Source organism: Bidens hawaiensis, unplaced genomic scaffold (genome assembly GCF_021521415.1).
Source record: "Bidens hawaiensis isolate Kalapana, Puna unplaced genomic scaffold, B.hawaiensis_p1.1 tig00024236_1, whole genome shotgun sequence".
Taxonomy (NCBI): domain Eukaryota; kingdom Viridiplantae; phylum Streptophyta; class Magnoliopsida; order Asterales; family Asteraceae; genus Bidens; species Bidens hawaiensis.
Genome location: NW_027493811.1, coordinates 1 through 144,179, shown reverse-complemented (window position 1 = coordinate 144,179; position 144,179 = coordinate 1). Strand labels below are relative to the sequence as shown.

Here is a 144,179-nt window from a genome sequence, read left to right as displayed (position 1 = left end):
AAGATTATGACTGACATTTCCATCTTGAAAACTATTTTCTAAGTTTAGAAAGTGTTGGGAGGACCTGGAACTGGTGGGGAGTCCAAACTGGTAGTTGACGGGTTTTGTCACAGTTGTGTTGGAGCCCGAGGGAGCTTCAACCAGCCCTTCTAGAACTTGATAATGAGGGGTTGTTGGTTGGTGCAAGTAGTGGGATTTGACTGGGTTTTAATTGTTTAGGTCTTAGCTGGTTCTTAGGAAGTTAAGGTTTGGAAGACCAGGTTGCTTTGTGTAACATCCTAATTTCGGTTTTATTAATAGAATAAATATCGTCTATTTTATAGTGGGTCGTTTTCGGTTTAGAGAAATAGAATACGAGTTGGGCTAGTGTTGGGTTAAACGGATATGGATTATGGACTTGGATTATGAAAGAAAGAGGAAAGGATCATGGGCTTAAGCCCATGATCCATAATTATATAAACCATTAATCCCTCATTTAATCCTCATTCACACATATTCCATACACCACCCAAAACACACACTTAAGATTTCTCTCTAGTTCTTCCTTATCTCTAGCCGAAATCAAGAAGGAAACCGAGCACCGACCCGAGGTAATACTAGTATGATGTTTTATTAGCTTAAACCCGTTAGATATAGTCACGAAACGACGAGCCGACACCGTTAAACCGTTAAGTCACGAGATCCGGATGGAATCGGGTATAAACCGAACCTATGATGAGCTTAGGGGTCACCCTAGCTCAGATCTGGATCGAACGGGACGAAAAACAGTGAAAAACGAACTAAAACCCGTTTTTCCGGCGAAATCGCCTTTTTCCGGCGGCTTTCCGGCAATGACGGCGCCGGAAAGTGGTACGAGGTTAAGGGGGGAGTGTCAGGGAATGTTCTGACATTCCTGACCTAACCCTAGTTCGCTAACGGGAATTTAGCGAATTAAGGGTGATTCGTTAAGTAGATTCGCTGAGGAAAGATAACGAACTAGCCTTAGTTCGTGTCCTGATTCGTTAAGGAAAAGATAACGAATTAACCCCCCCCCCCCGATTTCGTTACAGCCATTCGTTAAAGGAGATAACAAATTAGAAAGTCTAATTCGCTACTTGAACTGATTCGCTATGTGGACTGGTTCGTACAATGACGGATTCGTCAGAGGTCCAGTTCGTTAGAGGGTTCAGTTCGTTACAAATAACCAGTTCGCTAAGATAAGTCAATTCGTTAAAGATTGAATAGCGAACTGGAAAGTTTAATAAAATGACAGAACAGTCCCTGGACTTAGAAAAAGAATGAATTAATTACAATTTATCCCTTGAACTTTTGAGTTAGCAAATTAATTAATGATTCGAAATTATAATGGAAAATGTGTTACGAGCTCGACCCCAGCCAGGGGCTCTGCCCCTTGGACCCTGCTAGGGGCTGCCGCCCCTAGACCCCGCTGCCAGGGGCGCTGCCCCCGGACCCCCGTTCGTTGTGGGTTATATAAAGATAGAAATACAACATGAGTAGTTGTAGTTAGTTGATACATGTAAATATTATACAGTTAGCCGTGCACAGCTCAAGAAGGAAATAACAATTAACGGAGAGCGTAACAGGATTCAGGTGAGTTTCTAGCCCCATTTATGTGTTATGTTTTCGGGGCTGTGTGCATACTCAATATGTTTGTTAATACGCTTATCCTAAGAGATAAGTGTATGCCTTATGTGAATAATGTGATATGTATGAATGATTGCTTGATGGTATGTGAACGATATTCGGATATTGCACGTACTGTCAGGTTGTAACGCTATGTATAAGGTAAGTATGATACGTATGCTTATGTGTATGAACGTGATAAAGTTAATAAAAGAAGGAAAGGATGGTTGTATGGTTACGAAAAGGGTACCGAGCCCTAATAATACTCGAGGTATGATGTATGGTTGTATGGTAACGAAGAGGGAATCGAACCCTACTAATATTCGAGAACTAGGGAACCGAACCCTACTAATATTCGAGGAAAGAGAGTACCGAGCTCTAATAATACTCGAGGAAGGAGGGTACCGAGCCCTAATAATACTCGAGGAAGGAGGGTACCGAGCCCTAATAATACTCGAGGACTGTAGGGCGTAATGCTCTTTATAACGTAAGATATGAAAGCAAGTTAGTACAAAAGAAAGTATGAAAGTATGAAAGTATGATTGAAAGGATATAAGTTTATGTGTATTGTATAATGTATGATTAACTAGAACTCACTCAGCGTAGCTGACTTTTAGTATGCACGCAGGTGAGTAGAATGAGGCAGCTCGCTTGAGGAGACACGTGGCACTGAATAAGAGGCTGGCATCGGAAGACTCAAGACGTTTAAGTTTAATGTTTTGTTTATTTTGAAAGACAAGATGTTGCCTTAAGACAAGATGTGTTTTGCTATGAAATGTTTTACGAAAGCTTTTATATTCCGCGAATGTTTTAATTAACTATGATATTTAGAACTGCGTTTATGAGTAAATCCAACACGAAAGTAGGGCTACCGGTAACGGGGCCTTACACTTTGTGCTTGAATGGCAGGCTAAAATGTATCACAAGGTCTTTAAGTAGGAGATTGTTAGGTTTTTGAAGGCCTTTTAGACATGTTTTCGTTTACATTTAGAAGACAAATGGGACGACCCATTTACTCAAGGATGGTCTGTTTGTTTTTTTTGTCCTTAAGTCATTTAACCTAGTTGTACCTCTATATGTACCCATATCATTGTATTGTAATCTTTGTACTAAGCATAATAAGAAGAGCCCTTAAATCTCTAAACATAATACACCTTGACCATACCGCTTAAAATCTCGTCTCATGTAAAAATAAAGAGTTGCAATATATCAATATGAAATTTACAAAGATTGTTCTTTGTATAGGGAGTATTCTAGCTCTCACTTCTTGCTTTGGACTAGACAGACTGTCATATCTTGGAGAATACGCATCATTCATTCTGGATACGTATAAAGTAATGTTACATTGATTCCTCGACATTTTACTCATCCACTCAATATATGACCACAGTACAAGAAAATACAATAATTGAATCTCCTAACGTTTGGTGTTAAAGAAACCCTTGATAAATAAACGAGTGTTAATAAACATACAATGATAATTATTTCATAAATCAAGTATGATAAAAGTCTATGATTCTAAAAATAAGTTAACTAACAAAACAAATAATATATAGCTCGGCTTCATTTATGGCCGACTCTGTGTACAAAAATTTAAAGCTAGACTTTAGACTCCAACTTTTTATATTTCATTAGATATTTAGAGTGAAAATTTTAATTACGTAAAACATGTAAACATAAATAGAAATTGGTTTGTGGCATGGGACTTGTAGATTTTATTTGTAAATAAGTTATCAACTAGACATATTTAAATAATATGGCAGGAAAAAAAATGAGCATAAATGAGCTGGTTGAATGTAAACATAGTTGTTAGCTGTGTTAATGTTGTAGTAATCGTTAGAAGCTAGTTGGATGGTGAGATGAGGACTAGTGATTAATCAGGGATTAATCGGAATTAATTGGAATTAACAGTGATTAATCGACACCTAATGAAGATTTTTGCAACCATGGTTGTTAGTAGCTCCTCTAAGTTAATATTCATTACTGCATTTAATTATGTATCATAATAAATGTATGCGGGTACTTCCCCGTCTCATTAAAAGTGCCAATATTTTCTTTTTTATCTATCTCAATACAAATGTCAACTTTCAAAATTTTCTTAACAAATTTCTAAGTTTACCTTTAAACACACACAACTAACATTAATAAATAATATTGATGGATCAATTTCCAAGGACATTATTGTCATTTGGTAAGCAAAAAATGTAATAATTCAATCTACTTTGAACTTTGTGTTTTTCAAACCATAACACTAATGAGACGGATGGTGTATATAATTATATATTGATTGCGGGCACGCTTCACGTTCATTTCAAAGCCATATTTTAATATGTTAAAAACAGTGAAAATCTCATACAACACTTATGCGTAACGTAGAACAAAAATAATTAAAGTGCCGGTGAAAAGAAAATGAGACAGCTACATGATCATCTTATGTATTGGCTTACCACGTATAAGTACATTATGTGGTTCTCACGGCTCCACATATCAGGCGCAACGTATAAGCATGCCTAAGGTGGTAGGGCTACTTAGTCATGAATAGTAATGTTATGATCCCACGTTCTATGAATGTTATATTTAAGTGACTAAGTTTTGTCATCCAAAAAGGACTATCAGCGCAGCTTGTTGCCCGTTTTCCCTTTTATATTATATATCGGTTAAGAAAAACTAAATAAGACTAAAAAAGTTGACAGCTAGAAAGACAAATGGAAACACGAGACATTCAAATCAAAACACGGAGATAATGATAGATAGACTGCAAGAATTCTTAGTATATGTTCAGAACAAAGATTCACTATAGAAAGAAAAACCAAAACAAGTGAAGACAACTAAACATTCACTAGAAAACCCTACATCAAAACATGTCAAAGTACAACATTGTAATCCGGAAATGAAGATAACGTATAGGGAACAAAGACCATATGCCAGTAAACTTTGTACATGAAAATATGTAGAATATATGACTCACAAAAAGTAAAAGCAACTATTAAAGATATTGTGTTTGGCTCGATTCTTGAGATGTATTATTTTCACAAAACCAAACAAGAAAATTGTCCTATTATGTTGTCAACATGTTTGATGCTAGGACATTAACAATGACATTGAAAAATGAAACAATCTAATCTGGATTGTTGTTTCGTACTAAAGTATTCAGTTGTTGAAATATTAGGAGTACCAAGTGGGAGAGATAAGATAGAAGTTGTATAAAAGCATGATCGATCCCGATGATCTAAGGCTATGATCACATTTAACGATGTTAGACCAAAAAACACTGGTAAACGTGTCCGTCACCACGTTGGGGTTGTCTTTTACAAAATATGTAAGAAAATATTTCCCATGAATATTTTTCCCACAACTTGTGTTGGAAACTATAGATTCCAACGCATAGAAAGTCGGGATATTTTCTAGTATTGATCTTTTGGTGTTGGTTCGGCTTATTTGACAGTAAATGTTAAGTGTTATTAATATTTAGTATATGAAAAAGAAAGTGATCACTAGCTGTAAACGACCCATTGGCCATATTGTGGTTTGCTATTCATATATTATCCCCAGCACATCTTTAGAATTTAATAAAAATACTAAGAATTCTTCACTTTTTCATTCTACATCATGATTCTCAGTGGCGGATCCAGGAATTTTTTTCAGGTGGTGCACTAGTTTTAAATGATTCAATTTCATGGAATCGGGTATAAAATTTTCGGGTCGGTTTGATGATTCGGGTCAGTTCATTACATAATAATGCTTTACGAATGATGGTCGGTGGTCTGGTATTGGTGTGTGTTGTGGTATGAAGAGAGGAGAGAGCAGAGAGCGGAATCCTGACACTGTTTATAATTTAAACAGTGTATAATTTATTTATTTTTTTTAGTATATAACATCAAATGTTTATACATAAAGTTAAAAAACTATAAATATGATAACACTATTTTGTTTCTTTATACCTCAAAATTTGTTTTAGACCACTAAGGGCAGTATCTGCCATGTCATCATCTTTCAAGTTCCAAAGCATGAAGAAGAGTTGGGACAATTTTGTCAATTGCTTGTATTCCAGCACTCTACAAATATATAAATCAAATATTTCAAATATATACGAAACACTATCTATAATAATATATATAAACGAAAACCTAAAAATCTTACGTGTCGCGATGTGGTCGCTCCCCCTTTTTTGGAGTCACCGGATTTGCTTGATTTTTAAATGAAGACTTCTCATGCATTGACCCGAATTCATGGGTATGGATCTTACCAAACCCAGATATTCCTTAAACGGGTTATAACATCTCATTAAATAAAAAATTATTCTCACCAAATTTTTGATGTAAAAATCCTATAAAATAGGATATACTAAAAATTAATATCTTATTTATTTTAAAAAAGATATATATATTATTTATATTAAAAAAACAATTTTATAGTATAAAAAAAATAAACGGGTCTTGGATCTCCATCAAACCATAAGTATATTATTAACTTTCATAAATATTATTTATAATTAAAAAAAACCAATTTTATAGTAAAAAAAATAAACGGGTCTTAGGTCTCATCAAAACCATGTAGCTTTTAAATCGGGTTATAACTTAAAACATCTCATTTATTTGTAAAACAATTTATCATCAAACCATAAATATATTATTAATTTTCATACAATAAATTCAAAAAATAAATAAATATTAGAACAAACAATATAAAACAACCCCCATAATACGGGGGATAAAAACTAGTTTGTTTATAAACACTTAAAAGGACTTAGACCTAAATGGTAAGAGTACCCCTTATACAAAGTACTGAATGCAGCACCAACAACTTCAACTTCAAGAACCTCAAGCATGCTACAATAGAAATTAATATAACACAAAACATATAATAAAAACCAAACAAATGTTATAATTAACAAAAGAATTAGATAAGTCAAAATGTACCAATCACAAAGAGCTGTACGGAAATTTCAATAAAACTGTTTTATGATGGAATCGAACTCATGACCTTCAACTTAGAAAATCAACAACTTGTCAACTAGACCAACACTTCAATTGTTAAAAGGGTGGTTCCTTCTTAATTTATAAGGTGGTTCCTCTAGTGTCTTCTATATATTCATACGCTATTATTTCGAAACTCGGGTGGTTCCGGGGAACCACCCACGTCTTAGTTAGATCCGCCCCTGATGATTCTTGTCCGTATAATTTAAAGAAAAGTTATAGGAATAAAGAGGCTACTGTGAATGCTCTAAGAGAACATTATACAGTTAAGTAATGTGCTAAAACAAAAATGTTGAGTTACAAAGCGGACCCAGGAAAAAATTTCACAGTAATCAAAAGATGGTTGGTGTCAAAATATCATACGAGTCGGACAAGACTTTAACATATATTCACCTTGAAAAAAAATTCACATGGGTTTATCGACCCTTACACCCAATATATAGGTAAGCCATTGTGCATGATGCTGGTTGTTGTGTATTATTCTAGAAAATGTAGGAACTTTGGTTCAAAAAAAGTTGTGAAATAAGAAATGTTAGAGATAAAAAGCAATTACTTTTATAAATCACACAGATAATTTATATAACTATTTTGATTTAATGTAATTCATTGCATTATTGTAATGTCGCAACTCATTGTAAAGATCGAATACTTTTAAAAAAAATATGATAGGTATGAGTTAAGTGCCATTTTAGTACCTGTGGTTTGGTAAACTACGCAACTTTAGTACCTATTCTTTATTTTGTGCAAATGGCTACCTCGGCTTCAAAAAACTTGCATTTTTAGTACTTTTTTTCTAACCCCGTTAATTTTTCCGTTAAGTCAAGGATAATTTGATAACTTCGTTATTTTCTTTGTTTTTTTTTCTTTTCTTTTAAACACTTGTATCTTGTAAACCCAAAATCTCCTTATCAAAACATCAAAATCCAAATCCTAAATCCCCAAATATCGTAAAAATTCAAACCCTATGATGATATGGAGAAAAGGTTTATGATTTAGGATTTGGATTTTGATGTTATGATTGTGGATTTAGGGTTTACAAGTTATAAGCATTTAAAAGAAAAGAAAATAACGAATTTACCAAATTATCTTCGACTTAACGGAAAAAATAGACGGGGTTAAAAAAAAGTACTAAAAATGCAAGTTTTTTGAAACTGAGGTAGCCATTTGCACAAAATAAAGAATAGATACTAAAGTTGCGTAGTTGACCAAACCACAGGTACTAAAATGGCACTTAATTCTAACGGTATTTAAAAAGTTGGTTAAAACTCTCTTCGAGCGTTCAACTCTTGTGATTGTAAAAAAGATATATAGTTTAGAAGTAAAGTGTGTTAGTTAAATTCTAAGAAATACATAAAAAATTATTTTTAAATTATAATTATATTATTTAGGAAAAGAAATATCATTGGAGATGATTTTGTTGCCTTGCAGGCAGCTTTAGGAAAGTGTTTTAGAATTTTTCATGCGCTTAAATTATAATGATTATTTTATTTGACCTTTCTATTGTTTAAAGTTTGTATTCACACACGAGTGTTGGACTTGCAACGTATGAACCTTTTTGTGCCCACAATTTGGAGTTATTTTATCATCAATCAGGAAGAATCTATATACAATTAAAATAAATTTAAAAAAATTAGGGTATCGACATGATTTCGAATATTGATAGCAAATACTTAAAAGTTTGGTATTTATAAAAAAAAATCATAGCTTGACAATAATTGTTATAACAATAAACAAAACAAACTTATTTTAACAATAAGCAAAAACAAAACAAAGTTAAATGAATCATAAGACTCTCCTAGGATTTTTCAAAGCAAAGTTGTTCGTCAGTTCTTCTTAACTAATACTATCTAACAAATTTGCTTTTGCCTGCCTGATTGTGATTGATCGTTGATCGGAGATGTTTGTCGGGAAGATATTACGACGTTCTATTCACTACACAACCGGTTCTTTCTTTTTTGGAGTTCTTGTTATTGGGATAATGTATATGTATTGGGCTTAAAATTTGTTGGATTAGTTGTGTATTGATTGAATATTTTGGCTATGTATATTGGGTCGGATTAAGTGAAAGTGTGTACCAAATGATTGTTCATGGAAAAGATAGACGTCCTACTCGTGAAACCGTCGATCGAAGAAATGATGGGTCTGCCCCGACCCACGGGATTTTAAGATTGGTATAAAATCAATCGCGTTTTAGAAGTTACATCCCACATTTTAAAACTTGTAGGAGAAATAAAAAACCACTTGCGTTAACAAAGACAAAATATTGTTTCTTTCTTTCTTTGTTTTCTTTTTTTTTCTTTTTTTTTTTCATAATTAGGAATTCATTAGGAAAATGCTATATTAACATAAGAAAAACGGCATAGCCCGATGCAAGTGTCAAAAACTAATATAATCAAACACATATCCTTAAAAGAAAATATATGTTTTCATAACGAAACTGCTAAAATGAATTGAACCATTAATAGACAAGGTTTAAGAAAAAATAAATTTAAAACTTTTGGGTATCTGGTTTGGGTAAACAGGTATGTGGTGTCATATAATCGAGTCGGGTATCAACTGATCCCGTACTTTTCTTATACTCCTGAATTTATAAAAAAACTAATCATATACCCAGTCCCATACCTATCAAGTTTCGAGTATACCCGTCTCATATTTTTCGCATTTTGGATATAAAGTGGAATGCTTTGACATGCCATCTAAGAGGTTGTGTACGTGTTCGTATCTTATAACAAAACCGACTTGGCATATCTAGCCATGGCATATTCGATGCTACATGTCTTGGTTGCTCCATACACGCATTTAATACACCGATCCAAAATTCCCAGGCTATGAACGCTCTTAGAGGGATGTGAAATATTAAGTACAAAAATTTACCATTTAGCACATTATGTACCTCATATTAGGAGAGAACACTAGCTGATATACATACACCAATATATATCTATGTGGAAATGAATGTATACCAAGTTTCATGTTATCGTGTACTATCTCTTTCTTGAAATAATACAATCACAATTCTGCAAACACATGTAGCCTCATGGCTGATACATATTTATATATGTGGATCGAGATTAGTTTACTTTTTTTTACCCAACTGATTCCTAACTGGCCCGTTTTACATCAAGAGAAATCCTAGATTTGCGCTAAAAGGGCCACAAATTTGTTTAGCCGTCCCTAGACTAATGGGACTCTAGTGTGAGATTGTGAGAGGATGAGTAACAAAATGTTTTATAATAAGTTCTTAATACTTAAAATCTGGCGCTTAAGTCTTAACCTTTAGTATTTCGAACTCATTTCCAAAGATATATTTAATTAATGTCATTTTCCTTTAAATTATGTTTATCGTGTTAGCTCATTAGCTCGTCGAATCATTAATTAAAAAAAATATTGATTTATTAATTGTAGTTCTCCCATTCAATAAATTTTGAGGTTTACAAGACATAGCACAATAGCACTAGTGGTCTAGTGGTAGAATAGTACCCTGCGACGGTACAGACCCGGGTTCGATTCCCTGCTGGAGGCAGGCATAATGTTTTTTGTTATTTGAAATTGATACCGAATAATACACTGTTGTACCTTTTCGGTTTAACGAGATTTTTTTGTTGATCTGGGAAAAGGATTTACCGGGTTCTGGTGTGTTGGCTTTGAGATTTCATGTCATTTGCTCTACATGTACTACTATATCTAGAGCCTGAAATGTGCGAGAAATAACACATTCGACGTGGAGAGGATTTGATATTCTGTACCTTTAAGAGAAGGGTTTGGTTGCTTTTCTAAAAAAGAATAATGGCTTGTGATCTAGTGAAGTAATGGTTACTAACAAACATACTTCGTCAAAATGGGCAAACATGTGAATATATTTTATGTATCTTTAATTAGAAATTTGTTTAATAAATATTAGTATTTGCTTAGGTATGGTAACACATGCTCTTTCAAAGCCTGAAACAAGGTTACCACACTTAACTGAAATAGTACAATTGGTTTGAGACAAATATAATTTGATACGTGTTTAGGATAATATGAGTCGTACTGCTACCTACAAAGCATTGTTACTCGCACATGGCGATTTCTGTGTAGGAGCTTGTTGTTTTACTCCGCCACCAGAAGACAAGATCATGTGAAAAACATGGAATAGTATAGGTGATGTTTTCTCCATATAGTTTCTATTAAGAGGTAAGCTGGTAAGAGCGGAGTTGCACCCACTAACCGACTTAAAATCTTGTAATCGCGGGTAGAGATTTTCATTGTGAACGTTGTCGGTTATTATCTCCCCAATTCACCCTTTATAAGTAACCAATAATCAAACAGCCCGCCACGGGCGCCATCTAGGTATGTTCAAACATTATTACAATAGAGAAATTTCAGCATTGAAGCAATAAAGATTTAAAAGGCATAAACTTTAAGTCACATGCTTCAATATCGCAGATTTAACTACATAACACCACACTAACTTTCAACATAAAACTACATAAACAACACTAATTCAACTTAAAGATGCAACTTGTCACTTCTGCATAATAAGAACAATAGAAAAGGGTTCAGAAATTACCAGATTGCCCCTACCCGTCCCGTCCCGTCTTCTCTTCTTAGTAACCATTGTTGAGTTTGGAAACATAAACCCGAGATTTAAACAACCTATTCCCGATTCTAAACCCGGGTGTGATCATCAGCTCAACCTTATACCTTCCATTCTTCTCACCTAACACTCCTTCAACACTTTCCATATAATAATCAGAAAACTCGGTTCCACGATTCACGACAAACATTTCACTTTCAGGCTCGGAAGCTGCAATGCACTGAAGAAGCCAGACCCATCTTGCCATTTTGACAAATAATTGATAAAACGGCGTTATCGGATGCTTTCCGCTTAACACAAAGTTTCTTTGATCCAAATTTCCGAAAAAAGAAGCTTCTATTCTCGGATGAACGATTAACAAGTACTTGGTTCTGCAAAACGCAGCAAATTTACAGTTCGGATCTTCGATTAGTACATCGATAGGATCGTTAAACCTCAAAACATCGTCCACGTTGTGGGATTTTAAAGAAAACCCGTAAAACATTCGCCTTGAAATGTAAGCTTCGAACGCGTATTTCTTATGAGACCTAACCGAGTACACTACCGAATCTTGGATTGAACTTGCAGCTTCATCTAGATCCCATCCGGAAGCCTTCATTAACGCGATTAACGGTTTAGCAAAATCATGAATACCCTTTGAAAGTTCTTTAACAACATTGTCTACAGACGATAAGTTCATCCGCTTTATAGCTTCTCGTTCCTTACACTTAATTTCCTCCTTTAACATCTTGTTTTTCCCATCTAAATCTTGAAACTCTCGTTTCAAATAGCTTATTTCGGCGTCTTTCGTCTTCGCTTGAGCCTTTAATCTTTCTAATAATTTCTCCTGAACCTTGATTTCGGCACGTAGAATCGTCAAACAAGCGGACAGCGAGTTCGATTTCTGAAACTGACTCTCTTTAAACGCGCGTCTAACCTTACACAACTTATCAAGATTCGACAAAACAAGGTCGTCGGCAGTCTTGATCTTATCCGGGTCGTAAGGAATATGAGCTTCTTGAAGCTGAACATAAGCCAACTTTAGTTCAGACATTATGTCGAACACCTTCAAGACATCATCATGACCGGACCAATTACTGTTACTACACACCTCAATTAACTCAGGAATAGGTTTTTGAACACCGTCAACCGACTTGACGTCGGTGGAGAATTTATGGTGCTGTAAATGACTAGGGTTTTCGGAGGAGAACACCCCGATCGATCTAAACTTGCATACTTTCGCAAATTTGGAGGCGATTTCCGATATGTTAGATGCGGGTTTTGTAGGTTTAATTACACCACCTTCCATTACTAATAAAATGCCCAAATCTTATATTATTCCAAAAGAATCTAACAGCATTCAAATTTCCTGAATATTCATAAAGTGAGAATAATAATGCTTTTGAGTAGTTTACATTCAGCCTAATCACCAGGTGCATAAAAACCGAAAACCGAACCTAATCACACCGCACCCAGAAAAACCCGTATCCGAACTGATGAACACACACTGACCCGAAAAAAAAAAACCGTAAACCAAATCGATGCACACGCACACCGAACCGAAAAAAACTCATAAACCGAACCTAATGACACCGCACTGATAAAAACCCTAAACCGAACCGATGAACACAACTACTAATCACACCAAACCGAAAAAAACCCGTAAACCGAATCGATGCACACGCCAACTAATCGCACCGAACCGAAAAAAAACCCGTAAACCGAACCTAATGACACCGCACCGATAAAACCCTTAAACCGAACCGTATCCGAACCGATGAACACAACTACTAATCACACCAAACCTAAAAAAACCCGTAAACTAAACCGACGGACACGCCTACTAATCAAACCGAACCAAAAATAACCGTAAACCGAACCTAATGACACCGCACCGATAAAACCCCTAAACCGAACCGTACCCGAACCGATGAACACACCTACTAATCACACCAAGACGAAAAAACCCGGAAACCGAACCGATTGACACACCTACTAATTACACCGAACCGAAACAAAAACCCGCAAACCGAACCGATGAACACCCTACTAACCCAAAAAACCCGATCCGAACAACCCGAATGTCTGATATCCGAACCGATGAACACCCTTTACAAATTCTACTTAACAACCACAATTTCTAACCTCTAAAAAGCCCTAAATCCGTTAATTAAGGCGGGAAACAGGAATTAGCTAAAACAACATGAATGAAATTAAGTTACTAAGATGATCGGAAAGAGGATGTGAAGTGTAGATTAACAATGTACTTACTGGAAAGGGAGAAATGCGGCGATCTAAAGAACCCTAATCCAATAATAATAATATTATGTGGGAGTGAAAATGGACGTTGGGAGGTGTGTTTGTAGTGGTGGGAAGAAGTGTGAGTGCAGATCAGTACGGATGCAGAAGATGATACTGTAGATTTTGAATTTTTGTGTTTTGTTTTATTCTACTTTTAATTAATTAATTTCTCTAGGTTCCTTCTACATTTACCTTTTTTATAAGATTTTATATAAATCTAACAAAAAAAATGTAAATTTAGGGTGTGCATTTTTTACACGACCGAATATGATATGAAATTTTTGGATTGGTGTTCACGGTTTCTTATCGGTGTGAAAAGTGGGTTGTGTTTCGGATTGATGTATTTTTTTAAAATGGGATTTGTACATGTAAACATGTTTTTCTCATTTAGTTATACATGTTGACATTTTAACTGGTTTTGTTAATGATAGTCGGGTGATTTTACATGAAGTGACACGTCTAATTACGTGTTTTCAATTGTTTATTCATATGATATATGGTTAATTTGAGCTATTGTTGTGTTCAGGTCTTTGTGGGCTAGAAATGAGATGGAACGATGTTTGGATCGGGTTTAGAGGACCTAGAATGGAGATTGATGAAAGATGGGAAGCTGGAGTACCTAAGTGACTTGGTGCCTATAGCACCTATAAGTCTACTTGTAACCTTAAATATTTCTAGGCGGTGATTAATTCACCATAAAACTCTTTTTTTTGTAACCTAGTCTATTTCAATTTTGGGAGCCGACACTCGAGGCATGGGGTCAGGGTCCATTTCAGCTAGCTAAAGTACTACAAATTTCCTATTTGATCCCATTTTAGAGTTTTGAACTAATCGGGTTTTTGAAAGAAAACATGAGATTTTAGAGGCGATTTTGAGTATAAATCTTCATCCAGAAGCAGCCATGATGTAAAAGCAATGGTAAATCTTTTGTGAGCGTTCCAGGTGGAGGGTTTGTGTAGGAAATAATTGATTTGTGGTTTTTATCTATGTTAGGGTTTGAGTCTTTTCCTATGATTGATTGAACATCTGTTTATTTGGAATTTGTGTATGTTATAAATTATTTTCATTTCTAAATCATCAACATTTAGAATGAAGTTCTCGGTGTCATCGATTCGTTTACCATTGACTGTGATTGAATGTTATATATGTGTAATGGTTTTTGGTTAGATTATATTTAGTTGTGTCAAACAGTCAGATTAAGTTATGTTAATCAAATAACAGTGTCTTTTATTATTTATCAAGCATAATTAACAAACCATACCTGTGTAGTTTTCAACCTAATAAGAATTATAATTAGTTAGTTTAGTACATAACCTGAAATCTTAAGTTTGGTCACCATTTTTCTTATTAATTTCACAAGGTTTGTTTGCTAATTTTAAACCAATTTCACTTTCAACCCAACAATTCAAGTATACGTTTTCTGTTTAGTTTTAGACTTTTAGTATTAATTAATCTTAGCATTTTCATGTGTTTCCCCGTAGAAACAACATTTTACTTGCACTTGTTAGTAAAAGTACTAAGACACGAGTTTTAATTGGTATTTTTGATTGACCTATCAACATTGACCAGTTAACACGGGACCCATTAACAAGTTTATGACACGTATCCCAATTTTAACAACACACCGATCTAACTAATACACTTTAATTTGATTATTATCTACCCACCATCTTGACATGTTTAAATAGATAGGTTAAATGGATCGTACTTAGGTTAAACAATTTTAAGTGTTTCCATGTTACTGTTGATGTTTTTGACACGAATAAAATATGAGTTGTGTTCACGCTGAATAATTTAACTCGCGAACACGTAACATTTTAACGTGTTGAATAATACAAGGGACGAAGTATGTATGTGATTTAATTAGAGGGGTATGAATGCAAGAACGGTGAGAGTTGAATTACTCACTGCCAATGTCAGGCTTTGGATTCCCACGTGGCGTTTCCCATTGGCTCCATACCTGACTCACGTGCTACGGCGTCGTTTTGGTTGTTTTTTACAAATCGAAACAAACTTGGATAACTTTCTAATTTAACGGCTTACAAGTGCAACTTTTTTCATAAATTTGTGTTAATTTTTTATCATTTTACTAAAAAAACAACACATTAATTGGCTAGAATACTGGAAAAGAGTTTAGTTCAACTGATCGTATAATGTGTTGGATAGAAGATAACCGAATGGTTGTAAAAAAGAGGGATTTTGGATGAAGTTTTAGCAGAATTTCAAAAAAGAAGGTTTTTCGTACTCTTGTTACCAACTCCTGTATTTTTGTCTGTCATCTCATCTGAACGCGTTAATATCAAACGAATATACTTCTTATCAAACGAAAAACCAATATAAATGTTTGATCACTCGATGTTGATGAAAAAAATTATAGTTATCACTTGAGCTACCAACGTCACCGTTGCTCAAAAGCGAATGTCAAATACCATTATGGTAACCGCTAGGGATGACAGAGGGATCAGTTTGAACATGTATAAGTTGATAAATATGTAATCATCAGAAAAAGTGTTTGAAATATCTAAAAATAGATAAATTTGACGATAATATAGTCCCAGATAATAAATTATACTTCACAACATACCACATATAAATAATATCTTCAAATACATATAATAAAAAATGACTTTTTATATAATGAACCTGCTAAAATAAAACATTATTAGATATATCGTTAAGTTAAATGATCATATGCTTCTGGGTAATCTGATCCGACGTCACATATAATAGTTTAACACCCAACATGCCACAGGATATTCAAGTTGTTTTTTTTGTCATCACTAGTAACCACTCTCGATGCCTCTCGACACTTCCACCACCTACGATCGTAACATAGGTTTTCAAAGACCGTGTTGATCTTTCAAACATAAAAGATTATCAAATGTGCCAGGTAAACATCTGATTCTTAGTTTCAAACCGTAAAACCATCCAACCGTCAAAACCGCATAGTAAACCAGATAGCATACATTTCAAAACGAGCTCAACCGAACCCGATCCGTATTTTAAAAGTTTAGGAAAAAGATATAATAATAATAATCTAAAGCTATTAACCGCACAAATCCTCAATAGTTTGAGGCACCAAATGCTTCAATTCAACACCACCCCTTAAAACTCCCTTTAACACCATCACCAAAAAATCTGTTTCAAATCCATTCCATTGAATCCTCTCATTTCAATCAATTCCAACACAACCAACCACTCCAACCCGATCTCTGGTGTTGTCTCGACGCGATGCCAGAGGTCGGGAACATACCCCCGCCACCCGCACCCGCACCCGCCCACTCTCTTTTCGGCAAATACGAGCTCGGCAAACTCCTCGGGTGCGGCGCATTTGCCAAAGTATACCATGCCCGAGACCTCGCCACGGGCCAAAGCCTCGCGGTTAAAGTATTCAACAAACAAAAGATCACAAACAACACGAGCTTAATGACTAACATCGAACGCGAAATTGATATTATGCGTCGCCTTCGGCATCCGAATATTGTTAAACTATACGAAGTTTTAGCTACGAAAACAAAAATCTATTTTGTAATGGAGCTTGTGAAAGGTGGTGAGTTGTTCACAAAGGTGGCCAAGACGCGGTTAAGCGAAACGCAAAGCCGGAAGTATTTTCAACAACTGATATCCGCGATTGGGTATTGTCATTCACGCGGTGTTTATCACCGTGATTTGAAACCTGAGAACTTGTTAATTGACGAGAATGGTAATTTGAAAGTTTCGGATTTTGGTTTGAGTGCAGTTACAGGCCAGATCCACGATGATGGGATGTTGCACACGCTTTGTGGGACTCCAGCGTATGTGGCGCCAGAGATTCTCACAAAGCGTGGGTACAATGGGTCCACCGCGGACCTGTGGTCCTGCGGTGTAATACTGTTTGTATTAACCGCAGGATATTTACCATTCAATGATCCGAATCTTATGATGTTGTATAAAAAAATTTACCGCGGAGATTATCATTTTGCGAAGTGGATGTCCGCGGATTTGCGAAGGTTGTTGTCTCGTCTACTTGACACGAATCCGACCTCACGGATCACAATCGATGAGATCACTAGCCATCCGTGGTTTAAAAAAGGAAATAAAGGAACGAAGTTTTACGATTGCGAGGACGAGGAGTTTCTCGTGAAACCGGAACCGAACGGTGAAACGATGCCGTTGAATGCGTTTGATATTATATCGTTTTCGCCCGGTTTAAACCTCTCGCCGTTTTTCGATAACGTGTGTAACACGCCAAGTCCAGGAGAGAAAGTCATGGTTGCCGGTAGGGGTGTTCTTCATGTTTTATTTTCGAGTTTTGTAATTTTGATGTCAGGTTGTTCCGTTTTTTACTAGGAAAAGTGACCTAATAATCGATCAATTTAAAGTTCTGTTTAGATGTTAATTGGAAAAAACAAAATGTTTTTTTTTCACAAATTATTATCAAAACTCATCATGCTACTTTAAAATATTAAGTTAAATGCAAACATCATTTTACAAAATATGATGTAATAATGTTTTAAAGTACCAAAACAAATTATATTTCGAAAACTTATATTGTAAATACCAAAGTCTTTATTCAAAAACAAAAGGATCTATGGACCCTTTTTTGCGTCAGGTTTCTCAGGTTAGGTTGTTTAGGTATTTTATCGCCAACTATTTAAAGTTTGAAATTTGAATTAGGTCATGTTTCGGTTTAAAATGACAGCCTTTATTACAGGTCCTCCAGAGGATGTTATTGAGAAGATCCACGAGAGTGTGAAGGAGGACGACGTGAGGATAAAAAGGCGAAAGGATTACGGAATGGAGTTGGTGTGGCACAACGGTAAATTTGTGATCGGATTGGAGGTATTCAGGTTAACGGAGCGAGTGGTGGTGGTGGAAGTACAAAGTAGAGGTGGGGGTTCAGAGTTGTACGATGAGTTTTGGAAGAACAGAATTAAGCCAGAGCTGCTCGACCGAAGATGAGAAGCTTAGGTAGTTGACAATTTTATTTGTCAATTAATATAACCTTTTGTAAATTTGTGTAAAAAAATAAACCATCAAAGAAATTGACAAAAGAGATACTGGTACCCAAAATGTGATTTATAGCAATGGATGTTTAAAAACCGTAGAAATCGTTCTTACCGTCTAAGCCGATAACAATCTTTTGTTAACAGTTTCATACTTATACAGTCTTCATACATGGATACGCCATACAAAATACACAAAACAACTCATTCACACGACTTAAAACGAAAGTAACCCATATATAAACCACTAGTTACGTGGTGCGTCAGTAAGAGCTCTTGACTTGAAATAAGAAACTTTCAAGTGTTGTGCTTTTGGTCTTCCTTCGGACACATCATATCAACTAGGGGACTATTTGGTTCATTTAAATATGAATAAACTTCTGTCTCATTCAATAACATGTCTAAGTCTGAATGATTCAGACATAATTTTAACTATTCAGATGTTTTTCTGTCCGGAATCAAACAGTCTGAAGTTTGAATGAATCAGATGTTTCCATCTGAATGATTCCATTCAGATGTAAACAAATAGCCCGTAGATCAGTTTGAATGAAAACTTGTTTTCTGTCACTTCTAAAGTAATTCTAATTCCTTTAGTCGCAACCAAATTCAATTGAATTGCTATTTACTTAAATTAACTAATTTTAAACTATTTATATACGTATGTATTTTTTTATATAAATTCCTATTTTAGATATACTCTTCTAACCTCTTTTGTTAAATGCATCTTTCATTTATTGAAATCAATTTAGCAGAGTATAGTTTATCACATTTGTTCTCTAGTCTGTTATATTTTTCTATATAAAAATGGAAACATTTTATGATTTTACAGTTTCTAGCACATATAAATTAAATTGTTTACTTTTATTTAGGACAACATACACACACTCTTTTAAGTCTACTTTTAAGTTATACTTTCTTACAACCACAAGACAACGTTCATCAATTAAAAAAACAAAGTCTTATATAACATTTTGATAAACCAAAGGTCCTTTTAGTAATTCTAGTTGTTATAAACTAAAGTTTAAACATTACACATATTAAATGTTTCTACGATAAACGAGCAACCTTAAAATGGTGAGGTAAGGAAGAGCTTAAGAGTGAGGTAGGGTAGGCCTACCAAACAATATATAAGGTTGTAACACTAAACCGTTCACCATAAACTTGTTTATGTACTCTTATTTATAAAACTAACAAAATTTCAACAAAATATATGTATTTATTTAGTTAAATGAACGTATAAAAGGTTCATTTTAGTAAAATGTTTATTCGTTTAATAAGATCTTTATATTAAGTTGTTTTCACGGCTTATTAGTGATTAGTGTAAAACTAGCCAAATTTTTGTAAGACTTATTTGACCTTCACAACTTAGTTCAAACATATTATTCATGGAATTATGATTATTTGTATGCTGATGCATTTGGAAGGCTCAGAATGACTGAATTAACTCCAAGCCTCTAATTCTCAAATAAATAGGTTAATATGAGATAATTAATGAAAAATATCAAAGTTTTTTTTTTTTTTTGTGGGTGTGTGTGTGTGGGGGGGGGGGGGGGGGGGGGTTGGGTGGTTATTGTTTCCAAATGAATTAAAAAAGAAGTCAGTTTCTTAGGTAGATTAGTGCAATTCTTTTATGTACTTATGTTGCTCCTGCCAGTGGTGTTGTAAAAATCGCTAGTCGCTAGTCGGATGTTAGGGTGGGGACTAGCGATTAATCGGATCGGACTTTAATGTATAATTTTCAATTTTATATACACAGACACACATATTTATATGCGATTTTCGGTCTTATACATAAACACATTTTGGGCGGAAATTTGCTTGAATCTCGCCGGAAAGTGTTGGTTTTTAATCGAATCTTGCCGGGGACAGTTAATTTTGGTCGGAATTTCGTCGGGAACCTCTCATTTTTTATTGGAATCTCACCGGAAACTGTCGGTTTTTGGACGGAGTTGACCATTGACCGATTAATTGGCCGATTAGCCCAAAATTAAATCAGTGAAGTGAGGACTAGCGATTAATCGGCACCTAGTCTATCAGTGAGTCGGTGGTAAAGTGGTTAGAAAGATACTTGGTATTTAGGGGGTGTTTGGGAATTTTTATTTTGCCTCATTGTAACTTTTCATCAAGTTAATAAGTTACAAAAATATAACTTATGAAATTTTTCCTCTCACAATATAAGCAATCTCAAACATCTTATTATTTTTCAAAAAGTTTATAAGTTATAAGTTGGTAAAAATAAGTAATCCCAAACAAGCTTATATTTTTGTGCTTATGTTTATATCTTTTTAAAGCTTGTAGCTTATTTTATATCATTTGATAAGCTTTTTTTAATTGCTTGGATTAGCTTATATTCTACAATTTGATTATACATCTTAATAAGTTGTTAAATCCATCATTTTTAATTTGTTATAGCAATAAGTTACTTCAATATTATTAATCCATCACCATTTGAAGGCAAATGAGTAATTTACCCCCTTAAACAAATAAGTTTCTTCTAATAAGCTAAAAAACCATCTTCAAATAAGCTTCTACAAATTAGCTTATATAAGCTTATAAGCATAAACTAAAATATAAGCTAAAAAAGCTAAACCAAACACCCCCTTAATTTAACTCAAGTTCGATTTTTGCCCTCATTTTATCGGAATCTCGCTGGAAACTGACGTTTACCACTCCCATTATCACCACCTTCTTATACTCACACTACCATTCTCATAACCACACACCATCAATTTCAAAACCCTCATCATACGACCCCATGATCAAATCATCTTTAAAATCCAACAATCTACAAGCTTTCTTCAATCACTACAATGCCATGATGTGTAACCGTAACCGTGGTTCCAATAGTTCAAACACACCCAACGCCGGCTTATTCGCTTCAATTTTCAAATTTGGCGCGAAAATCGGTGATTTGAAATTTGGGAAATTGTTTCATTGTGTTGTAATCAAGCTAGGGTTTGATGCTGACGTGGTTTTGCAAACTGGGTTGCTTGATTGTTACGCAAAGGTTGGGGATTTGAGCTGTGCACGGAAGTTGTTCGATGAAATGCCGCAGAGAGACGCGGTTGCGAGTAACGTTATGATTTCGGTGCTCGGGAAGCATGGGTTTGTGGAGGATGCTAGGGTTTTGTTTGATGGGATGTTGGTGAAGGATTCGTATACATGGAACTCGATGGTGTCTTGTTATTTTAAGGTTGACGATATCGAGTCTGCAAGACTCGTGTTTGATAGGAATCCGGTTAAAAATGAGGTTTCTTGGAATGTGTTGATTGACGGGTATAGTAAATCGGGTTATTTTAGTAAGCCTGATAATTTAGGAGATATTGTAAATCTTTATAATGAAATGTTGCTTAGTGACATGAGTCCGAGTCAAACTGTAATATCTTTAATAATCCAGTTTTGTGCGAGTTTTGGCTTCGTGAAGTTAGGAAGATCACTTCATTGCCAGATATTGAAGTTGAATTTAAAATATGATGTGGTTTTGCAAACAGGGTTACTTGACTTTTACGCAAAGATCAACCATTTAATATCCGCACAGAAGGTGTTCGATGAAATGCCCCAGAGAGACGTGGTGGCCAATAATGCTATGATTTCAGCATTTAGTAAACACGGGCTCGTAGAGCCTGCACAAAGTCTGTTCAACAGTATGCAGGAAAAGAATTCGGTTACTTATAATTCAATGATCACTTGCTATTCCAAGATAGGTGACGTCCGTTCAGCCCGGTTCATCTTTGATTCCAATCCGGTTAAAGATGTTGTCTCGTGGAATGCAATGATAGACGGTTACTGTAAAGCCGGTGATCTTGATCACGCTGAAGATTTGTTTAATCAAATCGGCGTGTTAAAAAATCCCGTCACGTGGAACACTATGATTACTGGATTTGTACAGTGCAAAGAGTTTCGAAGAGCGTTGAAGTTATTTGACAGCATGCAAGCGGAGAAAGTGAAACCGACTGAAGTAACCATGGTTGGTTTATTATCAGCTTGTGCTCATCTCGGAGCCCTGGATATGGGCGAATGGATTCATGAATACATAAACAAGAATAAACTTAAAGTTAAAACCGATGTGGTGTTAGGAAACGCGCTGATTGACATGTATTGTAAATGTGGAAGCATAACACAAGCTCTAGAAGTTTTTCTTAGCCTTCATGTGAAAAACATTTACTGTTGGAATTCGATTATTATAGGGTTAGCAATGCATGGTTATGGTAATGAAGCAATTGATTATTTTAATAAAATGATTCAAGAAGGTTTAAATCCTGATGGGGTTACTTTTATTGGTGTTTTATGCGCGTGCAGCCACTCGGGATTGGTTTCCGAGGGTAAAATGTACTTTTCCAAAATGGAAACTGTATACGGCATTGAACGAGGGATCGAACACTACGGGTGTATGGTTGACCTTTTGGGTCGGTCGGGTCAACTTAAAGAGGCACTAGAACTAATAACTGAAATGCCGATAAAACCAAACGCGGTCGTGTGGGGAAGTTTGCTTCGGTCGTGTCATATACATAAAGATACTAAACTTGGAGAACAAGTTACTCAACGGTTATTAGAACTGGACCCGCGTGACGGTGGGAATTACGTGTTTTTGTCGAATTTAAACGCGTCATTGAGTCGGTGGAAGGACATAGACAGGTGTCGAAAGTTAATGGTAGAAAGTGGGGTCCACAAGGAGCCCGGTTGTAGTTCGATTGAGGTGGACAATGTAGTACATGAGTTTGTGGCGGGAGATAGTTCACATCCTCAGTTTTCACAAATAAACGCGTATTTGGTTGAAATTGGAAAGAGGTTAAAAGACGAAGGGTATGAGGCGGATACGGGTTCGGTGTTTCATGATATAGATGATGAGGAGAAAGAGGGTGCGGTTAGTTATCATAGTGAGAGGATCGCGGTTGCTTTTGGGCTCATGAGTACTGAGGCTGGGAAAGTGATCCGAGTGGTTAAGAATTTAAGAACGTGTAATGATTGTCATATGGTTATGAAGCTTATATCGAAGGTGTATAAGAGGGAGATTGTTATGAGGGATTGTAATCGGTTTCATCATTTTAGCAATGGGGTTTGTTCATGTAAGGATTATTGGTGATTGATATATGTATAGCATTTTAGTAGCCTTTAGGATTTTAGGTATACTTTTCATTTTATTATAATGTATGACTCATAGCTCATATTAAATTTTTCATAATATCATGCTCAATGAGGGTTGCTCACTTGACAAGAAATCCATTATGATGTTGGTCATTTTCATAACTTTGATTATTTATATACTTTGAACATCTGTTTGTTGTTTGGAAATAAATTGACAGTATCTGCAGGATTTACATGATACAAACAGGGCAAGATAATGAGAATTGCTAACATTCTGAATTTTATTTTCCATTTGGTATTTGTCTGAGTTTTATTTTTCTGTATTAGGCTATTTTCACTCTTCATTCATTCTGTTGCTAACAAATGCGAGTTTATTGAGCTGATGTAGCAATTCGATCCACATTAACCGCTTTTTAAACAAATGAGTGGTACTGTGGATGCTACCGATTAAGCTAATGGTATTCTTGAAAATTGTATGAGGGCAGTTGTAAGTTGTAACATATATTCTGTGTGAAAACAGGTACACATCATAATATAAAACTTCCTGTTTTTGAAACATGAGGATGTTATAACAACATTAATAAAAACGCCTACTTAATCCATTAATTCTGTAAACAGAGTGAAAATGAAATTAAAGACATGAACCAATCCAAACAGAACGTTTGAACATGTTTTTTGCGACATGTATTCTTTTATCTATTGTACCCTCTTTCTTTATCAGAGCCCGCAAAATAGTAAAATTCCAAAAGCAAGCAACCATCAAGACACAATTTTAGCTCCAGTTTATTTGTCAAATTCCCAAAGAACACCATTTCCATCCTCTGCAACGTGTAAAGATTTATAAACATTAAAAGGAAAATTGGTTTTAAATAATCTCAACTATGCCTTATTGGTAAATAAGGGTCCCAACTTAACACTTGCCTGGTGGCGGTTCCAACTAAAGATGTATTTGTTTACAACAATCCACGACTAACGGATGGTTAACTCCGTTAGTTTGATGCTTACGTGGCATGCCTAGTGGTCAAAAAAACATTTACGTGGCAGCTTATGTGGCAATAATCTTATATCTTTAGAAAAAACAAAAAAACAAACAAACAAATAAACCAGATCTTCAATTAACCCTCACCCAGCTTCATTGAACATAACTTAAAGCAACCAGCCACCATCACTCTGCTCACGATGGCCACCGCCGCCGCCACCCTGATCGCTAACGGGCCACCACCACCACCACACTGCAACACCCACGTCGTCCATTATCTTTAACTATCATCTGATATCCCGTCATAAATCACCATCTCAAGACCATAGAAACAAGCAAGCAGAGCATCAAATGTAGGCGGTTTCAGGCGAGGATGTGATTAGGGCAAAACTCTGGCAAGGTTTAGAACGGATCTGGGTTTTAGATCGGAAAAATGATTTTGGGGTTTTTGTGAGTTGTATGTCCCCGGAGTAAGGGATTGAGGTTCTGACGAGCTCAGAAGTGGTGGATGATGTTCCGTTGAGAATCTACAGAAGACACTAATCAACGAGGAAGATGATGTTGGAAATCCGCCGGCAAGAACAAACCCCCAAATCTTGAACTTTGAATTTGATAAACAAGACAATGGTGCTAATCTGATGTGTGAAGAAGAAAGGATATGGTGGTGGTGGTGAGTGGCGGCAGAAAAGAGGTAGAAGAAGGTGTTGCCGGTGGTTGCCGGTTGGTGTTGGGTATGGCTGTAGGGGTAGGGGATGAGGAAGAAGGTTGGTTTTCCACATAAGCTGCCACTTAAATCTTTTTTTGACCACTAAGCATGCCACGTAAGCATGAAACTAACGGAGTTAACCATGTGTTAGTCACGGACCGTTGTTTACAAATAGATCTTTAGTTGGAACCGCCACCAGACAAATGTTAAGTTGGGACTGTTATTTACTAATAGGGCATAGTTGGGATTATTTAAAACCAATTTTCCATATTAAAAACCAAAACATAAAAACTGTTATAAACAAGCCAACCATTTTCTCAGGTTTTTTTTAGTCAGGAAAACAAACGAAGTGTGCAAAATGGGCATAGCAAGCTATATAAAGAAGTTTCTACAAACGAGGGCACAGATTTAAGCCTAAAGTTGGCAAATCACTTGCACAAAAGCATAATCTACGGGAAATTATGATACTTTATGTTTAAACTTCTAAAATCGTCTAGGTATTCTTATTTTATTCTTTGAAAAACAAAAGATGCGAGAAAAGTAATACGATAAGAATGTAAGCAGGTGTAACATGCTCTTTTATCTCAAATATATAACTTGTGCACATACTGTAAATTAGAGAAGTCTTATTGTTGTTTCGATAATGATTCATCATAGGGCACTCTTAATATGTTATCTATATTCACATCAATTCATATCTTCATCAAACATCTACAAAGACCAAATTCTATTTCACAAACAAAATTGAGATTTAAACAGTTGAAAGAATTGAAAGTAAGTTAATTACCTTGTACTTTCTTGTTAATCCAGATTTCAGTCAACATCCCGGCTCCAATTCCACCAACAATACATGAACCATAAATCGCAATGTTAGCAAGCATAGACCTACGAGGAAGAAAATAGTAGTCGGGAATGTGCCTCATCTTCTTTGGAATCCGCTTTTTGACAACAGGTCCAGCATCGGGCTCACTTTTTGCTGAGTCACCGATTGTTTTCCAGTCCAATGAGTCCTTTGGTCCTTCAGTCCCCATAGCAGCTCAATAGTGGCTGGATCATATTATCAAGTAACAAGTTATCAACCATGTAAGCACAGTCTGACAGTCAGCAACACATTGAATAAAAAGGGGTAGATAATATAAACATAATAACATAATCACTTAAGCAAACCGCTCAAGAATCAAGATAGAATAAGGCCCTTTCAATGATTCAAGATCTCAACTATACGTTAACAGATTATCGTGTGCACACCGCCACACCGTGTTAGCATATTATAAAGACTCTTTATTTCTCTCTCTATCTAGAGGTGTGCATGAAACCAAAAAAAACGAAACAAAAACCGACAGTTCGGTTTTATGTTTTAGTAAAAAGTAAAAACCGAACCGAGTTTACAGATTTTTATATTTTATTTTAAATAATTTATAAAAATTTAATAGATATGTAACTCGAATATTTTAGCCCAAATGTATAATAATTAATTAGTTATTAATAACATTATTTTTGCCAATTTTTTTTCTAAAAAAATTTTCAAACAGAAATGACAAAACCGATAAACCGAGAAAACCAAAACTAAACGGTTTTCAAAAGCTCAGAAACCAAAGTTTCGGTTTGTGTTTCTGTTTCTGTTTCAGCCTAAAACCAACCCAAACCGAACGGTGCACACCCCTATTTCTATCAGATTTCAACTACCTACTCACTGGGGCAGTGGGGCATTATATCAAACACTTGGTGTGCATTCCATTACTTGTGGAGTATTTACATTTTTTTCAAATATAATTTAATATAAATAAAACTGAGATTAACTGTTTGATGAAAACCTACATTTGTTTATGATTAACGCAGTTTAAGCAACACGATTCAGAAGTCGATTGTTGAAATAATTAACACTCGTTCAAAGTAATCAGTAAAAACAGAAATAAATAATATATACGAGTTAATAATAATAATAATAATAATATCAATACCAGCGTCAAGGATGAGGAAGTAAGCAGAGATTGAGAAGAAGGTCTAACCAGCCTGAGAAGGTTGTTCACAGTTTGTGACTTTTAATATATTTGCAAATCGATCCTTCGGGTTTTGATAATTTTAGTCTCATACATGATTACATATAGTGTGTTTTATATCATGTCTCATATCTGACTCGTACTTATTATCATTGTTGTATTAATCGTTATTCGATAGTCGAGCGGTGGGGTGAGGACTAGCAATTAATCGATAATTTCATACACACGTTTTTATATGTAATTTTCCGTTTTATGTATACATAAGCAGATTTTGGGCGGAAATTTTCCCATGAAACCGTTAATTTTGGTCGGAATCTTGCCAAAAACCGCTCATTTTTGTCGGAATCTCGCCGGAAACCGTCAGTATTGGCTGGATTTGACCATTGACCTAGTAATTGACCGATTACCCTAAAATTAATCAGTGAAGTGGAGACCAGCGATTAATCGGTGATTAATCGACGCCAGTTGGGATTTTTCAACACTGCTTGTTACTAATTACCTATTATGTTTACGAATATGCTTGACCAAGTTTCATTTCATTTTTATCATGATATTTGAACCTGAGGTTGTTCTGAACCAGTTCATTGATGCGACAAATACTTTTCTAAAATTATATGATATATTAGTATATTCGATTTTGAAACCATAATGGGAACTTATTCAAAAACACCTACTTGAAATCAAACACCCAACAACACTTTTAATAATTTCATATCGCTGTAAAATTCAAATTTATGTACATTATATGAATATTAGTTCAAGAAATTTTGATGTGATAAATCCTATCAACACTTATATAACATCAATATATTCGGTTTTGATGCTGATAAAAAAAGGTATGAAACTTATTTCAGCTAGTAAACAAGTTTCATTTCATCTTTTGTTATAACATTTGAGCCAGTTGATTTAGACAAAGGGTATGTTTGGTTGAGAGCTTAAGCAGCTTATAGCTTTAAGCTTTTAAAAAAAAGTTTACTCAATTAAAACCCTTGTTTGGTTAAAGGAGCTTAAAGCTTTTAGGTTATAATAAAAAACTTAAAGTTTGAAGAACCTACTAGTAGCGTTTAGTAAAACCTAAAAGCTTTTAGTATTTTATATTACTTAAATAAGCTTCCCAAATAGATACATTTAATATTATTTTTTTATTTATGCTCATTTTGATTATTTTATACATTTTATTAAAAGCTTCAAAACATATAAATATATAAAAAAAACTAACTACCAACTTCCGGCTACAGCTAATTTTGCCAAACATACCCAAACTTAACTTCTTACAAATTATACCAACATATTTGAATTTGGCCGGTTTAGTTCAGTTTTGACCAAGTTTCATTTCATCTTTATCATGAGATTTGAGCTGGTTTATTGATCTATTTCATCTTGTGTTTGATCCAAGTCAATTCATATTAATCATAGCATTTGAGCCAGCTCATAGCAAAATGGTCTAGATTATCCTCTCTAACAGAGTTAATAGATATCACCATACATTCATCTTATTCATAGATCTAAACAAAATACGGTTTTCACCATGCACACTCTTTCAAACATCTCTAAACAACAAAACAGACATCTGGGAAGATATACCCGTGGCTCTCTCATCTATAGCGCGATCCACTTGCTATCGCGCACAAAAACTTAATATAAAGCTACAAACTCAAAATACAAACTCCTCTTCACTGGTCTCAGTAGTTGGTTCCGCGCGATCCTTCAGCTCTTTCAATGCTTCCGCGGTTGCATCACTGATGTTCAACAAGTACTGTAAACGTGACAACTTTTCAGGCACAGGGTCGTTCTTGAGATATATGGAAAACAGATCTGCCAGCTCTTCAGGCACTTCCCATGATAATGGTGATGCCGGTACCGCTTTGTCACACGCTAACAAGTCGTTCAGTGAAGATACCTGCATCATCCATCCCAATGTTTCAGAAACCTAATAAATTTAAACTATAATTATAAGAGCTAATTATTATCATAAAAAGATTTGTGTCCAGTATATATTCCCTAAAACTCGAGCCGGGGGTCTCACCGGAAGCAGCCTCTCTATCCCTATGGGATAGAGGTAAGGCTGTCTACATCTTACCCTCCTCAGACCCTACCATAGCATTGCTATTGGTGGGATATACTGAATACGATGATGATGATGATGATGATGATGATGATATATTCCCTAAAACTTTATATAATATCATTTTTGTCCAACAAAAAAACGTAATATCATGTCGTTGACATGATCTACATGATCTCATTAGTTAGCAAGTTGTGTTCTACATTATCACATTGGTTAGCAGAGTATTGGTGGGACTAGTGAGTTCTTTCACGGTTGCTAAAAAAAACCAGAATATCAAATACACCTGTTTTTCAAATTTATGACATTTAAATCTTTCGCTTAAAATTTGTATCAAAAATTAAGGTTTTGAGTGTAAAAAAGGGAAAAAAAACAAGGGCATAAAGTATAATGAATATCAACTTGCTTTGTTGGCTATATATGATATGATATGCAAGTTTTTATGGGTGTGTGTGTGTGTGTGTGTGTGTATTGCTAACTTAGTTTAATCTTCCGAATATATATTGTTAATTAGTTTATAACATCTGGGTCTTAACGTATAATAATTTTTTTTAAATAGTTTATTGCGTTGCGATGTATTTATTTTTATCCATATGTTACTTATATGAAAAGATAAGAGCCTTATCAAACATTTATATGAAAATATCACTATTTTATACGACTCCGTTTTTTATAAAATTTATATTGAAATGGATAAAAATAACAAAATTGCAACGCCATATTTGATTTTTTATAAAATATTATATGTTAGCACTTACCACTCCTGAAGTATTTCTCTGTCTCAACAACGACACAGCCTGAACCAAAGAATTCGACAACCGAGTTTTCGCAAGTTCATGAACAACATCCCGAGCCTTATCAACATCGATACCAAGATCTTCTGGAATCTTCTCGTAAACTTCCACCTCATCAAACTCACCGGTTCCCGAAGAAAATATATCATCAACCGTTTTCTTGAACAGATTCTGTCTTAAGCTTTTTGACACCATCACATCCAACTCGATTCCCGAGCCTTTTAGCTCCCGAATTTCCCTTATGCTGAGCCGACCCTGGCCTACCGCAGTCTCAAGAGCCGCTGCCATTTTCGTGCTTGTTATATTCTTTATTATTTTTTGAGCATATTCAGATGGCAACCCAACTTGTCTTTGCAACTCGCTTAATTGAGCCACACGCGCTTTCGTTAACTGACCGTCTGCTAATATAACCTCAGCTTGTTGTGTGAACGCTTGTTCGGCTAAGCTTCTATGAACATCCACAATTTCCTTATCGGTTAAACCCAAAATTCCCCCCAACTGTTTTAAAAACCCGTATTCGGAGTCGTCCTTTTTGGTGGTGATTTGAGCACCAAACGGGACCCGTGTAACTTCACCAGTTAAACAATACAGTAAATATGTTTTGTAAAGGTCGGCTCGGTCCCGTTCTGGAAGGGCGTCTTTGAGGGTTATTTAGGTTTGACCGGGCTTCCCGGTGCTTGACCGAGCCGGTCTGACTTTTCTAAGAGTTTGAAGTTGCTCCCACTCTTGGTTGTCTTCATCATCTACGGGTTTTGCTTCAACATCAATGGTCTTGTCTTCTGGGGTGGGCTCGGGTGATTCGCCTTTGATGTCTGACACGAGTTCAGTTACTACTAAGTTGTTAAACGCTATCATCTTTTTAAGTTCTCTTGCAGCCTCTGTTCGGCTTCCTGAGGCCCGTGATCTTTGTACGTAACTTATGAAAATTTTCCGAACCTGCATAAAATTGTGTCCGTTCGTTAAGAAAATTAATGTGCCCCGTGTTCGTTTATGTTCATTTGTTAACAGTATAAATGAGCAGTTCATGAACATAAACGAACCCACATTACTGAACAAAGATAAATGAACAATACTGAGCTATAAAACCAAAGAAATTAAATGTGAACAATGTGACAGGCCTAAAAAGTTATTAGAACTAGACTAAAGTTTAATGGGCTAAAAATATTAAACAAATATATTAACAAATTTACATGAACGAACGTTCACGAACATAAAAAAACAGACAAGCCTACGACCAACCGCTTACAACCCATTTAACCTGATTACCCAGCCAACTTGTTTGCATGTGAGCCATGTTACGTTTACATGGGTTAATCGTTTTCAGGTTAGGATTGGGTATTTGGGTCTTATGAAACAATTAACCCAACCAACCCAAACTTGTTTCGACCCATCGGGTCAACCCATTATGCCACATGCACAAAACACATAAGAATCATGAATTAAGCACTTACCGCCTTGCCAGCAATAGACATAGCCACACCCCTTGTTAACCGTAAACCGTACGCAGCCTTTCTTACAGACTGTTTAACATCAATATCATAACCATCAACTCCTGAAGCTATAGCCTCCTTAACAACCTGAAATTAATTATATCAAGACCAAATAACACATATAAGAATATAGAATAATATATACATGATATATTAACAAGAGTGTGTGTATATGTGTGTATATATATGAGTTACCTTTTCGAATAAAGCGCCACATATATCCTCATGAATCTTTTCAACTGTTTGTTTAGGGACACAAAGCATAACTTGCAACTTTTCCAGAGACTTAACCTCATCATCACTAAGCTCTCCATCACTCACGTATTGATGGAGATTTTGTCGGTATATTGCTGTAAAATAGTTAAACATAAATTTCACATGGGAACATCATAGGGCCTTACAAATAAATTTCAAAAATGAGTGGGTTGGAACTCGAGCAACAGGTCAAACCTGATAACTTTTGGTATATGGGTAGATGAACCAAAACCAATTTCTTACAAAGCATTAAACATATAACTAATGTATTAAATTTATGATTATAAAAACTTGGTATTAAATACAGATACACGGTAGTTTAAAGATTTTACCGATTTTACCTGTTTATTTAGCTAATTTTCTACGTTTTGCTCATTTTGACCCGTACTAGATAAAACATAACTAATGTATTATAAATATGAAAATAAAAACATAACTATCTAATATAGTAATTTAAAATTTTGACACAATAAAAATACATTTGGGGCGAGTTTTCACCTGGCCAAAATACTTGATGTGTTCCTTTTTACTTGACATGTCTCTTTATAGATAATTCTCTTTATTTTGCTCATTAAAGATAACCCATAATAACTCTCGTGTATGAGATATTGAAGCCCTAAAATTACCTTCATGGATTTCAATGGCTTTCTCGGGATCAAAGTGCAATTCTTCACAAAGATTTTGAAGAAAAGCTGCTTTACTGTCTGCAGCTTCTAGAGCACCACCGGTTACAGATTCAGCAAGGCGTCTCCTATATACTTTTGATGTGACTTCAATTGCAATTGACTCAGCTTCCCTTTTACCCAAACCAAATATATTCCTCAACTGGCTCAATGCAGAAAGCTTTAAAAGAGAATAAAACAAAGAACATTATGGCATTAAATCTCAGTCAAACAGGTAATATAAGAAATGTTAGCTAAAAAGAAACTGGACCATTGGGTAAAAACTTACCTAAAGTGCAGTTTTAATGCATTAAATATCCTATATCGTTTTATTTTATATTACTGTTGGAGTAATATAACTTTTGCAATCATCTTTGACACTAGTTAAGATTCATTACACCAAAATTAATTTCATTTCATATTTATGCCATCATATGTAAGAGAAAAAAATGCCACCGTATGCAAGTAATCTTCTATAGCAGGTAAATAGTGATGTGATACACCGACACGCAATCAAAACAATGGTGTTACATCAGTCATTTTACATGCCACAGAAGATTATTTACATATAATGGATAAGTCAAAAATGTGATGCATACTATGAAAAAATACACTTTTTACTTACGATAATAAAGAAAGACGGAAGTTACAATTGGCGTAAATTGTAATAAAAACCAGTAATTATTTAACAACAATTTATTATTTTTGGACAAACATTGATTTGGGAATGGGCCAACTCAACAGGATTCTCTATCCAGATTGTGGGTCTGGGTTCAATTTCTGTAAATAAACCAGACCCACAACATCTTCGGTTCTCTTAGCATGAATTAAATGGGACTCGCAAAATAAATGTTCAATTTTGTACCTTTTCTTTCTCCATGCGACCACCAGATAGAGAATCAGCAACATATGCTCTGTAGAGGAGCTTTAGGTCATCCATCTTCCTATCGCCATCATACTCACCGCCTGCAAAATAAATATTATCATCAATAACTACAAGATGGTCCGTTTTGACCCATAGTAGAAAACGAATTCTATCTACAAACTAGTTATAACCCGTTTGCCATGTTAAGATAAGACCTAAAAGAGTATAATTACCTATCAGAGAAACTGGACCGACCCCACGAGCAAACTGACTCGCATCAGGATGATTCTTCAATGAAACTAATAAGTTATTGAATGCCAATATCTTATCAAGCTCGTCAACGATACTCCGAGCATCCTTCCTGAAAACCGTAACTCATCTTAGCAATAAATAAACACAACATTTGACTGCAATGCAGTTGACAATTACATAAATATATAAACTACTCATTAGTGAGACAATAAAGGAGCTTCTGAAACCAAATATAGTGCTATTGATATTGATATTTTATAATTATAATAATAATAATCACTATTCACTAACGAGCAAAGTTGTAATTTTAAATAAAGATATTGCCAAAAGAAAAAATGGTGTGTTCTTTTACATTCAGAACGTAGAATTTTACTTTTAGACCATATATATAACAAGCACACATTTTATAAAATTGCTATTTAGTTATAAGTTGATATCATAGTTATCAAAAGCGCTCGCTTGGTGCGCCTAGGCGCAATTTTCAGGCGAGGCGCTACTATACCGCCTTGTACCGTCAAAGGCGTTTTTCTGGTAAGTTTCCGGTCAAAAATGACTTTTCGGTGACTTTTCCGGCCAGATTTCTGCCACTTTTCGGCGGACTTCTGCAAATTATTGCCATATTTTGTCTGGGACAGATCCATGGTTCCGGAGAGCAGAAGTTGAAGAGGAGAGAAAGAAGAAGATGAGAAAACAAAAGCCAAGACTTTGGCTTAAAAGCTTATATTTTGCAGAAAAAGCTGCATAAAGGACTGTTTCAACTGTTTCAATAGTTAACAAAATTCATTTTTCTTTCAAAATATTTTAAATAATTGTGGCAAGCACACAATAATTTCTTTTTCATAGATTATCTTAAAAAGATAAAATTTTAAAACTAGTCACAATGATTGTATATTGGTTTTATAAATATATTTAGAGAGTAATATTAATTTTATATATTGACAAGATATATTTATTGATTTTTTCAATGCATACTATATATATATACACTTTTCATTAAGTGCGCTTTTTTTTCTTAGGCCCTCGCTTATTTTGCGCCTAGGCCCTAGGTGAAGCCTATGCGCCTTGAGTGCGCCTAACGCCTTTGATAACTATGGTTGATATTTAAAAAAAAGGTGCCAAGATTGCGCACGCTGTTCTTGTTCTGGACTTGAGTACATCCAAACTTGTTGATATATTTGCTTCAACAAGCTTTCTAACGTGCTCCCTGAACATGTCTTCAGCTAGCTGCAAAAAATCCAAACCAATAATTAAATAACTACAAGTGATAACATATCATTAAGTTGCGTATGCTGACGTAAAAGGTATACCTCATCTGAAAGCCGACATTGTAGTTGTGCATCTCTCAAACTAATAAGCTCTTCCAGATGAATACCTAAGAAAGGTTTACAAGAAATTGTGATTTTTAGTACACAAAACAGTCTTGCTTTTTGAGTAACATGAAAACTATAACTTTGGTATTTCGAAGTTAAGTAGCTAATTGTTACAGATAGAAGTCACAATAATTAGTTTTTAATGTTTGCACAATCAGGTCAACTGCAACATAACAGCCAAACAGGTTCTCTAGGAGTAAAATAAAGTGCTTATATTTACCTTTTAACCTAATTTGAATGACTCAACTCTCACTTCATCAGGTGTTTATTTATTTTTTCACAAAAATGGTTCTTTTTGTTAAAAAAAATTATATTAAATCCTTATATAGTCATGATTTGTTAAATAATTAATAATCTGATTATTAAATCTTCAAAACAAAAGCATGCCCAACCAACACACCTCCTTAGGGTGGAACCTTATAAAAAATATATTGATATCAAAATCATAATAATTTAATTAATAATCAGTGTCATATATGACAACAAAAAACAAATTCACATTATTTCAATAATAACCTAGTTTTGACTTTGGTCAATCAAAAACTAATGTTGCAAACTTACCTTGGCCAATCAATTTTAGCTTGGAAGCATATAACCGTTGCGCATTGTCCCTTATAGCAACCTCAACCTGTTGCACAAAGAATCACAACAAACCAAAAGGTTATTAGAACTGCTTGTGAATGTAAACATCACTTCTGATTAATTTTGTAATTCTAGAAAGTCATCAGTGACACGTGTTTGAATTGACCAATACCTGTGATTCGGTAACCTTAAACACACGCTTCCAAGGTAAAAGAAAACCCGAAGCGTCTCCAAACACGAGTGTTGAAACATAAATCAACTTCTGAAATGCCTGCACTGGAGCCACCCACAATGGTCAAGCCCTGTATCTTCTTTTAATATCTAAATTCATGTGTGTGTATATGTATGTATATATGCACTTTCAAATATCATCTAGATTTTTGGTTAAACTGATTATCAAGGTTTTATGCATAAAGAAATAAATCAACAATTTTGGTGACTTTCGACCCGTTTAACTTTTTCTTATTTTATTCGCATAGTTGTGACCCTTTAGACATGAATCGTACCCGACGCTGTTGTGCATCTGCTTCACGATCACCGGTTTCTAGCCTTTGCCTAAAAATACGCCTACCAATCTGTTGAGCAAATGCAAAAATAATCACACACATATAACTGGCAGAGTGAAAAACGTTTTTCCATCTAAAGCAAATACCAAATAATACCTCCATATGCATGGCTGCTGCATCAGGATCATCAATTCCTAATGAATTTTTGAATTTAATAATAATATCAGCTTCATCACCCTTTAAATCTTCACCATCAGAAGGAAGTACCGAAGAAACGTATCTGAGAAATAAATAGGATGAAGACTGTAATAATGATCTAACTTTTAAAAAACAGTATTGAAGACTGTAAACAGTTAACTTCTTAAACCATTCAACCCATTCCTTACTTAACTACAAAATTGAGTCATACCCGTTGGACCCATTACCAATTTACATATGCCCCAAATTAACCCTTTTGCACAGTGGATCAAAATTGCAAGCAGTTGACATGGGAAAGTAGTTCTGGTTGTGGAGAATAAATATGCCACTCTGGCAAAACACTAGATTAAAAGAAGATTTAAAATAGCAAAAACCCTTTTTATGAGTCACTAAACTAACAAAAAAGTGAGAAATATAAAACAACTGCCACTCACTGACAATATATATCACAAAGCTCTGCATTGAAAGCTTCATTCTGTTTGCTAACACCATATCTGAAAGAACCAAATAGAATAAAAATATAAGCATCATCTTGAACAAGCCCAAGAAAATACAACATATTTATTCCTATATAAAATTGAATTAAAAAAACAATTCAAATGAGCATGTCATTCTAATTCTAGTTTTTCCAAATACTTCAATAAAACTTCTAACTAAAGTATTAACATCTTTAATCTTCCAGCTATATGCTTATATCTTCAGCTACAATCTTATTTCCAGCTATTTTTAATCTAATTTTGCTAAATAGAGCTAAAATCATCTGGAATTGCAGATAGTAACATTTTCTTAACACAAGTTCTAAATTCTCCTAAATACATCACTAATTAACTTCCAAATTATATAATCATGACTAGGGCTGTAAGCCTGTAAACAAACCAAACGTTCGACGAACTGTTCAGCGAGAAGTTCATTGATCTTGATAATGTGTGCAAACTGTTCATGAACTATAAGCCTGTAAACATGAACAAGAATTTTTGTTCTATTAACTTTCCTTCATTTGTGTTGATGAAGGTTTGATAATGCGTTCTTTTACACTTCGTTAATGTTTATTTTTTTATTTTTGTTCATGAAATGTTTTTAATACTTTTTAATGACGTTTTTAACACTTTTTAATGACTTTTCTAATCTAATTATATAGATTTAAGCAAAATTATTATCTATGACTATAAAACAAATATATACATGTGTTTTATGTAATAACTTATTAGTATAATAAACATTTAAATGTTTTAAAACACAAACACAAACTTGGTAGCTAGACCGAACCATTGACAGTTTGACACTGACCATACACAGTTAGCGAAATCAAATAAAACATCGTTTACGCTCAATTGTGTTCGTGAACCATTCACCAACAAGTTAATTTCCTTAATAAACAAACACGAACAACTCACCTCATTCAGTTAGCAGTTCGTGAACATGAACAAGGCCTTGTTCGGTTCGGTGAGTATGCAATCCTAACTACGAACACTTGTTATCAACTTATCCACTAACATTAAATTTCATTACAACGCCCTAAAATTAGTCACAATCATATCATTATCAACACATTATCAACACAATTAAGTTAAACCTGCTAGCAATGTTCTCAATATCCTCCTTCTTCAAATCCTTTGGATCCAAACCAGCAACATAATTATGCAAACTCACAGCCGCAATCTCCGGCACGGACGAATTCAAAGCGTAAACCGCACCAGCACCAGCCGCACCTAACACCACAGCTCCACCTAAGCTCGCGTTCCGGTTCCCACCGATACGTAACCCTAATCCATATCCAGCAGCCACCGCACCAGCCACAATAACAACCGAGCTAGCTAACCTAACCGCCGGCGTCATCGAATCTATCAACGCCTGAACCGCCGTCAGCTCCTTCTTCCCTCCGAACACATCCGTCACGGCTGACGTGGCGGACGGCTGGTCGGCTGAGCAACGGACAACGGCTACGCGAGCGGTGTAATTGTAATCGTATTTGTATTTGTAATTGTGACTGTTTGTGTTGGTTCTACGGCGATTGAAGGTGATGAAGTGAGTTAGGGTTTGGAGAGGTTTAGGTTTGAGAAATGGAGTGAGGATAAGTGTGGAGTGAGGTGAAGAAGGGTGTTGTGTTAAGAGGAGTGAGTGGTTCATGGTGTTGTGAAGGTGTATTGCCGGAATTGAAGCTCCGGCGAGTTTGTTACGACGGACGGCGAGTTTGTTGGAGAGTGTGGAAATGAGGATAGGGCGGAGAAGATGAAGAAGAAAATAATAAGGGGCCTAGCAGGGTTTTGGAAGGAAAGGGTAAATGACAAACTTCCCCCTGATGTTTCGAAGTGTTTATAAGCTTGAGCTCAAAATTAAACGAGACAGCTCAGCCAGGCTTGAGTGCGGTTTTAAAGATAAATGAGCCTAAGTTCGAGCCAATGAGCTGAACCATGACCCTACTCGAGCTTGGTTCGTTTTGGTTTGGTTACAAAAATGAGCCAACTCGACTCAGGTTGTTTCAAATCAAGTTTTTTTAGCTAGTTTTATTCGAAATTTTATCGAGCGAGCCATGAGTTCGAGCTTCGAGCAACCGCTAGGCTATGATGTGATTTTTAATACATATGGTTGCGAGTAATATGGAAGACCTTGAACGAGTTGTTGTTCAACTGAAATATGTCAAGGTTTTTAGTTTTTGTCTGATTTGGAATCGGTATAGAGTTTTTGCTTTTACTTTGGAGGATTTGTGATCATTCAACTTGTTTGGTTTGGAAGTGGTTTGTTTTCTAGCAGGATTTGATTTTGTGAGTGGCGTTTTGTTTGTTGGTTGATTTTTAGTAATTTAGGTGATGTACTCTTTGTATATGGTCGGCCGGGCTAGCTTTGATTTTGGGGGGGTGTTTGGGATTGTTTGTTTAAGCTCCTTATAACTTATTAACTTTTCTAATAAGTTAATAAGGTGTTTGGCAAACTTATAAGTCCTTTTGTGTTTTAACTTATCGAGTAGTGTAAATAAGGAGCTTTTGAATAATGAAGAAACGTGGATCGACTCACTGATTGAAACGAGTTATGTAGTCTTCAATCGTTTCATCATTTCTGCGCACGCAGTGCATGATGTCATCAGGGTCGCGCGTGTGTCTGCGCTGCTGTACGAAGTGGGCTTGGAACTTTTCCAATAGTTCCTCGAACCCATCGATTTGCCCAGTCGGCAAGCTCTCGAACCAGACACGCGCCGCGCCCGTGAGGCAGCGAGCAAACATGTGACAACATGTTGGCATCGTCCAGCTTTCTAGGTTTCCAGTGTTGTAAAAACCTTGTAAGAAATCGTCTGGATCTGTTATGCCGTCATATTTGCCCAAACCACTTGGCATCTTGGTTTTGTGCTGAATGGGGGCCTTCGCGATGCGCTCAGTGAATTTTGAATGTTTCACCAAGATGGCTGGCCTGTACGGTGTGGTTACGTCCACTTGCCCTCTCACTGGTGGGCTGTATGGTGTGTACAGATCCAGGTCGGCTTTGGCTCCAGGCGCCATGTTCATGTGCGCGCGGAGCTGTGAGCCTCCTGCATGAGTATCTCGCGTCTTTCTCATGTTGTGCACTTCTTCATCACTAAACTCAGCGTGTTCAGTGTGAACAGAGTGACCATCTTCCGGCGCGCGCGCCCTTTTTGTTCATTGAACGGTTTGCTTATCAAACGCGAGCCTTTGTGTTAGGTCGGCTAACTTTTTGTGTTTGACCAGCTCATTGTACTTGTCCATTAGACGTCGTTGCTCGTTTATGAGCCATTCTTTAGGGTCATTGGTTTCATCTTCTGGACCCATTGGTCCTTTTTGTTTCGCGCCGGTAAGATTTTGGAACGTGAGATCGTCTGGAGGAGTTTCAGTCTGGCTATGAGGAGTTGTGATGAAGGGATGGTTACTAATGGTGCGCGTAGAATCACGCGGCACCCTCAGAAACTGCTGTCCCTCATTAACATCCTCACGCTCAATATCCTCCAGAACTTGATCGCTGTTACGAACACCAGAAACCATGGTGAAATTTTTTTTTTTAGAGAACTGATGAGATTTTGTTGCCGTTGTAACAGGTGATGGCGCCAATGAAGAAACGTGGATCGACTCACTGGTAGAAGATCAACTTTCCTCGGGTGTGATTATGCTATTTCACCGATGGTTCTCCGGAGTACGAGTTCTTCCACCTACAAAATGAACAGCACCGTAAACTTACCCCTCAGAAAGGGACAGAGGGGTCCTCTTTGGGGTAACCCTCCGGTGTGAGAATAAGAGATTGTAGGAGAAGATAATAATCTGAGAGTAAGGAATTGGAATGTATTTTCTAGCTTGTATTGCTTAATATTGCTTAATATTGCGTAATATGGCGTAATAGGGCATACCTCTCCTTGTGGAGTTGATGTGGTATTTATAGTGCTAGGGTTTCCAATGATTGGGCTCAAACCCAATTAGGGCCTTTTTGGCCTCCTCCTATTGCTTTGCGCCACGTGTCCTTGGGACACCTGGTGCTTTTTCATTGATTATTCTCTGACCCATGTATTTTACCTGACCCATGTTCAATCACGTGGTAGCACATGGGTTTTGCTGAGTTGTCCACCTTTCATTGGCAGCTGTCAACATCAGCATATTCTTATTCCTTAAAGAGATACCTTCTGGAAGGTTGTCTGACGTGCACAATCAAGGTTGTCCTTATCCTGATTTGGATAAGGACGAGGTTGATTATGTGCATGTGTGATATGCGCCTATCCTGAGGATGCGCGGGGTCTTCTCTTTATTCTCACGCGCAGATGTTTCATGCGCAGATGTGATATGCACAAGCATGTGATATGCGCCACGCGCGGATGCGCCACGCGCAGATGTGATATGCGTGAGCATGTGATATGCGTCACGCGCGGATGCGTCACGCGCAGATGTGATACGCGTGAGCATATATGGTGCGTGAGCATGTGATACGCGTGAGCATATATGGTGCGTGAGCATGTGATGCGTGAGCATATGTGATGCGTGAGCATATGTGATGCATGAGCATGTGATGCATGAGCATATGTGATGCCTGAGCATATGTGATATGCGTGAGCATATGTGATATGCGCCATGCGCATAGGTTTTGGCTTTGTGCCTTCATAATATCTTGATTTCAAAGCCTCTTGTCTATATCTTGTGGGTTGACCCGCCTCGCTCGGTGTTGAGGCGGGTACATACCTCTTCAAATAAGTCAAGAGATTGTGATTTATTAACTTATTATTGCCAATTACATTACCCATTAAACCTCTCAAAACTCAACTAATTTTTTTTTACAAAAATCATTTTTGGTAATTACCCATTTTCCCGTCACATAAATTAATCAAAACATTTTTTTTTAAACTTGTTTTAGAAAAGTAATAAGTTTTTTTTTGTTGGACAAAAGTCTTTTGGGCTTAAATAAGCAATCCCAAACACACCCTTGATACACCATCTTTTGATGGTAAAAAAAAAGCAAAACAATTGTAAGTATTATTATTATTATTATAATTATTTAAGATGTAACAAATAAAAAATCCTTTAAAAGTAAAACATTTGTGAGTAACGTGGGAGACTTGGAACGAGTTAGTGTTCAATCAAAAGGCATTGGATTGTATCAAGGTTATTTTCCGTTATATTCGGAATCAGTCTATAGTTCTTACTGTAGGGAGGATTCGCGATCATTCAACTTGTTTAGTTAAGGAAGTGGTTTATTAGTTAGCCAGATTTGATTTTGTGGGTGGTGTTTTGTTTGTTGGTTGATTGATGTAATTTAGGTGATGTATTTTAGTATTTTGGTACTTGGACTAGAGGTGAACAAAACGGCTAACCGGTTAACCGTTAACCGGTTTTTTTTAATACCCTAACCGATTAGACCGGTTAATCAGTTAGGTTAGTAACCGGTTTTTACCATCTGCAGTAGCGGTTTTGGCCGGTTAGGCCGGGCCGGTTAACCGGTTAATAATCGGTTTTTTATTAAATAATAGTTAAAAATATCGGTTAATCGGTTCGGTTAACCGGTTTTGAAATCAGAAATACAAACCGGTTATTAACCGGCGGTTAGAATCGGTTAGTAACCGGTTAGGATTGGACCGGTTACAAAATTGGTTAGAAACCGGTTAACCGGTTATGTTGTGCACCTCTACTTGGACGGTTGGGCTAGCTTTGTGCTATCCTTATTTATTTGGTGGTAATAAAACAGTTGCAAGTAATAATAGTATTATTTAAGGTGTAACGACATAAATGACCCATATAAAACTTATTTGTAACTTTTTTGAGATTGAAACAAGGTGAATGTGTAATTTGATTTCTTAAAATCAAAATATGGGAATTAATTATTTTGTGACTAGTGGTTTCAATTTAAATACATAAACATAATTTGTATTCTTAAATATATATAAGTTTTAGTTGTGGGTTTTAAAGTCAAAAACTCGTTTATCTTATGTTATTTGATTTTCTTGTTTAATACCCATACAATAAATGGATAAGTGGATTGAAGATAAGCTTTACATGTGATAAATGAAATGGATCAATAAATGTAACATGAACCTTTACCTATGATGGATTTTAATATATTTGTAATATCCAGCCCTCGCATCATCAATGACAAGATGAATGCGGAATCTATAAAGTTGAACATTATATCAACTTATCGAATACCGTATTACTGGTGTTCCTGGTGATTTGGTTTTTGGCACCCTCACCAACCAAAATTTTTGTGTTACTAAAAGCAACGCATGACGGGGAAATGGTGTTACCTTGTTCGTTAGGAAGGATCTCAACACGGTCATGTTGATCAAACCAGGCAGCAACACATGAGTATGTTGTTCCAAGATCAATACCTATGGGAGTTGTTTGAACACTTCTTGACATCCTGGACTACTTGGATGCTATGAATATACACTATAGTGTTGTTTTAAGGCTTTGAGAAGTTTCAGGTAATATATATAGGAGTCAAAGAGCTTAAAAGAGTCGTTTCTTGAAGTCGCAGCAGTGCAACCGACAACGTGATCGATCTACTTGGGGGAGAGGAAAGACTAAAGTCATGAAACTAAGCATTTAGTATAATATTTTGTTTTAAATTTTTAATTATAAATTTTGTTTTATAGCATTTTATTTAAATCCATGTATCTAAACCGATGTTATTGTCATTAAAAAGTTTATTATAATAGAGGAATCGACGAAACATTTATTTTTGTCATACAGATCGTGCAAGTGTTATCCCAATGGTGTAAGGTACCAACCTTTTACGCGTTTTCGATTTCTGATGTGTTAGATTGCGCTCACATCTCCTCCTCTTTCCTCCACAACAGTGTCCATGGGGGCCAACAGACCTTATTACAAGTTCTCTAAGGTACAAAATAAAAATAATTTTAAAATAGAAGTAATCTGTTATTAATCTTTTGTCTGTTGAAAGAGTCAAACAAGGAGAAAGTCAACTGCATATGGATCGAAACCTTCTTTTCTTTGATTGAAATTTGAAACTAAGCTTCAGTGTTGCTCGAGTTGATGCAGTTGTTGCACAGTTGTGCCACCAAGGTTATGGCCCATTAGACGCATGCACTATAAACACATAAACTATAACACAAAGTAACATATGTTTAAAGAACAGTAACTGCATGACATAACGTTAAGAATTAAAAATAAAAATTAACGAACTTATACATGAATTTGAGAAAGAAATCAACATATCAAAATAAAAATGGAAGTTCTTAGGAGTTTTAATTTCTAAGCCCCGTTACTTCGTTCTCAAGAGTTCTAGCTCGGCATGTTCTTGACTATATGAGCAAACAAATACATGCATGAAAATAAATAAAATAGCACATCCGAATTCCACATTATTATCATAGTATTAGTAATGAAAATGTTGAGTATGTACCATCTCCGCTTGTATTTGTGAAGTTGATGGTTTTGTCGCCCTATTGTACCGATCAATTATTCCCTTTATGCTACAAATCTAAAAAAGGATTAAAGTTAATAATAGGATTAACTGCAATTTTTGTAGAACTACATGATGTAGCTAATTTTTTGTAGAACTACAATAAGGATTATAATAGTTACAAGAGAAACATAATATTATGTCATTGGTGAGTTCCATATAATTATAATTTCATGAATCTATCTATTCTAATAAAAGACTACAACTTTTGTCACTTGTCAAGCTCATAGCTCTCCTCACCATTTTTTAACAAATTTTCATATATGGTCCCTGTTTTTTAAGTCATTTCAATATATGAATTAAGTTTATGTTTATTAAATGTAAATACTAACTTATTCATTCATTAACATTAATGGTGAAATAAGGAAATATTAAAATTGAAGTTGCAGACCTACTAGAATAAAATTCGAAAGTCACAAGTAATTGCAAATTAAAAAAATGTGCTTTATTGTCGAAGAATTTGAATTTGTATGGTAAACTACAAATTGTTTTTAAGCAGGGATTCAAACAACAATCTATAATATTTATATAAGATTGGTTTCAAATTTGGATTTAAAATTTTCTCATTTGCATTTGAACTCATGAAATGTGTATTTTCTTAATTTTCTACAAACATTTTGTATAAGTATTACAAACATGAAGAATACCTATTATACATATATATCTTGGTGTTTAGCATTAAATCATTGAAGTTGAATAGTATAATTATAACATGTATGTATGACGATTTACTCTATGAACTATCTGTCATGTATTTATATGACTTTTTTTGTGTAGTATAAAGGGTTAGTATTTTCTTGGGCTCGAGTTTCTCGGGTCGGGTTAGTTTGAGTTCAAGTTTTCTTGGGTTGGGTTTCAGGTTACGGGTAAAAGTGACAGTCCTACTTCCAACTATTATATATAAGAATCACAACCTTCACTGTATGCAACTTTAAATCTTCTAAAATTTTTCTAACAAAGAATAATCACTATTATTTGAACATGGTTATAAGGTTAGTATGTGTTTGTCATTTTCCTGACAATTACATTCATATGAATGAAACAAATTATTTTGTTATAGTTTAATTTTTAGTTTTTATGTTGCTTGATTATACAATTTTTAATTGTAAAATATAAAATCAATTAACATTTTGTCATACACAGAATATTAATGACAACAAATTTATCATGATCAATCAATTTCAAATTTTAAAGATTCTAAGGATGATTATAACATCAAAGTGTAGGTAATATGATTTTTAGGTTAATCGTGTTTTTTATATAAACATGAGCAGATGTTCTCAAATGATATCATATTAATTGATTAAAAGCTATTATATTTTATGTGTATGAATATCTTTTTTAATAGTTTCATGGATATATTATCATTTATCTAGAGTTTATATGTATTTGGAGAACCTTTTTTGTCACACAAATAGCTATACGTAGCTATATCATGAGTTATAAACAAACCTATATGTTACCTTATTAAAAGTTACAAACAGACATGGACTAAAGATTTTGATTTTTGATAAACAATGTATACCTACTAATACAATCACAAATGTAGTGTAAAAGGAAGTTTTTACTTATTTGTAACATATTTGTGTAATCTTAGTTATCTAATTTCTTTAATTCTAATGATAATTGTAATTGTATTTATAATATATGATCAATTTGTTGAATGTATTTCACTTAATGGTTAAAAGTTAAATTTTTCATCAATTACCCGTGTAATACACGGGCCTCAAACTAGTCTCATGATAATCAATCACAACAGCAACATCAAATTCAAATCATAACAATCGAGTAACAAACACTTAACACGAGTAATCGTTCTAATTTTACATTCAATAAACTGTGAAACCAAAACGATAACAATCGTTAAATTTAATACGGTTTAAATTTTCAACAGTTCGGTTTCAGTCACACAAATATATTCTCCAATTCCACAGTGGTTGTATTTGACAATAAGCAGATCATAACATACCTAAATTTGAGTCAAAATAAGTCGACTATGAATTCAAATTTTCAGAGTTAAAACTGGGTGCATCATCCTTTCTCCCAAGCCACCAGCAATGGTTTCCCATTGGCATTTAAAAAGTTGTGTATAAAATACGTAATTATGTTTAACAAAAAAATAGATACATATGTAATTGTATCTAATTTACTTTTATTTATTTTTTTGAACGGCAAATTTTATAGAAAGGCTAGCGGGGAAACTAGCAAAAACTCTCAAGATAGAACCAAAGAAACAAACAAGACTGCCTAAACACAAAAAAAAAACACTTCTAGAAAACCAGGGCTGACTTCGAGAAAGCAAAAAAAGTTTTGGGCCGAAGGCAAAGAATTTTTTGGGCCTTTAAGTAAAATGAGTATTTTGTTAGGTTTATATAATTTAATTTTTATATGAGTTTACTTGTTTATATTTTGGGTTGTGTAAAAAGTTTTTGCACAAAAATAGGATTAAAAATGTCTTAAATGAGACTAGAACCCATAACCTTTTGGTTAGGAGTAATACCATTTGCCACTAGACCAAGTTAGTGGTTATGTAATTAAGTTTAAACATTAAATATACATATTGTATTTAATAAAAATACATATAATGTAAATAAAAATTAAAAAATTTCGGGTCTAGCGGGGTGTCGGGCCTGTGGCCGTTGATCACCCCGTCACCCCCAAGGCCGGCCCTGTAGAAAACTAACAAAGAAACACCCGAACAACCATCAAGCAAAGAGACCTAGATAACTAAGCCTCAACCTTGGGATCTTGACCCTTTTTCTTCTATAACCTTACAAACAAGATCTTCCATACCCTCAAAATTCATCCCCAAGTCACGAGCCATCCTAATCATAGCGTCAACATCCTTTGTGTTGTCACCTATCATTTGACACTTGTTAACAACACCCTGGAAATCATCAATCCCTTCCTCACTTAACACATCATCAAGGATATGGTTTTCAACCATACGCTTATCATTAATCTCCTGCATTGACATAGGATCAAACTGATAAATTTTGGCTTTTTCAACCACCAATTTATTATGTTCAACACTCAAATTGAAGTCCATTACTGAAAATGACGGGTCCGATTCCTTAACAGGACAATTGACTTCACACACAGAATCAGAGAGCACTTCAAATCTCTTTGCTTGGGAATTTGGCTCATGAATCGCTTGAGTAAAGTTAAACCCCGCCTTACTATTATTAGCACCACTCGTATGACCTCTTGTAACTGAATTATTAACCTTACCTGCAACCATATTTGATTTATCATTACCACTTTTTCTTAACGATCTACTTTTTAAATATTATATAAAATTATCATATTTTTATCATAAACTACACCGATTATAAATTTTACAATAACAAATAATTTTACACCGATCCAAGAATACATAAAAGTCAAATTACATTTAATCAAATTTATAGGCTCCTTTAAAATGGTGAAATAGCCTTTGGCCACATTTGTCAAAGATTCCTTACAAAATTCAAGGTTACGCATCCACAACACCTCGAACTTACAACTCCACACAAACACCGGCGGCGCGTCGAACAACATCCGGCAGATCCGCCACTCGACTCCACTCTCCGACACCGGAATCATAAACCAACACCAACGCTTCTTTCACTCCCCGAGTACTCCGACCACTCCTCCTCAACAAATCATCAATGCAACCCATCACCTGTATCAACACCACCTTCTCCCCCACCCCAACACACCCGAATCTCACCGTGCCGTCGAGCCTAATCTGCGACGGCAACGGTGGGGACTTTAATCTACACCATTTCCCAAACCCGGCGCACCCCACACGCCTGTTCCCATTAAAACTCCAAAACGACAATTCAACCGCGTGGCTGGCGAGAATGTACACCTCCTGTACATTCTCGCCAACTGAGCACGCGGCCACCACACACCCACCCCCAGGTACCGTACGGCTCCTCAACCATCTACGCGCCACCACGTCATACAAATCCATCGAGCTGGCATACACGTGTGCGGCGCGTGAGGCGTCACCAACTTTCAACCCACCAATAACATACAACACACCATCGACCGCAGCGCCGATACACCCGTACCTCATTCTAGGCGCGTGAGCCACCACGCGCCACGAATTCCGTACCGGGTCGTACTCCTCGACTGCGGTCGAGCGGGTGGACCCGCCCGCAACGTAGATTTTACCGTCTATAACAGCAGCCGCGAATTTCTTTCGCGGGTAACGACATTTTCTGTCGTGGGACCACCGCTCCGGTCCACGTGTCACACCGGAGCAATGTGGTTTTACCAATAATATACACCCAGCGGCCAGTGGCTGCTAGGCGTAAAGCATTTGCAGATATAACATCATTGTAGTTAGATCTTAACAGACTAGTAATCCAGTTATTATCCAACCCTAGTTTAAGACTGGCAGCGAATAAGCCAGAATCGGAGAATGAGATAACGAATACGGCTCGTTGGAGAAGGCCGCGGCGGCGGCGGAGGTGGTGGAATTCCGGCGAGTCGAGTAATTCTGACCAGCGGCGGCAGACGGTGGAAGCTGATGGTAGGGAGGATTGAGGGATGAAGGAAAGAATCTCGAGGATGACGTCATCGGGGAGTGAAGAGATGGTGGTGGATGGTGGCGGAGAGAAGTGGTGTGGTGGTGTGTCTGTGTCTGGGAAACATGATTTCATTAGCCAGGATAAGTGACGAGAATTGCAGTTGTTGGATGATGATGATGATGACATTATCTAAATCCAGATGCAAGTATGAGTAGAAACGACGGATAATCAATCAGTAGTTTACTTTGTTAGTTGGTTGGGTTGGTATTATCGATAAAAGTAAGAAGTAAGGGTTGGTTACCAAGAACACCCTTCTTTTGAAGTTTTATTTTTGGATTTTGAGGGGTAAAAAGGTCAACCGGTTTATGATAGTGTTTTAATATCTTTTATTAATGGGTTTACTGTAGAACACTATTAGCTCGGGACCATGTACACTTCCGCAACACTATTAGCTCGGGACCATGTACACTTCCGCATTAGGGTAGTATTTAAATATTATGTTCGATACCGGTATTTTATGTAAAATTTGGAAATAATTATACCGTAATGATACCGAAAACTTAAAACTTGGTATTGATTCGGCACTGGTATCGAAAACGTTTTTCCATGGGCGAATGGAGTGGATTTGGGTAGGGTGTAGTGTCGTCTGGTGTAACATTCCGATCTTAGATGGATTATACGTAGGGGCGGTACACATTAGTTATAATTTTAACGGCGTCTCAAAATGGTAAAATTTTCATTTTGTTCATCTAAACTAACATAACCCTAACGTCGTTAGTTGCAGGTTGCTGGAAAAATGTTTTTGGTATCAATTGACTCACCGCTAGCCAACCACCACCACTTGAGCACCATAAACCGATTTTGACGATGGTTCTAAGGTTCCGGCGACCTTAGTATTTGGGGCTTTTACTAAAAAAACGGTTCCTAAGGGCCTGATACGAAGTTACCAAGATGTTTGAGACGAGAATGTTGAGTTTTTGGTAAAAAAATGTTAGTTTTCCGGCCAAAAACGTTTTCCGGAGACCTGCAACCAACGGTGTTGGGATTCTGTTAGTCGTGGACCGTTAAATACGTTAAAAGTTGGGACCGTCAGCAGCCAGTTTGTTAGGTGGGACCGACAATGACCAAAAAACAATACTTGAGATTAATAAAAACCAATATACCTAAACATAATAATGGTGTTCTTGAATAATTGAATGTAAGTTTTAATTCTGGATTTTAACCAATGAGGTTGATGATCAATTGATAAAGACATGGCTTTAAAACACCGAAAGATTGGAAGGTCTTACTTAAGTCTCCACAATAACATAAATTTTTCATTCAAAAAAAAAATTGTAGGTTTTATAGTCACTATTTATGGTTTCTTTATTTGATTCTCTTCAATTGTATGGGTTTGTTTTCTTTGGACATAATGTGTCACAAATTGTATTCAATAAAACAAATACGATAAGAGATTCTGTATCAACTTGTGCACTGCTATTTGTTTTGATTATTTTGAAGTGAACGTTTGAAAAACAATAATATTTAAATTAATGATCAAAATGAAGATAAGTGGAATGGATCAATAAATGGAACATGAATCTTTACCTATGATGATTTTAGCATATTAAGCGAGATGGTAATTCTAAAGCGAGTATATGGGTACATGGTGTTGTTTGGGATTGGACTCGGGAGGGTGACGTGACATGAAAACTGGCGGGGAACACCGCATCATGTGATCGGCTTCAGGAAGGGGAGGGGTGAACCTCAGGTGATGCTTCTTGCTGATGAAGCTGTTGTCCAGTAGATAAAAATTGACTATTTTTTATTATATTAATTTAATATTATAAATACCAACATATCAATCGTTTTTTACGCTCACAAAAATGCAATCATCCAATGACTCTGACGTATAAAGAATGAGATTAAAGACTGTGCAACAAGTCTGGTTCTCAAAATGCCACCAACTTTTAGTCTTTTGGCGTCTATCGATTTGATGCAAGAAACGTCCACCTTTACACCAAATGGAATGTCGTCCTCTAGTTGGCATGAGTTTCCTTATGAGGATACCCAACCGCCTACGATAATAAAAAAAACCAGTTGTGTCCCATTTAAGCCCCCACATAACATAATCTGATGCATAGTATCCGTACGAGGTGAACCGTGATACACCGCCACGAAAGCAAATGGGGATGACCAACTCGTGAAGATAACCTCGGATTTTAGCGACATGAGCCAAACTAACAAAGTGGAGTATGAGATATGCCAGTGAGAACTAAAGACTTGTCTCATTGAATAACACATTAATCGGAAACAAAAGGAGAAGGGTTGCCAATTTTTCATCAACCCACACATTTATACGTCGCACCCTACCTCAGGGGCTTGGACTTATGACCATGAATTTATACCGACATTTTCAATTTATCAAATTTAGTTATGCATAGGAAGTTTATTTGATTAATATACTGATTTACATAAATAAAGAATTAAACACCCTTTCGTTTGGTTTGCAAAACTTTATGTTTTTAAACAGGTTATAAGCATTTGAGTTTACAAAATTAGTTAAGCCATCAACTCTAGTATACATGCTTATGATTCTTCAATCTCTATTAGGCATATGTCCTTCTTTATCCTCCTATTCTTGATTACTTATAAATACTTTTGAAAATACGTTAGCTAATGCTAGTGAATAACATTTACAGACTCAAAATAATTTTCTGAATTCGTTATAACTTATAACAACTCAATAGGATAGCAATCGCTTCCCAAGACATAGCAACGTAACTTGAGCGAGTGCATGGTTGTAATATGCCTCCTGCTCACACACCATTCGGCTACTTATTGCACTTTAGGTTCAGGGTAAAGTATCGATCAAGTCGCATGCTCGTGATAATAAAAATAATAAGAGGTGGATCCGCATACATAAGTTTTAATATAAAAATACACACTAGGTAAAGTTTCTTTCAGACTACACACCCGCCGAATAATAATATATAAAATTAAAATAACATATGTTAAAATGATAAATTCCAAATTGTGCGCTCGCAACTGGATTGTTCGTGATAACGAGAATTCGACTTTAAAGATAATGAGCTAACAAGGACTATGTCCTAGGATTACTTCAAAAAACGGAGAACAAAATCCATCTAGCAATATAAATGATTATTCTATAACAATGTAGCTTGAACAAAATCCTAATAGACTATGGGGCTTGTATAGATATCCTAATACTGTAGAACACTATTTGATCGGGGACCATGTGTGACATCTGCCCCGATCCGACCCGACCCAGGTACCCGTTTCCCTTATCCGATCTTTTTCTTTTATGATTTAATATTTATTTATACTTATATTTTACTTTTAGTAATAATAATATATATTTTCCTTCCCGCCTCTTTCTCTCTCTTTCTTTCCGCCGTCCCGTCCCTCTTCCTTCTTCTCTCTTTCCGCATTCTTTTCCCTCTTGTCGCCGTCCCGCTCTTACGCCTTGTTTCCCTCTTTTTCTTCTAACTCTTTGCTTGTCCTTTGTTTCTTCCCGCCTAAGGTTGTCTGCGCAGCTCCACGCGCCAGACTCCTTACAAGGAAGCCTGCGTGTAGACCATCTGTTCCAGCGATACGCGAGACGAACTCTTCTCGCAGCGCGCTAAGAATTGTAATTCTTCTCGCAGCGCGCTAAGAACGGTAGTTCTTCCCGCGACGCGCTAAGGATTTGTGGTTCTTCTCGCAGCGCGCTAAGAATCGTAGTTCATCCCTCGATGCGCGAAGAATTATAGTTCTTCCCGCGGCGCGCTAGGAATTGTAGTTCCTCCCGCGGCGCGCTAAGAAATGTGATTCTTCCCGCGGCGCGCCTTCGCCCTCGCGCGTGCGTTCAAGCCTTCTCGCGCTAAACCCTTTGAGTTTTCTTCTGTTTAATCTAGCCGTTTGCTTTTGTGATATCTTATCTTTTGAGCCGTTGACCTAATCTGCTTTATGTCTGAAAAGCCACTTTTGGCGCAGCATGCGCACCAACCCCATTGGTTGACAGAAAAAGTGACTGACATTATCTTTTGAAGATCTGCTTTTTCCATGCTTGACCAGTACCTTTATCTGACCCGCCCATGCCTGTTACTGTTCCCTGTCAGCTTTTCCTTTGCCCCCTGCAGCTGCCATATCTTTTGATATCTTTTGCTTTTGGAATCTTTTACTTTTTGGAGATCTTTTCCCCTTTTCTAGGGATTGTGTTCCCTAGGGTTTCCCTATAAATAATAATATTATTTTTCCTAACACATCACACACAAACACTTAATCTCTCATGTCCTCTCTTGCTCCTCTGCCGTCTCCTCTCTCTTTGCCTCCGTCTTCCTCCCTGTTCTGCCCTGCTTTTCCGGTAATATATATATTATATATAATAATTTACTTATTAATTACGCTAACTTATAATCAAGACTTAAAACCAATCATTAAAACAATAATCTTTAAATATAGGTTAACTTTGCTTGCTAAGAGTTTGGTTCTTGCTTTGTCTTTCTTCACACCGATTATCAAGTGAGTAATCTCGTACCTAATCCCTTTTTGCTTTTAATGTTTTGGGATGTTCATGTGTTCATACAAACTTAGAGTCTTAAACTGTTTATGAACTTTAGTCGCGCAGTATCCCATGTGTTGAGGACGTAGACTTGGCTGTTTATTTGTATGTGTGGATCATTAACCGTCTTGTCGGTCTATTCCGCAGTTCTCATGGTACCATTAGATGAACACGGGAGAACTATCGTTTATGATTTTCTCTTTTGTTTACACTTGCACAGTCTTTCTTGTTTGTGAGCTCAATTGTGAGCACTGGCAGTCTATGAATCTTAGAGTTGGTCCCGATCGGATTACACCCTTGTCGAAAACCAGACATACACATGTTGCGCGCAGATTTATTGTTATCTATGTATTGTATTAAACTTGATTTCTCACCAACACGCAAGTGTTTGACGTTTATTTTAACACATGTTCAGGTTTGCAGTAGCTGTTTTGGAGCTTGTGGACACGTAGGAAGTTTTCTTTATTTTGGACCTAGATTAAAATGTATCAAAACAAGTTTTTGCTGTTCGAATATTATGATTTATAATATATTGATTTATGTTGATTTATGTTATCTTGTGTTTACCTTGCGCGTGCGCGAATGAATATATTTATTAAATATTGACACCCAATAGTGTCACGAGTAATGAGACAATATGTGGCGCCCCGATGTATAATCCGCCTTTGGTCGGGGTGTTACAGATTGGTATCAGAGCTCGTTGACTTTAGGATAGGTGGTTAGACGTAACGGCCTAGAATACCTAAGAGTCCCCTCTCGTGCATGAGAGAAATCTCATGTTTGCGCGCTTATTGTTAATTACTCGTTATTTATGAATATGCTCGCGCTTGCGCAGTATATGATTTTATGTTTTATTTCGCGATATTTCGATTTTTGTTGAATTTCGATTTTTATTGATTTTACTTACATATTCGTTTGTTGGATTTGAAAATCCGAAAAGTCATGGTGATACATGAATAGTTGATTTTCAATTTCCATTTACGATTATGTTCTGAGGTTGGAGACTTGAAAAGTCATGGTGATACATGAATTGTCAACCTCCAATACTCATTTTCTCGTATATTTTATATTGAAGATTGAAAAGTCATGGTGATACATGAATCGTCAATCTCCAATACTCGTTTGCTCGTATATTTTAAATTGGGAATTCGGAAAGTCATGGTGATACATGAATTGTCGATTCTTGATTCAAATTTGTTACCTTTATTAAGTCTGCATTTAGGGTCATTTATTTTACTTTAACTTTTGACAGTAACTGACTCCGTGAAACCAAGCTTTTCGAGGTTATACTTTGCGCTAAAACCAAGATATTAACTAAAATTAAAACTTTTATAGAATGCCTCCGCTATCTCGCCGCCATCTGAGGAGAGAAGCCTCGCGCAGACGTTCGCTGCAACGTTCCCAGGAAATGGCCGCCGCAATAGCCCAAGCTTTGAGCCAAAACAATACCAACACCTCTGGTTACAACATTAAGTCCTTTAACGCGGGTAACCCTCCAAAGTTCACAGGTCTTGAAGGAGCCACCGTGATGCTCCAGTGGCTTGAGAAAATAGAAAACACTTTCCTCCACACCCAATGCCCCTCAGACAGACGAACCCTATATGCCTCCAGTGTCCTGGAGGCAAGGGCGCTTACATGGTGGAATGGAGTAGCTCATGCGCGTGGCGCAGAAGCTGCTTCTAGCATGACATGGGAGGAATTCAAGGAAATTCTGACGCGAGAATTCTGCCCTCCCAACGAAGTTAAGCGCCTAGAGGAAGAATTTTGGAACTTGAAGCAATACAGCGGTGAAGCGCGCGAGAACGCGACGCGCTTCCATGAACTAAGCCTGCTTGTCCCTCACCTTGTTACCCCTTCCCGCCGAGCCATAGAGAAATTCCTTGGGGGTCTCCCCATGGAAATTCAAGATTCTGTATGGGCCAGAAACCCAGTTACCCTCTCTGACGCCATCGAATTGGCCGCTGTGCTCAGCGACAACCATGTCAGAGCAGGAACCCTGTTCCTGCGGGGATCTGAGAAGACCAAACTCACCAAGACTGTCCCTGAACCAACAGAAACCAAACCAGAACCCTCAAACCGTAACAACCTCAAGCGCAGGCGCAAAGCCTATGCGCTTACCAACCCGCCCATTGTCCAGCAACCCATCTACCAACCTCCAGTTTACACGCCTACCCCCCCCGACAGCCTACCCAACTCCCCCTGTAGTCCACAACTATGCCTTAACCAATCCAGCACTCCCTGCCCCGCCAACTAAGAAACCTTACACAGGAAACCACCCCTTTTGCCCAACCTGTAGATTCCACCACCCACCTCAAGTCCCATGTCGACTTTGTAACCGATGTGGCCGCGCTGGTCACCTTGCAGAAAACTGTAGAGTCCTTCCCGCCCATCCAATCGCGCCAACACCACCAGCCTACCCGCAGAACCCACAACCAACCTACCAAAACCCACGACCCAGATCGTGCTTCAACTGCGGTGATCCCAGTCATTTCCAGAACGCGTGCCCGAGACTACAAGTTCAGATTACGCAAGCGAATCCGGTGAACCAGATTTCGAACCAAGTGACACGCGGACGAGCTTTTAACATAACCGCGCACCAAGCGCAAGCGAATAATGACGTAGTTAATGGTACATTTTTGCTTAACGGATTTTATGCTTCTGTACTTTTTTGATACTGGCGCCGATCGAAGTTTTATTTCTCGCGCGTTTGAGCAGAAGCTTGCGCGACCGCGCAACGATTTAAAAGAAAATTTTTCAGTTGAATTGGCTAATGGCGAAACTGTTTTAATTAACTCAGTGATTAAAGATTGCATGCTTAACCTTAACGAAAACGATTTTCTGATCGACCTCATCCCCATGCCTCTTGGAAGCTTTGATGTTATCATTGGTATGGACTGGCTTACGCATAATCGCGCCGAAGTTATTTGCGCCAAGAAGATGATTCGCATACCTCGAGAAAATGGTGATCTTCATATCTACGGCGAGAAACCCTCCCGCGGTCTTAAACTTATGTCTTGCGCCGAAGCCCGAAGGCTCATGCGGAAAAGGTGTATTGCATTCTTAGCCCATGTGGTTAAACCTGCTGAAGAAAAGAAGAAGCTTCGCGATATCCCTGTTGTGTGTGATTTCCCTGAAGTTTTTCCTGATGATCTTCCTGGTATCCCTCCCGCTCGTGAAGTCGAGTTCCGTATTGATCTTGTCCCTGGTGCTTCCCCCGTAGCTAAATCTCCTTATCGTCTTGCACCCGCTGAGATGCAAGAATTGGCAAGCCAACTTCAAGAGTTGACTGCTAAAGGATTCATCCGCCCTAGCTCTTCGCCCTGGGGTGCTCCGGTGTTGTTCGTTAAAAAGAAAGATGGATCGTTTCGCATGTGTATTGATTACCGCGAGTTGAACAAACTCACCATTAAGAACCGGTATCCCTTACCACGTATTGACGACCTCTTTGATCAACTCCAAGGTGCCTCTTGTTTCTCCAAGATTGATCTCCGCTCTGGCTATCACCAGTTGCGCATCCGCGATGAAGATGTTCCAAAGACTGCTTTTCGAACTCGTTATGGCCATTTTGAATTCTTGGTCATGTCCTTCGGTTTAACCAACGCACCCGCCGTTTTCATGGATCTAATGAATCGGGTGTGTAGGCCTTTCTTGGATAAATTCGTGATTGTGTTTATCGATGACGTTCTGATTTATTCCAAGACCAAGGCTGAGCATGAGCAACATCTTCGGTTGGTGTTGCAAAAGCTTAGAGCCGAGCAGCTCTTTGCCAAGCTCTCCAAGTGTGAATTTTGGTCGGATGAAGTACAGTTTCTTGGACATGTTGTAAACAAGATGGGTATTCATGTCGACCCATCCAAGATTGAAGCAATCAAGAACTGGATTACGCCGACCACTCCTACCGAAATCCGTTCCTTTCTGGGCTTAGCTGGTTATTACCGGCGATTTATTTCGAACTTCTCAAAGATCGCTTTGCCTTTAACAGCTCTAACGCACAAAGGTAAACCGTATATTTGGGGCTCGAAACAAGAAGAAGCCTTTCTGACGCTCAAGCGTTTGTTGTGTGAAGCTCCTGTTCTTGCGCTACCTGAGGGTAATGAAGATTTTTTCGTGTACTGCGATGCCTCCAACCAAGGTCTCGGTTGTGTTCTTATGCAACGAGGCAAGGTTATCGCTTACGCATCGAGGCAACTCAAGGTTCACGAGAAGAATTATACAACTCACGACCTCGAACTTGGTGCAGTTGTTTTTGCCTTGAAGATCTGGAGACACTACCTTTATGGTACTAAGTGTATCCTCTACACTGACCATAAAAGCCTTCAGCATATCTTTGATCAAAAGGAACTCAACATGAGGCAACGCCGATGGAACGAACTCATCAGCGATTACGATTGTGAGATCCGGTATCATCCTGGTAAGGCTAATGTGGTAGCCGATGCGCTCAGCCGAAAACCCTGCCAGCTTAACTGTATCTTGCCGCGCACGCAGCTTCACTTCGCGCCGATCCAAAGCAACCTTGAATCGCGCATTCGTGACGCGCAGCACGCATCCATCAGTAATGGTAACCTTCGCGCCGAGTTAGCGTGTGGCGCGGAAGCGCATTTTGTGCCCAATCTGAGCGGAATTCTCTGCTATCTCAATCGCATCTGGATTCCCTTTGATGAGAATCTTCGCGCAGATATCCTGAGTGAAGCGCACAAATCTCGGTATTCCGTTCATCCTGGCGCTGATAAGATGTACAAGGATTTGCGCATTACTTATTGGTGGCCCGGTATGAAAAAGGATATTGCTGTGTTCGTAGCTAAATGCCTGACTTGTTCTAAGGTAAAAGCTGAACATCAACGCCCATCTGGTTTGCTCGAACAACCAGAAATTCCTACGTGGAAATGGGAAGGTATAGCGATGGACTTCATTACCAAGTTACCTTTGACAGCAAGCAAACATGATAGCATTTGGGTAATAGTGGATCGTTTGACTAAGTCTGCTCACTTCCTGCCCATTCGTGAAAACTACCGTGTTGAGCATCTCGCGCAGCTTTATGTCAAGGAAATTGTCTGCCGCCATGGTACCCCTTTGAGCATCATATCCGATCGCGATGGCCGTTTTATATCCCGCTTTTGGAAATCTCTCCAATCTGCGTTAGGAACTCGCTTGGACATGAGTACGGCATATCATCCTCAGACTGACGGTCAGTCTGAGCGAACTATTCAAACTCTTGAGGATATGCTCCGATCTTGTGTTCTTGATTTTGGAGGTAATTGGGATTCGCACCTGCCTTTGATCGAGTTCTCTTATAATAACAGCTATCATTCCAGTATTGGTATGGCCCCATTTGAAGCACTTTACGGTCGTAAGTGCCGCTCCCCGATTTGTTGGAGCGAAGTTGGAGAAGCTCAAATCACAGGACCCGAACTTGTTCAAGAGACAACCGATAAAATCGCCAAAATCCGTGATCATCTGCTGACTGCCAGAAGCCGACAGAAGAGCTACGCAGATCGCAGGCGAAAGCCTCTCGAATTTCAAGTTGGTGATCTTGTTCTCCTCAAAGTGTCGCCCTGGAAGGGTGTTGTCCGCTTTGGGAAGAAAGGTAAGCTTGCTCCTCGATATGTTGGACCATTTAAGATTCTCGCGCGTGTAGGAAAAGTTGCCTACAGACTTGACCTGCCGCCCGCGCTCAGTAATGTGCATCCAACGTTCCATGTATCCAATCTCAAGAACTGTTTAGCCGACGAGAACCTACACATTCCACTTGATGAATTTCAAGTTGATGAAACTATGCATTTCGTTGAGAAGCCTGTTGAGATTATGGATCGCGAGGTTAAGCAAACCAAGCGCAGTCGCATCCCCATCGTGAAAGTTCGCTGGGAGTCCAAGCGCGGAGCCGAGTTTACATGGGAAAGGGAAGATCAAATGAAGATCAAGTACCCGCACCTGTTCTCTGCGCAACCTACTTCGAGATAAATTTCGGGACGAAATTTCTTAAAGTAGGGGAGACTGTGACATCTGCCCCGATCCGACCCGACCCAGGTACCCGTTTCCCTTATCCGATCTTTTTCTTTTTTGATTTAATATTTATTTATACTTATATTTTACTTTTAGTAATAATAATATATATTTTCCTTCCCGCCTCTTTCTCTCTCTTTCTTTCCGCCGTCCCGTCCCTCTTCCTTCTTCTCTCTTTCCGCCTTCTTTTCCCTCTTGTCGCCGTCCCGCTCTTACGCCTTGTTTCCCTCTTTTTCTTCTAACTCTTTGCTTGTCCTTTGTTTCTTCCCGCCTAAGGTTGTCTGCGCAGCTCCACGCGCCAGACTCCTTACAAGGAAGCCTGCGTGTAGACCATCTGTTCCAGCGATACGCGACACGAACTCTTCTCGCAGCGCGCTAAGAATTGTAATTCTTCTCGCAGCGCGTTAAGAACGGTAGTTCTTCCCGCGACGCGCTAAGGATTTGTGGTTCTTCTCGCAGCGCTCTAAGAATCGTAGTTCATCCCTCGACGCGCGAAGAATTATAGTTCTTCCCGCGGCGCGCTAGGAATTGTAGTTCCTCCCGCGGCGCGCTAAGAAATGTGATTCTTCCCGCGGCGCTCCTTCGCCCTCGCGCGTGCGTTCAAGCCTTCTCGCGCTAAACCCTTTGAGTTTTCTTCTGTTTAATCTAGCCGTTTGCTTTTGTGATATCTTATCTTTTGAGCCGTTGACCTAATCTGCTTTATGTCTGAAAAGCCACTTTTGGCGCAGCATGCGCACCAACCCCATTGGTTGACAGAAAAAGTGACTGACATTATCTTTTGAAGATCTGCTTTTTCCATGCTTGACCAGTACCTTTATCTGACCCGCCCATGCCTGTTACTGTTCCCTGTCAGCTTTTCCTTTGCCCCCTGCAGCTGCCATATCTTTTGATATCTTTTGCTTTTGGAATCTTTTACTTTTTGGAGATCTTTTCCCCTTTTCTAGGGATTGTGTTCCCTAGGGTTTCCCTATAAATAATAATATTATTTTTCCTAACACATCACACACAAACACTTAATCTCACCTGTCCTCTCTTGCTCCTCTCTCTTTGCCTCCGTCTTCCTCCCTGTTCTGCCCTGCTTTTCCGGTAATATATATATTATATATAATAATTTACTTATTAATTACGCTAACTTATAATCAAGACTTAAAACCAATCATTAAAACAATAATCTTTAAATATAGGTTAACTTTGCTTGCTAAGAGTTTGGTTCTTGCTTTGTCTTTCTTCACACCGATTATCAAGTGAGTAATCTCGTACCTAATCCCTTTTTGCTTTTAATGTTTTGGGATGTTCATGTGTTCATACAAACTTAGAGTCTTAAACTGTTTATGAACTTTAGTCGCGCAGTATCCCATGTGTTGAGGACGTAGACTTGGCTGTTTATTTGTATGTGTGGATCATTAACCGTCTTGTCGGTCTATTCCGCAGTTCTCATGGTACCATTAGATGAACACGGGAGAACTATCGTTTATGATTTTCTCTTTTGTTTACACTTGCACAGTCTTTCTTGTTTGTGAGCTCAATTGTGAGCACTGGCAGTCTATGAATCTTAGAGTTGGTCCCGATCGGATTACACCCTTGTCGAAAACCAGACATACACATGTTGCGCGCAGATTTATTGTTATCTATGTATTGTATTAAACTTGATTTCTCACCAACACGCAAGTGTTTGACGTTTATTTTAACACATGTTCAGGTTTGCAGTAGCTGTTTTGGAGCTTGTGGACACGTAGGAAGTTTTCTTTATTTTGGACCTAGATTAAAATGTATCAAAACAAGTTTTTGCTGTTCGAATATTATGATTTATAATATATTGATTTATGTTGATTTATGTTATCTTGTGTTTACCTTGCGCGTGCGCGAATGAATATATTTATTAAATATTGACACCCAATAGTGTCACGAGTAATGAGACAATATGTGGCGCCCCGATGTATAATCCGCCTTTGGTCGGGGTGTTACAGATTGGTATCAGAGCTCGTTGACTTTAGGATAGGTGGTTAGACGTAACGGCCTAGAATACCTAAGAGTCCCTTCTCGCGCATGAGAGAAATCTCATGTTTGCGCGCTTATTGTTAATTACTCGTTATTTATAAATATGCTTGCGCAGACGCAGCGTATGGTTTTATGTTTTATTTCGCGATATTTCGATTTTTGCTGAATTTCGATTTTTATTGGTTTTACTTACATATTCGTTTGTTGGGATTGAAAATCCGAAAAGTCATGGTGATACATGAATAGTTGATTTTCATATTCCATTTACGATTATGTTCTGAGGTTGGAGACTTGAAAAGTCATGGTGATACATGAATTGTCAAACTCCAATACTCATTTTCTTGTATATTTTATATTGAGGATTGAAAAGTCATGGTGATACATGAATCGTCAATCTCCAATACTCGTTTACTCGTCATTTTAAATTGAGAATTCGGAAGGTCATGGTGATACATGAATTGTCGATTTTCAATTCGAATTCATTACCTTTATTAAGTTTGCATTTAAATTCATATTTTACACTTGATAGCATTTAACTCCGCGAAACCGAGCTTTATAAGGTTATACTTTGCGCTAAAACCAAGATATTAACAAAACTAAAACTTTTATAGAATGCCTCCGCTATCTCGCCGCCATCAGAGGAGAGAAGCCTCGCGCAGACGTAGGCAGCAACGTTCCCAGGAAATGGCCGCCGCAATAGCCCAAGCTTTGAGCCAAAACAATACCAACACCTCCGGTTACAATATTAAATCCTTCAATGCGGGTAACCCTCCGAAATTCACAGGGCTTGATGGAGCCACCGTGATGCTCCAATGGCTCGAGAAGATTGAAAACACTTTCCTCCATACCCAATGCCCTCCAGACCGATGAACCCTATATGCCTCCAGCGTCCTGGAAGCAAGGGCGCTTACATGGTGGAATGGAGTAGCTCATGCGCGTGGCGCAGAAGCTGCTTCCAGCATGCTCTGGGAGGAATTTAAGGATCTCTTGACGCGAGAATTCTGCCCTCCCAACGAAGTTAAGCGCCTGGAGGAAGAATTTTGGAACTTGAAGCAATACAGTGGCGAAGCGCGCGAGTACGCGACGCGCTTCCATGAACTAAGCCTGCTTGTCCCTCACCTTGTTACCCCTTCCCGCCGAGCCATCGAGAAGTTCCTTGGGGGTCTTCCCATGGAAATTCAAGACTCTGTATGGGCCAGAAACCCAGCAACCCTCTCTGACGCCATCGAGTTGGCCGCTGTGCTCAGTGACAACCATGTCAGAGCAGGAACTCTGTTCCTGCGGGGAGCTGAGAAGACCAAACCTACCAAATCTGCCCCTGAACCAACAGAAACCAAACCTGAACCCTCACACCATAACAACCCCAAACGTAGGCGCAGACAAGTTTACGCGCTTACCAACCCGCCCATAGTCCAGCAACCCACCTACCAACCTCCAGTATACGCTCCTAACCCACTGCCAACCTACCCAACACCTGTAGTCCATAACTATGCCTTAACCAATCCCGCACTCCCTGCCCCGCCAACTAAGAAACCCTACACAGGAAATCAACCCTTTTGCCCAACCTGTAGACTTCACCATCCAACTCAAACCCCGTGTCGACAATGTAACCGATGTGGTCGCGTTGGCCACTCTGCCGAGTTCTGTAGAGTCCCTCCCTCCAACCCAATGGCACAAACACCACCAACCTACCCGCAAAACCCACAACCAACATACCCTAATCCACGACCCAGGTCGTGCTTTAACTGCGGTGATCCCAGTCATTTCCGGAACGCGTGCCCGAGACTACAAGTTCAAATTACGCAAGCGAATCCGGTTAACCAAATTTCCAACCAAGCGACGCGCGGACGAGCTTTTAACATAACCGCGCACCAAGCGCAAGCGAATAATGACGTAGTTAATGGTACATTTTTACTTAACGGACAATATGCATCTATACTTTTTGATACTGGCGCCGATAGAAGTTTTATCTCTCGCGCTTTTGAGCAGAAGCTTGCGCGACCGCGCATTAACTTAAGTGAAAACTTTTCAGTTGAATTGGCTAATGGTGAAACTGTTTTAATTAACTCTGTGATCAAGGATTGCACGCTTAACCTTAACGAAAACGATTTTCTAATCGACCTCATCCCCATGCCCCTTGGAAGTTTTGATGTTATCATTGGTATGGACTGGCTCTCGAAGAATCGCGCCGAAGTTATTTGCGCCAAGAAGTTGATTCGCATTCCTCGAGAAAATGGTGATCTTCATATCTACGGCGAAAAACCCTCCCGCGGACTTAAGCTTATGTCCTGCGCTGAAGCCCAAAGGCTTATGCGGAAGAAATGTGTTGCATTTTTAGCCCATGTGGTTAAACCCGATGAAGGAAAGAAGAAACTTCGCGATATCCCTGTTGTGCGTGACTTCCCTGAAGTTTTTCCCGATGATCTTCCTGGTATCCCTCCCGCTCGTGAAGTCGAGTTTCGTGTTGATCTTGTCCCTGGTGCTTCCCCCGTAGCCAAATCTCCTTATCGTCTTGCACCCGCCGAAATGCAAGAATTAGCAAGTCAACTTCAAGAGTTGACCGATAAAGGATTCATTCGCCCTAGCTCTTCGCCCTGGGGTGCTCCGGTGTTGTTCGTTAAAAAGAAAGATGGTACGTTTCGCATGTGTATTGATTACCGCGAGTTGAACAAACTCACCATTAAAAACCGGTATCCCTTACCGCGTATTGACGACCTCTTTGATCAACTCCAATGTGCCTCTTGTTTCTCCAAGATCGATCTCCGTTCTGGTTATCACCAGTTGCGTATCCGCGAAGAGGATATTCCCAAGACTGCTTTTCGAACTCGTTATGGCCATTTTGAATTCTTGGTCATGTCCTTCGGTTTAACCAACGCACCCGCCGTTTTCATGGATCTAATGAACCGGGTGTGTAGGCCTTTCTTGGATAAATTTGTGATCGTGTTTATCGATGATGTTCTGGTATATTCTAAGACCAAGGCCGAGCATGAGCAACATCTTCGGTTGGTGTTGCAGAAGCTTCGAACTGAGCAACTCTATGCTAAGCTCTCCAAGTGTGAATTTTGGTCGGACGAAGTACAGTTTCTTGGTCACGTTGTAAACAAGATGGGTATTCATGTCGACCCATCCAAGATTGAAGCAATCAAGAACTGGATTACGCCATCTACTCCTACCGAAATCCGTTCCTTTTTGGGCTTAGATGGTTACTACCGGCGATTTATTTCGAACTTCTCAAAGATCGCATTGCCTTTAACAGCTTTAACGCACAAAGGCAAACCGTATATTTGGGGCTCGAAGCAAGAAGAAGCCTTTCTAACGCTCAAGCGTTTGTTGTGTGAAGCTCCTGTTCTTGCGCTACCTGAGGGTAATGATGATTTTGTCGTGTATTGCGATGCATCCAACCAAGGTCTCGGTTGTGTTCTTATGCAACGAGGAAAGGTTATCGCTTACGCATCAAGGCAACTCAAGGTTCACGAAAAGAATTATACGACTCACGATCTCGAACTTGGTGCAGTTGTATTTGCCTTGAAGATCTGGAGACACTACCTTTATGGTACTAAGTGTATCCTTTACACCGACCATAAAAGCCTTCAGCACATTTTTGATCAAAAGGAACTCAACATGAGACAACGCCGATGGAACGAACTCATCAGCGATTACGATTGTGAGATCCGGTATCATCCTGGTAAGGCTAATGTGGTAGCCGATGCGCTCAGCCGAAAACCCTGCCAGCTTAACTGTATCTTGCCGCGCACGCAGCTTCACTTTGCGCCGATTCAGAGCAATCTGGAATCACGCATTCGCGACGCGCAGCGCGCATCCATCAGCAATGGTAACCTTCGCGCCGAGTTAGCGTGTGGCGCGGAAGCGCACTTTGTCCCTAATCTGAGTGGAATTCTCTGCTATCTCAATCGCATCTGGATTCCCTTTGATGAGAATCTTCGCGCTGATATCCTGAGTGAAGCGCATAAATCTCGGTATTCTATTCATCCCGGCGCTGATAAGATGTACAAGGATTTGCGCATTACTTATTGGTGGCTCGGTATGAAAAAGGATATTGCTGTGTTCGTAGCTAAATGCCTGACTTGTTCTAAGGTAAAAGCTGAACATCAACGCCCATCTGGTTTGCTCGAACAACCAGAAATTCCTATGTGGAAATGGGAAAGTATAGCAATGGACTTTATTACCAAGTTACCTTTGACAGCAAGCAAACATGATAGCATTTGGGTAATAGTGGATCGATTGACTAAGTCTGCTCACTTTCTGCCCATTCGTGAAAACTACCGTGTTGAGCAACTCGCGCAGCTTTATGTCAAAGAGATTGTCTGCCGTCATGGCACTCCTTTGAGCATCATATCCGATCGCGATGGCCGCTTTATATCTCGCTTTTGGAAATCTCTCCAATCTGCGCTAGGAACTCGCTTGGACATGAGTACTGCATATCATCCTCAGACTGACGGACAGTCTGAGCGAACCATTCAAACCCTTGAGGATATGCTACGATCTAGTGTTCTTGATTTTGGAGGTAATTGGGATTCGCACCTGCCTTTGATCGAGTTCTCTTATAATAACAGCTATCATTCCAGCATTGGTATGGCCCCATTTGAAGCACTTTACGGTCGTAAGTGTCGTTCTCCGATTTGTTTGAGCGAAGTGGGTGAAGTACAAATCACAGGACCCGAACTAGTTCAAGAGACAACCGATAAAATCGCCAAGATCCGTGATCATCTGCTGACTGCCAGAAGCCGACAGAAGAGTTACGCAGATCGCAGGCGGAAGCCTCTCGAATTTCAAGTTGGTGATCTTGTTCTCCTCAAAGTGTCGCCCTGGAAGGGTGTTGTCCGCTTTGGGAAGAAAGGTAAGATTGCACCTCGTTATGTTGGTCCATTCAAGATTCTCGCGCGTGTGGGAAAAGTTGCCTACAAACTTGACCTGCCGCCCGCGCTCAGTAATGTGTATCCAACGTTCCATGTATCCAATCTCAAGAAGTGTTTAGCCGACGAGAACCTTCACATACCACTTGATGAAGTTCAAGTTGATGAATCCATACATTTCGTTGAGAAGCCTGTTGAGATTTTGGATCGCGAGGTAAAGCAAACCAAGCGCAGTCGCATCCCTATCGTGAAAGTTCGTTGGCAGTCCAAGCGCGGAGCCGAGTTTACATGGGAAAGGGAAGATCAAATGAAGATCAAGTACCCGCACCTGTTCTCTGCGCAGCCTACTTCGAGATAAATTTCGGGACGAAATTTCTTAAAGTAGGGGAGACTGTGACATCTGCCCCATCCGACCCGACCCAGGTACCCGTTTTCTGATCCGATTCTTTTTATGATTTAAAATTTAATTATCTTCTTTTAAAACTTGACATTTAAAATATATTCTCCTTCCCGTCTCTTTCCCTCTTCTTCTGTTTCTTTCCGCCTTCTTTTCTCCTGTCGCCGTCCCGCCCTAGTCTTGAACTCCTTTAACTCCTTGTCCTTTGTTTCTTCCCGCCTAAGGTTGTCTGCGCAGTTCCACGCGCCAGACTCCTTACAAGGAAGCCTGCGTGAAGACCGTCTGTTGCTGCGATACGCGAGGCGAACTGTCCCCGCAGCGCGCTAAGGATTATAGTTCTTCCCGCGACGCGCTTAGAATTGAAGTTCTTCCCGCGGCGCGCTTAGAATTGTAGTTCTTCCCGCGGCGCGCTAAGGTTGGTTCTGTCTGCCTTCGCGCTCGCGCACTCTTGACCTTCTGTGTCTGCCTTCGCGCTCGCGCGCTCGAGCTTTCTCGCGCTAAACCCCCTTTGAGTCTTTCTTCTGTTTAGTCCAGCCGTTTGCTTTTGTGATATCTTATCTTCTGTGCTGTTGACCTGACCTATCTTATGTCTGAAAAGCCACTTTCGGCGCAGCATGCGCACCAACCCCATTGGTTGGCAGAAAAAGTGACTGACATTATCTTTTGAGATCTGCTTTTCCATGCTTTGACCAATACCTTTATCTGACCCTCCCATGCCTGTTTACTGTTCCCTGTCAGCTTTCTCTTGTCCCCTGCAGCTGCCATATCTTTTGATATCTTTTGCTTTTGGAACCTTTTTGCTTTTGTTATCTTTTGCTTGATCCTGTTGAAGATCTTTTCCCCTTTTCTAGGGATTGTGTTCCCTAGGTTTTCCCTATAAATAATAATGCTATTTTCTTAACACTACACACACAAACACTTATTATCTTTCTCTTCCTTTGCTCTCTGCCATTGTCCTTCAGCCGTCTCCTCTCTCTGCCTTCGTCTTCTCTCCTGTTCTGCCCTGATTTCCGGTAATATATAATATATAATATATAATAATTTACTTATTAATTATGCTAACTTATAATCAAGACTTAAAACAAATCATTAAAACGATAATCTTTAATTATAGGATGACTTTGCTTGTTAAGAGTTGGTTCTTGCTTTATCTTACACCGCACCGTTATCAAGTGAGTAATCTCGTACCTAATCCCGTTTTATTTTTAATGTTTTGGGATGTTCATGTGTTCGTACAAACTTGAGTCTTAAACTTGTTTATGAACTTTAGTCGCGCAGTATCCCATGTGTTGAGGACGTTTACTTGGCTGTTTATCTGTATGTGTGTATCATTAACCGCTTTGTTCGGCCTATTCCGCAGTTTTCATGGATCCATTAGATGAACACGGGAGACCTATCGTTTACGGTTTTCTTTGTTTACACTTGCACAGATGTTTTCTTGTTTTTGTGCTCAATTGGGAGCACGGATTGAACTATGAGCTATGATCTATTTAGGCTTGATCACAATCTGATTACACCCTTGTTAAACACCAGACATACACGTGTTGCGCGCAGTGATTATTGTTATCTATTATTATCTATTAAACTTGATTTCTCACCAACACGCAAGTGTTTGACGTTTTATTTTAACACATGTTCAGGTTTGCTGTAGCTACATTTGGAGCTTGTGGACACGTAGGACGTTTTTACTTTTGGACCTAGATTAAAATGTATCAAGACAAGTTATTGTTGTTCGAATACTTTGCCTTATAATATATTGATTTATGTTGATTATGATATCCTGTGCTTACGTTGCGCGTGCGTGAATGAATATATATTTATTAAATATTGACACCCAATAGTGTCACGAGTAATGAAACAATATGTGGCGCCCCGATGTATAATTCGCCTTTGGTCGGGGTGTTACAGTGCGGTGTCGTATGATGTAATTCCCAGATTTTATGTGGATTATACGTCGGGTCGGGGCGATACACAAGTTATAATTTTAACGGCGTCTCCAATTGGTAATATTACCATCTTATCTACTATCTAAAATGCTTAATAATAATAATAATTTAGGTGTGACAAAACTTAAAGTAGTCCCCTTAAACTTTATTTATAACTATTTTACTTTTTTGTGAGATTTGAAAGAGTGTGATTAGATTTCTTGCCATTAAACTTTATTGATGTGTTCTTACGGCTCTCCCGAACTCGTCCAACTCCATGACCATATCTCCGACCATTCACCCGATTGTATGAACTCACATAACCACTCATTTGGCTATGATTCCGGTCATCTAATCAAGCGAACATCAATCTTCCTTGTCCTTGATCTTCTTTTGTTCCCGAATCAAAACACGAGAACATCTTTCAAATCAAAACATTGACCAAAACATAACTCGTTTAACCCTTATAAAAATGAACTCCAAATTAAACTCGTGTTTCCAATCCCTTGCTCCAGGTCGTCAGACAATATGAACAAATCCATTTCAAACAGCTTTTCAGAACCAAACCCGCTTGCTCACCAAATAGATCAAACCTTGGTTAAAACCTAACTCATTTATCCCGTGTGAAAAGCAAACTTTGAATCAAACCTACTTTATCAACCCAAACAAAATAGCAGTCAATGGTTTGCACAAATAAGACAAAACATAAAAATACAAAAGGTATCTCCTCTGCATGCCTCCGTACTACTATGCAGTCCCAACCACTCCAAACAAACCTCCCCATCTTAATCTTCATTCACACCTTTTGAACAACCAAATATTAATACACTCCTTCCTAAAACCTAAAACCAAACATCTTTATTTACATCAAACCACCATTCACACTAATGTTGTTGGATTCGGGCTCGTTTGATCGCCGCATTTCTATGTTTTCGGTAAGCACATTGTTAATCTACAATTTACATACTCTTTCCGGACATCTCAAACCTTAATTTCATGTTGTTTGAGCTAATTCGTGTTTCGCGCCTTAATTCACGGATTTTGGGTTTTTTAGAGGTCCCAAGTCGTGCTTGTAAAGTGTGATTAGTAGGAGTGTTCATCGGTTCGGATATTCGGTTTGTTTGGATTGGGCTTTTCAGATAGTGTTTGGTTTACGGTTTTCGGCAGTTTGGTGTGATTAGTAGGGAGTGTTCATTGGTTCGGAAATGGTTCGGTTTACTTTTTTTTTCCGGTTAGGTGTGGTTAGTAGGGGTGTTATATGTTCGGTTTACATGCTTTTACCGGTTTTTTTTCTTTACCCGAATGGCCGGATCAGACCGTGAAAAAAATTATACAACGATAGTCAATTGAGTACTAATCTAGAGATTTTTTCGGATGGCATTTTGAGAACGTGACAATTTTTTTTAACAATACGTGTGTTTCTAACGTTATTCACTTTTTCGTTTATTGCAAAACGGTTTTTGAATCAAGAAATGTTCTTTCTGATAATGATATTATTCAAATTATGTTTTGGGTTTTTGATTATTGAAGTACAAGTTGTATGGTGCATGTAAATTTTGTTTCAAATTCTAGTATTTCTTGGTCATTTAGTTTTAGGTGTTTGAATGTTATTTTCTTGCAAGTAAGAATTTTTCCCAAACTAATGTTGTTATTAAAGGTTAACAATGGCAATACTATATTATGGATTTTATGTATAAAAATTAAAAAAAAATTATTTTTATGTAAAACAGGGGTTAACCTTTTCGGTTAGCCTAATTAGTCATGACAATGAGGATAAGAACCAATCTTTTTTCGGAAGGTTGCTAGTTTGAATCCGGGCCAAAATGAGGGTTTTATCCTGCTTGCGTTAAGACAGAGGATCTCGACTCTTTTGGCGACGTAACTGGTGTCAAGTGGCATAAGGGGAGAGAGTTCCTCTGAGGACACGAGGAAAACCCAGGAACCAGGGGTTATGCCCTCCGAGAGAAACTCTCGGGGGGTTCCAAACTGGGTCGACCGCAAGCCAACTTGCGACCACCCAGTCATACCGTAGACTATCGTCATTAAAAAAAATGTAAAACATGGGTTGGGATCATTCTTTTTTGTAAAACATAATCTTGAAATAAAAAACCTTTTTTTTGCAGGTTACACGTTGATCAATGAAGATCTATCATAAGCCAAGGGATCGAAAATTCTAATTTCAATCACACCGACTTGTGCGCTCTGCTCATAGCACGCGCCACCACTAATATTCCAGTAAATGAGGATATCATTTGGAGTAGTTCACTGCTAACACTCATTGAGTGTGCTATACTTGCATGACACATGGTTTCTTGAAATAACCCTAGTTATTTTAACTCCCTAACTTGTCAGCCACTTTCACTTACCTTCTTTCTTTAATGCCTCTAAAATCCCTATAAATCTCATATATGAATGAAAGAAGGAGTTGCAATGTGTTTCTAGCCACCATTGCCACGCAATAGTAATGGCATTTTAAACGCGTAAATGACACCTACTTTTCTGGGAACACCTTAATTATTATATACTCCAGCAAAATTGACATAGAGAGACGAAAAATATGACGACTTCTGGCGACGCCACACAGCAACATTAACTTTCTTGATTCAAAAACCCATCTTCAAAAACAAAAACGATCACGAAACCTTTGATGGGAAACCCTAAACCTTTGATATTGTGAGTAAGCCTACCATTAACTAAAAAAACAATGGGCCCATTATTAAATAGTTGAATCCACCATTATGTGGGATTAATCGCACATATCGCGTGTTCCACGTGCACATCACAAGTATCTACGATCATCCTTTTTTCAGCCTTAACATCATATGTCATCCAAGAATGTTTCAGCGCCTCAGTTGCATGCTCAACAGCCTCGAAGTCGTTGAGCTTCGAGTGCGCACCTCTAATGAGTTGCAGGGCGTTTTCCTTTTGTTATTTCCTGACTTTTTGGTGGTATAGATCCTTAAATGGGCGTTTTTCTAGCTCCTTATTATAAGTCTTCAAAAACAACGTCCCCCAAATTGCGTCATCATCGGCTGCGGTGTTCGTAATCACGCAAACCCGAGACAATGCACATAAGTCCTTGCTCCTATCTTGAAGACCTTTTCAAACAATCTCTCTCCATTTATCTACTTGTAAGCTGCAACATTCAATTCAATTCAAGATTATTTCAATTTAATTTGAATTCAACAACATATTTTTACTTCAAGAACATTCAAGTTTCTGGATTCTTCAATTAAAGAAACGACATTTGACAAACATAATCAAGAAACTTACTTACCTACCCATAATATGAAGCTCAAGAATTTGATAATAACGTGAATGCAGTATTGGAGTTTGAAATCAAGAAATAACGCAATAGTCAATCAAAAGCTGTTTATTTGTTTGTTTAAATTTCGAAACATAGAGTTTATGTACATGACCCAATAGATAAGACGATACCAGTTACATTCCCCCCTCAACTTTTGATTATTTGAATAAATAATTACATTTTAGTTCCTTAACTTAACCAACTATGATAGAATAGTTTTGATTATTTTTATTGCGCTTCGAGTTACCAGTGAAATGTTACACCGACACTACTGGTTATGCAGTCTATTTTGGGTTGTGCGCGTACCGACGCCATATTTTGCGCACGCCAACACTGGTTACACAGCCGTCTCCAAGAATCGTCAAAATATTTTGAGAAAAAATTCAGGCCCTTTTATGTAAAAAGGCTTTATTATTATTATTATTAAATGGGCTTAAATAAATTGAGTAATTGGGTTTAACCATTAAAAATACATAATTTTGTTTATACAATTTAAAGAAAAAAAAACCAAAAACTCGAATATATTGATTATTATTTTTAAATGGGCTTAAATAAATTGAGTAATTGGGTTTAATCATTAAAAATATATAATTTTATTTATACAATTAAAAAAAAAACTAAAAACCCGAGTATATTGGGGTGATCGGGTCGGGGATGGTCGCGCTCCCCACCTCATTCAAAGCCTTCAATCATATCCTTGCAAAAACCAATCATCTTTTGTCCCGACAAACATTTGGTACACACGTCTGCAACTTGTCTTTTAGTATTTGTGTATTCAAGGTTCACTTCTTACTTCAAAACCTTTTCTCACGTAATGATGGTAAACCTCAATATGTTTAGTTCTAGCATGGAATGTAGGATTTTATGCCAACTTTATCGAGCACAAAACAACGTTACCTCGTCACCTTCCAACTTATGATTCATGTTTTTCAGCAAAAGTTGTAACCACGCCAACTCTTGAGTTACCATTGTAGCATCCATGTACTCCCACCTCCTTAGCCACCCTCGTTAACACTAACACGTTGGTATTTGAGGATTGAAAGAGTTGAAACTTTAAAGTCACATGAACCGTATTTAGATGTTAAAACATACTATAGAAGGGCGAAGCTTATTGAGGGCATAGGGTGGCCCGGGCCTCGCTGTTTTTTTGGGCAGTAGTGTAGATTTATCCATTTTCACCTGAAAATTTGAGCCCCCCTCGTATATGAATTTTTTTAAATACGTTTTAAATCCCTCCCGACGAACTCGTCCAAGCTTCGCCATTGCTACTATACTATACTTATATAATTAAAATCTAGATTACTACCATAACATTATCTACATTTGTCCTAAAAAATGGCTTGTCAATATCGATTTCCAAAATTTTATCAAGTTTCTCCTTCTATCTTAATTTCAACATAGCAAAAATATATAGGCGTTTCAAAAGGGTTGTGTTTAAAACCGCGATTGCAATAGGGTCTTCGTGGTCAAGGCTATAGGTGAAGGCATACATATCACATACGTGAGATATAGTTGTGTTAAGTGATAATAGAAGACTTTTGGGCTTTTTAATTACTGAAAACACACCCTATGCGCAAAGACACACTTTTAAGTGTTATTTATTTAAGTATTTTAGTAACCATATTTATAAAACGGTAAAGTTAAAACACAAAGGGAGACAAAAATGAAAAGTTTGAGAATGATTTATGCTCACACAACAAACCCCTTATACAAAAAAAAAATCAACTAAAAATATAAATAAAAAACGAAAAAAATTAAAAAAACCAAAATGTTTCCCCCGTCATTCCCGTTAAAAAAAACAACGAAATGACACAATGTTGAGAAAAAAAACACAATGCCGAAAATGAACAAATAACACAATGATAAATCAAAAATGACATAACATGTAGTAAAACTTAACACAGTACCGAACAAAATATAACACAATGCCTCAAAACGTGATCGACTACGTATAGTCTTCCAGATTCATTATTTAACTAACTATGTGACGGGCCGGGCAGGTACAGTATTTGAGATTTTGAGTGTTTTTTCACATTTCATTTTGGTCGTCAAATCCAAATGCTCAAATACATATTATCAATCCCAAACACCCCTAAACAGTAAACACACTCTCATGGTCATGGCGAGCTTCACCACCATATTCACTCACTCTCCTCTGAATCTTATTAATATTATTATTCACACTCAAACCACCTCCAACAAACTCTCGTTATCAAACCCTAACTATAACTACAAATCCAATTCAATCGGAATCAAATGCTTATCCACTTCTCAATCTCTTGCTGTTCACGAAACCCTAGCTCATCATTCCGTCAACGGCACTATTGATCGGAAATGGGAGGCTTGCCGGAAGCGGAAGGTGTTGATGCGAGTCGGTTACGTTGGCGTTGATTACAGAGGTGTGAGCTTCAATTATTATTGACATTCGGTTTCAAATTGTTAATTATTTCGCCTTTTTGATATTAGGTTCTGTAGGAACGTAGTTAATTGATTGTTTGTGTTAGTGCGTTGAGCTTTTATCTGACAAACGGGCGGTTTACGAACACAAAATCTGAATGGAGTTTCGTGTTTGCGATCTAGTTCATTAAAGGAAATATACTTGTTCGTGTTTGTTGGTTAAAGTTCTTAGTGAATGTAAACGAACATAAATGAACATATATTAATTTGAAAATATACAACGGAGTTCCTCGAAGTTTAAATGCTTTTTTCGTGTTCGTTGGTTAACTATCCAAGAGAATGTAAACTAACATAAATGAACATATATATTATTTTGAAAATATAAAACGAAGTTCCCCAAAGCTTAAATGTTAAATATAAAAAGCCTTTAATGAAGGAACATAAACAAACGAACATGCTAATGAATGTTTACGAACATAAATGAACGAATGCGACCTTTGTTCATTTAATGATTCGAACGGAATATATTCTGCATGTTCTTTCCGTTTATTAAACGAAAGGACATAAACGAACCTTTTTGTTCACTAGACTTTCGGTTCGTTTACAGCTCTAACTGTGAGTGTGTTCTCGTGTGCATTTTTGTTATGTATCTAATTAATCGAATGGAATATGTTGTGCCGAATGGTTTGCTGAATGTTCAATATGTTTACACCCTAACTGTTAGTGTGTTCTCGTGTGCATTTTTGTTATGTATCTTACTCTTTTGATTGCTGATTTGCTTTAAACTGTTTGGCCTTGCTGTGAGTGTCTCTTGTTTAGGATTTCTGTGCATTATTCTTTATAATTCTACACTTTAGTGTTACTATTGTTAGGTTTTATTGTTTTATCATTACATATGATTAGGATTAGGTTTCCTTTGTATTTTTTTTTTTCAATTGAAAATCCTGTAAGTTATAATGTATAGAACTATATATGAGGATACAATGAGGATAATTAGAACAAAATCTAATCAAATCATATCTTCTAAGTTCTAAATATTGTAGTAGACTAGTAGTATATTCTCTTTATTTCTGACTAAACAGGCTTTGATTTTGTTGTAACCAAGTATCTAGGGGGTGTTTGGTACAGAGAATGGAATTGTAGAGAAATGGAATAGAGAAATGGAATTGCAGAGAAAGGGAATTGGTCTGGAGAATGAGAATTGACTGTTCTGTTTGGTAGTACAGAGATTTCAGTAGAGAAATATAGCTGAGAATCATTTCTCTTGTTTGGTACATAGGAAATAAACAGAGAATTATATCAACTTTATCATTAGCACAAGTATTTTTTTCATAACAAATATTTATTAAAAAATAAAAAACATATAAAAAGATGCATAAATTCCAACTAAAATATGCATTGATCAAACCAATTCACATACAAAACATAGTTTTTAAGCAAAAAACATCAACCATAGTTAAAACCAATTCACATACAAAACATACTTCAACCATACACAACTATCCCATTGAACCATCGGTATACAACTCGACCATCTCAATTTTCTCTTCTATTGTCAAGGCAAGAAAAGAACGTCCTAGATCCACATCTTTACCTATCAAATAAGCTGCTTTGAACCGTTTTTTCGTAGTGATACTGGTAAAGCAAAACTTCCTTGATATCTTTGCAAGACTCTCGATATATCTCATCTGCATCCGTGCTTCTACCTCTTTTGCGCTTGCTTGTTACACTTCCTGTTTGTCCTTCAGATCTATCAACATTTGGAACGGCTTCATCAACAAAATCAAAGTCTTCAATATCAACAGGTGAGCTTTTTTGCGTCTCTTGAACAACATCTTCTTCTCCAAGGTCAACTGCTTTACTACCAGTAGCTCTATCCTTACCGAATATGGTACACAATTTGTCATAGAAAGGAAATGACTTGTCACGAAAATTCACAGCACCTTTGTGAGACTACAAGACAATTACAAATAAATTAGACTAAAATTTTAAAATCTAAAAAATATATTTTTTAGAATATTCCTTCACGTATTCATTCCAAACACTATCATCGGCAATAATACAACATTTTTGTTCATCCCAACCAAACCCACTTGTATGCACCATATCATATACAATGCTAAAGTGTGTCTTCCATGTCTTCATCCTAGACTTTATATGTGGTTCTGCTTTGAGGCCAGAGTTAGGAAGACTTACATCTAGCAATTGTTGAACACCATTTAAATAACCTGGTTTGAATCCATTGTCAGCACCGGCATACTTTCCGGATGCATGTATCTCCATTAATGCATCAATTAGCTTTGCATCTTCATCATTTGTCCAGGTATGCTTGCTCCGAGTAACTCCTCTCACTATATTTGAATCTGCCATGTCTACGTACAAATGCATAATTATACAATTAAAAATCATAATTCATGTAACTACAAATACAAATATAACAAGAAACATTAATAAGAAACAAATAAAGTGCATAAATAAACATTAATAAGAAACATCCTTGGTTCTACAAATAAAAAATACATAATTGTCAAACATAATTAAGAAACATTGTTGGCACGCTGCGCACGCATCGCAGTCCAACTATTAAACATTTCATTAGCAAGAAGGTCTCTACGATCGGTCCATTCTTGTGAGGGCTCGATCATAGAAATAACATTGTCATGGTCATTTGCAGGTTGTGTGTGATTTACTGGGATTTCGTTATCAAGAGGGTCTTCACTCATTGTTGTTCGTATGAAATTGTGCAATAAACAAGCAATGATGATACGTGGCATGGACTCTATGGGATGATATGAGTTATCACGCAAAATAGCCCATCTATCTTTAATCATTCCGAAACATCTTTCTATAACATTCCTGGCTGATGAATGTCTCATATTAAAGAACTCCTTAGCATTCGTAGGAGGACGAGACCAATCGTTAAGATGATAACGTTGACCTCGATATGGAGTTAAAAATCCTTCACCATTTGTATAACCGGCATCACAAAGGTAGTATGTTCCTACAATTAACCATAAACTCTATGTTAATTATCATACTTAAATCTATGTATATTCTTTGAAAATTGTCTATCACATACCCGGAGTTATTTTAAGACCATTGGGTCTACTGATTGCATCACGTAAAACTCTACTATCAGCTGCAGAACCCTCCCATCCCGCTAAGACATACGTAAATAAAAGGTCTCTCGTACATACTCCGAGTACGTTAGTACAAATCTGCCCTTTTCTTGTCCTATAAGGTTTTCTATCAATAGCAGGGACTTTAACTTTAATGTATGTTCCATCTAATGCTCCTAAGCAACCCTGAGTTAAAAGAAAACATTACTTACTAATTTATGTTAGCAAAAAATATCTTTAATAAAAAATGTGTTTGACTAACCTTAAACCATTTCCATCTTTCATCAGTTTCATTATCTGGCACTGGCACGGGTGACTTGTAGAGTTCTTTGTGTAATCGACATATAGCATTTAAGACTAACTTGAAATACCGACTTACAGTTTCCCCGGACCGATGAAATCTGTTGACTAGTATCCTATTCTTTGCATTATGAGCAAGGGTATGTAAAAACATAGCAACTTGCTCATCGACTAGCATGTTTTTACTATTCTTTAGTCCCCCTCTAGTTTCTAGCATATCACAAAGTGTTGTAAACGCATGTATATTCATTCTTATGTTAACAACACTCGTAACATCACTTTCATAAACCATCCTCACCATGTTTTCACGCCTATTATGGTAACTCATTAAATATTTTGTACGTAAAGTCATTGACTCAATCGACCAACGCAAATGATAAGTACACAACATCCACCAACGAATCGTAACATAAATGACATAAAATGCACCTATGGCAACTATTCTTTGTCTGGAAGGTGATCTTGCCCATCTACACATAAAAATATAAGAAAATTCAAGAAAAGCAAATAACTCCAAAATATAATCCAAATATTAGCAACAAAGTGATCATGAAAGCAAGAAAAATGATTACAGGCTACTTTATTCACTGACTTGCTGAATGTTGTTTAATTGCCAATGTTTACATCAATATATATGTTATTTTGGATGAAATTGAACATCCAAGTTTCCATGTGAGTTATAAGTCAATGTTATACAAGATCCCTAAGGTTTCCATGTGAGTTACAAGTCAATTTCTAGATAAAAATGGTGTAAAAAGTGATGATTTGTTGATATGTAGAAATCTGAGTTTTTTGGTCAGATTTGAGTTTGTAAATATAGATTTATTTATCAACAAAACAATTGAAATAAATTATGAAAATATTTTCACAGAAACTTCAACATCTCTAGGTGTTTATATATTTTTCTCAAATTTTTAAAGTATGCATAAGGTTTTCAACTAAAATGCTAATTATCAAAGGTATCTAAAACTTACTGTTCAGAGTTTGTAAATGTCTAAATTTCTCAAAAATTGACTACTCAGGATTTGCATACAAGGCCAATTGGGAAATATTCTAGACACTTAAAATGTTCATTAGAAAGAGGAATGAAGTCTAAAACTTCAAAAACAAGAGAGATATGCTCTTTAGAAGTGGACCTAAAATCTGTCAGTCAAAAACAGATTTGACCTTCGGTTTTATTTTTCACGTTTGGGTAATCAAAACTTCTCTAAAAATTACGAAACCAGTGGGGTTTGAAACTAGACTCTTTGAACTTAATGTTAGACTCAAGAAACGATCAATTTGCATCTGTTATGATCAAAATATTGTTTGAACAAAACAGCATTACAGATTTCATCAGCAACAGCATTCAAGCAACTCATGTAAACATTCAATTTATCGGTTCCAACATTCAACCTAGCATCTAAATATCATTCTAACATAAAATTCATGATTCAAACTCATCAATTTCATACCATATAATGTTCAATTCCCAACCTAGACATCAAAGATTTCATCAAGAGTCGAATTAAACATAAACCATTGAAATCTAACATATCTAAATCGATTACCAACAACATACAAACATCCCACGATAACAATCGACATCAGCAGCTGAGTTTGGATCGAGGTTTAGGTCTGGTCGAGCATAAGAAAGTCAAAAAATGAAAGTTTCATACCTAGGATCGTTGGAATCGAAGCAAGGATCGCGAATACGAACTCGGTTCTTGGATTGGAGATGATTTGTGGGTGATTAGAGGCTGCAAGTCGATCGAACAGCAGGGAGAGGCGTGAGTTTGCTGCTGTAGATCGAACAGCAGGGAGAGGCGTGAGAGAGTGAGGCTGAGAAATGAAACCCTAGAAATCCAATTCTCCGCTTTTTTTAGAGAAACAAAATCAGAGAAATGGAAATGGTTTATTTCCATTTCTCACCTCTTTCTTTCATAAACAAACAAGAGAATTCTTTCCAATTCCATTTCTCACCCCTCAATTCCCTCTACCAAACACCCCCCTAGAGTTTATGCGGTTTGATTTGGCATCCAGTAACTAAAAATCCTCAAAACTGTGAATATCTTAGAAAACTCTGTTGACAATATCATGCTTTTTAAGTTTCTAACAGACTATCTAAGCATGGCTTTGCTATTTCTAAAATAATTTTAGTGTGATTTAGCTGTAGAGAAAGAGCTGGAAACAGCCATTTACAAAGCAGGTGGAATTCGTGACAGTAACTTTGGGGACTTGAACAAGATTGCTTGGGCCACGAGTAGCCAAATTGAAGATGAAGTAAGGTTTAAAAGAACATTTGCCTCCCATTTATTCACTTTATGGCCTAAAATTTTGTCTAGTGATATATTTTTTTACATTTTTGATTTTGTTCCCAGATTCATTCTTTATCAACCATGATTTCATTTAAAATGGAAATACCTGAAGATGCTTGGATTGATGACACTAACGGAATAGCACTTGCAGATATTGTCAATACTTATCTTCCTAATAATATTCGAGTTTTCAGCATACTTCCTTCACAAAAGTACGAAATACGTCACCTTGGAATATTTTTTTATTTACTTTTTGCCTTTTTGGTAGATGTGAGAACGCGTTAACTGAGAACTCACGGGACCCACCGGTACACTGCTAACCAACGAGATCAAGTAAAACGCAACTTGTGCTTATCTTGTAAACAAACTGAACGAACACGAACAATTTTTGGGGTTTTCTTGTTTGTGTTCGTTCATTAAGAAAATGAACATGTCCGTGTTCATTTGTGAAGAAAATGAACATATTCGTGTTCGTTTATGTTCATTCTTTAATAGTTTAAGCAAATGGTTCACGAACGGACATAAATGCAACATAAATGAGCTAAAACTAATTAAAAGTAATGTGTTGGGCCTAAAAAGTTATAAAAACTATATAACGGGCCAAAATTTTTTTAATAAATATGTTAGCAAGCTTAAGCAAACAAACCTAATGAACAGACATAAACGAATTCAAAGGACAAACATTCACGAACATAAATGAGCGAACGAGATGTGTGCTCATGACTTTATGTTCGTTCGTTTATTACATGAACAAACTTCCTGTTAATTCATCTTGGAATCTCAATTCTTGGATAATACTAAATGAATATGAAGCAAGTTATCTTTTTCTTTGAAGAATCTTGTCCATGTATATGAAATACTAAAACTTTTAAAGCATATTCATGGTTTTGTTAAATAGTTTTGGTCATATTTTTCAGGAGTTTCAATGCAAAAGAGGAATGTAACATGCGAAAATACGGTTACCTTCTTCCTTTAGAAGTAATTGGGATCACTAGTGACTGCAGTGAGGCTGAAATTGAAAATCACTTATCAGAATTCAATGATATACTTAACTTTTTTGAGGTATGTGATATGTCTGTAGCTTGACCATTTTATCAAATGTTAAGTTTGACATTGAACACGCTACTGCAGAGGAAACATCCATTTCACAACTATACAATCCCGTCTGAGTATAGGAACCGGTATCCTGATGAACAATCTTTTGGTAGTGGGAATGATGAAAGTGTTGATGAAGAAGAACACATGCCCTTAAGATTTAATGATTCTGATGGAAAGTCGGTCGATGAATCTGAATCAAGTGGGAGTAATTTAAATGACCCGCTTGTCTCTGCTAAATGGCTACACGAACCTGATGAGAATGATCGAATAACTGATATCCATTTTAGAAAAATCTTCCAGTGTTCATGTGGAAAGATGAAAACTTTGTTTGGAACAAGTTATGTTGAGATCTCCATTTGTGGGGAGTCATTCATGCTTCATCAAGTAAGTTTGCCTAAACTTTTTTCAATAACATAAACAATTTCCGGAAATCAAAGTTTTATTATATTTATGTCAAATTCCTTTTCAATAACGCAAATAATTTTACAAAAATCAAAACTGTATAATTTTATTTCAGGTTAATACCATTGAAAACAAATATACTTTCTTGTTTTCGTGAAAGTCATTCAACCTTGAAGTCCTTTTAACTTATAAAAAATACATGAAAAAATCACTAGATTGACTTTTGTGTATGAAAGTCCCTAAAGTTGCATGTACTTTTGATTTTTTAATTTTTAGTTTTTGACAGTGGACCTTGTTAACACTTAAATCGGTTAATATAAGATAGTATGATTTCTTCATTTTTACAAAAATGGTGAATGCCACTTTATCAAATTTCGACTAATTTAAGTTAACAAATCATCAACAAACAAAGTTTTCACATGCATCTGATTTAGACAAGTTTAGAGACGTTATTACACAATAAAAATTAGTTTAAAGACTTTTATTTGTATATTTCCTTTACAAGCTAAGTGACTGTAACATACTAAAAGGTTGAGTGACTTTTTCATGAAAAATAAGAAAGTATATTGGTTTTTTACGTTATTAACCCTATTTATTTCATATTGTTTTCATTTTTAATGGTACTTCAATAGATCCGAAAAATGGTGGGAGCAGCAGTTGCAGTGAAGCGGGGTCTACTTCCAAGAGACGTAATTCCACTCTCACTTAACAAATTCACACGCTTTTCTCTACCCGTTGCAGCACCATCTGAAGTATTATTTCTAAGATGGAATCATTTCATTTTGGAAAAAGAATCTGGCAAAGCTATAAGGCCGGAGATTCTTACATCGGTAGAATCAGAAGATATATTGAAAAATGTTGAAGATTTCTATGAATCAATCATGTTGCCTCAGTTTCCAGAATTCTTGGATCCTATGAAACATCCTTGGAAGGAATGGGTTGAGCTGTTAGATGCAAATACTAAAATTCCAGATTCTCAGTTGGATGATGTCAGAAACGCATGGGTTATATGGGAGGAAAATTTTTGGGTTAAGACTGATGCTGCTTTATATTATTCTAGTTAAGGTATGTCACAAAGTTTTAATCTAAGTTTTTTGTGTTATTGATTTTTAGCTTTAGTTGGTTTATCATACCAAGCTGTATAGGTGGCAAAATGGGTTAGTGTAAAATGTATGAAGGTTTAACCATCTGAAATTTTGAATTTGCTATTTGTTTGTGCTAATTGTTAATCGTATGATTTTGAAAGTAAGGAAACTAGCGATTTTGATTTTTTATAGTTTTTTGTGTGTGTACTATTTTGTTAATTTGAATGTGTCACGTAAATTGGCAATTTATGAATTTGAAATCTTGAGCTGACCCTGTTCATAATAACAAGATGTCAAATTAGTAAATTGAGATTTAATAATAGCACATTCAAGTTAACAAAATAGTACACACTACACACAAATCATAATAATCAAAGTCACTAATTTCCTTGCTTTCGAAATCATAAAATCACCGCCTTGTATACATACGGCTTACATGCTCTCTGTTACTCGATTTGCTTACTCCATATTCATTGTTCATTCCTTAAAACAAAATCTATTAGCCAATTTGCCTCAATCTTACAACAATAGAACTAAAGATTTGCATAATCAGATTTACAATTACAGAGTGTCAGAGGGATAGCCGACCTTACGATTTGGGTTGCTGCACAACTGGTTGCTGTTTGTGATTTGTGTGTCGGACTGTCGTCTGTTGTGTCTGCCCTACACATATCATAAGACTTGTGGGTTTCAAAAGATTTAAAGGCGTATTGTGAAATAGGTACTGGGGCTTAGTGTTACTTTGAAAACTAATTGGATTATTCTATTCTTACGGGCTTAAACTGAGTGGAACCTTTAAGCCTATACGGGTAAAAATTGATCTATTTTTTAAAAATAAGGCTAGGCCCCTTTCCTATTTCTTGGTAAGCTCCCCTTTGATCCTTTTGAAGCCCACAAATCATGTGATGTATGTAGTTCGTACACAACAAACGACACACAATTTACAAGCAACCCCAAGTTTTGATGCTGTCTACTTCTGCAAATCAAATCGTAAGTGCAACTATGCAAATTTTTAGTTCTATTGCGGTAAAATGGAGGCACATTGGTCAGTAAAACTTGTTTGTTGAAATATTAATGATTATCGGTACATAGTTTTCTTTTGTTAATTTCGTAGGTCCACATTATATCAAAATGCATAGGATTGGTAAGCAAATCGGGTATCAAATGGACTGAATTATAAATTATTTTTTCTTGTTTATAATTTCTATTATTCTTTTAGTTTTATTTATTTTATTTTCTAGTATATAAGTTTTTTAGTTCTATTTCTTTCTTTTCTTGGTGTTTGTTGGTACGTATTTTACCAAAGTAGTGCCTGTTTGTAGACTTAGTTATTGCCTAAATTTTACAAAACTAGCTCATATATTCAGGCTGTGCTTATGATCATTTCATTAGTTGCTATTTCAAGGTTTGTTAGTTCATATTTGATATTTGTGTAGCATGTCTATTTCAAGGTTTTGTTTTAAATAAGTCGAATATAAGTTCATTGTTCAGAGTTGGGGCAATTGTTTAAGCCTTTAGTTATATGTACCGTAGAAAAAGCACTTGCGAATATTAAGAAATGACTTTTAAAATTGCGATGTTCGTTTCTTCCTTGTTTCATTACAATTTAATTTATTTGTTTTGCCTTGTTTTGACAGTTTCTTTTTGCCCCGATGAAGAAAAGTTTTAGACCCACATGCTATGTGTGTTTTTTAGTGAAGAATTCTGGTCAAAATAGTGATGAGACGATGATGGCCAATTTTGATGGTCCTTGGTGGTGATGTGGCTGCGTTGAAGATTCAGTGTAAAAGAGAGAAAAAGAAGTCTCTTGTGGACAAAAGAGAAAATGTAGGTAAATTACTAGGTGAAAAGTTGAAGCAAACACTAAATTCCTTGGCTTGCTACGACTGAGATCATTAGTTTTTAATTTGTTTTAGTGTACTTTTAGTCTTTTAGGCCATGAGGTATACTCTAACCCTTGCATAGGTTAAAGTGACATGGCACTTTAAAGGTGGATTAAACCACTCCTCACTTGTGTTAAGTGTGTTAAAAATGCCCATGGATTATGCTTTTAATGGGTTAAAAGGAACCATATGCATTAACTATGTATTAAAAATTAATTGATTTGTTAGTTTATATATGTATTAATTGTAATTGATTTGTCTTTAACGGCTGTTTTGCTTATTTTTTTTTCTTTTTTTTATAAATTAAAAATTTAGTATTATATAAACTCACATTTTATTATGGTTCCAAACCAAATAATCTTTATCATCATCAATACTCTAAAATCGTAAGGCATTCTCCCAAATGGTTTCTGGTGCCTACTTTGTCTAAATCAAAGAGATCGAAAAGAACATTAACAAAAGAAGTTGATGATAGTCTCGCGACATCCGAGGCTTGGTGTTTTATTGATTTAAATGCAGATGGTTCGCCGGTTGAAGAAGAGCTCGTACGACCGATTGGACGAAATAAAGCAAAACGGGGCCAAAGTTCTAACGCCGCATCTTCCGCCGAAAAACCCGAAAATGTGGCATTTTTGGCCGAACAAATGAGGCAGTTCAACATTCACCAACAAGAAAAGATCGATTTGAAAAAATCGAAGATTGACTTTGAAAAGGAGAAGATGGAGATAAAGAAAAAAGAAGAAAAACGTAAGGACTTAAGAATTCTCGCTCAAAACATCGATCATCTCACAGGCTTGGACCGTCAATTAGCGGAAGAACTAAAACAAGAGATTAGGAACAAATATGGGATTTCTTAGTTTTTATTTTATTTTATGTTTTCATATGTTTTTATTTTATTATTAATATTTATTCTAAATAAGAAATTAATGAAAGATTATTATTATTATTTATTTTTGTAATTAAACTAAATGTTTAATTTTAAATTAAAAATGAATAGAAGAGAGATGAAGTTAAATACTTAAATGGGTTAAACCATTTCCTTTTGATGACATGGAGTGAAAGAGAAAAAGTTAAGTTATGTGGAGCTTATGTGGAGTTAAGTCGGGTTAGAGTATACCTCATGGCCTTAGTTTAGGTTATGATTACTAATGTAAATTCAAATATATCGTGATTGGTTTGTTTTTATCTTTATTTCATAATGTAAAATGCATCATAAATGAAACCGTATTAAATGTCATATAAAAGTCATCAAATCTATTATGGAAGACGGTGAACTTTTCCTAAATAAAAAACATATTATGTTCGATACGAGTTTGTTTGTTTAAAATGCATATTAGAATGACAGAATGTAAGTAAAATGAAGCCAATTGCACGTACGTGTACTTTTACACAAACTAACTCGTATCGAACATATACATTTTACACAAACTAACTCGTAACGAACATAATATGTGTTTTTATCTCATATATTATCCATAATCTTGTGTTAACTAACTTAGTAATTTAGTTCCCGTAGGATTAAACAACACGAACCCGAAAACCTCATTCAGTTAACCCGCTAAACCACACGGACCATAAACACCATTTCACAAAACCAAAGGGACCATAATTGTACACCATTTCAATTAAGCCCCTTCACCGTATCACCACCGTACGCCTTCATCCACTCGCAGCAACCTTCAATCATCGTCTTCCATGGCGACATCTTCTTTCCGATTCGCATTATCTCCGCTTATTCACACACATATCTCCTCCAAACTCTTGTTTTCAATCCCTAATATACAATCCAAATCAATCAGATTCCTCTGTTTCTCCACAATTCCTCAATCCGCCACCGCTCTCGAAACCCTAGCTCCTCAACCGCCGAGCGAATCCGTTAGCAACACCACTCCGAATAAATGGGAGCCTTACCGAAAGAAGAAGGTAGTGATGCGCGTCGGATACGTCGGCACCGATTACAGAGGTACGCTCCGAATTCCGATACGTTGCTCTCGAGCTTGGTTCGTTTAACTTACTGAGAGCTCGAACTGCTCGAGTTTAGCTGAGCTCGTTTCGAGCTTTATTTTCAAAGCTCGAGTTTGACTAGTTGTTTTAAACTCTAGCTCAGCTCGTTTCATATTAATTAATTAATTAATTATTTGTATATATAATTTTTATAGTTATAATATTTTATATAAATAACAAATAGTCAGTTATATTTTTCAGTTACTGTTGTCATGGTTTTATATACATAAGAGGAATTCGGTACAAATAAAATTAACATACTAAACATACAAATAACTAGAATAATATATAGTTTTGAAGTAGAGTAATTATGTTATAAAAAATATAATAGTGAAATAATAATTAATCTAGTTCAAAAGTTATAGTGTAATAATAATTACTGTAATTTTAACATAATTACTTTAGTTATATGTACACTTCATCACGATAAAAGTCATTTGTATTTGATCCAAACCCTTATATATAATAATAATCTGTTAAATGAATTATTATTAAACAAAGTTATACAAATACTAGGCTTGTGAGCTAGTTTGAGCTTGATTAGGAAGTTTGGCCTCAAGCTCGTTTATTAAACAAGCTTATCTTTAGGCTCGAGCTTGGGTTCAGGCTCGTTTAAGCTTGACTCAGTTCGAGCCGAGCTCAAGGAGATCGCGAATAACTTGGCTTGTTTGCGCCCCCTACTTTATTCAAATTGACTGAATTGATGCGGTTTTTCAACCGCGTTTGTGCGTATTTTGGTATGAATATATGTTTCATATGTTACATCTACTTTAGATTTTGATTTCAGGTTTACAGATGCAGAAAGATGATTCCATATCCAGTAAGTTTCTCTCTCACAGTTGTTCTATCTTATTGATAAATTTACAATTTTGTACCTCATATGTTAATGTGTTGCTACGAAGTACCTTATATAATTTGGTAGCCATGAAAACACACGACAAAAGTCGCTTAGTCTAAGCGATCAGTGGTCAATTTCGGGTCAGACACCTGAAGCCGTGTGTATATTTATCTAAATGGGTTGGTTTCGGGGTCTCGGTGCAACTTGTTGTGCATCACTACGTATTTTAGATAAAAAAAATTAAAAGTTAAATAAGAGAACGAATGATAACATAACTAAGATAATTGTTTAGATACTTGTGTATTTTCATGTAAACTTATAATTTTAAAATATTAATATGTAAAGTTGTAAACCGTATACTGAGAAAAATAAAAGATGTGTACCGGTTTTGGTTGAATATGTTGTGTCATTGTAAATCTGTGAATTCACACGGTGAATCATACATGTTGTGTTTGAGTTTCACACGCTTGATATGATTATTCGGTTAGTGTCACATTTATATTCATACTAGCTTTTAAACCTGTGTATTACATGGGATTTGTCAAATAATAAAATAAAAAAATTCATTATTTGAAAGAAATGAACAAAATTAAAGGTAAAAATAAAATGTATAGTACAAACAATAAGAAGTCTAGAATCTCATATTTACAAAATCGATTTTTTATATACATTATTTGCATAAATTGTTTTGACCAATTACCCGTGGATAACATGAGATGAGATGAAAGATTAGACAATTAGAATAAAAATTATAACCCATTTCTCAAAATTGTTTTGTCACATGACCTATTGATTGTTAGAATAAATAAGATGAGAAATTAGATAATTAGAAATGAAATTATAACCCATTTGATAAAATTATCTTGACCCATGACCCATAAATTGTTAGGTAGAATTAAATGAGAGATTAGAGAATTAGAAAGGAAATTATAATCCATTTCTCAATATCATTTTGCTCCATAACCCATGGATAAGTCAAATGAATGAGAATAGAGATTAGGCCAAGAATGAATGTGGGATTGCCACATCATCTTCATTATTTTCTTTTATTAGTATAGTTAGATAGTTAGATTAGATTAGAATATTAGATTAAGCAACTTGTGAACATGTCTATATTCAGTAATAAGTTAAACCCATTTATTTATCACCTTTATTTACTTGGTACATGATTGAAAAGTTCACGGACCTAATTTGTGGACGGTGTGACATCTTTAATTATAAACATGACTTATTGGAAGTGACATTTCTTATATAAAAATGCTTGTTGAACATTTAATTTGGTGCCATCAAATACTGATAAAGTTTTTTTAATGTTTTTATTTACGCCATATTTATAAAAATATTTTTTAAAAGTCCTATATAATAGAAAAGATATTATCAAATTTTACAGATTACGGACTTATGGAATTTGGTTGATCTTTGATAACATTTTTACCTTTTCAATAAACTGGCCAAAATAAAAAATAAAACTAATAATAAATTGAGTGGTTAAAATGTCAGAAAAGAATGATCACAAAAGGTAATTACGATCTAATCATTCATACCTGAAGAGGTATGTACCCGCCTCAACACCGAGCGAGGCGGGTCAACCCACAAGATATAGACAAGAGTCTTGAAATCAAGACATTACGAAGACATTAAAGCCAAAACCTATGCGCATGGCGCATATCACATATACTCATGCATCACATGCTCAGGCATCATATGCCCAGGCACCACACATGCTCAGGCATCATATGCCCAGGCACACATATGCTCGCGCATCACATATGCTCACGCATATCACATATGCGCGCGGCGCATCAGCGCGCGGCGAATATCACATGCTCGTTCGTGCATATCACATCTGCGCATGAAACATCTGCGCGTGAGAATAAAGAGAAGACCTCGCGCATCCTCAGGATTGGCGCATATCACACATGCACAACATCAACCTCGTCCTTATCCAAATCAGGATTAGGGCAACCTTGATTGTGCACGTCAGACAACCTTCCAGAAGGTATCTTTTTAAGGAATAAGAATATGCTGATGTTGACAACTGCCAATGAAAGGTGGACAGCTCAGCATAACCCATGTGCTACCACGTGATTATAACCAATGAGAAAGCACCAGGTGTCCCAGAGGACACGGGGCGCAGAGCAATTGGAGGAGGCCAACAAGGCTGAGCCCAATCAGTGGAAACCCTAGCACTATAAATACAGCATCAACTCCACAAGGAAAAAGGCATCTTATCACATTCACTCACATCCAATCACAAAGTATTCAGCTATTAAGCAATACTCTCCAGATTTCCTTAATCTGTTATTATTATCTTCTCCCACAAATACTTATTCTCACACCGGAGGGTTACCCCAAAGAGGACCCCTCTGTCCCTTTCTGAGGGGTAAGTTTACGGTGCTGTTCGTTTTGTAGGTTGAAGAACCCAGATCCAAGAGAAACCATCGGTGGAATAGCATAATCACACCCGAGGAAAGTAGATCGTCAAACAGAAAAAGCTAGCCGACTTAACACAAAGGCAAGCGTTTGATAAGCAAACTGTTCATGGAACAAAAAGGCCGCGCGCGCCGGAAGAAGGACATTCTGTTCACACTGCACACACAGAGTTCAGTGATGAAGAAGTGCACAGCATGAGGAAGACGCGAGATACTCATGTAGGAGGCTCACAGCTCCGCGCGCCTGTGAACATGGCGCCTGGAGCCAGAGCCGATCTGGATCTGCACATACCGTACAGCCCACCAGTTAGAGGGCAAGTGGACGTAACCACACCGTACAGACCAGCCATCTTGGTGAAACATTCAAAGTTCACTGAGCGCATCGCCAAGGCTCCTATCCAGCACAAAACCAAGATGCCAAGTGGTCTAGGCAAATATGACGGCACAACAGATCCAGATGATTTCTTGCAAGGTTTTTACAACACAGGAAACCTAGAGAGCTGGACGATGCCAACATGGTGTCACATGTTTGCTCGCTGCCTCACGGGCGCGGCGCGTGTCTGGTTCGAGAGCTTGCCGACTGGGCAAATCGATGGGTTCGAGGAACTATTGGAAAAGTTCCAAGCCCACTTCGTACAGCAGCGCAGACACACGCGCGACCCTGATGACATCATGCACTGCATTCGCAGGAATGATGAAACGATTGAAGACTACATCACTCGTTTCAATCAGGAGTCTCTGGCAATCGGAGGTATCACGGAGCAATTATTGCGCGTGGCCTTTATACAAGGCGCGCGCAGTGATCAACTCCGCCGAGCTCTCGTAAGCAGAGAGGGCATGCCCACCACGTGGGCCAAGTTAATGGAAGCATCGCGAGTTTTCGCGAGAAATGAAAAACAAATTGCCCAAGATAGGGCAAGAGAAAGAGCGCATCAAGGTGAGTCACCGCGCAGTAAAGAAAAAAGGGGCAAACAGAACTCTGTATGGTCCAGGTTGCAACCAACCAGTTTTTCTCCCGCAGAAAAACAGGCGCAACCAAGCTCACCTCAGCCCCAAAAAGACATTCGTAATCGCGGGGAAGGTGATAAGAGGGAAGGCGGCAGAGATCCTAGCAGACCTCTGCCAAGAATATGGACTCCCCTCACTAAAACGCCTTCACAGGTGTTAAGCTCTGAGAATGTCCAGTTCAAAAGCCCCAAGCCACTCCACTACAAGGGACCATCAGACAGTGGCAAGTACTGTGAGTTTCACAAATCCACAGGACACAATACTGACGCATGCCACCACTTGAAGGATGCAATTAAGAAAGATGTGAAATCAGGCAAGCTGGCTCACCTGGTGAAAGACTCAAGACCAGAAAACGAACAACCAGGAGCCTCAGCCAGCAAAAAGTACAAAAGAATTTGTGTAGCCGAGGGAGGAAGGCAAGGGCAAGTATCAAGAAAGAGAAGCGCGCAAATCCAAGGAGATTGGCGCGAGCAGCAAGTCATCTTCCCAAGAATCAGGGGAGGTCCTTCAATTAGCAGTCCTCTGGTCATCACTACACACATTGCTTATTACGAAGTGTCAAAAGTCCTGGTGGACACTGGCAGCGAGTCGGACATCATGTATGAGCAATGTTTCAGGAAACTGGATCCGGCAGACCAGGCAAGGCTTGAAATTGTGAATGCCCCGATCTCGGGTGTTTCAAATGAAATCATTCATCCCCTAGGTCAAATACAATTTGAACTAACCATGGGGGATGAGAAACACAAGCGAGCCGAAGTTGTTAACTTCTTGGTCTTGCCCACCACTTCATGCCACAATATGATCTTAGGTAGGGAAACGATTGCCCAATTCAACGCCATACCGTCGCCAGCGCACGGCGCATTGGGGTTCCCAACACCAACAGGTGTGACTTTTGTATACCGAGATCATTTGTGCGCAGTGACAAGTACTCCGCGGGAGGGGAGAATGAAACTTCCAATGGCAGACAACGCGCCAGAGGAATGGATTCTCTACCCTAAATTCCCGGAGCAAAAAATCACAATTGGCGCTACGCTATCAGACGACACGAGGTTGAGAATGAAAAGGTTGCTCACAGCCTATATGTCGGTCTTCGCGTGGCAACACTCTGATATGACTGGGGTTCCGCGAGACCTGGCACAACACGCTCTCAACACGTTCAAGTCTGTAGAGCCAATTGCTCAGAAGAAGAGAATCATGGGGGATGAAAAGGCGAGGGCCATGAATGAACAGGTTGAGGATCTATTGCGCGCAAACATCATCCGCCCGATACGATACCAGACATGGGTAGCCAATCCTGTGATGGTAAAGAAAAGTAACGGGTCATGGAGGATGTGCATTGACTTCAAGGACCTCAACAAAGCGTGCCCAAAGGATTGTTACCCCCTACCAAACATCGATGCAAAGGTGGACTCCGTGGCGCCATTCAAACTTAAATGTTTCCTGGATGCCTACAAGGGCTATCACCAGATTCAAATGGCACCACAAGATGAGGACAAGACCGCCTTCAGAACCGACAAGGGTGTTTTTTGTTACACAAAAATGCCCTTTGGTTTGAAGAATGCGGGCGCAACCTACCAAAGACTTATGGATGCCGTTTTCAACGAGCAAATCGGAAGAAACCTAGAAGTCTATGTGGATAATTTGGTGATCAAGAGCAGGGAGGAAAAGCAAATGCTCAAAGACATCGAAGAAACCCTTGGGCGCCTAAAGGAAGTTAACATGAAGCTCAATCCGAGCAAATGTACTTTCGGCGTACTAGAGGGAAAATTTCTAGGTGTAATGGTCACCAAGGATGGTTTCAAGGTGAACCCTGAGAAGGTGGAGGCCATCCTTGACATGCCCTCGCCATCCACCATGAAAGAAGTCCAGAAGCTGAATGGTAGATTGGTTTCAATCAACAGGTTCCTAGCGAACCATACGAGCAAATCTACCCCATTTGTCAACACATTGAGGAATTGCTTAAAGAAAAGCCAATTCAAATGGACTCCTGAGGCCGAGCAGGCTTTCAGTGAGATAAAAGAAAGTTTGATAAATTTGCCCGCGCTCACAGCTCCACTTCCTGTTGAAACTTTGACATTGTACCTATCAGCAGGAGAGCGCGCCATCGGCGCAGTATTATTGGTGGATCGCAAGGGAATCCAAACGCCAATATACTATGTGAGTCGGGTACTGACAGATCCTGAGACGCGCTACTCCATCATGGAAAAGTTAGTTTTGTCACTAACACACGCGTCGCGCAAGCTTCATAGATATTTCAATGGTCATCCCATTGAAGTTCTGACTGGTTATAACATCCAGCAAGTCTTGCGCCGTCCCGCGCTCTCAGGAAGGCTGACAAAGTGGGCGCTGGAGTTAGGAGAGCACACGATCTCCTATAAGCCCCGTCCAGCAATAAAGGGACAAGTCTTGGCTGATTTCATTGCCGAGGTCCCCGAAGGAAAAATTGAAGAGGCTCAGCGCGAGGTAGACCCTCCGCGAGCCAATGATGAAGAAAATGTGTGGAGATTATTCACTGACGGAGCTTCAAACAACGAAGGATCCGGCGCAGGCCTCAAGTTGGTGGATCCAGAGAATCAGGAATATACTTACGCCATCAGGTTGGATTTCAAAAGCACCAACAATGAGGCTGAGTATGAAGCCCTGCTGGCTGGCCTGCGCATCGCGCAAAAATTCGGAGTTAAAAATCTAGAGGCCCATGTTGATTCATACTTGGTAGCAGCACAGGTCAATGGCCTTTATGATGCCAAGGAGAACACCATGCCTCTATATCTAGAGCAGGCGAAAAAGCTCATCGAGCAATTTGACTGCTTCAGAATCATTCATATTCCGCGCAGTGAAAACAAATCTGCAGACGCGCTGAGTAAGATGGCATCAACCAGTTTTGATCACTTTGGCAAAGATGTCAGGGTAGAAGTAATGAGCAACCCGTCGGTGGTAGCGAAGTCTGTCCTGGTAACCCATACAACCCCTTCATCATGGATAACTCCAATAATGGAATTCTTGAAGGAGGGAAAGGTACCAGATGATCGCGCACAAGCGAGGAAGATAAGACGCAAGGCGCAGAACTATGAACTGCTTGACGGTACATTATATCGACGCTCTTATCTTGGGCCGCTCATGAAGTGCCTAGATGCTGAGGAAGCAAGCTACGTGATCAGAGAGATACACGAAGGAATCTGTGGAATACATGCTGGCCCGCGCATGGTGGTTGCCAAGGCAATGAGCGCAGGTTACTATTGGCCAGGCATGTACTTGGACGCTCTAAAGGAGATCCAAAAATGCAAAGCATGTCAGAGCTATGCGCCAAACACCATGCGGCCAAAGAACAACTTGATTCCAGTAACCTCAGCATGGCCTTTCCACAAATGGGCAATCGACATTGTGGGTCCCCTACCGCAAGCGCCTGGGCGAGTAAAATTTTTGGTAGTGGCAGTAGATTATTTTACAAAATGGGTTGAAGCCAAGCCACTAGCAAAAATCACAGCCGAAGCGATGAAGCAGTTTATCTGGAGCCACATCATATGCCGTTTTGGTTTGCCCATGGAAATTGTGAGCGATAATGGCAAGCAATTCACTGACAAGAAGATATCCAGCTGGCTCAAGGAATTGCGCATCAACCAAATTTTCACTTCAGTTTATCACCCTCAGGGGAATGGACAAGTGGAACGCGCGAACCAAAGCTTGCTGAATGGGCTAAAGAAAAGGTTAGAGGGAGAATCACATTCTTGGGTCGAAGAGCTACCTAATGTCCTGTGGGCGCACAGGACATTAAGCAAAACCAGCAATGGCGAGTCCCCGTTCAGCCTAACCTATGGAACGGAGGCAATGATTCCAGCAGAAATTGGATGCCCATCCCATAGAGTGCTAATGATGAGCAAGATTGATAACGAGCGCGAAAGACGGTTGGATCTCAACTTACTTGAAGGGCGCAGAGAGGCGGCTATCATCAGTGAAGCCAAGTACAAGAAAAAGCTGGAAAAATATTACAACCAGCGCGTGAAAGAATGCCACTTCAAGAAAAATGATTTTGTCCTTCGAAACAATGAAGCTAGCCGCGCGATACCCCCGGGAAAAATGTCCCCCAATTGGGAGGGACCTTATCAAGTCTTGGAAGAATTGGGAAAAGGCGCATATGCTTTGAAAGATTTGAATGGAAAGAAGATCCCGCGCGCATGGAACGCGGCACAGCTTAGAAAATGTTTCATGTAAAAATGTCAAGTTTGTAATCAAGGCTTTTTAAGCCATTATGAATAATGATACGCGCTATCTTCTCTTAATGTGGATTCTATTACCTTTTGCATACATGTTTCACACTTCCCTTTATTAGTTTTGGGCAATATGACAACATTGTATTGACATCAGAACGAAATAAATACGAAGTAAAACATACATGCGCGAGCTTCAAGCTCAAACGCGTTAACGAGTCTTAACTCTAAAACGTCAGGGCCTTAGCCCAATTCTATTACCTTTTGCATACATGTTTCACACTTCCCTTTATTAATTTTGAGCAATATCACAACATGGTATTGACATCAAAACGAAATAAAACGAAGTAAAACATACATCGCGAGCTTCAAGCTCAAACGCGTTAATGAGTCTTAACTCTAAAACGCCAGGGCCTTAGCCCAATAATGTGAGCCTTAGCTCAAATCACTCACAACATCCATCTTACATGCTGCGCAGCCTAACCATAAAACACCTAAACACAACTAAGGCAAAGCAAACGCCAAAACATAGTTGTTAAGGTCTCAGGTTGGGGTCGCGCATGAAATTGTAGTGGATATCTGAGTAACACATTGACGCGTAAAGGCTAAAAAACTCATAATTCCATAAACGCGCGATAACGTCGCGCAAAAGAGGAATAATGAAAGCGCCAACACACGTGTCAACATAATTAAGATATGGCAAAATCACTTACAATATGACAAGGGTTAAGTATAATAAATTCCTTACAACCTTGTTCTTATTCCAACGTGCAACCATATCTTCTATTCAACAAGCAAACATGCGATATAAAGAGATGAATGGGGATGCGCAAGATGCGAAGAAGGGAAAAACATAATTTCATTCAAAATCATTGAAATTTACAAGTTTACAAGATGAGATACAAACTACAAAAAAAAAAAAAAATGAAGGGCTTCTCAAGTCTCCACGTTGACATCAGCCTCTTCATCATCCTCATCATCGCCCTCGGCATCTGGCGCAGCCTGCTCCTCGTCGTCTCCAAACTGACCATAGTCAAGTTCTTCATCTTGAATGGAGTCTTCTATCACAGTAGTGTCAGGAGCGGATCCGTTGGCCACGCCAGAGCCGCTAGCAACGCCAGCATTCCCCGCGTCATCAGCGCCGCCAGCCCCTTCGCACTCGTCAAGTAATTTCTTTAGCGCGCCGAGGTCGGGCTGGTCAGCAAGCGCGGATATCTGCAAATCAAAAGCAAAAATATGAGTACAAAAAGACTTAGAAAATAAGTCAAGGTAATCTCATTAAGGTTAAAATACCTGCGCAAGGATGGGAATGGGAGTATTCATATACTTCTCCCCCATCGCGGCCATCTCCGCGCAGGCAGCGTCGCTCTGATAAGGGTACTCGGATGGGTTCTTCTTCAACATGCCATATTCATAACCATCCGTAAACCCTTCAGCTCGACCAACCAAGCGCGCGGCAGCGTTGCAGTCCATCACAAGGGCCTGAAACTCGTCTGAGTATTTCATCGCGAAGGCGCAACGAGTCATGCCCTGTGAGACTAGCCATTGGCGATCCTGCGCGAGGCCAGCAACAGACGTCTCGAGGGCAGGAACCTGAGAGTTTAATAACTCAACAGTTTCCTTGGTCTTTTTCAGCTCCTCTTTGTCGGACGCTGCTGCCGCCAAGATTTCATCTTTTTCCGCCTGCGCAGCATCAAGTGCTTCCTGGCTAGACGCTGCCGTCGCCAAGGCTTCATCTTTATCGGCCTACGCGGCCGCCAGCTCCTTCTTCAGGCGCGCAACCTCACTCTCCAGTGATGATTTTTCAGTGATAGACTGGACAAGAGCTTGGTCACGCGCCTCCGCCTCCAGCTCCAAGTCGCGCGCTCTGCGCGCGAACTTGGCCGCGTCCGCCTCCGCCGCCTGCAGCTTCTCCCGCGCCGCCTGAAGCTCATGCCCGCGCTTCACGAAGGCGCTGTTGGCACTGGCTCTGTTCTCACTGAGCTCGGCTTGGAGCTTTTCAGCTCTCTCGCGAGCATCAGAAAGATGCCAAGCAGACACCTTAGCCTCTTGCTTGGCTTCCGCAAGAGCATCACGTACTTTTACGTAATCAGAGCGAAGCTCTTGGGAGGCAGCAATGAAGGCCGACCCAGCAAATATATGATCATTGAGCAGGTCGTCGCGAGCGCGGTCCTCCTGGAACCTCCTTTCAGATGGAGGCACAGCATGAGCCCAGAATTCCGCACACACCCCCATGGACTGAAATGTGCTGTCTTCAGTAATATTCCATCTCGGGCGGTAAGTGTGATCGGCTTCCTGCAAAAACAAAGAAATTATCTAAGTCATCAAAACATTAAGATGGAAGTCCGCGCAGCGGAGCAAAAAATAACCTATACCTGCGGGGATGAAGCAGAAAAGTCAGCGCCAGCCCCACGAGAAGGCTCCGCCGCGAAACCTCGTGGCGCTGCAGGGCTGGCGCGGGCGCCGTCGGAGTCTTCAGCATGAACCTCCTCATCCTCCTCTGAAATAGGCCTCTTCTCCTGCGACCTAGAATCAAAATCAGTCTCGCGAGGAGGGCTGTGCGCAGGAGGAGGTGAGGGAGGTCTGGACGCCGCCAGGTCGGCGCGCAAAACGGCCTCCTGCTCCTTAGTAATCCCAATGAGGGGAGATTCCTCGCTTGCAGGAGCAGGAGCAGAGCCAACGGCGCTGGCACCGGCGCCAGGAGTGCCGCCAACAGCTTGTGCGCCAGCTACTGCTTCTGTGAAAAAATCAACAAGAAATGGTTCATGACTTGATCTAAAAGAAAGTCAGAAAAAAAGAGCGCAATACGTACCTTGGCGCAACTCCGTTCGCGAAGCAAACATCGCTATGAAGTCCATTCTACCCTTCTTTGAGGGTAAAACAGGGGACTTCGAAGCGACCTCCGGCGCAGCCTCGGCATCTTGTTGCGTTGTCGCCGGCTCTACAAACATTTGAGTGAGCAAAGATTCATTAGTAATTCTATCAGAATCGCGCTCATAGAGACAAAGGATAAGCAAAGTATACCTGTCGAAGGCGCAACACCGCTTCCCTTTTCGGCCGCGCGAAGGGAGGAGGGAGCGCCACTATACCTCAAGTGGACAGGAGGTCTGCCCACCTTTTGAGGCAGGGAAGCCAAGGAAACCTTGGTGGTAAACTCCTGGGTTTTCCCAAAACCCCCCGCCTGAGTAGGAGGATCCTGAACAGCAGGGGCAACATCTTTCTTCTGTTTCTTACTGGCCCCCGCGCCAGTTTTCCCCTTAGCTTTACGCTTTAGTTGGGGCGCCTCCTCCTCCTCCTCCTCTTCCGCGAGCTCCAGCTCGTAGTTTTCGAGCGCATCTACAATACACGCAACAGAGGTGTTAGCAAAATTTGGTATTATAAAGGAAAATGCATAAGTACAAAGGCTTACCAGGCGCATCGCTGTCAAAGACAAATCCCAGATCAACAGGGATGAACATGTCATCAAAGCGATCGGGGAAACCAACCTCCCCAGCGCCGAGCGCGACGGAGCCACCCTCCATATTCTCATCATATGCGGCGTGGATATACTCCTTGGTGACTGCACAAAACAAGTCAAATGATATCAGCAAAAATAATTTTATTCGCGCAGAAATAAAGCAATGAGATAAACTTACACAAGCCGTCGACTTGGATAACGGGCTCAGACGCGCTGTCCGCCCACCTCCTGCTCATACCAACCCCCACCAGCGCCTCCTCACATATGTTATTGGCGGGGGATGGTTCAGCGGTCAACTTTGTAACCCAGGCGCCAGTTGGGTTCTTGAGGACACCCACATCCGCAGGCGCAGAAGAGATCGAGCGCATGGTCATACGGATGGGGATTACACCAGCCCTTATGTAAAAGAACCTCTCAGACCAGTCATGAAGGCTCTTGAATGAAACAGTGCAGCACTTCACCTTCTGACTGCGAGGAACAAATGAGAACCAAGAATCTTGGATCTTGGGCTTGTAAAAATACTGAAAGCGCCGAGGGGTGGGCTCCTCGCGCTGGGATTTGCACATGAACTCAAAGTGAGTCATGCGCACAAGTCCAAACGGATGGACTTGGGATATATGAATCCCATAGAACTTAAGCAGTGCACCCACAAACCTTGTCATCGGGAGACGAAGGTTGCAGTGGGTGAAAAAATGGCTATATAGGGATATATAGCCGGCAGGCGGGTCCGCCGCCGTTTGCCCGGCCACAGGCAACATGCAGCCAAACAGAGGGGGAAAACCCTGAGAGGCGATGAGGCTGTCAAGATCGGCCTGCTTCAATTTGCAGGGGATTTCATTCCACCTCTTCACAGCCTTGGTCCTCCCTACCTCCTCCGATGAGCCCTCAGCAGCCTTCTTCCCCTTGCCGGTCTTCTTCAATGTAGACATTACTAACGATTTCACACGGCAATGGATAGGGGAGGTTGTGTGGTCTGAGCTATCAGACATACAACTGTGACAACGAACGAAGGTTGCTTCTGAATAACAGATATTTGGAAGCAGAACAAAGGGAATAGAATGAAAGAAAGAAAGAAAAGCTCAGAATAATAAACAAGAAGATGAAGGATAAAAAACTCTAAGGGCTGGCTTTTATAGGCCCAGGAGAGAGAAAAATGGGTGCTGATCGGACTTCACGCGCCCCCACTCGCAGGTGTAAGCCAACGCGAGCGCGACACGTGTCCCTGACAACTGTGTGAGGGGACACGAAAAGAAATAGTACAGCTGTTACCAGAGTTCACGCGCCACCACTCGCAGGAACGGACCAATGCGAGCGCGACACGTGTTCCTGACACTCTGTGAGGGGACACGAAAGGCAACTGTAGCACCTCGAGCACACGAAATGTCTGACACGTCAAAATCACTGACCCACGTCAGCAACAACCAACCACGTACAGAGACGATTCGTTTGCAACAAAAAGGATAGAATTTCGCGCAACGATGAATAATAAGAAGAAAAAGACAAAACCCCTACTAAAAGAGCAAACTGTTAAGTCTAACATCTATCTTGCCTCGCTCGCGCGAGACAAGACACACATTAGACTGGGGGGGCTTGAAGAGGTATGTACCCGCCTCAACACCGAGCGAGGCGGGTCAACCCACAAGATATAGACAAGAGTCTTGAAATCAAGACATTACGAAGACATTAAAGCCAAAACCTATGCGCATGGCGCATATCACATATACTCATGCATCACATGCTCAGGCATCATATGCCCAGGCACCACACATGCTCAGGCATCATATGCCCAGGCACACATATGCTCGCGCATCACATATGCTCACGCATATCACATATGCGCGCGGCGCATCAGCGCGCGGCGAATATCACATGCTCGTTCGTGCATATCACATCTGCGCATGAAACATCTGCGCGTGAGAATAAAGAGAAGACCTCGCGCATCCTCAGGATTGGCGCATATCACACATGCACAACATCAACCTCGTCCTTATCCAAATCAGGATTAGGGCAACCTTGATTGTGCACGTCAGACAACCTTCCAGAAGGTATCTTTTTAAGGAATAAGAATATGCTGATGTTGACAACTGCCAATGAAAGGTGGACAGCTCAGCATAACCCATGTGCTACCACGTGATTATAACCAATGAGAAAGCACCAGGTGTCCCAGAGGACACGGGGCGCAGAGCAATTGGAGGAGGCCAACAAGGCTGAGCCCAATCAGTGGAAACCCTAGCACTATAAATACAGCATCAACTCCACAAGGAAAAAGGCATCTTATCACATTCACTCACATTCAATCAGAGACAGTTACAGCCAGTAATACACTCAAACACAATCATACAGAGTATTCAGCTATTAAGCAATACTCTTCAGATTTCTTTAATCTGATATCATTATCTTCTCCCACAAATACTTATTCTCACACCGGAGGGTTATCCCAAAGAGGACCCCTCTGTCCCTTTCTGAGGGGTAAGTTGACGGTGCTGTTCGTTTTGTAGGTGGAAGAACCCAGATCCAAGAGAAACCATCGGTGGAATAGCATAATCACACCCGAGGAAAGTAGATCGTCTACCAGTGAGTCGATCCACGTTTCTTCAATACCTTTTCATCATCATCATCGTACTCAGTATATCCCACCAATGGCAATGCTATGGTAGGGTCTGAGGAGGGTAAGATGTAGACAGCCTTACCTCTATCCCATAGGGATAGAGAGGCTGCTTCCGGTGAGACCCACGGCTCGATAGTAGTTTTGCATCAAGCCTTGGACATAAGGCACATAGCACTCAATCATCGGGACACCGGCTGATTGGTGCACGTGCCCTTGTCTTTCGGCTATCAACGCCACCACATGATGCCTGATTAACCTTCCGCCACTTTTAACGTTATTTTCACGAGATTAGTAAAATAACGTCAAAATTAGTGCAATTTTACATTTGCCCACCCGAGGGTTCATTCATACCTTTTGAGTATTATATATCCCAAAGTACAAATAAAATAACAAAAGGCAAAACAAAATGGGGATTAAATTTGTTAGTGGCTCTAGCTTTTAGACTTCTGGACGTAGAAAAAGGTGTGGGATAGAAAACGATATTTGGATTATTGGTGCTCGTACCCATTTTTTAGATGTCTTATTCATTTTTGGATAGGAACACCCACTTTTACACTTATTTATTAAATTAAATACTGAAATAGAAAATTTTATCGCATATAAAGTTTCACAACTATAATATCAATGAGCAATATTATTCAATTGTAAATTTAACCTAATCCGGACACATTAAAAAATGACTAATTTTACACATAGAAGATTACAAGAATAACATAAAAATTTGTACTTACTGTCACATTTAAAATTAATACATGTGATAGTTCTATATTAAACATGGTTTTTCATATTTGTAATTTTCTAAAGCGGTTAATTTAATCAAATTTCATATACTTTCTTTAATAAGTTTATTATTTATAAGAAGAAAAACCTGAGCACTTCAGTGCAACCTGACTCAGTCATTCGGAATTTTGGATGTTATTAAAAAGTAACGTTTTTTTCCTTCTAAATATAGCAATAAACAAAATAAACGGCCACAATTTACTTATAGTCAATTGGAAAATTGGTTTTAAATAATCCCAACTATGCCCTATTGGCAAATAACAGTCCCAACTTTACACTTGGCTGGTGACGGTCCCAACTAAACATGTATTTGTTTTCAACGGTCCGCGACTAACGGAATGTTAACTTCGTTAGTTTGATGCTTACATGGCATGCCTAGTTGTTAAAAAACTGCTTATGTGGCTGCTTACATGGCATGTCTCTCTCCCACTCTCTCTTCTATAATTCACCCACCACCACCACTACTCACCGCCACCAACCTCCATAACTTCAAATAATTAAAGCCTAACTAAAATTGAAGCTCCATAACTTCAAATAATCGAACCATAACATCAGAGCAACGACCTTCATCTCCGTCGCATTTATTAGCAGCAACAATACAATGATTCATTCGTGTTTTCCAGCTTCGACACTTGTCAATTCTTATGTATCATGTGTTTAATCAATGTTTTTGAACTGAAAAACAATGCAATTACAAAAACTCGTTAAGCTAGGGTTTGATTTGTCGTAACAGCTAGCGTTTGCTGGTGATTTTGTGAAATTAGGGTTCAATGGCGCAAAATGGCCCAGGGATGGACCTTGCCGTACTGGATGATATTACTAATCAGCTTTTATAGTTTCCGACAAGCGAGGGTTATTCAGAAGGTTTATTTTCTGAGGCGGAGATCCGGCAGTTTGGGATTTCGAAGCTCTTTCGATAAAGTGGTGGTGGACATAGATGCAAACAAAAGAAGAATAATTTGGGAGGAGGTGGCCGGAAAAAATGGAGGTGATGTGTGGTGGTGGTAGGTGAATTATAGAAGAGAGAGATAGAGAGATACGAAGATTGAGAAAGAGTGTGGATGTTGGGCCTCGTTTATATTAATTTTTAACTCTAATTATTTTTTATTTTTTTTAATAACAATGACAATATAGTAATTAATTGGTGCCACATAATGAGACAGATGCCACATAATGCTGCCACGTAAGCAATTTTTGACAACTAAGCGTGACACATAAGCATCAAACTAACGGAGTTAACATTCCGTTAGTCGCGGACCGTTGAAAACAAATACATGTTTAGTTGGGACCATCACCAGCCAAGTGTAAAGTTGGGACTGTTATTTGCCAATAGGGCATAGTTGGGATTATTTAAAACCAATTTTCCTAGTTAATTTAATATCTAAAAAAGAAGTTGGTAGCTCAAGGTTTTAGACTTTGGATACTTGTAGCCTAGAGGCGGGCAAATAAACCGATTAACCGAACCGATTCGAAAATCAAACTGAAACCGATTATATAGAAACCGGTCGGTACCGATTGAAACCGTAGGTTCGATACCAGTTTGTAATCTTTTCAACCAAAACCGAACCGAAACCTGTTAAAACCCGAACCGGAATTGTTCAAAATCTGAACCGAAACCGATGATAACCTTGTCAAGAAACCGTTTTCAACCCGAACCGAAACCGATCATAAACCAATTTTAACTTTTGTTGACCAGACTGAACCGGTTTAAACCCAAACCGGTTTCGACTCGAACCTAAGCTTAAAAACCATGAATCAAAAGTTTCAAATCATTTGCCACTTGGCCGTTACCAAATTAAAAAAAGTAGTGGTCCGTTACACAACCTTCCAAATATTTCAATGATATATATACACACACATACGTATACATACACATACTACACATGCAATAGTGCGTGAGAAAGTGAAAGAAACCTTGATCCAACACGAAATAAGATGATGATGTCACACCCGCCATTCTCATCACCGACGATTTCTTCAGTTTCATCTTCCGATGTCGACACCGAGTCAACCGGTTCATTCTTTCACGACCGTAGTATTAGCTTAGCCGCTTTAATGGGCGTAACGACGTCGTTTCCCACTTTAACATTCACAACCCCTCCACGTCAGCGTGATAGATCAACCAACCAGAATAACATTAATATTATAGCACGAAGAAGGAATAATAATAATAATAATATTAATAACAACAACAACAATATTATTAATATTGACACTGTGGTGGGACCACGGTGGAAGAGGAGTAGAAGTAGAAGGAGGAGGAAGAGCTGGTGGTGGTTGTGTGGTGGTGACGATTTAAAGCCGTCTTCGCTTGGTGAGTTTCTGGAATTCGAACGTCGATTTGGGGCAGAGACGTTGTTTAGTGATGCATTGATGGATGTGGAGTTTAGTCGTCATCGGTACCGGAATGGTGGGCGGGTGTTGTTTTCTGATGGGAGGGTTATGCCACCAGCAGCATCACCATCACATGTTTCTGATGTTAATGAAGGGACACATTTTGTGTGTTCTGTTTGTCGGTTTTCGGTTATTCTGGCAGCGATATTTGGTGGTGGCGGTGGTGGTGGTGTGAGATAGTTTATTGTTAATATAAGTATATAACTGTATAGTAATTGGGAATTGGTATACCATTTTCAACCTGTTTTATGTATGGAGTTTGGTTTATAAAATGACTGATTGCCAATTATAATTTTCATATTATTGATACAATATTTCTCTTTACAATTGATGAATTTGCCTGCTTAGAATAAACCCTTTAAAAAAATAAACATATCAAAAAGCAACCATTTAAAACACAACACGTAAACGAAGCCGACTAAGAAGACTGGAACTTAGCTGACACAAGAATCATTAAAAAGAACAGTGGGGACCACAAGCAACATAACACGTGTAAAGCGCGGGCGCTATGCACGTTTGATTGTTTTGTGGGCCCCATTGTACTTTTAAGAGATTGGTGTGCGGTGTGCCAGCTAGATTCTGACCTTCTTACCCAGCTCCGCTTACGCGGTGTTCTTTTATTGGTTGCTTTTGACATTTTTTTTAAGAGGGTTAAAACTTAAAAGTCAATATCTATTTTTGTGATGCCAAGTATTTGTTTTTCATCGTGTCTTTGTTGTTAAAATAATACCGTTTATGTGATATAGCTATAGAGAAAGAGTTGGAAACAGCCATTTACAAAGCGGGTGGAATTCGTGACAGTAACTTTGGGGATTTGAACAAGATAGCATGGGCAAGAAGTAGCAGAACCGATAAAGGAGTAAGTTTAAGTAAAGATATAGCAATGATTTATTTTGTTTTTTGTGATATGTTTGCATTACTATTTATTTCTTGTTATTCCAGGTTCATTCTTTATCAACCATGATATCGCTTAAAATGGAAATCCCTGAAAACGCATGGGTCGGTGACCCTAATGGGGTAGAACTTGCAAATCTTGTCAATACATATCTTCCTAAAAGTATTAGAGTTTTCAGTATACTACCTTCACAAAGGTGAGAAATATAGCATCCTTACATGGGCCAATTTCGACTCTTTTGCTTATAAACATGCTAATTTGGGGAAATATATTTTGTACCTTTATCGGGTTGAATACAAATAGTGTAAAGGGAACGGGGAAAATAGGTCAACAAGGTTGAAAGACGTCCGTATTTTAAAGTATTAATGCATACAACTTCCAGAACCGTTTCTTCTTAGATTTTGATTATTATGGTTACAATATTGTTTCTATAATTGTAACCAACACAATAAGTATTTATAAAAGCTTTATTAAAGGGACAAAAAAGTGTTTTTTTTGTGTGTGGGGGGGGGGGGGGGGGAGGGACACAAGTACACAACCAAATAATCGATCTCAGCGAACCCCCATGCAAATTGTGACCCAATCCACCAAATCCCATATCTTTACATCCAGTCATACAGCATGTTCAATATGATATTGACGTTTGACGTTATCCTTGCTTTTTTATTTGTTGCATCAAAATAAGTTATTGAAACCAAGATGGTAATCACAGAGTTTCTATAAACCTTTTTGCACTTATTTGTCGTTGCTAATAGCATTGTACAAATATCCAGAAATATAAATATGTTATGTCGCCTCGTTAATCTTTCTAATCACTATATTTTCAGGAGTTTTGATGCCAGAAGGGAATGTAACATCCGGAAATATAGTTACCTCCTTCCAGTTGAAGTTATTGGAATCACTAGTAACTTTAGTGAAGCTGAAATTGAACATCACTTATCAGACTTCAATAATATACTAAATTCTTTTGAGGTATACTTTTCATATATTGTTCAGTCATTGGGTATGGGTTGGGATATGGTGGGGATAGGGGGTATGGGGCATGGGGTAATATGAGGTATTTTAGAAATAATAATAATAATAATAATAATAATAATAATAATAATAGTTGAGTATTGCCATACATGGTTGTTTTGTTGTGGAACATGTTACTGGGGGTGCAAATGAGCCGATCCGAGCCCTAGCTTGGCTCGTTTAACTTACACAGAGCTCGAGTTCGAGCTCGGATCGTTTCGATCTTTATTTATAATATAAAGCTCGAGCTAGTGAGTAGTTTTTCAAGCTCGACCTTGCTTGGGCTCAACTCTTTTTTTATTTATTAATAATTAATTTTTATATATTTGTAATTATTTTTAGATTTAATTATAATTTTATATTTAACATAAAATATATAATTTAGTTATTTTTTCATAAAATTATATATATATATATGATAAGAATTATATAAATGGCAGGCTCGTTTAGGCACGTGAGCCGGCTGAAACTCGATAAGTGAACCTCGGGATCGAGCTTGTTTATTAACGAGCTTACTTTTAGGTTCGGGCTCGCTTAAGCTCGGCTCAATCGAGCTTTTTCACGAGCCGATCTTGAGTAGCTCGCAAGCAGCTTGGCTCATTTGCACCCCTACCTTTTAGTGCCCTACTAGCCCGGATTGTTAGTGTTTGGCACTTTGGCTTTTTAATATTTTGCTAGAAGGTTGAATGAGTTGAGAAAAGATTAATATTTTATGAATGGGTCATTGCAGGGAAAACATCCTTTCCATAATTATACAGTCCGAAAAAACTACAGAAAAAAGTATACTGCGAAACAGCCTCCCAACAGTGGGCGCATGGCCAATAGGCGAACAAAATTAAAATGGTCAAATGAACCAATGCTTGAGAAAAGTGATGAGGAAGAATTGTCGGAAATAGGATGCGATGAATCTGATGAAATTGGAATAAATTCTGTTGATGAAGAACCGTTAATGAACATTAATTCAGATAAAGAAGTTGTTAATGAATCTGATGCAAATGGGAATAATAATGGTTTGGAGGTTGCACCTGTTCTTGCTAAATGGATGCATGAACCTGATGAAAAAGATAGAATAAGTGCTTCACATTTCAGAAGAATATTTCAGTGTTCATGCGGAAAAATGGAAAAACTGTTTGGAGCAAGTTATGTTGAGATTTCCATTTGTGGGGAGTCATTCATGCTGCATCAAGTAAGTTAAGTTAATTCTAAAATTAGTGAATACAAAATGGGTGGGCAGAGTCTGCCCGGGTCAAGTAACTAGGGTGTAAACGAGCCAAGCCAGCTCGTGAGCTACTCGAGATTGGCTTCTTAAAACCTCGAACCAAGCCGAGCTTAGACGAGCCTGAGCGTGTGCCTTAAAATAAGGTTGTTTAATAAACGAACCTAAGCCTGAGCTTCACTTATTTGGCTCAAGCTGGCTCAAAGGAGCCGCTTATTTAATAGTCTTTATTTGATAAAAATAACTAAGTAAACATATATCATGTAATATACAAAAATTAACTAAAAAATATATAAAAATAATTAAAAATGTATGTAATAAATTAATGAATAAAAACGAGCTGAACTCGAGCTTGGACCGACTCACGGTCCAAGCTCGAGCTTTAGATCAATAGCTCAAAGCGTGCCAAGCTCGGGCCTAGTTAACGGGTCAAAATGATTTAATTTAATTTCATGAATATTCTATTTTTATGAATAAATTGGTTTAAGATTTTTATGTGAAGAAAGTTCATGTATTTTTTTTATTGATTTTATCAATAAGGGTTAAAAGGTAAATTTACACTGATTTAACCCCCAAAAGTAACCTTGTTAACTGATACATAGATGGTTGGGGACTATATCTGTAATTAACTAATTATTAAACCACATGGACCATCCGTGTGTAATTTAGATTTTATCTGTTAAAACATGTTTTATGGAGAGATATCTGTAATCACTTGATATTGCAACTTGGTCAGATCCGCAAAATGGTGGGGACCGCGGTGGCAATAAAGCGGGGCCTGCTTCGAAGAGACATAATCACACTCTCACTAAACAAGTTCACTCGTATTGTAGTACCGGTCGCTCCATCCGAAGTACTATTTTTAAGATCCAACAATTTTGCCATGAGAACGCGTCTTGATTCGAGGCCCGAAATGGTGACTCTGGTTGAATCAGAAGAAATACTGAAAGAAGTTGAAGAATTTTATAAAACAATTATGCTGCCTCAAGTTTCAGAGTTTTTAAATCCTTCTAGACCTCCATGGAAGGAATGGGTTGAGTTATTAGATAGAAACACAAGGATTCCAGATTCTCAGTTGGATCAAGTTAAAATTGCTTGGATTGCATGGAAGGGTCAGTCACAAAGATTCGGTACATTAACAGACCTTGAATTAAGCCCGGAAAAACAGGCGGGCCAGGTCAGCTAACGGGTCAAAACAGGTTGTTTGAAAAAGTATATCTTGGGTTTGGGTCAAAACGGGATCTGACCAAAATGAGCCGGATAGTGGTTATCAGATAACGCTTATATGAGTTCGGTTCTCAAATTTGGTCACATGAGTTTTTAGTAACTCAAGTTAAATTATTTTTTTGTTCCCTTGTAACTTAATAATCATTAAAGTAAAAACTTGTAAGATTAACAGAATTCATAAAATTTGTTATGATTATCCAAATATGAACATATGTTTTCCAAATTTTATTTTATTTTTTCATCATGGGTCACAAACATGGCATCATAAGCTTGTATGATAAAGTTCGAAAGCTACCAAACGACAACTAGTAAATTCTAATAGCCGAGCTTGAGACCTAAATAGGATGTTATAAGAGTTTGTTGAGATAAATGTTGGAGTTGCGTTTAACTGTTTTCTTGTACTTAATACATAATGCTACGATGTAAAGGACCTATGTTCTAAGTTGACTGATCAATTGGACGATTAAGTTGAATTCAAATAATAAGTTTATACAACTTAAGGAAAAAAGCGATATGGCTTCTCTAACTACATGTCAACACGGTAACACTTAGTAGGATTTCAAAAAAAAATTTCTCGATCATCCAAATATGTTGACGTGTATTGTATATGGTTCTGAATGAAAACACGGCATTCTTATTCTTCTACTTTAGTGCTAACATAATTACTCGCGGCTTAACATCGGTCAAATCTTCAAGATTTCAACCAAAACAATGTGTTACCATACCAGACAATCACATTGCTATGATTGCCTTCCATATGCATTGCAGGTTTATGACTATATTCTTTGCGTGACACTTAATGTCCAAGTATCCTGAAGATACATGTTTCTTCTTATAATACTATATAACTAGCACTGGCTAGATGAATTAACAACCAAATGTTGTGGTCTAATGGTATCAGGATGCGTTAAAAGGTGTCTCTCCCCAAATGATTGAGAGTACTAAGAATGTGTGAGTTAGTTGTTCTTAGAAAAAAGATGATTAAACAACAGAAATCAAATTGCAAAAATAAATTCACTTAGTGGGATACGCCTTCATGTTAGCGAATCAACATTACTTTCACTTGTAGATCGTTGCATTTATCCGAGAACATTCATATTATATTTTAAAAGTAACAGTTAAATACTTAATATTACTATAATCTAAAGTTATTTTTTAATCAAATATTATAAAACTACAGTTATGATTATATATTATTATTTGGGTCATGCTATGCATACACCAGCCCCCTGGTGTGGGAATAAGGCTATACGGCTCGTATAGGGCCTATACGAGTCGTATAGCCCTAACTTATTGACCTGCGTACGAACGTCTCAGTGTGGCAGCTTTTTGCAGTCTATACGAGCCGTATAGACCCTATACGATCTGTATAGATTTTCCAGCTCGTATAGCCTACACAACTCATCTGACCTATACGGCCCGTATAGGGTCTATACGACTCGTATATACAGCATGCCAGCGTGTACTTTGACCCGAGATTTTTAATTACTTTTCTGGTCTATACGACTCGTATAGGTGGTATACGACCCGTATAGACCAGGTATCAGATTTTCTTTCTCAAACCATGTAAGATTTGTGTGTTGCTTTGTAAGATAATACTAACATCTATACCAACAAATGATACTAAAAAGTCGTTACCCTGAAATGCTCATGTTGTACGTAGGTTGTTATGTATATTTTTATTTTGTAACCAACTCGGGTGTTATTTTTAATATTTTGTAATTTTAAAATTGAAAAAAAAAACTATACGAGTCATATAGCTCTATACGAGCCGTATAGGGGCTATACGATACAAAAGAATAAACCCTGACACTTCTGCTTGAAAATGACTTGACTATGCACCTATACGAGCCGTATAGAGTCTATACGCCTCGTATAAACTACCCAGGTGTGTGAATAACCAACATTGGTGTATGTATAACCCAAGCCTATTATTTAATCAAATAACTTTATCAATAAAGCTCTCTGACTACTATGTTAAAAAGTTGAGTAAAATAAATCTAACCTTTTTTTTGTTATGATTATATATAATTTAATTAAATATTATAAAACTAACAATTAAAATTATTTTAATATAGTTTTTTTTTTTTGAAAAACGACATTTCATAAAAAGACCATCAAGTAAGACCATCCTTATTCACAAGCCACAACTCAATCCAAACTAACCTAATATTAAAAAAATAGTTTCTCGTTCTTCCACCTATCTAACACAACCCAATTTATGTTTTCACTCCCATTCAATGCAATTTTCTTTATTAAATACATATAATCTATTAATATATAAAATATAAGTTTACAAACCAATAATAGTTGACTGGAACTACCCTTCAAAAATACGTTTTTTTAAGGAACTCCGTTTTTTATAAAACAAACATCGAAATGTTTATAAAAAAAACTGAACAATTTTGTCAAAAAGTTTAACATTACAATTTAATAGACAAAAATCAGTTTTTATGTAAAATTATTTGTTGTATAAAAAATTAAGAGAAAACTCAAGGGTGGCAAACCCAACCCAAATGGATTGTTTTGGGTCAAGATGGATAAATTTTAAAAGTTAAATGGGTTATGACGGATTATAAAAATTCTTCAAGTGGATCAGGATGGGTTGAAAATATACAAGTGAGTTTCATTTATAGATTAGAATGGGTCAAAACAAAATATCCAAGCTATCCAAAATTTATCTAATTCAAAATACCCAAACTATCACGTGCGAAACAAAACTCATCTGAAACCCAAAAAATGATCAAAACGAAACAAAAACCCAGAACCGACTAAAAAGAAACCAAAAAAACAAAAACGAAACTGAACCGAAATAGCAAAACGACCAAAGCGAAATGCAACCGAAAAACTAACCAAAACTAAACAAAAACACCGAATCGACCAAACCGAAACAAAACTGAATCGAAATAGATAACAACCAAAACGAAACAAAAAATCTGATATGAAACCGAAAAGTTGACCAAAACGAAACAAAAAAAAGCGAAATGCAACTGAAAAGCTGACCAAAACAAAACGAAAACACTGAACCGACCAAAACGAAACAAAAAAAAAAAACGAAACGAAACTGAACCGAAATAGAAAAAGACCGAAACGAAACAAAAAAACTGAATTGAAACTGAAAAACTACCAAAAGGAAAAATGAAAAAACTAAATGCAATTTAAAAACCGGACCAAAACGAATCAAAAACACCGAACCAACCCAAATGGATTGTTTTGGGTCAAGATGGATAAATTTTAAAAGTTAAATGGGTTAGGACGGATCATAAAAGTTCTTCAAGTGGATCAGGATGGGTTGAAAATATACAAGCAAGTTTCATTTATAGGTTAGAATGGGTCAAAACAAAATATCCAAGTTATCCAAAATTTATCTAATTCAAAATACCCAAACTATCACGTGCGAAACAAAACTCATCCGAAACCCAAAAAATGATCAAAACGAAACAAAAACCCCGAACCGACAAAAACGAAACAAAAAAAAAAACAAAAACGAAACTGAACCGAAATAGCAAAACGACCAAAGCGAAATGCAACCGAAAAACTAACCAAAACTAAACAAAAACACCGAATCGACCAAACCGAAACAAAACTGAATCGAAATAGATAACAACCAAAACGAAACAAAAAAACCGATATGAAACCGAAAAGTTGACCAAAACGAAACAAAAAAAAGCGAAATGCAACTGAAAAGCTGACCAAAACAAAACGAAAACACTGAACCGACCAAAACGAAACAAAAAAAAACGAAACGAAACTGAACCGAAATAGAAAAAGACCGAAACGAAACAATAAAACTGAATTGAAACTGAAAAACTACCAAAAGGAAAAATGAAAAAACTAAATGCAATTTAAAAACCGGACCAAAACGAATCAAAAACACCGAACCAACCCAAATGGATTGTTTTGGGTCAAGATGGATAAATTTTAAAAGTTAAATGGGTTATGACGGATCATAAAAATTCTTCAAGTTGATCAGGATGGGTTGAAAATATACAAGTGAGTTTCATTTATAGGTTAGAATAAGTCAAAACAAAATATCCAAGTTATACAAAATTTATCTAATTCAAAATACCAAAACTATCACGTGCGAAACAAAACTCATCCGAAACCCAAAAAATGACCAAAACGAAACAAAAACGCCGAACCGACTAAAACGAAACATAAAAAAAACAAAAACGAAACTGAACCGAAATAGCAAAACGACCAAAGCGAAATGCAACCGAAAAACTAACCAAAACTAAACAAAAACACCGAATCGACCAAACCGAAACAAAACTGAATCGAAATAGATAACAACCAAAACGAAACAAAAAAACCGATATGAAACCGAAAAGTTGACCAAAACGAAACAAAAAAAAGCGAAATGCAACTGAAAAGCTGACCAAAACAAAACGAAAACACTGAACCGACCAAATCGAAACAAAAAAAAAACGAAACGAAACTGAACCGAAATAGAAAAAGACCGAAACGAAACAATAAAACTGAATTGAAACTGAAAAACTACCAAAAGGAAAAATGAAAATTAAATGCAATTTAAAAACCGGACCAAAACGAATCAAAAACACCGAACCAACCCAAATGGATTGTTTTGGGTCAAGATGGATAAATTTTAAAAGTTAAATGGGTTATGACGGATCATAAAAATTCTTCAAGTTGATCAGGATGGGTTGAAAATATACAAGTGAGTTTCATTTATAGGTTAGAATAAGTCAAAACAAAATATCCAAGTTATCCAAAATTTATCTAATTCAAAATACCCAAACTATCACGTGCGAAACAAAACTCATCCGAAACCCAAAAAATGACCAAAACGAAACAAAAACGCCGAACCGACTAAAACGAAACAAAAAAAAAACAAAAACGAAACTGAACCGAAATAGCAAAACGACCAAAGCGAAATGCAACCGAAAAACTAACCAAAACTAAACAAAAACACCAAATCGACCAAACCGAAACAAAACTGAATCGAAATAGATAACAACCAAAACGAAACAAAAAAACCAATATGAAACCGAAAAGTTGACCAAAATGAAACAAAAAAAAGCGAAATGTAACTGAAAAGCTGACGAAAACACTGAACCGACCAAAACGAAACAAAAAAAAAACGAAATGAAACTGAACCGAAATAGAAAAAGACCGAAACGAAACAAAAAAACTGAATTGAAACTGAAAAACTACCAAAAGGAAAAATGAAAAAACTAAATGCAATTTAAAAACCGGACCAAAACGAATCAAAAACACCGAACCGACCAAAACGAAACAAAAAAACTGAAACGAAACTTAACCAAATTAGAAAAACGACCAAAACGATACAAAAAAAAACCGACATGACACCGAAAATCTGACCAAAACGAAATAAAAAAAACGATATGACACCGAAAATCTGACAAAAACAAAACAAAAAAAAGCGAAATGCAATCAAAAAGCTTACCAAAACGAAACTGAACCGAAATAGAAACACGACCAAAACGATACAAAAAAAACTGACATGACACCGAAAATCTAATAAAAAAGAAACAAAAAAAAGCGAAATGCAATCAAAAAGCTTATCAAAACGAAACAAAGAAACTGAAACGTAGCCTCCAAAATAAAACAAAATGAATCGAAACGAAACAATAAAACGAAATGAAACCGAAAAAACTGACTAAAACAAAACAATACTGAAACCGAAAAAACCGAGAAATCGAATCGAAATCATTGAAACCGAGCAGATACCGACACCGACCGAAATGAAAAAAAAAACAAAACCGAATCGAAAAAAAAAACCTAAAAAACTCGAACCTGAACTGGTACAAAACGGTTTTTTTTTAATTAACGAGGATGACGTGGGAAACATTTTAGTTATTTTACATTTTGCGTTTTTTATTTATATTTTAAGTTATTATTTTTTTAATAGTTTTTTTGAATATTTTTTGATGGGTTTTTAAAACCCTTTGTATGTCAACCTTCACTTGGGTCAAGATGGGTTAGCTTTACCCATCTTGACTCATATCCATCCTAACCCTCTATTTTAAAAATTCTACCGTGACCCATACCCATCCTGACCCATATCCATCATGACCCATCACCCAAATCCAACTCAATCCACTCACATTGCCACCTCTAAGAGAAATGCATGGAGAGGTGTCAATAATATATTTGTTCAATTAATTAAACAAGTGCCCAAACTAGGTTGCGAACTCGGTTCGACCGTATTGAAGGTGGTTCGTGACCTGCCTCTTAAATTTCATTTGTCTTGTTATTCAAGTGGCAAATCGACCCAGCGTTTCGTTTGACAATGAGAGTAGCCTAAATAGCCAACAAGCAACATATATACAAAAAAGAAACACCTACCCGCCCACTTACTTGTTCGTATAAAATTCTCCCCATTGAGCCCAATTAACTCTTTTAAGATTTTTATCGCGTTCACAATCTTGTTTGAACTCGTGTTAAATTGTTGAAGATCTTGTTATTCCTCGATTAGTAAATAAAAACCTAATTTAATTAAGTGTGAAATAACAACACAATAACACCTAATTACAAGAAAATTCTTAAGAAATCATAAATCAAATCAACATGTTTTTTTTATTTATATTTTTTAAAGTAACATTTCATTATTATATTTCATAAAAACATCTTATTATTAATAGTTTATTATTTTGTTTATTTCAATGTGATGTAGTGGTAGGAAGTTTGTGTTTTTTAACGAAGACTCAAGTTCGATTTTTACTTAAAATAGTTTTGGAAGACATGGTGGCTCAATGAAGGAAGAATGAGATCTTTGTGATCTTCAGTTCGATATTCGTGCGGGTGAGTTTTTCCTGAAACCGGAAATAATTGGAGGCGTTTAAGGTTTCCGTACGGCGGAGTTAGGCCAGTTGTCGGCCCGTTAAATAATAATAATAATAATAATAATAATAATAATAATAATAAGGGTGTTTTTTAATTTTTTAAAGTAACATATCATTATTAATAGTTTATTATTGTACTTTTGCCCTCATTTCTTCCCAAAACCCTTCCCTCCCTGTTTCGAATAAACACCGGCAATGAGCTCATCGGCGACGGCTGACAAACCAGTTATCGTTAGGGTTAAGCGGAAGACCTATCACTCTCCACTCGAAGCCTTTTGTAACTACTTTATTATTATTATTATTATTATTAATTATTATTATTATTATTAATTATTATTATTCGCCTTACGATTGAACTTGCTTACTTACTTCTGATGATTATATTTGTATCTAATTAGGGCTTGAAATCAATGAGAGACCAGTCAAGCGGTTGCTTGATTTTGATAAGCTATCGATTAATGATTCAGCTTCCAAAGGTGTGTGTTATGGTGTTTTAAGTTTTCAATTCATTAATGTTACTTGATTGGAGTAATAATACCTAAACTGTTGTAGTATAATTTAGTTAGCTGTTCGGCTTTGTGTTGTAGATTGTTAGTGATAGTTATGTTAGGTATCTGTTAACTTAGGAGATTATTTATGAATTAAGTGTAGTTACAAACTTACATTGGAGATGCACATTGAAACGAGTTAAGCGAACCGGACTAGGCCTGTTCACGAGCTGAACCAAACCGAGCCAGGGGTTGCTCGTGCTTGGCTCGTTTACAAAAAGAAACTGTGCCGGGCCAATCGGCTCATTTACAAACTGAGCGAGCATTTTTTGATCGAGTTTTTGAGCGTTACTTTTTTTTTCTTCCCTTTAAAAGTTTCTATAAGAAACTAGTTTGAAGTTGTTGAATATAATGTACGTGAAAATAAATTAGTAGTTTTAAGACAAACTTGTAATTGCTTGCAAATTTCTGTAAGAAAGAAGTTTGAAGTTGGCAAATATGTCCTTGAAAACAAACTTCTAGTATTCTGAAAACTTGAAGTGAGCAAATTGAACTATGAAACTGATAGTGTGAGGGAATTCTTAAAAGGATTAAAAAACTTATAATTCGAGTAGAGCGAACCGAACTGAACCGAGCGTGCCTTTGCTTGTGTTTGGCTTGTTTTAAAACCGAACCGAGCCAATTGGCTCGTTTACCATTCGAGCCGAAATCGACCAAGCATTTTTCGAGCGAGCGGTCTGGCTCTGGCAGCCTTAAACCATTTAACCTGAACTGAAACCGAACCGGTATTATAGGAATTGGTTTGGAACAGGGTTCGGGACCGGTTTGTAATTCTCTCCACCGAAACCGGTTAACCGAACTATAAACCGGTCAAAACCGGGTTAACAGCTGATCATAAATTGGTTTTAACCCGACAATCAACAAGTGGTTTTGACTTTTTGTTGATCGAATCAAACCGGTCCCAACCCGAACTGGTTTAAGGTTTGGAACCGGTTTGTGCACCTCTAGTTACAATGATGAATTGTTGAAATGATGGATCGTTTTGTCATCTTGCAGCTGAGGAACTGAAGCCTAAAAAGTTTTTTGTACAACATGTGGATACTGTGAGCAGCTCTGATGTTGCTGTTGATATTCTTCAATCATTTGTTGCTAGTAAGGTGATGATTGAACTGTTGCAATCTCACTGGCTTACTGGCCTATGTGTGATTAGCCATATTCTTGTTTGGCATCTATAAAATAATCTGTTTGTTGATAGTTCTTATTGTTTTATGTTTTTCAAGGAGCCAAATTCTGCTGATGCACTTAATTCTAAAGCTAAAGTTGAGGATCAAAGGCGTAGTAATAAGGCTGACACTGTAAGATCTCTATCTTTGCTACTTAGGTTTTGGTCTATTGAGAAACGTTTTCTTACTCTTATCATATGCGAAACTTTTTGAATCGTTACCCTGCATTCACTTTATGCTTTGGTGGTTAAGATTTGTGCTAATTTGACAGCACGCCAATATATTTGATTTAACAAATGACATTTAGTTTGGATGCTGAATTTGGTTTTGTTTTTTGTTTTGGTTTTGTTTGCAGAAACAGAAGCAGCTGCTGGTAAAAGCTAAAGAATCACAAGAGGTGAATCTAAAATGCATTTTGCTTGTTTCAGTTTCTTCTATTTTTTCTTGGTTTTAGTCTTGCATTCGACACCACAGTTCTATCACTTTTTCCTTTCACTATGAATAGTAATTTTCTTATTGTGTTGATCTAAAGTTCACCTAATGTGTATCTAATGCTAACAATGTTCCAGTTGTTTTATTCGAAAGATATGATATTTTTTATTGTAGTATTATAGTTTTGTAATCATTTTAGTACATGAATTAGTATGAGTTTAAAAAACAGACAAAAAGAGTGTTGCATGGGTTGGCCCATTTCAACCTATTTTGAACCAGCGCATAAGTATTTATGTATTTTAACTGGAACTGAGCTTTGATCATTCATCCATTACCCAACCTGTACGATAAATCGATCTTTTACTGCTTCTAAATCTATATGAACCTTGATTTTCTATTTATATTGGAAATAAAATATTGCATTGTTTTCTTAGTATAAACCTTTATTACTTTTACAAAACTCACAGTCGACTTGGAAGGCTAATGTTGTAATTTATATTCACCAGCTTTTCGCGAAGAATGCTCGTTTTAAGCAAATATGGAAAAGCCGGAGGGGGATAGACACTGCTGCATCTGATGATGCATTGCATGACATGTGTCGTCTCTATGATGTTGAGCGTGTGGATATTGGGGAGACCAGTCAGGTGCATCGACAAGAGTAAGTGTCGGTTTTACACTTTTACTTATTCACGCATCAAATAGAAAACAAATTTAAAGTAAACGGGTCAAAATGGTAATATGTTGGCCCGACCTGACATGCTTTGCATTTTTACAAATAATTATTCGTTTTGACCCGACACAATTTTCAATGCCAATGCAGAGACGAAGAAGAGCTGAGACTAATGCGCAGTTTCTTACCATTATTACAAGAGTTTATTCCAAGTGCTGCAGAGGAAGTCGAATCTGATATCGACTATCGCATGACAAAAAAAGGTCTTTTAAACTTTTCTACTTATGTTAGTTGATTGGTGAAGAAACTAAGGGGGTGTTTGGGATTGCTTATTTTCACCAACTTATAACTTATTAACTTTTTGAAAAGTAATAAGGTGTTTGGGATTGCTTATGTTGTGAGAGGAGAAGTTTCATAAGTTACAATGTTGTAACTTATTAACTTAATGAAAAGTTATAAGGATGTAAAATAAGGAATCCCAAACACCCCCTAAATAAATGCGCTTATTTTTTTGACTTGAGAATTAAATCCAGTTTTAGCCCATGTGGTTTGACCCAAGTAGCCCTTTTGTCCATTATTTTGGTCATTTAATTTAATAAAAACGTAACAGAAAATTGCAATAGGGTTAGTGGGCTGGACTATAATTGATACAAAAATAAAATTATTAGACTGTTAAATTTAAACTAATGGACTAAAAGAGTTATTTGTGTCAAACTACAAGGTCTAGAACCGTATTAACTATTTTAATTTGATGATTAAGCAGCATCAAAGGATGACTATGTGTATGATTTGTATGCTGTCAAGGATGACAGCGTTATCATGATGGAGGAAGACACTTCGTCTCCATTTCCATTGTAAGGATTTCACACTCGTCTTTATATTTCGTCAAATTACCACAGTAACCTTGTCTTACACAAAGTCGTTCATATGTTTTGGGTATAGTGTCCAAGTTGATGATGATGACTTCTATGACGGCCCGGATAATTCAGATTATGAAACTGATGATTCTAACGGTTAGATTTTGTTACACATACAACTCGTTCATGTTATGTTTTATATTTTTATGTTTTTATGTTCTCTTTGTTTTGCTTTGGGAGTTTAGCTGAAGATAATCCTCTGAATGATTATCCGGATGAAGAAGATGACGATGAAGATGAAGATGGTAGTGAAAGCAGTGAAGAACATTCAGAGGAAGAGGAGAGCGGATCTTCAGGATCTGAAAGAGTGAGAGACCCAGACTTGTCTGAAGATGATGATGAAGATGATGCCGATGATTATTATGATGTGCTTGATGATGAGAGTCATCAGTGAAAAGGTTTCTGTTCTTTGTGATTGTATATGAAACGCGATCTTGATCATGCATAGTTTGAGTAGACCGTAGCTGGTTGGATATTGGCGGGTTATGTTTGCGAAGCGTTTATAGGGTTATGGTTTGTGGAGGTAGGTGATTTTGATGTGTTTGCTTGTGAATGTGTTGATTTGGGTAATGTTTTTTCTGTAACGGGTTAATCAAATTAATATACCTGGTTTTGTTGGTCGCTTGCAAGTATTAATATGCGTATGTTGGTCAAAAGGTTTCGGATTAAATATTCTCAGAGTTCCTGAGCTGCATATATGTGTATGTGTCTTGACTCTTGAGTGTATTGTTATTGCCTTATACGGCGTATAATAAAGATAACATTCTAAAGGCGAGCACGATCTTTTCCTTCAAACTTCTTTTACTACACGTTATACTTATTTTAACGGCTATTAAATGAATTATATATTTACATATTTGTTTATCATGATACTAGTCTTCAACCACCACTCTGGTAAGGGAAAAATATCCTTTACATATTTTGGTACTGCTACGCTAAAAACCAGTTAGTTACTTAGGTTGAAGCTTCAAGAATTAGCTCTAATGAGATACTGAATGTATCGGCTCTAGGTCATAAGCAATCCAAACGCGACGAAGGTGCAAAAAAGAACATCAATTTGGCTTGTCGGAGAGTCTCTTCTCCATCCACCCTCCAATGTGAGATTAAGATTACCTTAGTACAGTTTGGAGAATTGAACTGAGCAAAGAGAATATAGTGAATAGATTATGATTATCTTGATTATAGTGGATATGCATAAGTATTTACACCATTTAAGTTGAGTTGGACCATTAGTGGTCCCCTTTCAGACCGCTATCATAGTTTGTTATGAGTAGTTCCACTTGTAGAATATTAGCGGGTCCCAGTTTGTTATAAGTTATGTGCTAATGATAGTCCAAGGTCACGCCTTGCGCTTGCACATAAGTATCGTGGCTCGACCTTGAGCTCATTACGCACTTTGCCAATTTCATTTGTCCGTCCGTGTTTTTTGGTTACACAATATATGTCACTAGAATTTATCTCTTTATTTGAACTTATAATAACCATAAAATTAATTCCAATTCATTCATTTAACTTTAAACAAAATTAAACAAAAGTATACAAAGAAAACGAGTGTGTTTTAATTCATTGTTAATTTTACTATAGGTGTTCTAAAAGACTAAAATTAATTGGGTTGATTGGTTAAAAGCATAATGGGTCACTTATTATTACCTAACAAACTTTATGTAAGCAAACATAAACGAACGTAAATAAGCAAACATTAACAAAGATTCACGATCATAAACGAAGTAAACAAAAAGACTTAAGACTTGATTGATAAAAGAAACCTTATAAACCGGGAAGACAAGAATCACTTCATATGATACTTCAAAACGATTCATTTGATAAATAAAGAACAACTTAAAACACCCTGTCAATTACACAACAAAACCAAAAACGGCTCCTGTCTTGTCTTAGTACCTCGATACAAACCACCAAAAACATGAAAGCCCAAAAACGAGCATACAGATTCAGTAAAGTATACAAACGATTTCAGTTACCCGTGTTCAAACTAACCTTTCTAAAAGGCGACATTATTTTCTTCATTTTCTAGTCGAAGATGCTTCAATTGCACCGGCACAAAAGATCAAAGCCAACGATGAATAACTAAATTCAATTCTAGGTATGATGTTCTTTCAATCATGCATGCTAACTTAGTAACAAATACAACCTGTCACCGCATGAACGGAAGTAACCATCTCATTTCCGACCCGTTTCCATATGAAAGATAATATAACTTTTTCCATCCCTCTTCTGAAAACGCTTCATGACGTATTAATCTTTGCCTGTCACAACCAGTAAAGCATAGCGTGTAAACAATAATGTTGTACTTGTTTTTTAATCAAATGCAACTAACATCCCAAACGGGCTACATGTAACTAACGGGCGTTAACTATTTCTGTTAAGTCTAGTCATGTACGCATGAAGACACTTTGACCGTTTTACCCTTTAAAAAAAACTGGTAGGTGCTGACGTGGCGACATACCTGAGGTAATAGTGTGAAACAGCAGCAGCTTCATCTAGAGAATAACGAGGAAACATAACACGCGCATTTGTTGGAACATCTGGTAGATCTTTTCTTAACTTTCCGACCGCGGTTGAATGAGAAAACGCACCCACCATCATATTGTCATGCATCATTGACCTAAATGCTCTCACCTACACACACAAACAGTTATAAAAAATTTCATAATAAGCCCGAGATTATATTAATAAACCGAATAAATTAACCAACTAACCGTTGCGACTTCTCTAGCATGGATTGGACGACTAGAACGAACAGTAACCGGCTCTTCAAATTCAGTAAACGTGAACCAACTATTATACTATTTGCAACCATTAACATAAAGAAACTTGGTCAAAAGTAACAAACAGACAAATAACTTTTATGAAGAGAAAGATTTACTCAAAAGTCAACTCACTTGGTCAATTGCAATAAGAACAGGTATGTCTTTAACAAGAGCCAACTCTTCCCTCACACGAACCACCACACCAACTGCAGCATGTCTGTTGGTGATCCCGATTTGAACCAGGTCATATAAAGTTGAACCCTCGGGCATCGTCATAAAGTCATCTTTCGCCCTCCCGACACCCGCCCCGTCACCAAGTGGTATCGGATCAGTTACGTTACAGCGCAGCTTCAATAAATATGATTCATTGTATTTCAGAAAATCCTACATCAAAAAAACACATTTTCTTATTATTGTCATGCCGTAGAGATATAGAGATAAATAATAATAAATAATGGATTCTTGCCTGCAAAATGTTTTTTGCTTGAACAGGGGTCTCCCACAAACCATTATCGATATCGGGATTTTTATAAAAAAGTCCACCGTGAGTCCAACTTCGCCCTTCAGGAACATAAAATACGAGCCAGCCTTCGTCACGGGCCCAATGAACCAGCATCGCAAGAGCAATACTCTTTCCACAGCTTACCGGGCCATCTAATACTATCTGCTTTTGAGCCGTCAAACCTAAAAGTACAGTAACAATCACAAACAATGTATCATATTACTTTTTTGCTTATTGTGTTTAATACTTTTGATGCATTTAACCTAACAACACAATTAAACAAAAGAACTGTCACCGATCCAACAAGTAACTATTTATGTTTATTAAAATAGTATGTGCAGGGTTTTTAACCCTGATAAGGTGAAAGCACACCTTTACTATTACTAGTCTGCAATGGAGGATCAACAATGCGCCTGAAATTATCCCGGAGATCCAAGAAACTGTGTCGAACAAGCAATGCATCTCTCATTGATTCGTCAAACTCCTTCACCATTCCCACCGGCAATCCCTCAGGTAGCACCTGTTCCAGTTTGCTCCTACTGTTTACCAAAACAAAGCAACAATCAAGTCATGTCTATTGTCTAATACTTCAGTCACTTAATTTTAAGTAAATGCACAAAATTTGAATAAAAATGCATAAGTATTTGCAATTTGCAAATGCATCGGTGAACAAAATACCTAAATTGCATGCAAATAACAGCCATCCGTTGGATCTGACGTCAGTTACGATTGATTGTCCAGTCAATTAATTTTAAAAACATGGAATCCAGATTTTCGAATATGAAATATAGGCTTGTAAACGAACCGAATGAACACAAACAGGGGCATGTTTGTGTTCTTTAATTTAACTTAAACCGAACACGAACAAAACATATAATCGGCTAAATTCTTGTGTTCATGTGCGTTCCTTAAGAAAATGGGCATGATCGTGTTTGCTCATTTAATACCTACATGAACAGTTCACGGGCTTAAACAAACACAAATGAACAAAAACAATCTTAAACGAACATAATAGAACAAACATAAACGAAATGCAAATGAACATAATTGACCAAACATAACCTAGCGTACAATAGGGATGGGCAAATTTACCTATTGACCGGTTTTCATCCAAAAATTTTGATATGTGGTGTAAATTTACCTATTTATGTAGTGTAAAGTTACCCCCCCCCCCCCCTTTTATGTTTGTATAAATAAACTACTTACATATTTATTAAGAATTAATAAAACAAAACAAATTGAACGAACAAAAACGGACAATCATGAACATAAATGAACTATCGTGTGTTCGTGTCCGTTCGTTTAATTAAATAGACGGACTGTCAATAATAATAATAATAATAACGGAATACCTAAACTTCATATAAGTGCAGGCGTCTTTGCGATTAAGTTCAGCCAATGACGTGGCGGAGGTGAATAACGGACGTCCGTTAGGTCCAACGTCAAGTGACGCGTCACGCTCGTCTTCGTCAAGTAACCGCCTACGGTTTTTCTCATCAGAGATGAGGTCATGCACTGCGTCATCAACGGAGGATGAGGCAATAATATCCTCCGGTTTGGACTTTGATTTGAGGTCCGATTTGGATTTGGATTGGTTTTTGTTGCCGGGTTTGGATGTGGAGGATTTGGGTTTCTTTGAGGCGAAGTTTCTGGAAGGTGTGAGGTGGGAATAAGGTGTTGATGTGGTTGTGGTGATTAGGGTTTGTTTTGTTGCCGGTGATGAGGTGGCGGATCGGAGAATGGAGCGTAGCATTTTGAGTGATGCGACGGCGGTGGTGGATGACGATGGGGGTTTTCAGATATGAAATGGGAGGGTAAAAATGTAATTTTCGAAGTTTCATTTTGTAAAGAATGGGCTGGGTTGGGTTGAGTTGAGCGGCCCATTTTGCAAGATAGAAGTTATTAGAGGTTGCGTGTAGGTGCATGGCGAAATTAGGGGTGTGTGGTTTGGTTATTACTTATTAGTATTAACCGATCTGATATTAAACATGGACTAAAATTTTGCTTAAAAATACAAGAAATGAATGCTTAAATACATAAAATGAAGGTATAAATATATGAAATTGAGATGATAGTACATGAAATAGAGATATAAATACATGAAAATGATAGTAGTAAACAACAAATACGTATAATACATGAAATAGAGAAAAAAAAGACTGGAAAATATGATAAAAATGTAGAGTTCGGTGTGGTTCAGTTATATTCGATTATTTTGGTTTTCGGTTACTTCGGTTTCGGTTAACGATTCAGTTATTGCTCACCCCTAAGCGAAACTAGTTACTTGGTTCCAAATTGAAATCCTAATTGGTTAGTAACCGGTCCACCACTAAAAGATCTATAACCGGTTCTAGGTAGAAACCGTTTTTTATTGCTGATCTCTGAAACTGGTTAACCGAACCGGTTATTTTTTTTAATATTTTTTTAAAACCGTTTTTTTTTTTGCTATTTACCAGTTAACCGGTTCGGTTATACCAGGTAGAAGTTTATCGTCTTAAAACCGGTTAGTACCCGTCCCGATTATCCTATCTAACGGTTAATCGATCGTTGACCACTGACCGGTTTTGAAATTAACTAGTTTTCAACAAACCGGTTTGTGTACCACTATGTTGAAATCGGTTTTTAGAATGGAACTGGACCAAATAAGACAATGCAAGCAAAAGTTCCTAGATTCATGGAGATATAGAACAACATATAAGTTATCATGCTTGCATATCCATCCAACCTAGAAACCAGTTTAAGGGAAATCAATATGTCTTGATTTTGATCTTGATCAAATATAGTAGATGAAATTCTCAAAAACAGCAAAAAGTCAACCAGTTTGGCCAATTTTGTTTAAAAGAACGGTTGTAAGATTCTGTTCTTGATTTATTGTTTTAAGAGTTTGATCCGGTTTAAAACTTAAAATTGTTTAACCAAAACCGAATGTTTGATCTTCATTATTTATATATTTTTTTTCTATTTGAAATATGTATTTTTGTAACATATACACAAACCATCTTTATGATATTTAAACATCTTAAGGCAAACCAATCATTGAAGGAAAAAACACAAAAATGTTTAGAGCGTTAAAATCCAAGTGCCAAACCTCCAAATCAATAAAACCACTTGACCCGTCCAGCCAGCCAATCCAACCCAACTTGTTTGGTTTATTGGTTTACCAAACCGTAAATAAAAATCCGACCCATAATTTTGTAAAACCAGCCGAAGAAAGCCGTAAACATCTTTAAGTCAGCATGGAATATATTAATTAAACAAAACAATTACAATAAAGTGGTAAGCAAACAGGCAAATATAACAACCAACCCAACGGGCATGTAGTCTATCGCTATTAAGGTGTATACAATAATTATCAGTTGATGGTTCTAGTCTTATGATGGATGTTAGTGTAAATTTATGAGTACATTTAGATTTTAAGATGGTGTGAGTGATTCATTTAAAAAAAACATAATAGTATAACGTGGCTAAAGTGTGATATTTAAAACCACAGTGGTTAAATTCGAAAAACACTATCAACGTCGTAGTCTGTCATTCAATCGGAGGTGTATACCGGTCACCGCCGGAGCTAACTCACCGATTAAGCTCCACCTCTAATTCTCTAAATATCAACGACTCTTCAACGTGTTCCATCTATAGCCCAAGTAACTCCTTATTTCCCCTAATATTTTAATCTCGAATTACAATTTTTTAAATTTAACAGCAGTTAAGGTTAGGTATTGCTATATCTATACGTAACGGATTATATGTTTCATTCCTAGGGTATCACATTTAGTGTAAAGATAGTAAATTTTAGGCATCTTTGTATTGCACACAAGGTGTTTGATAAAATGCCGCAATGACAGTTTTTGCCCTTTGTCAGATCTTGTTGAGGTGATTAAGGATCAGAATGAAGGTAAAGGTAGTTTTGAGGAAAGTACGGGATTATGTTCGATACGATTTGAAAGAAATCGCATTTCCATCGTCTTTGCCCGACCCGCCTCATTTCAATAAACGAAGAAAACTAACTTTTAAAGAACGTTACTTGGTTAGTCTTTTTTCCTAGTTAACTGTTACATCAATGTCATCGTTTTAAAGTATTTTGATGGTACTCTCGAAATCTTTAATTGGATAATTCAAAAGAAAACAAGAACGAGTGCGTATTTTTCTGTTTTAAAAGAAGGATTAGGCTATGTGTAGTGGAGGGGCTACAAAATGGGGCGATTTGTGCCATGTGGCGCCCAGTCTGCAAAATGTGGGTTTATGTTTTAGGAGTGTAGTGGTGTTGTAGCCCAATATATATATACACATGTATATATATACCACACACAACACAATATAATAATTATATTGGTTAGTATGTTTGCCGGTGACAGATAGCACTCGCCCCCCCCCCCCTCTTTATCGCCCCTAGTATCACCGGGGGGGGGGGGGGTGTTCATCATCTTTGTAGCCCCCATCGCCCCATTACGCATAACCTTAGATCTTAGACTTTAGTTTTGTAGGTGGGACCCATGTGTGACACCCGGTAAATTCCCAATCCCTTAAACTAAGTAATCAACCTAATAATTAGGTGATTGTAAAAATTATGCGCGCCATGTTAGTCAGCGCGTGCATTTGTTATGTGCGCCTTGCGCGAGCGCGCCATGTTAGTCAGCGCGTGCATTTGTTATGTGCGCCCTGCGCGAGCGCGCCATGTTAGTCAGCGCGTGCATTTGTTATGTGCGCCCTGCGCGCGCGCACCATGTTAAGAACCAGCGTGAGCATATGTTATATGCGCCATGCGTGAATGTTTTGGCTTTATGTTATGACCATCCCGCATGATGCTAAGGCGGGTGCATCCTAAATCGTTTATGCGCGTGCGGAAGGGAACTAACCTCCCCGCATGGCGGGAACATTGAGAGCTAGTTTGTCTGAAGCTCCAAGATGGAATTGACTTCAACATGACTGATCACTATGTTGAAATACCAAGACCACCTGGAGAATCTACAAATGAAACTCAATATCCCCAACTGCGAGAAGGTTACGCACCTACCCGCAGCGAAGAAATGTCCTACACGCAGAAAGCTATGCGCACAAAGTGATGCGCACAGAACACAGTCTATTCTCCAGACATAAGGAGATTACTCCCGCCCAAAAGGAAACAGTAGCGTGTTTCAGAGATTTTCCACTTTTTACTGTACACTGACAAAAGTACCTGAAAAAGCACACTGTAACATGAAAAGTCAACTGTCAGCCACCCTATTCTCACCAACCCCAGACCTGCATGTCCTGTCCAAATCAAATCAAGATCTTTTGTTCACTCCTCCACTTTTAAGTAAACAATAAACAATAATAATTTCCATACTTTATCATCATTACCCCTAGATATGAAAAGAATTCAATCCCCTAAAGCAAGGGATTGTGTTCCCTTGAGTTTGCCTTTAAATATGTAACCTAAGTTATCACTCAAAACACACTCCAAAGAACTGCAAACTTGCACTAATCATCTCCCGAGCATCCGTTATTTTCGATTCCGTTCCAGTTACTAGGTAAGCCGAGGTTATAAACTTGAGATCTACTTTCCAAACCTCATATTCTCCTATTTCTTGATCTTAATATATATACTTCTTGTTATTTAATCGTATTCTAGACCTTCGATTCCGAGGCCAACACCAAGAAAACCCGAATCTCGATTAATCCCTTAACAAGAACCACAGGTGAGTCTCACAGCCCCTATTTTCACTGTTTTCACTATTTTTAAACTGTTTTCGGGGCGAGGGACACGTACTTAAATAATGTTTTATCATGGTATACTTACAAGCTATGCAAGCGATTATGTGTTTAAGTTACGTTTCATGATGAGTAATGCAAACGGTTATCTAAGGTTTTCGATGTATGTGCGCTAGAACTCGAGTAAGTGATCACTTTACCATTGGAACTCTAAGGGTAGGGACTGCTGGTTTGATCCACCCACTCGTAGGGGTCGCACCTCTTTGCATGGACGAGTGCCTAGTATGGTCATGGGGCAGTACTATGGGATTGAACCCGCTCGTAGGGGTCGCGCCTCTTTGCATGGACGAGCGCCTTGTTTTCCGGCACAACGTCCGCGCGTAACCCGCGGGACGGAATTATTATTTTAGCTCGTAGTGGCAGCGCCACTTTGCATGGACGAGCACATGTTCCTGAAACGTTCGCGCGTAACCCGCGGGACGGTATTACTTATTTTAGCTCGTAGTGGCAGCGCCACTTTGCATAGACGAGCACAGTTCCCAGAAATGTTCGCGCGTAACCCGCGGAACGATTTTATCAGAATATGTTGATATAACTATGTCTTACCAAGCATGTGTTTTAATGACGCTATCAGAATTATGTTTCAGAATGATTTGTATCAAGATTATGATGCAATACGATTTATCAAGTTACTAAGACTTGTGAACTCACTCAGTTTATACTGATTCAAATGTTTTTACGTGTCTTTCAGGAGATAACTAGGTAGCGCATGGAGTCACACTTAGAGCACCTCACGCTGAACATCTAAACTAGCTTTTTGGAAGATTTTAGTTCTATCCCTTCGATGCGCGTGGTTGTTCCCGCCGCGCATGGGGATAAGGCGTGGAAATCTTCAACAATTTTTATACTTGGATGTTTTTATGTAATTTTTTTAAACAATGTAATGTATTTGTATTAAACTTTTCATGCGCAATGAAAATCTTACTTTGAATGTTTGCAATGGCCCGTGCTTAAGTATCAATTCCCACTCGCGCGCGCCCGGCTGTTTCCGCCGCTCAGGGCCGGGTGTGACAGATTGGTATCAGAGCACTGGTTATAGCGAACTAGGAAAAGAAGTTTTAACCTAGACTATAACCGTTGGGGAATCGCATGAAATATTTTTCAAAGAAAATATTTTCAAAAGAAACTATACACACACTTAGGAACACGGGTCACACTGTCTAGTAAATAATGATAACATTATGTGCTCAGAGTACATGCGCTAAGTTTGATATATTTTCACTCTTTTAAAGCGAGAATGCCTCCAACTAAAGCCAAGGGAATTACCATGACACCCGAGGAACTCGCGGAAATAATCGCGCAAGCGATTGCGACACATGAGGCCAGCAAGGCCGAATCAAGTCAGGGTCGTCAGAATGAGACCCCAGAACCCGAATCAGGAGCCTTGGACAAAGGATGCTCCTATAAGACATTCATGGCCTGTAAGCCTTGGCCATTCAAGGGAACCGAAGGGGCCATTGGGCTCTACAACTGGATTGACAAGATGGAGACAGTTCTCTCCATTAGCGGATGTAGTGAGAACCAGAAGGTCCTTTACGCGACCTGCATGTTCCAAGAGGCAGCTTCGTCTTGGTGGAAGCTTCAAACGAAAACATTGGGGCGAGAAGTTGCTCTCCACAAGACCTGGGAGGAACTGAAGGAGATGATGATGAGGAAGTTCTGCTCTCGCGCAGAAATCCAGAGTCTACAACAGGAATTCTGGAACCACACCATGGTAGGAACGGATATCGACGCCTACAACAACCGGTTCAACGAACTTTGCCAGTTGGTGCCAGACATGGCAAACACGGAGGAAAAGAAGATCGAGAGGTATATTTTTGGGTTACCTCCTGTTGTTAGGGTTCCGCTCAACGCCGCAGCGCCTCCAACCTTTGATGAGGCGGTAGCGCGGGCCATTACCCTTACAAGGGATACGATCCGTGCGGGTATGTTGACTACGCGCGGAATCGAGCAGCGAACCTCTGATCCCAAGAGGAAATGGAACTCTCACCACCGAGGGTCCGACTCCAAGCAGCCACCGTTCAAGAAACAGGAAAGCGCAAGGGTTTACGCGATTCAGGCCGCGGAGCCACCACGAAAAGGATACAGCGGGCCTCGCCCATGGTGCAACAAATGCAAGTATCACCACGAGGGTGAATGCGCAAGAATCGAATGTGCCAAATGTGGCAGACCAGGGCACAAGACGATGAATTGCCGTATCAGAGAAGCTGGAGCAAGCGACAACTGCTACGCATGCGGGAAGCCAGGGCATTTTAGTCGGGATTGCCCGCAAAAGGGGAACCAAGCTCGCGGGAGAGCTTTTGTGATCGGCGCAGGCGAAGCTAAAGAAGAGCCGAATGTGGTAACCGGTACGTTTTTGCTTAACGGACATTTTGCATCTGTCTTATTTGATACTGGCGCTGACCTAAGTTTTATATCCGCCGAGTTTAAAGACTCCCTAGGCCTAGCAACCAGTAGGCTAGACACGCCTTATACTATAGAACTAGCCAATGGTAGGCAGTTATGCGCAAACGAAAGAACTGAGCAATGTGTTATAGTCATGGGAGGTCACGGGTTCAATATTAACTTGTTGCCAATAGACTTGGGAAGTTTTGACATTGTGGTAGGTATGGATTGGTTAGTCGAGAACAGCGCGGAAGTTATTTGCCATGAGAAACAGGTTCGGATCCCACTGTTGAACGGAGAAACCTTGGTAATTCAAGGGGAAAGAAGGGGAGTTGCGACGAAACTGATTTCGTGCCTAAAGGCGCGAAAGTGCCTAAGGAAAGGGTGCTACGCCTTCCTGGCGCATGTCGTAGAAAAGAAAGGAGATGAGCGAAGAATTGAAGACTTACCAGTAGTGCGCGAATTTCCAGAAGTTTTTCCTGAAGATTTGCCCGGATTACCGCCGCCGCGACAAGTCGAGTTTCGTATTGATTTAGTCCCAGGAGCTGCGCCAGTAGCTCGAGCGCCTTATCGACTAGCTCCATCTGAGATGCAAGAGCTATCCAATCAGTTACAGGAACTATTGGATAAGGGTTTCATACGCCCAAGCTTTTCACCTTGGGGAGCTCCAGTACTGTTTGTTAAGAAGAAGGATGGTTCGTTCAGAATGTGTATTGACTACAGGGAGCTGAACAAGCTGACAGTCAAGAATCGGTATCCCTTACCGAGGATTGACGACTTATTTGACCAGTTGCAGGGATCCAGTTATTATTCGAAGATAGATCTACGGTCAGGATACCACCAACTTAGGGTCCATGAGGAAGATGTGCCGAAAACAGCCTTCCGAACTAGATACGGCCATTATGAGTTCTTAGTGATGCCTTTCGGGCTAACTAATGCGCCGGCTGTATTCATGGATCTGATGAACCGCGTGTGCAAACCATACTTGGACAAGTTTGTGATTGTGTTTATAGATGATATTCTGATTTACTCTCGGACCAAGGCCGAGCATGAGCAACACCTGAGATTGATTTTGGAATTGTTGAGGAAAGAAAAGTTGTATGCGAAGTTTTCCAAGTGCGAGTTTTGGCTTAGAGAAGTTCACTTTCTCGGTCACGTTGTAAACGAGAAAGGAATTCACGTTGATCCTTCCAAAGTCAAGGCCATCGAAAACTGGGAAGCGCCAAAAACCCCAACTGAGGTGAGGCAATTCCTAGGACTAGCTGGCTACTATCGACGCTTCATTGAGAACTTCTCCAAAATAGCTCTACCTCTGACCGCGCTAACTCAGAAAGACAAGAAGTTTGTTTGGGGCGAAAATCAGGAAACAGCATTTCAAATGTTGAAACAGAAGTTATGTAGTGCGCCAATTTTGTCTTTGCCCGAGGGGATGGATGACATTGTTGTTTACTGCGACGCTTCACATCAGGGACTTGGATGTGTCCTTATGCAGCGAGACAAAGTCATAGCGTATGCCTCACGCCAACTCAAGACCAATGAAAAGAACTACACAACGCATGATTTAGAACTTGGAGCGGTTGTCTTCGCGCTAAAGATTTGGCGCCATTACCTCTATGGTACAAAGTGTATAATCTTTACGGATCACAAGAGCCTTCAACATATATTTGATCAAAAGGATTTAAACATGAGGCAACGAAGATGGGTGGAGTTGTTGAACGATTATGATTGTGAAATTAAGTACCACCCTGGAAAGGCGAATGTGGTAGCAGACGCGCTAAGTAGGAAGGAGCGAATAAAAACGCTACGAGTCAAGGCTCTAAGGTTAACCATTCACGCAGATCTCTCTACCCGCATCCGAGACGCTCAGCAAGAAGCCTTGAAACCAGAGTTTGTTAAAAACGAATGCCTTGGGGGTATGGTTAAGAATTTGGAACTTAAAGAGAACGGCAATCTATATTTCGCTAACCGCATATGGGTCCCTCTCAAGGGAGGATTGCGCGAGCAGGTATTGAACGAAGCTCACAAGACGCGGTATTCCGTACATCCTGGCGCAGACAAGATGTACCAAGATGTTAAAACGCTGTATTGGTGGCCCAATCTTAAAGGCGCCATCGCAACGTATGTCAGTAAGTGCCTGACGTGTTCGAAGGTGAAGGCTGAATACCAGAAACCATCAGGGTTGCTTCAACAGCCAGAAATTCCCATGTGGAAGTGGGAACAAATCTCTATGGACTTCATCACCAAACTGCCAAGGACACCTGGGGGTTATGACACAATATGGGTTATTGTGGATCGGCTAACTAAGTCAGCGCACTTCCTGCCTATCAAGGAAACCGATAAGATGGAAAAGTTAGCCCGACTGTATATTCGAGGAGTAGTTTCAAAACATGGAGTCCCAGTGTCCATCATTTCTGATAGAGATAGTCGGTTCACATCAAGGTTTTGGAGATCGTTACAAGGGGCTTTAGGTACTCGTCTTGACATGAGTACGGCATATCATCCTCAAACGGATGGGCAAAGCGAGCGAACAATCCAGACATTGGAAGACATGCTACGCGCGTGCGCAATCGATTTCGAAGGTAGCTGGGATACTCATCTCCCATTGGTTGAATTTTCTTACAACAACAGCTATCACACAAGCATTAAGGCTGCGCCGTTCGAAGCTTTGTATGGGCGCAAGTGTAGATCCCCACTGTGCTGGGCTGAAGTGGGTGACAAGCAAATGACTGGTCCAGAATTGATCCAAGAAACAACAGACAAGATTTTTCAGATAAGGGATCGCCTTAAGATAGAGCGCGACAGACAGAAGAGCTACGCAGATGTGCGAAGGAAACCATTGGAATTTCAAGTAGGGGATAAAGTACTTTTGAAAGTCTCTCCATGGAAAGGAGTCCCCCGTTTCGGCAAGCGAGGAAAGTTGAATCCGCGCTTCATTGGACCATTCGAGATCCTGGAAAGGATCGGTCCGGTTGCTTATAAACTCCGTTTACCCGCCGAACTCAGTGGAGTTCATGATACGTTTCATGTGTCCAACCTCAAAAAGTGCTTATCTGACGAAACGTTGATTTTGCCGTTGGAAGAGATTCACATCGACAAACAGCTGCACTTCGTAGAAGAACCTATAGCAGTAACCGATTGGAAAGAACAAAAGTTACGCAGGAGCAAAATCAAGTTAGTAAAGGTTCAATGGAACTCGAGGCGTGGGCCTGAATTCACTTGGGAAAGAGAAGACCAAATACGCAAGAAATACCCACACCTCTTCCAGAACATGGCTTCTGCCAGCAACGTCTCCTAAATTTCGGGACGAAATTCGTTTAACGAGGGGAGAATGTGACACCCGGTAAATTCCCAATCCCTTAAACTAAGTAATCAACCTAATAATTAGGTGATTGTAAAAATTATGCGCGCCATGTTAGTCAGCGCGTGCATTTGTTATGTGCGCCTTGCGCGAGCGCGCCATGTTAGTCAGCGCGTGCATTTGTTATGTGCGCCCTGCGCGAGCGCGCCATGTTAGTCAGCGCGTGCATTTGTTATGTGCGCCCTGCGCGAGCGCACCATGTTAAGAACCAGCGTGAGCATATGTTATATGCGCCATGCGTGAATGTTTTGGCTTTATGTTATGACCATCCCGCATGATGCTAAGGCGGGTGCATCCTAAATCGTTTATGCGCGTGCGGAAGGGAACTAACCTCCCCGCATGGCGGGAACATTGAGAGCTAGTTTGTCTGAAGCTCCAAGATGGAATTGACTTCAACATGACTGATCACTATGTTGAAATACCAAGACCACCTGGAGAATCTACAAATGAAACTCAATATCCCCAACTGCGAGAAGGTTACGCACCTACCCGCAGCGAAGAAATGTCCTACACGCAGAAAGCTATGCGCACAAAGTGATGCGCACAGAACACAGTCTATTCTCCAGACATAAGGAGATTACTCCCGCCCAAAAGGAAACAGTAGCGTGTTTCAGAGATTTTCCACTTTTTACTGTACACTGACAAAAGTACCTGAAAAAGCACACTGTAACATGAAAAGTCAACTGTCAGCCACCCTATTCTCACCAACCCCAGACCTGCATGTCCTGTCCAAATCAAATCAAGATCTTTTGTTCACTCCTCCACTTTTAAGTAAACAATAAACAATAATAATTTCCATACTTTATCATCATTACCCCTAGATATGAAAAGAATTCAATCCCCTAAAGCAAGGGATTGTGTTCCCTTGAGTTTGCCTTTAAATATGTAACCTAAGTTATCACTCAAAACACACTCCAAAGAACTGCAAACTTGCACTAATCATCTCCCGAGCATCCGTTATTTTCGATTCCGTTCCAGTTACTAGGTAAGCCGAGGTTATAAACTTGAGATCTACTTTCCAAACCTCATATTCTCCTATTTCTTGATCTTAATATATATACTTCTTGTTATTTAATCGTATTCTAGACCTTCGATTCCGAGGCCAACACCAAGAAAACCCGAATCTCGATTAATCCCTTAACAAGAACCACAGGTGAGTCTCACAGCCCCTATTTTCACTGTTTTCACTATTTTTAAACTGTTTTCGGGGCGAGGGACACGTACTTAAATAATGTTTTATCATGGTATACTTACAAGCTATGCAAGCGATTATGTGTTTAAGTTACGTTTCATGATGAGTAATGCAAACGGTTATCTAAGGTTTTCGATGTATGTGCGCTAGAACTCGAGTAAGTGATCACTTTACCATTGGAACTCTAAGGGTAGGGACTGCTGGTTTGATCCACCCACTCGTAGGGGTCGCACCTCTTTGCATGGACGAGTGCCTAGTATGGTCATGGGGCAGTACTATGGGATTGAACCCGCTCGTAGGGGTCGCGCCTCTTTGCATGGACGAGCGCCTTGTTTTCCGGCACAACGTCCGCGCGTAACCCGCGGGACGGAATTATTATTTTAGCTCGTAGTGGCAGCGCCACTTTGCATGGACGAGCACATGTTCCTGAAACGTTCGCGCGTAACCCGCGGGACGGTATTACTTATTTTAGCTCGTAGTGGCAGCGCCACTTTGCATAGACGAGCACAGTTCCCAGAAATGTTCGCGCGTAACCCGCGGAACGATTTTATCAGAATATGTTGATATAACTATGTCTTACCAAGCATGTGTTTTAATGACGCTATCAGAATTATGTTTCAGAATGATTTGTATCAAGATTATGATGCAATACGATTTATCAAGTTACTAAGACTTGTGAACTCACTCAGTTTATACTGATTCAAATGTTTTTACGTGTCTTTCAGGAGATAACTAGGTAGCGCATGGAGTCACACTTAGAGCACCTCACGCTGAACATCTAAACTAGCTTTTTGGAAGATTTTAGTTCTATCCCTTCGATGCGCGTGGTTGTTCCCGCCGCGCATGGGGATAAGGCGTGGAAATCTTCAACAATTTTTATACTTGGATGTTTTTATGTAATTTTTTTAAACAATGTAATGTATTTGTATTAAACTTTTCATGCGCAATGAAAATCTTACTTTGAATGTTTGCAATGGCCCGTGCTTAAGTATCAATTCCCACTCGCGCGCGCCCGGCTGTTTCCGCCGCTCAGGGCCGGGTGTGACACCATGACAGTATATAATTTAAATGACACAATGTTTTGTTAAAGAATGTGTAGTTGACGATTAAAACGGTTGACAGTTATTTGGTTACAACTGGCAGTAACTTTGTATGGCTTTTGAACCATTCTTTAGGTTTTGAAGGAAGCAACTAGACTTTATGCTGCAAGTTGGGTAAGTGATATAGGTCCCGAGTTGCGTCCGAATGAATATAAAAAGAAAGAAAATGAAGCTGATGGAGTTAAAAAAGATTCTAGTGGAGAAACAGAGCCTTCAACATTGGAGGATCTAGGTAAATTATTATGCATTAAAACAGTTAATTTAACTTGTAGAAATGTAAATGAAAAGATAATAACTTTATCGTGCACGGGTTGATGATGTCAGCGGTGGCTGCTAGGGGCGGAATGGAGACGCTTAGGCCAGCTCTGCAACGGGTTTACATGACCCGAGCCTCTGCTTACAGAGACACACTGAAGAGCTTCATACAAGGTTATCAAGAAGGCATTCAACAAGTCATGGAAAAAAAGGATAATTCGGAACCTAATCAAGAAAATGTTGACCCAAAAAAGTCAACTTGATCAATCTTTCAGGTGCAGACTATTAAATTCTAGATGATTTATATCTTTTTTTGTGTGGATGGTCCGAAAAATTCCACCCGGGCCAAATTTATTGATGTGGGCGTAATTTAGTTATTTAAAAATATAAAAATCATGTTGGTCAACACTTATGTGTATATTGTGTATTGCAGGTTTTGCCTTTTTGGTGGTTCTTTAAAAAGTTACCTTGCAATGGTGTTTAACATGATAGATATATGCTATAGGACAGGGCTTGTATGCGAAACAATTTTGTACCGATGTGTATGACGACATCTTTATAATACTTGTTTATTATATTTTTAGCTGTATGGTTTTTAAGGATGTTGAAAACAAGATAGAAATTAAGTTAATTCCCTTTCTACTTTTAAGTCATCTTGATGTCCATGTTTGCTATTTACTAATGCCTTTTGTTTGTCTACATAATAAATCCTACAAACAATGTCAAAATTAGTTTCTTATACATTACTTCATGTGCCCCAATCTGCATGGCAGCTCAAGTTTGAGTTCTCCAAAAAGATTATGGCATCTAAGCCGACCGGCGTCCGCTCAAGTTTGAGGTCTCCAAAAAAATTACATCTCAGGTTTAAAGGTCTAAACAAGAGAAATCAAAATACATACACTACTAAAAAATATACCTATAATGACGCGCAATGCGCGTCATTGAAGGGGTTGATGACACGTAAAATCGTGTCAAGGAAGGCCATGTCATAAAGAAAAGTTGACGTGCATTTGTGTGTCATCTGTTTTGACACTCATTTATGACACGTCTTTTACATGCATTTTTTACGCCCATTTGCGTGTCATGTTTTTAGGTGTTTTATAATAATAATTTTTTTGGATGAATTACTAATTTTCACATTAAATGACAATTAATGTCTCAAAATATATAATAAAATAAATACATTGAACATTACAATACATTTCATACAATATTTCATAAAATACAAATTACAAACATCTCAAAATTAATATCAATGTCAATACAAAATTTCACCGGAATATGAAGTTTGCCACAAAAGTCGATCATTCTTCACAAATTCCATCAATATCAACATCGGTGCATCTGTCTTCCCTTTCCCCAACCTGAGAAAAAAAAATAGGTAATAATTTGTTTCCACTAAGTAACTAACAGGACCAGGTAACAAAATATATTTCACTAGCTAGCACAAAGATAATCTGGTAACAAGTTGTTTGCATGTAAAATTTATTAAAAATGATGATTGATAACTCACCAGCATGCTGAAACATACTCGCTGTAAGGTGGTTGTGAACGAATTCTCGTGCAGATCCAAAATCATATATTTTTATTACATCCTTGGTAACAGAAAGTTAACTGCAATATGATACAGAATGTGCCAACATTCATCCATAAGAAAGTAGAAATATACTAATACTACCAAACATTAACAGTTTATCCACATTGATAGTTAAAACGGCATACTAATTACCTGTAAAAGAAGAGATCAGATGTGTTTCCCATTTATTTTTCTTGAACCAGCAATAACTAGTTTTATACCCGTCCGGTGGACGGCTCCGGTGGACGGGTTGTTTAATGTAATAATGTCATACTATCTTTCTTTGTGTTGCCCTCTTTCTTCACCATTATAGTCTTTTCCATCTTCATCTTCATGGCCATCGGCTATCACTGACTGGTCATTAAGACGTAATTAAGGTAATCTTCAAACTTGATCTCACCTGAGTCATCAAGAAAAGAAGAATTTTTTTTATTAGCTCAAGACAGATCTAAGATCCAAATAGACAACTTTCTACATTCTTCAAATCTGTAAAACAGCAAGTACTCATCACCTATTTATCCAAGAGATTTCAAATCCTTTTCTTGCCTTTTTCTACAAAAGATTAACCAAAATAAAATAACTATTAGCATAATATAAACCAGTTGAAGACATGATATAAATGAAAACAATTTTATTATATAAAAAAGTGGCAGATCGCGCGTTGTTTAAAAGTTAAAGTTATAACATGACATCCAGAGATGACCCACAAAATATGTGTATCCTGTGGGTGTTTTTCTCTATTTTTACGACGTTAAACATTCTTTGCTTCAAATTTTATAAGAGATGACATTGTTTTTATGACCCACACTTTTATATGTCGTATTTGCGCGTCATTAAAGATGTATTTTCTAGTAGTGATAGAACCTTGATGTTAGGAACAAGAGAAAGATGTTGAGTCAATGTGCATTGGATTAAAGCTACTCAGTACTAGAAATAAGTGACGTAACATATATAATAAATATATAGTAGACACTTGGATTGTGAAAAAGGCTAATTGGAGAATCACAAAAGTTTATGAGATAAATACCGGTTGATACCTTGAGCACTAGTATTAACTCTAACAAGAAGGATTTTTCCAATCAATCCAGTAAAAAAAACTTCATCATGATCATTAGCTAATCTGCAAAACATAGGCTATAGCCTCACCACATGAAGGGGTTCTTCCTATGAAAAACCCTCCGATGTAAGAATTAATATTGACTTATTTTGAGTAAAATAAGTATCGCGTATGAGTAAGGTGTAAGGGAGTGAATATGTGTGGATATGTATTACCTCATCATGGGGTATTTATGGTGGACGGATTAGGGTTGATGTCACTATCACATGACAATGGACCCGTATAGAAGTTGTAATTGTTTATGATTGTGACATCTAGATTTTATTGGGTAAGTAAACATTCATTTTGTCATGCGGTCTCTTTTGCCATGTAGGTGTAACGAAATTTCCAGGCCAGGTTGAAAACTTACGGATTTATAGTTTAAGTCCAGAGAATACCTATTCATAGATAATTGGATTGAACATGGAACTTAGAACATACAAAAATAAGTATACGCTTGGATTGTGAAAAAGGCAAACTAGAGAATCCCAAAGTTTTGTTGGATAAAAATAAAGAATTAAGTAACCGGATTTGTTTTCTCAACCTAATAAAGAATGATATCATCATCTCAACCTTTATGTGACTCACTAAGTTATAATTCATATGTAATATGTAAGTCTATGTGTTATGGGGGCTATAAAAATGGGTGACAAGGACGATATGGGCGAGGAACACCGCCCCCCGGGCGACAGGGGAGGGGGGGCATAGAAACATGTCGCCCGGTTGTGTAATGAATGTGCTGACGTGGCGATTAAGTATTGGTGGGGGCGGTTTTGGGGCTACAACACCGCCCCCTAGGCTACATGTTGCCCCCTTGGCCACATCAAAAATCCCTCACATTTTGTAGCCCCACACATAACCTAAGTGGGGGAGGGTGTATAGCTTTCAAACCATATGGTAATGTCACCGTCACCTCATGTGGGTGAGGTGTATGACTTCATTTCATGAACAAATTTTGTCACATAAAAATGATTCATTTTTACCATTATCGTACTATTGGAGAATTATGACGACTTAATAATAACCTTTTAGACATTGTTATTATGGGCCATTGATGCCAGTGATTTTGTAGTATGTGGATAATAAGGTGGCAGTGCATGTAAGGCCCCGTTACCGGTAGCCCTACTTTCGTGTTGGATTTACTCATAAACACAGTTCTAAATATCAGAGTTAATTAAAATATTTACGCGGAATATAAAACTTTCATAAAACATTACATAATTCATAACTTGTCTCAAAACATCATTTGTCTTTCAACATTAAAGCATTAAAATTAAAACATCATAAGTCTTCAGATGCCAGACTCTTATTCAGTGCCACGTGTCTCCTCAAGCGAGCTGCCTCATCCTACTCACCTGCGTGCATACTAAAAGTCAGCTACGCTGAGTGAGTTCTAGTTAATCATACACTATACAATACACATAAACTTATATTCTTTCATTCATACTTTCTTACTTTCATACTTTCTTTTGTATTAACTTACTTTCATATCTTACGTTATAAAGAGCATTACGCCCTACATTCCTCGAGTATTATTAGGGCTCGGTACCCTCCTTCCTCGAGTATTATTAGGGCTCGGTACCCTCCTTCCTCGAGTATTATTAGGGCTCGGTACCCTCCTTCCTCGAGTATTATTAGGGCTCGGTCCCTCTTTCCTCGAATATTAGTAGGGTTCGGTTCCCTAGTTCTCGAATATTAGTAGGGTTCGATTCCCTCTTCGTTACCATTCAACCATCATTTCCTTCTTTTATTAACTTTATCACATTCATACACATAAGCATACATATCATACTTACCTTATACTTAGCGTTACAACCTGACAGTACGTGCAATATCCGAAGATCGTTCACGTACCATCAAGCAATCATTCATACATATCACATCATTCACATAAGGCATACACTTATCTCTTAGGATAAGCGTATTAACAAACATATCGAGTATGCACACAGCCCCGAAAACATAACACATAAATGGGGCTAGAAACTCACCTGAACACGGTTACGTTCACCGTTAATCGTAATCCCTTTCTTCAGTTGTGCACGGCTGACTGTATAACAAGTATACGTATCAAACAACTATCACTACTCATATCATCTTTCTAGTCTTAACTACTACCCACAACGAACGGGGGTCCGGGGGCAGCGCCCCTGGCAGCGGGGTCTAGGGGCGGCAGCCCCTAGCAGGGTCCAAGGGGCAGAGCCCCTAGCTGGGGTCGAGCTCGTAACACATTTTCCATTATAATTTCGAATCATTAATTAATTTGCTAACTCAAAAGTTCAAGGGATGAATTGTAATTAATTCATTCTTTTTCTAAGTCCAGGGACTGTTCTGTCATTTTATTAAACTTTCCAGTTCGCTATTCAGTCTTTAATTAATTCATTCCATTAACTGTCTTAACACATTTTTCATTAGGTTTTTAATTTATTTCCTAATCGAACTTGGCTTTAGGCGAAGTTAAACCTTAGGCGAACTTAGCTTTAGGCGAAGTTAAACCTTAGGCGAACTTAGCTTTAGGCGAAGTTGTCATCAGGCGAACTTGGCTTTAGGCGAAGTTAAGCCTCAGGCGAACTTAGCTCTAGGCGAAGTTGTCATCAGGCGAACTTGGCTTTAGGCGAAGTTAAGCCTCAGGCGAACTGAGCTCTAGGCGAAGTTGTCATCAGGCGAACTTAGCCGTAAGCGAAGTTATCAATTAGGCGAACTTGGCCTCAGGCGAAGTTATCGCTTTGAAGGCGAAGTTATCGTTTTGAAGGCGAAGTTGCCCAGTTGCAGGCGAAGTTGCCCAGATCAGCCGCTGTTTTGGTTTTTATTGAGCATTTTGGCGATTTTAACACCCTTGTTAAGGCTCGACATCTCCCACTACGCTTCCCGACCATTTTCGGTCGTATCTACACTATAAAACTTGGATCTTTAAACTTCAAAGATCAAGAATCATACATTTCTGAGCTTGTTTGGATCTTGTTTAACTTGTTATCACAACTAATCGCTCTCTCTCTCGGATCTGGCTCGGTTCTTCCCTCGGCCGGCGGCGGTGTTGGTGTGTGGTGTGTGTTTTGGAGTGTTAGAGAATATGGTGAAATGAAAGATATTTTAGAGTTTAGGGGATATTTATATCCCTTAAATCCCATGGGCCTAAGGCCCATTCTCATTTAACCCATCTCAATTAATCCAAGTCCATGATCCGCTCCTTACTCGATATCCAATAATTAACGCGAAATCACTAAACATAACTTTCTTTATTCAACATTAAAATTTTAGGATGTTACAGTGCAGGATTGACCGGTGCAAACTAAGAGGTGTGATATGAGATTTTTAATACCCCATGGGCTAACTTCAGAAACCTGAGCAAACTTAAAAGCGTAGTTTGTAATAATATTTCTAGGGCTTCAAACTCTTCTTCACACAAAACAAACTCAAAAGATCTCAGTGACGATGCTGACCACCGACATACCGCCTAATCAGACGATTTACGTCAAGAATCTCAACGATAAGGTCAAAAAAGAAGGTATTGGTTTACTGTTTTTGCCCTGTTTCTGTTATAAAATGGTAATATAAAGAACTGAAACCTGTAAAGAGTTTGATTTGTATTTTTAGGGAAAATTAGTGTGTGTTTGTTGAACTAGTGATATGTTGTAGCTATATATTGTAAAGTATGCTGGTCATGGTGTGTTTTGGGTGGTTTTTGTATTGCATACCAAGTGTTAGACGAAATGCCTGTGTTCATACGAAGTGTTTGGTGAATAGTTTGCTTGTTGTGGGTCTATGTAGGGTTTTTAAAAGATAGAAATTAGGGTTTATTGTTCCAAAACGTGTTGTTCCGGACACGCAAACCGGCCAAGGACCATCACGTGAGAGGTAAATCAACCTCACTCAACGGCAAGGCGATTGAAGCTTAGGATCGGTTTCGAACCCAAGACCTCTAGGTTATTGTTCCATGTTTAGGGTTTTAATGTTATGGGGATTGTAAGGTTTAACCGTTTAAGACATGTTGAGCTTGTATAATGTCACTAATGGGCACGTTCAATTGATTTTAATCGTAAGTATGAAAGAAAGAGTTAAATTCATGTATTCAGGACAAATTGATGCGTGTTCATTCCAGTAATTCTATATGTTAGGCTTTTCTACTCGACATAAGAGATAAGTGTGGAATGTTGTACCGGTAGATCGCAAATTATACTCTTCCTGGTAGATTTTAGGTGTTTTTGTATTGCGTACAAAGTGTTCGATGAAATGTCTGTGTCTATACAAAGTGTTTGTTGAATAATTTGTTTGTTGTGGGTGTATGTAGGATTTGCAAAAGCTAGAAATTAGGGTTTTGGGCTAAAATGTAGTTGGGATTTTAAGGTTTAAGACATGTAGATTTTGTATAATATATTACAAACGGACCAGCTTAGTTGACTTTTTTTAGTCAAAGGGTGTGAGTATATAATTAACTACAACATACTGAACTTTTAGAATTTATTTGTGTGTAAGGGTACTTCTTTTTACTTGGATGTGTCATACAAACAGATGAGAACAAGTAATTGTTGTCAGGATATAAGGATACTATCAGAATTTCTAATAAAACGTGGCATATTACATGTGAATAATACCACTAGATTTAGCAAGTTACAAGCTACTAACAGACCCGTAGAAAACATCTTTGGTTGGGATAATATAGTAGTAATAATTAATAAAATGCATGATTTGAAATGTGCCTCGTTTGGTATAGTAATTCCCACTACTTGCTAGAGGTTGACACGAGATGAACCTAACATGTGATGTATGCAAGCTTTACTATTGCATATTCTTATTGTTTCTGTTTTTTCGTGCTTTAGATTAAAGTCAATAATTTATGGCAACTGTCATGTTATTTGAACTTTGAAGTAGTCAATTAGCTTGTTAAAACTGTGATATGTGGTTATAACTCACATCTTGTTTTTGTTTTCAGAGTTGAAACGGTCTCTGTATGCCTTGTTCTCTCAATATGGGAGGATTTTGGATGTTGTTGCTTTGAAAACCGTTAAGCTTCGTGAGCAGGCATGGATTGTTTTCGGTGATGTTACAGCTGCCAGTAATGCCGTCCGTCAGATGCAAAATTTCCCCTTTTATGACAAACCTATGGTAAGTTTAGAAACACTAATTTGAAACCTGTATTTCTTGTGTTTAATTTTCTAATCTATTTTAGAAATGCGTACATATGATCAATGTCTGTTTTACATCTTGATGCAATTAAACTTGCCAAATGATATTGCTGTATTTATGTTCGTTTATATAATAAACAAC

General features: G+C 38.1%; 8 protein-coding genes, 2 long non-coding RNA genes and 3 pseudogenes across 13 annotated transcripts; 7 read left to right on the top strand and 6 right to left on the bottom strand.

The window, feature by feature from the left end:
* Positions 1–11,185: 11,185 nt before the first annotated feature.
* On the bottom strand, positions 11,186–12,463 carry LOC143568850 (protein GRAVITROPIC IN THE LIGHT 1-like). The gene has a single exon (XM_077054902.1). The coding sequence runs from the start codon at positions 12,461–12,463 to the stop codon at positions 11,186–11,188; it is 1,278 nt and encodes a 425-aa protein (XP_076911017.1).
* A 4,208-nt stretch (positions 12,464–16,671) lies between these two features.
* Positions 16,672–18,465, top strand: LOC143568833 (CBL-interacting serine/threonine-protein kinase 11-like). The gene is made up of 2 exons (XM_077054884.1): positions 16,672–17,713; positions 18,149–18,465. Exons 1-2 carry the CDS (start codon positions 16,687–16,689, stop codon positions 18,394–18,396), a joined length of 1,275 nt encoding a protein of 424 aa, XP_076910999.1. The 5' UTR covers positions 16,672–16,686; the 3' UTR covers positions 18,397–18,465.
* Positions 18,466–21,169: 2,704 nt separating this feature from the next.
* Positions 21,170–23,564, top strand: LOC143568832 (pentatricopeptide repeat-containing protein ELI1, chloroplastic pseudogene; annotated as a pseudogene).
* Positions 23,565–24,081: 517 nt separating this feature from the next.
* On the bottom strand, positions 24,082–27,284 carry LOC143568834 (uncharacterized). Its single transcript, XR_013141634.1, has 3 exons — positions 27,172–27,284; positions 25,998–26,257; positions 24,082–24,346 (listed from the first exon to the last, which is right to left on the bottom strand). It is a non-coding gene; the product is annotated as an uncharacterized LOC143568834 (long non-coding RNA).
* Positions 27,285–28,642: 1,358 nt separating this feature from the next.
* On the bottom strand, positions 28,643–38,554 carry LOC143568842 (protein TIC110, chloroplastic-like; annotated as a pseudogene). Its single transcript, XR_013141635.1, has 15 exons — positions 37,823–38,554; positions 36,684–36,743; positions 36,208–36,331; positions 36,052–36,120; positions 35,718–35,816; positions 35,525–35,591; positions 34,901–34,965; positions 34,723–34,817; positions 33,575–33,702; positions 33,342–33,442; positions 32,441–32,657; positions 31,755–31,909; positions 31,521–31,646; positions 30,034–31,005; positions 28,643–29,110 (listed from the first exon to the last, which is right to left on the bottom strand). The product of XR_013141635.1 is annotated as a protein TIC110, chloroplastic-like (transcript).
* An 8,986-nt stretch (positions 38,555–47,540) lies between these two features.
* LOC143568831 (F-box/kelch-repeat protein At5g26960-like) lies at positions 47,541–48,860 on the bottom strand (annotated as a pseudogene).
* Positions 48,861–73,813: 24,953 nt separating this feature from the next.
* On the top strand, positions 73,814–84,130 carry LOC143568841 (putative tRNA pseudouridine synthase). 2 transcript variants are annotated; one of them, XM_077054892.1, is made up of 7 exons: positions 73,814–74,117; positions 79,684–79,796; positions 79,895–80,043; positions 80,749–80,893; positions 80,963–81,313; positions 81,964–82,396; positions 84,054–84,130. In XM_077054892.1, the coding sequence occupies exons 1-6, from the start codon at positions 73,832–73,834 to the stop codon at positions 82,393–82,395; spliced, it is 1,476 nt and encodes a 491-aa protein (XP_076911007.1). In that variant the 5' UTR covers positions 73,814–73,831; the 3' UTR covers position 82,396; positions 84,054–84,130. The 2 variants fall into 2 exon arrangements, with proteins under 2 accessions (XP_076911007.1, XP_076911006.1); XM_077054891.1 differs by lacking the exon at positions 84,054–84,130 and having other exon boundaries at positions 81,964–82,763.
* A 1,763-nt stretch (positions 84,131–85,893) lies between these two features.
* Positions 85,894–108,411, top strand: LOC143568840 (putative tRNA pseudouridine synthase). Of its 2 annotated transcripts, none has more exons than XM_077054889.1 (7): positions 85,894–86,262; positions 87,091–87,123; positions 104,772–104,884; positions 104,968–105,116; positions 105,748–105,892; positions 106,665–107,120; positions 107,887–108,411. In XM_077054889.1, the coding sequence occupies exons 1-7, from the start codon at positions 85,995–85,997 to the stop codon at positions 108,334–108,336; spliced, it is 1,614 nt and encodes a 537-aa protein (XP_076911004.1). In that variant the 5' UTR covers positions 85,894–85,994; the 3' UTR covers positions 108,337–108,411. The 2 variants fall into 2 exon arrangements, with proteins under 2 accessions (XP_076911004.1, XP_076911005.1); XM_077054890.1 differs by having other exon boundaries at positions 86,079–86,262; positions 87,078–87,123.
* Positions 108,412–115,330: 6,919 nt separating this feature from the next.
* LOC143568830 (RNA-directed DNA methylation 4-like) lies at positions 115,331–119,454 on the top strand. Its single transcript, XM_077054882.1, has 10 exons — positions 115,331–115,481; positions 115,603–115,680; positions 116,749–116,849; positions 116,973–117,047; positions 117,271–117,312; positions 117,854–118,005; positions 118,168–118,280; positions 118,781–118,871; positions 118,960–119,030; positions 119,120–119,454. Exons 1-10 carry the CDS (start codon positions 115,400–115,402, stop codon positions 119,326–119,328), a joined length of 1,014 nt encoding a protein of 337 aa, XP_076910997.1. The 5' UTR covers positions 115,331–115,399; the 3' UTR covers positions 119,329–119,454.
* A 1,237-nt stretch (positions 119,455–120,691) lies between these two features.
* LOC143568839 (uncharacterized) lies at positions 120,692–124,034 on the bottom strand. The gene is made up of 7 exons (XM_077054888.1): positions 123,557–124,034; positions 122,577–122,743; positions 122,169–122,386; positions 121,835–122,086; positions 121,652–121,738; positions 121,399–121,571; positions 120,692–121,198 (listed from the first exon to the last, which is right to left on the bottom strand). Exons 1-7 carry the CDS (start codon positions 123,955–123,957, stop codon positions 121,087–121,089), a joined length of 1,410 nt encoding a protein of 469 aa, XP_076911003.1. The 5' UTR covers positions 123,958–124,034; the 3' UTR covers positions 120,692–121,086.
* Positions 124,035–125,800: 1,766 nt separating this feature from the next.
* On the top strand, positions 125,801–136,901 carry LOC143568829 (uncharacterized). The gene is made up of 4 exons (XM_077054881.1): positions 125,801–125,845; positions 126,064–126,228; positions 136,063–136,219; positions 136,312–136,901. The coding sequence occupies exons 2-4, from the start codon at positions 126,091–126,093 to the stop codon at positions 136,503–136,505; spliced, it is 489 nt and encodes a 162-aa protein (XP_076910996.1). The 5' UTR covers positions 125,801–125,845; positions 126,064–126,090; the 3' UTR covers positions 136,506–136,901.
* A 342-nt stretch (positions 136,902–137,243) lies between these two features.
* On the bottom strand, positions 137,244–138,027 carry LOC143568828 (uncharacterized). The gene is made up of 3 exons (XR_013141633.1): positions 137,972–138,027; positions 137,756–137,856; positions 137,244–137,606 (listed from the first exon to the last, which is right to left on the bottom strand). It is a non-coding gene; the product is annotated as an uncharacterized LOC143568828 (long non-coding RNA).
* Positions 138,028–142,263: 4,236 nt separating this feature from the next.
* Positions 142,264–144,056, top strand: LOC143568826 (U2 small nuclear ribonucleoprotein B'' 2-like). The gene is made up of 2 exons (XM_077054880.1): positions 142,264–142,419; positions 143,845–144,056. Exons 1-2 carry the CDS (start codon positions 142,347–142,349, stop codon positions 144,039–144,041), a joined length of 270 nt encoding a protein of 89 aa, XP_076910995.1. The 5' UTR covers positions 142,264–142,346; the 3' UTR covers positions 144,042–144,056.
* The last annotated feature ends 123 nt before the right edge of the window (positions 144,057–144,179 follow it).

Excerpts from the sequence above, each read along its gene's own strand:
- LOC143568826 (XM_077054880.1), top strand. The coding sequence starts at position 142,347 with ATGCTGACCACCGACATACCGCCTAATCAGACGATTTACGTCAAGAAT. Across the intron at positions 142,420-143,844 it reads CGATAAGGTCAAAAAAGAAG|AGTTGAAACGGTCTCTGTAT; the intron begins GTATTGGTTTAC and ends TTTTGTTTTCAG.
- LOC143568850 (XM_077054902.1), bottom strand. The coding sequence starts at position 12,463 with ATGGAAGGTGGTGTAATTAAACCTACAAAACCCGCATCTAACATATCG.
- LOC143568830 (XM_077054882.1), top strand. The coding sequence starts at position 115,400 with ATGAGCTCATCGGCGACGGCTGACAAACCAGTTATCGTTAGGGTTAAG. Across the intron at positions 118,281-118,780 it reads CTATCGCATGACAAAAAAAG|CATCAAAGGATGACTATGTG; the intron begins GTCTTTTAAACT and ends ATGATTAAGCAG. Across the intron at positions 118,872-118,959 it reads ACTTCGTCTCCATTTCCATT|TGTCCAAGTTGATGATGATG; the intron begins GTAAGGATTTCA and ends TTTTGGGTATAG.
- LOC143568841 (XM_077054892.1), top strand. The coding sequence starts at position 73,832 with ATGGTCATGGCGAGCTTCACCACCATATTCACTCACTCTCCTCTGAAT. Across the intron at positions 79,797-79,894 it reads GTAGCCAAATTGAAGATGAA|ATTCATTCTTTATCAACCAT; the intron begins GTAAGGTTTAAA and ends TTTTGTTCCCAG. Across the intron at positions 80,044-80,748 it reads AGCATACTTCCTTCACAAAA|GAGTTTCAATGCAAAAGAGG; the intron begins GTACGAAATACG and ends CATATTTTTCAG.
- LOC143568833 (XM_077054884.1), top strand. The coding sequence starts at position 16,687 with ATGCCAGAGGTCGGGAACATACCCCCGCCACCCGCACCCGCACCCGCC. Across the intron at positions 17,714-18,148 it reads AGAGAAAGTCATGGTTGCCG|GTCCTCCAGAGGATGTTATT; the intron begins GTAGGGGTGTTC and ends CCTTTATTACAG.
- LOC143568839 (XM_077054888.1), bottom strand. The coding sequence starts at position 123,957 with ATGCTACGCTCCATTCTCCGATCCGCCACCTCATCACCGGCAACAAAA. Across the intron at positions 122,387-122,576 it reads GCAGACTAGTAATAGTAAAG|GTTTGACGGCTCAAAAGCAG; the intron begins GTGTGCTTTCAC and ends CTGTACTTTTAG. Across the intron at positions 122,087-122,168 it reads AAGCAAAAAACATTTTGCAG|GATTTTCTGAAATACAATGA; the intron begins GCAAGAATCCAT and ends TTTTTGATGTAG.
- LOC143568840 (XM_077054889.1), top strand. The coding sequence starts at position 85,995 with ATGGCGACATCTTCTTTCCGATTCGCATTATCTCCGCTTATTCACACA. Across the intron at positions 87,124-104,771 it reads GAAAGATGATTCCATATCCA|CTATAGAGAAAGAGTTGGAA; the intron begins GTAAGTTTCTCT and ends TATGTGATATAG. Across the intron at positions 105,893-106,664 it reads ATATACTAAATTCTTTTGAG|GGAAAACATCCTTTCCATAA; the intron begins GTATACTTTTCA and ends GGGTCATTGCAG.
- LOC143568829 (XM_077054881.1), top strand. The coding sequence starts at position 126,091 with ATGAAGGTAAAGGTAGTTTTGAGGAAAGTACGGGATTATGTTCGATAC. Across the intron at positions 126,229-136,062 it reads CTTTTAAAGAACGTTACTTG|GTTTTGAAGGAAGCAACTAG; the intron begins GTTAGTCTTTTT and ends ACCATTCTTTAG. Across the intron at positions 136,220-136,311 it reads TTCAACATTGGAGGATCTAG|CGGTGGCTGCTAGGGGCGGA; the intron begins GTAAATTATTAT and ends TGATGATGTCAG.